The sequence below is a fragment of the Pristis pectinata genome, chromosome 1, assembly GCF_009764475.1.
Source record: "Pristis pectinata isolate sPriPec2 chromosome 1, sPriPec2.1.pri, whole genome shotgun sequence".
Taxonomy (NCBI): Eukaryota; Metazoa; Chordata; class Chondrichthyes; order Rhinopristiformes; family Pristidae; genus Pristis; species Pristis pectinata.
The window spans coordinates 125,449,353-125,593,531 of NC_067405.1; the positions used below are offsets into that span (position 1 = coordinate 125,449,353).

Here is a 144,179-nt window from a genome sequence, read left to right on the forward strand (position 1 = left end):
CATGGGAGAGTCATAGAGTTATACAGCATGGAAACATAACAGAGAAAGGGCGCAAGGATCTTTCTAGTAGCTGCAGTCTGGTAAGGCATGGTAGTGTAGCGGTTAGCATAATGTTATTACAGTGTCAGCGACCCAGGTTCAATTCCGGCCACTGTCTGTAAGGAGTTTGTACATTCTCCCCGTGTCTGTGTGGGTTTCCTCTGGGTGCTCCGGTTTCCTCCCACATTCCAAAGACGTTCGGGTTAGGAAGTCGTGGGCATGCTATGTTGGCGCCGGAAGTGTGGTGTCACTTGCGGGCTGCCCCCAAAGATGCATTTCATTGTGTGTTTCGATGTACATTTGACTAATAAAGAAGTCTTATCTTATCTTATAATAACTACATGCCAGTCAAGGCCGCACAGTGGCACAACTAGCAGAGCTGCTTTCTCACAGCTCCAGCAACCCAGGTTCAATCCTGATCTCCAGTGGTGTTTGTGTGGAATTTGCACAGTCTCCCTATGACCACGTGGGCTTGATATGACCATAAGTGAAAGATAGGAAAAAAAGTACATAGCTCTTGGATATTAATTGTAAGCGAACAAACAGCTTAACAGAATATCAGATCACAGACATAAATGGTCAAGATGCTTCATTGAAGAATACCTATATTATCAGGTCAAAAAAGTGTGGCCTAGGATAGCAGTGGACTCACTTTTATACTATATGATCAAGGAATACCATATGATAATTTACTGATGATGTAATAATAGAACTGGATCTCTTTAATATCATCAAACTGTAAAAATGCAAGTTAATTCACTAATAAATGATAGGAGGCAGAGGTAGTGGTGGAAGGATGCTTTTCTGATTGGAAGTCTGTGACCAATGGTGTACTGCTGGGACTCTTGTTGTTTGTGATAAATATTAACAACTTGGACGCGAATAAAGGATGTGATTAATACATTTGTGGAGACTATGAAAGCTGGTGGTGTTGTGGATAATGAAGAAGGTAGTCTAAGGCTGCAGTAGGATGTAGATCAGTTGGAAAGTTGGGTGTAGCATTGGCAGATGGAATTTAATCCTGACATGTGAGAGGTAATGACTTGGGAAGTCAGACATATACAGTAAATGGTAGCACTATAGAATGTTGATGAACAGAAGGACCTTGGAGTTCAAGTCCATAGTTCCCTGAAAATGACAACACAGGTAGATAAGATGGCAAGAAGACATATGGCATGCTTGCCTTCATAGGCTGGGGCATAGAAATATAAAAGATGGAATGTTATGTCACAACATTACTAAACACTGGTTAGACCGCACTTGGAGTATTGTGTGAAGTTCTGGTCACTCCACTATATGAAGGATGTGGTTGTGCTGGAGAGAGTTCAGAGGAGATTTACCAGGATGTTGCCTAGATTGAAAGACTTTCATTATGGGGAGAGATCGGATAGGCTGGGCTTGTATTCCATGCAGCAAAGGGATCCGTGGGTGATCTGATAGAGGTATATAAAATTATAGGAGGCATAGATAGGGTAGAGAGTCAAGATCTTTTTCCCTTGGTAGAGGTGGGTATCAAAAACAAGAGGATTTGCCTTGAACAAATCCATGCTGGCTCTCCTCTATCAACTCAAACTTCCAATTAATGTTTTCCAGCATTCAGAAATAATAGTTTCTCCATAACCATGGTTAAACTAACTGGCCCAGTTAGTTACCTAGCACGTCTTTACATCCATTTTTAAACAAAGATTTTACACTTACCATGTTTCAGCCCTCTGGCAACTTTCATGTGTGGTAACCTAGAGGATTGAATGATAAAATTGAGCCCTTTGTAATCTCCAACCCACCTCCCAAAGTAACTAGTTGCATCTAAATCTGGTGTCTTGTTTACATTAAGCATATCTACCTTTCTAGTAACCCCTCATAATTGTTTTTTTGCTCCATTCATGATCTCTTCCTTGGTAAAGACATTACATATAGTATTCCATTACCCTTTCTGCCTCTATGAATATCCCTAACTCGCCCTGACCCTTACCCCCACCTTCCTACCTGCTAATTATTTACACGGTTATAGAAAACTTCTGGGTTTCCTTATTTTTTTTTCCATACCCTTTCCATTTCATGTCCCCTTTCTGCTTACTATATTTAGTCTGGTTCTCACTGGAGTTATTCACATGACATGTATTATCTCTCTATTCGTCTTTGTTATCCAAGGAGCTGGCTTTGGTTCCTTTTATCCTTCCCTCCTGTGGGAGTGTACTTTGCTTTTACCTGGAAAATCTGCTCAATAGAGGTCACCCACTGTTTCATTACAATTTATCCCACCAATCTGTGTTCGATCAGATTTGAATAACCACAAACATAAAACATTCCATATAATAGTGCAATCATGCAGCACTATCAAACATAATTGTTCATGTATTTTACATTCCATGAGGTAATTAAGAGTGGGTGTCTGTTGCTGATTTAGTAATACTGTATATAATAATGAGTTCATCTCATTTTAATCTGAGGTTCTAGTCCAGTATCTATGGTTAAATGGATTTTAAAAATCACTGAAAATGATCTTTGCAAACAATAGTGAACTATTTACCAGTTTCATTCGCGTAAATTAGTCAATTTCATTGTATTTGTTGACCTTACAGCAGAACAAAATGAGCTTAATCTGTACAGTAGCACTCAATGTACACTCACCATACTCATAATGATTTTATGGGCCAATTTTGTGGACAAAATCAGCTTCCACCATAATTACCTTCAACCCATGGTACATAAATTTGATTTGTGTTTAACATTGAGTTATACATCATGGAAATAGGCCCTTTGACCTAACATGTCTATGCCGACCAAGTTGCTTACTCAAGCTAGTCCCATTTGCCTGCATTTGACCTTTCCTATCCATGTACTTGTATAAATGTCTTTTAAACATTGTAACTGTACCCACATCCACCACTTCCTCTGGCAGCTTGTCCATATACCCACCAACCTCTGTGACCCTCAAGTCCCCATTAAATCATTCCCCTCACTTTAAACCTATGCCCTCTCATTTTAGACTGCCCTGTCCTGGGAAAAAGACTGTGATTAATCACCACTTTTATGCCCCTCATGATTTTACATACCTCTGTATGGTCACCCCTCAGTCTCCAGAGAAAAAAGCCCCAGTCTATCCTACCTCTCCTTATAACTCAAGCCCTCCTGTCCCAGAAACATCCTTGTAAATCTTCTCTGCACCCTCTCCAGCTTAATCACATCCTTCCTATAGTACGGTGACCAGAACTGCACACAATACTCTGAATGTGCTCTCACCAACATCTTGTACAGCTGTAACATGATGTCCCAATATGTGTGTTCAAAAGATAAGCTATACTCAAAGTATAATTTGATCTTTACTGGTTTAGCACTTTCAATCTCTAAAATGGGGTAATAGGTCCAGGAGGATATACAATTTCATCTCAGCATCTATAAATCAGCATCATATTTTTTGTATCATGCATAGAAAGAATAGGATTGCAGTAATAAGATTCAAAAGACATCAGATATGATTATTGCATTAAGGAAATGCAGAATAAATGAGTCCAATGGCCTGATTGTGCATTCAACGATTCAAAATATTTGTTACATATTTTGGCTAAGTAGTAATCAGGCACCAAATCACTAAGGAAATAATCACTAAAATACATTTAATACTTTTCCACCACTCCAATAAACGCATAAATAAACTATGACAGATTGCAATCAGTCTGCGCTGGATGCATAAAGAATACAATGCTATGTTGATATAGTGAGTTAGACGTTACAATTTGAAGAGTCCACACAACACTGGTAAAGTGTGTAATGGGCATAAACAACAGAGATAACTTGGTAGTAAAGTTATTTTTAAAGGCAGCATTATTTTAAAAGGCTGCAGATAATGAGTTAGCTACTCACACTAACTTGGGTGCACAGTCAGCAACCGTGAGCATCACTCAGACAGACCCCAATCCAGACCGCGCCCCACATAGCTCCCTGATGGACGTCACCGCACCGAGGGTGAGGGGTCAGGCGCATGCGTGACGCCGGAGGGGCGAGCCTTGCGTCATGGCCATCAGCGGGGCAGAGCGGCTCCAGCATGCCAAAGGAGTCGCCTGGAGACTGGCAGCGGGTCTGGAGGACGTCGGTGGGTCCAAGGACGCAGGCCGGGTCGGACTGACGCAGCAGTGGCGGAGTTATTTGCGCCGTTTGTGGGGGGTGGGGGTGGTGAAGAAGGGGGAAAGATGACCGTTTGTGGCTTCTGCCGTGGAAACGGGTATGTGGCCGGGCGGGCTGCCCGCCGAGCCGCGGGCGGGTCTGGTCTCCGGGAGGGCGTGGACCTACCTCGAGTGCCTACCGGTTGCCATGGGCAGCCGGGCTGTTGGTGAAGTGGCTGTCATGTGATGAGGGCGGCGGGGTTTGTAACCCACCTGAAATGAAAACCTCCGTATAATATTTTAATGTATTTATGAAATCTGCCAAGTTTTCCGGGCGCTGGGCCGATTTCTGCTCCAAATACCGTGACTTAATCCAAATGATTAGAAGTTTATTTAAAAGTATCCACGCGTTGGGAAAAAAAATACCTGTAAGTTGTAAGGTGATGGTGCTTTTTAAGATGCGTTTTGTAGCTTAGAGTGTACAGCTAAGAAATCTTAGTAGCTTTGCATTTAGCATTCGTTTTGGGTTTTGTGATTTGGAAAATAGATATCAGGTAGTGTCTCGGGATCGAGGAAGAATTGCTTCCACTCCATTCCTCTGGGTTCTGAAATGGCTGATGAGGCAAATGTGGCACCCGCAAACTCTGCCAAAGGTGGGGCTGGAGTCTTTGAGGTACTTAAGAGGCTGACCATTTAGGACAGAAATGATAAGACATTTATTTAAGTGAGGTAACATATTAGCCACTATCTTACTGAATGGTGGAGCAGGTATGAGGGGTGGAAAAGCCTACCCGTGCCCCTATTTATTACATGGGGCAGGGCACCATTCGAGAAATGGTGCAGACCTTTTGTTTACAATGGGCTTCTGCGTTCTTCCATTGCATGTACTTGTGATTTGTACCTTCTCAATTCTGAGCAGTCATGAGCAGTTGGTGGGAATGTAATAGATTTTGAAGGTGACTGAGAGTTCCCTTTTCCACCTAGTAATCACTTGTGGTGAGAGAGTTTAGAGCATCTGTTTCAAGAGTCTAATCTGGGGGTTATGATTGATGCTGTCTGCCCATCAGAGCCAAATAAGTACAATTAGGGTGTCAGAGTGGGGCACCTCAGCCTGAGAAAGGACCTTGACATTTGTGCTTGAAGTGGGAAGATTTAGTGGAAATAGTGTTGGTAGTATCTCTCCAATACTTTGTGGAGCCAACTTTAAGTAGTCCATATCACTGAAGCATACAGGAGGTCAGGGGTCATTGTTGTCGACCATGAGTTATAGAGCAATAAAGCATGGATACAGGCCCTTTGACCCAACGAGTCCATGCCGACCATGTTGTCCACCCAGCTAGTCCCAATTTCCTTCATTCAGTCCATATCCCTCCTCACAATGCAACCCAGTTTTGTATCATCATCATCATCAAACAAGGATACATTACACCCAGTCTCCTCAACTAAATTATTGACAGAGAATGCAAACAGCTGTGGTTGCAGCATGAATCCTGTGGCACCCCACTAGTTATCTCCCAATAGATTTTACTCTCTGTTTACTGCTCATTAAAGGAGAGCCAGCTACTTGGTGAGGAGTTTGTGGAGCTTTATCTTCAAATGCTCTGTTCCTCAGACAGCCAAAGCCTGTATTGGCACAGTGACAATAATGATGAGTTTTATCTTGGAGGTGGCTTCTGAAATATCGGGAACTGTCTGTGTTTGCTGGTGTCTTAATGTAGATCTTTATTTTCAGAGGGCTGTGTTATGCAGCAGGATCAGGTCCTCTTGCATTTTTCAGTGAACAAGACGGCGATGACTTGCTGAGCCTCTGAGCCTGTGCTTGTTGGGATATGTGGGAGACTGCAGATGCTGGGATCTGGAGCAAAAAGCAAGCTGCTGGAGAAACTCAGTGAGTCAGGCAGCATCTGTGGAGGCAAAGGGGTGGTTGACGTTTCAGGTCGAGACCCTGCATCAGGACTGAGTGTGTAAGTGGGGAGGTAGCCAATATAGAGGGGGAAGGCAGGAGCTGGCAAGCAATAGGTGGATCCAGGTAAAGAGGGGTTGATGGGCAGGTGGAGTCAGTGCGGGAGGGAGGGGTGAAGATAGTAACAGAGGCTGAGAGGTGATAGTGGAGATAAAAGGACTGCAGATTATAGAATTTGTAGAAACCTATGGCCACAAGAGGACATAGGTTTAAGGTGCTGGGGAGTAGGTACAGAGGAGATGTCAGGGGTAAGTTTTTTTACTCAGAGAGTGGTGAGTGCGTGGAATGGGCTGCCGGCAGCGGCGGTGAAGGCGGATACGATAGGGTCTTTTAAGACACTGTTGGATAGGTACATGGAGCTGAGAAAAATAGAGGGCTATGGGTAAGCCTAGTAATTTCTAGGGTAGGGACATGTTTGGCACAGCTTTGTGGGCTGAAGGGCCTGAATTGTGCTGTAGTTTTTCTGTGTTTCTAATTTGATAAGAAAGGAAGGTGGTGAGTGGAACTGGATAAGGGAGGGATGCTGGGCAAAAGGGGAAACAGTGAGGGGGAGGTATAGGCAACTGAGTGGATAGGCAGATGGGAAATGGAAAAGAAACTAGGAAATAGGGCTGAGGGGAGGTTTGGAAAGAAGGGGGTGTGCAAGAGGACCTGGGTGGATCAGGAGGAGGGAGAAAGGAACAGAGGAGGTGTGGGTTACCTGAAATTAGTGAATTCAATGTTTATGCCATTGGGTTGTAGACTACATGAGGTGCTGTTCTTCCAGTTTACTTATTGGGAGACTCTGGTTCTAGAATGGAGGCAACTTAGGTTGAATGGTTTTCCCTTTGACCTGTAGATAAACTCCACAACAAAAAGAAGCCTGTTGGAGGTCAAGTGCAGCATTATGACGAGAAAAAAATGAACAAAGTATTGGGGTAATGATGCAGCCTTGCACAACACTAGTCTGCAGTGAAATTTTTTGTTAAGATCATGACTTGCATACCATCCTGAAGCAGGCAGAGGAGTCATAGAGAGATATAGCACGATATGGACCCATCAGCCCCAGACATCAATTGCCTGTTTACACTAATCCTACATTAATCACATTTTACTATTCTCCCCACATTCTCATTATCTCACCCCTGCCCCACACTCCCTACTCTACCACTCTACACACTCACGGCAATTTACAGTAGCTAATTAGCCCATCAACCTGCACACCTTTAGGATGTGGGAGGAACCCATATGATTACAGGGAGAACGCAAAAACTCCATGCAGGCAGCACCCAAGGTCAGGATTGAATGGGTCTCTGGCGCTGTGAGGCAGAGGCTCTACTAACTGCACCACTGCTGCCCTTCGTGCTGCTGCAAGGTAGAGGTGAATTCTGCAAGTGGTCATTTTGAGATGGATGCACCACAGTCCGACTGGATTGACAGAGTAATAGGCATTTGTGAGGTCAATAAAAATCGTGTATAAGTGTTGATGCTGCTTCCTGCATTTTCTCTTGGGGTAGCCGTGCAATGAAAGTCATGTCTGTTTAGTCTTTAGATGGATGAAAATAACACTGTAGTTCGAGGAGCAGAAATCTGCAACTGGGAAGAGCTGATTGAGGAGGAGCCAAGTGATGGTTTCCCACTAGCTGACTGCAGACTCATTAATAGTTATCGCAGTCATATTTGTCTCTTTACAATGAATCTCTGAGATCCCCTGACATGGTCTCTTCTTCTCTGTCATGGGAGATGAGGTCTGAATTTATGACTGAAATTCCTCTCTACCAAGTTTTAGATCTTCAGCGGGGATATTGTCTGCTTCCAAGACCTTGTGTTTTTACTTGGCATATGGCCTTTTTCACTTCTCGTCAGTCAGGGGTGGCAGTGGTGCTGGACCAGATAGTGGAATGAATTAGAGTGCTCGTGTAGTAGCTGGTGTGCAATGGCTATCCCACATTAACCTTCAAATGTGTTGGTGACCCGGAATGTCAGGACTCGTTGACAGCCCCAACAGAGACATGGTTGAACATTGCTCTGCTGCCATATTCCAGGAACTCAAATGCTTCCTCAAATGGCTCTGCTGAAAGGACAAAGTACACCTTTTTCTGGAAGGGCAGACCAGAAGGATAATGCTACCTCCAAGGGATGGGTTTGGCCATCAAGAATGAACTGTTCTGCTGTCTCAGTGACTACTCCTGTGAGATAAGTGAGTGCCTTGTTACTCACTCCAGCTCATTCTAATATGGAACCAGCATGCTGGGTTCCTCTGCACATTTGTCTCAATCCTGGACATTACAGTCGGGTACAAAGGGGAACTTGGAAAATCCATGACCTGCATCCCAGAAAGTAGCAGACTGATCCTCCGGGTGAGTTCACTTTTGGGGTCAGAAAAGCTGTAATTCTGTGGCAAGGTGCAACTGACAAGGCAGGAGTAAGGAAAGTGGATGTAATGGAGTCCACCTGTATAATGCTTATAATTGTCTAGTCATAACTAATACACTGTTTCACATGAGAGACAAGTACACAATGTCATGGCCACGCTGCATCAATACCTGTTAGATAATTTTATTGCTCAAGTGACAGGAAGCACAATGTCTGCACCACCTGTGCCAAGATGGGTGGCAATGATTGTTGGACTGACCATCACTTAATCTGCCCTGATATATCTATCAGCCTAGAAACAAGGTTACAAGAAAATCAATGCGACAATACCTCACAGACGACCTGACAACTCTCAACCAACAGGAGCCAGATAGTGTCCACAGCATTTCAATTGCCCTGAAGTCTGCTATAATTACCACCTGTGAAGAGACTTTTGGCTTTTGTACCAGAAGGCACCAGGGCTGGTTCTGTGAGCAAGAGGTTAAGTAGTTAATTCTTCACAAATGTTTAGTATTCTTGAATTGAAACTCCACTAAGCCTACATCAAGTCATGCTACTATCAAGCAAAGCCTCAGTGGCTCTACAAGCACCTGAAGACCAAGGTCCAATGGAAAATGTTTGACCTAAAGAACTGATGGTGGGTGGGAAGAATGCATGAGGTCCTACAATCCACTGATAACCACACATATATGGATTCTTCAGGCTGCCAAGGCCATATATGGTTCATCCCACAGGGAGCCTTGAGCAGGTGAACTTTTCAAAGACAGAGAGCCAGTTGGTGCTCGATAGAGGGAACATTTTGAAGAGTTCCCTAAGCATGATTAGTGAGCTACTCTTATCAGACAATTTTAGGGTTACTCTGTGCATTTCCATAAATGTTAAATATTTTAAAATTCTAAGGAAAATTAGTGTTTCCAATGTGTTATATCTGTGTAAAATCCCAAAATATCTTCCAGCATCCCGGAAATATTCCTCAATCTGGTTTCTTGCTAGAAACATTTGTTCATACAACATCTGGATAATAGTTGGTGTTACACTAGATAGTGAAACTAGGGCACATTCTTTTTGAGAAGAATGCCTCCTAGTTTCACTGTACACTTTCCGTTTGAAGTCTGATGATCTCTCTTAATGAGCTGGGCACAGAAATTATTTCTCAAAAGACCAAAACAATAAGCAATCCATTAGTCTGACTTGTGTTGAAAGATCTTTTTCCCCTGTGGTGTCAGAAAGGATTATTTGGCAAAATCTAGAGATAAAAATAAACTGATACAGTCACTGAAATGGAGGTGAATGCAGTAGTTGGAAGCTATTTGTTTAAATTTTAGAGGCTGACTCACTGATATAGGGACATGTAGCATGTTCATTGCTTTATTTGTAAAAACAAATTTTAATTGAGTTAATCTTAACTGAGTTCATTGCCAATCCATGAAATAAAGGAATTTAGTGTTTCATGTCTGGCCTTGTCTTGCAAAATGTTCTTTGGAGAAAAAAATTGAAGAAACCCACACAAGGTCATGTGCAGAATCTCACGCATACAAAGTCGCCAAGAGTAGTGGGAAACTGGAAGGTTGGGAAAACCTTAAAAAACAACAAAGAACCAATAAGCAAGAGATAAGGAAAAGGAAGATAGATTATGAAAGTAAACTAGCATAAAATATAAAAACAAATAGTAAAAGCTTTTATAATTATATAAAGCGGAAAAGGGTGGCTAAAGTGAACGCAGGTCCCTTGGAAGATGAGAAGGGGGAATTAATATTGGGTAATGTGGAAAAGGCTGAGGCTTTGAACGACTATTTTGTGTCGGTCTTCATGGTGGAGGACATGTCTAACTTGCCAAAGAGGGATGTTATGGATGCAATGGGAGGTGAGGATCTCAATACAATCACTGTCACTAAAGAGGTAGTGATGAGCAAACTAGTGGGTCTAAAGGTAGACAAGTCCCCTGGTCCTGATGGGATGCATCCCAGGATACTGAAAGAAATGGCAGAAGTGATAATTCGTGATAATTTACCAAAATTCTCTGGATCCTGGGCAGGTTCCAGTGGATTGGAAGGCAGTGAATGTCACGCCACTGTTTAAAAAAGGATTTAGACAAAAGACTGGTAACAGTAGGCCAGTTAGCTTAATGTTGGTAGTTGGGAAAATGCTTGAAGCTATCATTAAGGAAGAAATAGCGAGACATCTGGATAGAAGTGGTTCCATCGGGCAGGCACAGCATGGATTCAGGAAGAGTAGGTCCTGTTTAACAAGCTTAGTGGAGTTCTTTAAGGATATAATGAGCGCAGTGGATAGAGGGGAACAGGTGGATGTTGTATACTTGGATTTCCAGAAGGCATTCGATAAGGGGCCGCATAAAAGACTTATCCATAAGAGAAAGATGCATGGAGTTGGGGATAATGTATTCGCATGGATAGAGGATTGGTTAACCAATGGAAGGCAGAGAGTTGGGATAAATGGGTGTTTCTCTGGTTGGCAATCAGTGGTGAGCAGGGTAACGCAGGGGTCAGTGCTGGACCCACAACTGTTCACGATATACATTAACGATTTGGAAGAGGGGACTGAGTGTAATGTATCTAAGTTTGCTGATGACACTAAGTTGAGTGGAAAAGCAAATTGCGGAGGTTAAGTGAGTGGGCAAGGGTCTGGCAGATGGAGTGCAATGTTGGTAAATGTGAGGTCATCCACTTTGGAAGGAAAATTAGAAGATCAGATTATTATTTAAATGGTGAAAGATTGCAGCGTGCTGTTGTGCAGAGGGACTTGGGAGTGCTTGTGCATAAATCGCAAAAGGTTGGCTTGCGGGTGCAATGGGTTATCAGGAAGGCAAATGGAATGCTGGCCATTGCTAGAGGGATTTAAGAGCAGGGAGGTTATGCTGCAACTGTACAGGGTACTGGTGAGGCTGCACCTGGAGTACTGCGTGCAGTTCTAGTCTCCTTACTTGAGAAAAGATGTATTGGCTTTGGAGGTGGTGCAGAGGAGGTTCACCAGATTGATTCTGAAGATGAGGGGGTTAGCCTATGAGGAGAGATTGAATCGCTTGGAACTATACTCGCTGGAATCCAGAAGAATGAGAGGGATCTTATAGAAACATATAAAATTATGAAAGGGATAGATAAGGTAAAGACAGGTAAGTTACTTCCACTGGTAGGTGAGACTAGAACTAGGGGACATAGCCTCAAGGTTCAGGGAATAGATTTGGGACAGAGATGAGGAGGCATTGCTTTTCCCAGACAGTAGTGAATCTGTGGAATTCTCTGCCCAGGGAAGCAGTAGAGGCTACCTCATTAAATATACTTAAGACACAGATAGATTTTTGTATAGTGGGGGAATTAAGGTTTATGGGCAAAAGGCAGGTGGGTGGATCTGAGTTCACGGCCAGATCAGCCATGGTCTTATTGAATGGCGGAGCAGGCTTGATGGGCCAGATGGTCTACTCCTGCTCCTATTTCTTATGCTCTTAAGTAAATTACAATTGTTTTCAAGAAAACACTCAAATCAATGGCTGTGCATTTCAGCTGATATGTAAATATATTCAAATATCTCTTTACAGGCTTTTTAGTAGGTGTGATTGCAACCAAAATATAGGTAGGGAAGCTGTAATTGAGGAGTTGCTTTCAATTCTGCTTTGTGAATGCTTATTCAGTGATGTCACCTCAAGTGTACATGCATAGATATTGGATGAAAATAGTATGAATTCCTTTATCTTTTTTGTGGCTAAATGTCTGCATGTGTTTACAAATGAAGAATATTCACCTGGACAAAATGCTTTGGAACTGTGCTTCTCAAGTTGTCATCCAGATTGAGATAGATGGGAAAAATTGACAGTTGATGGAGGAAAATTTTCAGCAGAACTATTTCAAACTGTAGTTAATATCTGTTTTAATCTCCAGTGTTGCTGATGAGACTTTATATTTTATGTTCATGGAGACTACATTGCAAAAAGTAAAGAGTATTTTGAAATTTGTGTGATGCTGTTTGCCAGTTGGCCAAAACACAAACCAAAAATAGGAAACTTAAGTTATTTTTTAAAATATTCAATGTTTGGTATGACATCTGATGGGAATTCATTCTTCACTGTCATTTCTTTGTAATTTTTAAAATATACTGTCATATGTTTCAAAATTGTCACACATTGAAAGATCTGATTGGAATCAAGCATCTAAAATATTTGACTTACAGAGGGTTAATTGAATCAAACAAGTATATCAAAGTAAAGCAGAATACAACAAAACTCTGATAATCTGGCATTTGACTGTTTGCAAATCCTGATGGCTCAGCCTCAGGCTCATTTGCTATCCCAGATTGATAGCCAGGGGTCCAGAGTGCAGCCGAGGTGTGCGGCCAAAAGCGGAAGTCCGAATTGCAGCCAGGGCTGGGGTCTGGACTGTGGGCCGGGTGTGTGGCTGGACACCAGGGGTCAAAACTGTAGGTCAATTTACGCTGGAGCCCGGGTCCAGAGTGCATACATTTCTGCTCACTTTTAAGGTACTGGATTCATTAGAAAATTTATAACACAACTGTATAACATGTTCAGAAAAAAGTGAAATTAAAGTGTTTGTATATTAATAGGAGTAACATACAATAGTCTGGAGAAACTGCTAGTCCACTGAAGTCTCAAGCATGCCAGATTATTGTATTTTTAGTGCAGTCAATTTATTTTCTATAATTCATAAACCAGCGACTAATCAAGATATTAAAATGTTGTTTCACTGATTTTGGTCCATACTTTTCTTTCCTCACTTGCAATTTTTAAAATGCATATGGTTAGTAAAAAAAAAGTTATCTAAAAACAATTACGTCAAGTTAGTTTAATGTTAGAAATGTAGGTAGATATCTTAACCCAGATAAGTTGTCCTTTTGCTTGGGTCATTAGTTGGATATTTCTTCTGGGCTCGGCTGATGGAAATTTTCGGCTGCTGTGGACAAATTTTGTAATTGCGAGAGAGCCATTGCAGCAGCCTTCACTCCTTTATGGAACTACGGTGTTCAAATGTAGTGTAGCATACAGAAAATGACCAAGTAATCATAGGTAGTGGAGTTTAAAAAAAGCATGAACACTTAAAAATATAGAATGAATAGTGTCTAAAATAAGTTGTATTTTTTATTTCTTAAACGGATTGATATTTGCTTGGGATAGAAAGGGAACTTTGAGGTGTTTTGATAGTAATGTCAAGCATTATGATTACAGTCAGTGGATTAGAAAAAGAGACTTTCATGTCTGTGTTAATATTGCGTATTTCATGATCTCAAGATATCCCAAAGCATTGTGCAGTTGGGTAAGTACTTTTAAAAAGTAATTAATATTGTAATGTAAGAATTGTGGCACCTAATTAACACAGAAAGCTTACAGATATAGCAATGTACCATTCTATTTTAGTGATTGTTGATCGAAATGCAATTGCTGACCAGAACAGCAGAACTAACACCTCTACTCTTCAAAATGGTACTATGGGCTTTTTAAGTTCACCTGAGGGCAACAAGGTTTCATGTCGTTCAAAAACTGACTTATTTAATAATTTAGCAGTCCCACAATTCAGTGCTGGAGTACAGGTTTGGATCTTATGCTCACACTTCTACAGCGGGATTTGAATCTCGGCCTTCTGATTTGGACAAGGGCGAGAGTAATAGAACTATGTCTGAAGATGCACGGACTGTGTTTAATGTCCAGCACTTGGTGCTGAGTACTCTCATGAAACATAGAATCTGATTGGATAGGGACAGAGAGACTGTTTCCTCTAAAGTGGAATGGACAACAAGGAGGCATGATCTTGAAATGAGAACTAGACCCTCTAGGAGTGAAATCATGAAACAGTTTTTCACAGAGCACTGGAAATCCAATCTGCAGAAGCTGTGGATGCTGTGTAAATTAAAATTTTCGAGATTGAAGTCAAGGCAAGGCTATCAAGCCATAATAGAGCGAAAGCAGATAAACATTGAGGTCCAAATTAGTCATGATGTAGTTAAAACACAGGGCAAGCTGAATGAATTTCTAATTCTAAATTACAATACAGATAAATCCAATTTAGCCCAAATGTCTGTATCAATGCTTTCCTTTTATTTTTCTTGTCCCTCTATGTTGGAGGAATTGGCCAAAAGTTACCAATGTACTTTGGGAAGCTGGAGTAAAAGTATTTTTTATAATATTTCTAATTCTAAATTACAATACAGATAAATCCAATTTGGGAAGCTGGAGTAAAAGTATTTTTTATAATATTTCTAATTCTAAATTACAATACAGATAAATCCAATTTAGCCCAAATGTCTGTATCAATGCTTTCCTTTTATTTTTCTTGTCCCTCTATGTTGGAGGAATTGGCCAAAAGTTACCAATGTACTTTGGGAAGCTGGAGTAAAAGTATTTTTTATAATATTGTAAATAACTGTAAAAAAAAAAATTATTTTGGTTGATTTTGTGGAAGGGAAAAATGTTCATAGTGGGGACAATGCTTCTGGATAATGAAACACAAACAGCTCAGAATTACAAGTTCTTTAAAGTGGTAGTTAAAAGCTGATAGATAAACCTGTGAAGCTAGTATTCTTTCATATGGTTAGAAGGGTTGGTAAAATTTACTTTGTCATTTGTGATATGGCTCCTGAAATTTGCTGTGTTACAAATGGTTGAATAGATTTTGTTTTTGATTACAAATAAACTACAGTCAACAAAACCTGCTTTGCAGGTCTTAAACTACCCATGATATGGGATATCTTGCTGCTTATGTAGAAAATTTGTAAGTTGAGTAGTTGGTAATCAAATTTGGTGAGCTCCTACAATTACAATGCCTAGTATCGAACTTCTGGTCTCCTCCTTTATCAGAGTCATATTAATCTATATTGGTAACCACACTGCATTCCTATTGTAATGAAAATTTGATGCTGTATCCAAAATATATACATTTAGTAAATTATGTAAAAGTGTTTGTTTTCTATATATGATTCTTAACTTGGTTATCTTGATGATTTACTGTTAAATTTTGACACTTCTAGGCAAAGAAACACAATGGAAATACTGACAATATAAGAATTATACAAATTCAGGATGGGCCCAGATGTCCCTCTACTGAACGACTACAAACAAGAATTTTTTTGGAAGCGGTTTCCACAGACAATACTAGGAGGGCCACGTTTCAAACTTGGATACTGTGCTCCACCTTACATCTATGTTAACCAGGTCATCTTGTTCCTGATACCATGGGTTTTTGGTGGTATAGGAACTGTTCTTTACCAGCTAAGTACATTGGAAGATTACTGGGCATCAATTCTTGCTGCAGGTTTGATGCTGCTGGCAGCTTTCATTGTTCAAGGCATGAATCTGTGGGTGAGACGGAACAGTGTGGCTGTCGAAACATTCACTCCAGAAAATACTTTGGCAGATGAAGATGAATTTGATTTTTCCAGCTGTGCTGGGTCTGAAACAGTAAAATTCATCATACCTGGAAAAAAATATTTGATCAATACAGTTTTTCACTCCATTCTGGCTGGAGCACTATGTGGCCTTGGAACATGGTATTTATTGCCTAACAGGTTAATGATGCTATATGTCAACACAGGAGTAACTGCTGTGCTTTTTATTTTTGGTTGGGTGACAGTGTGCATTGGAGAATATTCATTAATAATAAATACTGCTGTAGAGACTGCTACATTCCAACCACAAGATACATATGAAATCAATGCACTTACTAGACCCCTTTATATTTTTGCCTTCGTTGCAGTGGATCTTGCCTACAGGTATAGTTTTTATGTCCCTACTATGCAAATTTAGTGAGCCTAGTTCGAGAATTAGGACTGAATAATATGGTTAACCTCCATTTTGATTTTGATGCTTTTAAAATGGAATTACTCATATTGAGATATATCAATTCATGAGGTACAGTAGTTTAATAGGATCTGTATACCTTTGGGTCGTCATCTTAATTTGAGAGTATTAATAGTTTGAGTGTTTTGTTTAGAAGTGGAATAACGTTAAGTAGACACTAAAAAGTAAAACTTCCAGCAAAATATCTTTACTTTTCACAAAATCTTCATTGTTTTTGTGTTTAAGAGGAATGCTGGCATGTTTCGATTTAAAGACTTGATTTATTTTTGCAGTTATGATAGAGAAATTTGTCAGTCACCTCCAGAAACTGAATAGAATGTTAAGATTCCCAAGTAAAAACTAAGGCATAAATTTGAAATACTAATTTGGGTGATAAGGAAGGCAGAGTTGGCTGTGTTAAATACAAAAATAACAATTATTAATAAAAACATTAGTTAAAAACTTTTATATTAGAATATCCATTCACATGATAAAAATCTATCACTTGTATTGATTTGTGGCATAAGCAACAAATTAATTTTAACTATCTGAACTGGGTGTTGGATTTGGATTAAGGAGATCCTATAGCTAGAGTGTTTTGTAGTGTGATACTTTAGGAATTAATATTTGACATTTCTTTCCCTTCCTCAGGTTTACTGTGAATCCAATCCTGCTTCAAACAGCTCAGATTTTGCACATTATTTTTGTATTTCTGCCTGTTCTTTGGGCAATTGGTATTTTGCCTCCTGTGGATGCACTTGTCTTATGGGTTTTAGAGCAAGTCTTGGAATTTGTATTTGGAGGTTCACCCATGGCAACCAATGTAAGGTAAGATTTAAAGTCTTCAAGTGAAAGGAACAAGATACCTTTGCAGCAAAGACATTTCCTAAACTGCCTATCCTGTGAAAAAGCTTTAGTATGCTTTGTGATGACTATTGGATACTGGTTTATTTGCAGTGTTGTTAAGCTGCTGCCAAACAAACACATCCTGATTTAAATATAGATTATGTCATGTGCTAATTTTCCTTTCTTGAGTCTACACCCTAAAGGTACTATTTTTCTTTCTAATGTTCTCTCCCACCCTCTCATTACCGAAGGTATTAAATTTCTGAGCTATTGCTAAAATGTAGTCAGAGCCACTTCACTGCTTTGGTCAAGCATGCATGTGTGAGACTTTACTGGGAATGTCAGTTGGTTAATTTATTCAAGTAGCAAAGAGTTGTGGGTAGGATGGGGAATTATTATTATTCTGTTCTCAATCCCAGGGAGGCAGAAGCTAATTGTTGGAATCACATCAGCTGACTGGACAAATAACTTTGCTAATTATTATGGTTCACCAGTTGATTTACCAGGCTCTCTTGTGATTGAAAATCAAAAAACTGTGGATGCTGGAAGGCTGAAATAAAAACAAAATGCTGGAAATACTTAGGAAGTCAGGCAGCAGCTGTTAAGAGTTCAAGACTTAAATAGAAAATTAGACTACCTGTCATTTCTCAAATGGTAATGCAATATTTTGCCTTTAAACATCCTGTTTCAATTTATTTAGTTTAGGCAAAGGCCCATATGTTTTAACTCCAAAGTGTCTGTTTTAGTTGTTTACTGGAATGGCAAAGGAAGAAAATGAGTGAGGGAAGGAATAAATACCTGGAAGAATGAAAGGTGGTCTAACTTTTTATATACTTGCATTTCTTAAGACTGCATTTGTAAAATGATTACAAAATTTTGTTATCAGTTACTGCTCTGTAAACTTAGTAACAAAGATGGTGCAAATCATCTCTTGATCAATTTTAAGTCCACTTTTTTTTTAGTTAAATGTGGGAAATCTAAAACCAGGATTCCAAAAGAAGATTTGTGTTTAAACATATTCATTGATTGCATTCAAAACAAAGATCAATAAGCCCCCATAGTCCTCCTCGTTAGGGAATTCCAAATGTTCTCCAAAGAAATTTCTCTTAATTTCAGTCCTAAATGGCTTGCTCCACATTTTGAGACTGGCCCCTTCTTCTGTTATTATTTGTAATCCCCCAAAAACATCTTTAACACAGCCTGGAGTATACAATCTTCAGTATTTCTATTTAAAACCTACAAAGTTGAACATCTAAAATAAAAACAGGAGATGCTGGATGTAGGTTTAGGCAGACTGTGGAGAGAAGAACTGTTAAGATTTCAGATCAATGACCCACATCAGAACTGGGAATGGTTAAAGATGAACAGTAAGATGCAGACGAGGGAAGAGGGAACAATAAGGAAGGATGGTGATGGGATAGAAGGAACGAGAGTTTAAATAATAACAAACAAAATGAAAGAAGGAAATAATGAGACAGGAAACCTTAATCTGATTTAACTCTTTTTGTACAATATTACAATGAGGCAGCTGCTGCCTACGTGCACTAAAGACAGAGTTGCATGATTTATGATTGCATTAATGGCTTCCTAGGAAACGAATAATTTTAGCCCTGTGCTAATGCTATGTTACATTTTACATCTTGGCTTTTTATTTCTGCAGGCTGTTGGTTATATTTACTCTGTCAGCTGGAGTGGTGATCGCAACATTCTTTATTCCCGACTCTCTTGGTGTAGTTCTCTTCACAACTGGAATGGGATTTATTCTTAGCCTTGATCTCAGTCAGATAGAGACTTCATTCAGATTCTGCTGCAGGACAGCTGATGCTTCTTTAGAATATCCTAAAGATCGTAGTCATCAAATTGGATGGCAGTTTGGCTGGAAAATAATCTTGATTTATATTAGTCTTCTTATAATGATACTTGCTGAAGCTGGATTATTGCATTTCTTTGCAAGAAATTCAACTACATCTGGAATAAGTCCACAGACCATATTAAGCTATATCTTAATAGTAACATTAGTAGGATGGAAGATTTGCCAAGAAGTTCAAGGTGCATTTATTTTTGGATTACTTCGGAATCCTTTCTTTCCTAAAGGCATACGAACTGTTGAAGTATTTAAGCAGAAACGAGCAATATTGATGAAGGCTAGCTTGATTCAAAGGATTCTTCTCAATTTTGGTAAGTTGCCTTGAAATATAATAAATTACTGGCTAATGCTGCATATAATTTATATTTACATCTGTGCTTTTCTCTTCTCTTCCCTCTTTTAATTTTTTTTTACTTCCACTGTTTTTTCATGGGTGTTGACTGAATTTTCATTAAGGAAAAACCTGACACAAAGCAGAACAAGGCTAAGTGGATTGAGGACAGGCCACTGGAGAACACAAGGAAGTAGGGGAAGGAATAGGCTACCTGACCTCTCAAACTTGCCCTGCCATTGAATATGAACATGGCTGAGCTATGCTGGCCTCAGCTCCTCTTCTGTTCAGTTCCCTATAACCCACAATTCCTTGATATTCACCACTTTAAATACTTCTAATGATCTGGCCTCCACAACCCCATGGGGCAGAGAATTCCAGAGATTCATCACTCTCTGTGAAAATGAACTTCTATGCAACCCAGTCTTAAATGACCTGCCCCTTGTAACTATGACCCCTCGTTCGAAACTCTCCCACTAGTGAATACATCTACCCAGTCACAGAGTTGTGCAGTACAAAAATGGACCCTTTGGCCAGCCACGGCCGTACTGACTTTTTTGCCCATCTGTTTGACCATATTAGGTCTGTATCCTTCTAGCCTTTGCTGTGGTTTAAGAAAAACCTTTCACCTTAAATTTCCTTTCACCTTAAACCTATGCATCTTGTTTTTGATACCCCCCACTATGGGGAAAAGATTTTGACCATCTACCCTATCTACACGCTTTATAATTTTATATACCTCTATCAGGTCACCCCTCTGCCTCCTTCACTCCAGGAAAAACAAAACCAGCCCATCCAATCTCCCCATAACTGAAGTCGTCCAATCCAGGCAGCATTCTGGTGAATCTCCTCTGCACTCTCCAGTGCAACCACATCCTTCCTGTAGTCTGGTGACCAGAACTGCACACAATACTCCGAGTGTAGTCCAATCAATGCTTTGAAAAGTTGTGACATAATGTCTCAACTTTGATATTCTATGCCCTGACCTATGAAGGCAAGCATGCTGTATGCTGCCTTTGCCACCCTATCGACTTGTGTTGCCACTTTCAGGGAACTGTGTACTTGAACCCCAAGGTCTCTCTGTTCATCAACATTCCTTAGTGCTTATGTCCTACCTCTGTTGACTCCCTAAAATGCATCACCTCACACTTGCAGGGATTAAATTCCATCTGCCAACACTTCGCCCAAACTTCCATCTGATCTATGCCCTGCTGTAGCCTTAGACAACCTTCTTCATTATCCATAACGCCACCAGTCTTTGTGTCATGCCTCCTCAGGATCTTGTATGCCTTAACAAAGTCACCCCTTGTTCTTCTAAACTCCAAAAAATACGGACCGTTTAGCCTCTCTTGATGGGTCAGTCACATCATCCCAAAGATTAGTCTGGTGAATCTATTTTGGACTGCCTCCAATGCTCGCTTTTTTTAGGTAGTAGGATCAAAACTATGCGCATTACTCCAGATGTGGCTACACCAACACTCTTTACAATTTGAACAGATCTTGCATTTAAGCCTAGTTAGGAAGACTTCAGATCCAGAACACCAGTGTTAAGAAACAGCATCTCTATTTCATTGACCTTTTTGTTAAGTATGTGGTATGTTTACTAATAATGGTTAGAAATATTTGTGATAAAGGCTGACACATTCCTCTTGCTATAGGCAGGTTTATTTAGGATTATTAAAAAAATAACTAAATGGAAAGTGGATGCTCGATGGACTAAGTCATAACTTGACTTTGGTCCAGGCACTTTTCAATCTACTATTTACCATTCTTTAATAAGTCTTTTACAATACTGACACAAGTTTAATCTTGATCTTTAACTGTTAAAATGAGCACCAGATCTAAAGAGTCAGCTAATAGTAAAGGTATTGGAGACCAACCTACTTTGGAAGCTATTTCTAACCTGGATAGAAAGTTTGACTGGAGCTTTGCCAAATTGAAGTCCATTTTAAAGGACTTTGAAGACAAACAAAATACTCTTATCCAGGAAAATGCCAAACAAATGCAACTAATTGCTGAACTCGACCAAGCTGGTAAAGAGAGAGATGCCAAACTCCATTCATTTGAAAAAGCCTTAATTACGACCAAGCAAAACCTGGAAAAGCAACAACAGAGGATCATCGACCTGGAAGGACGCAGCAGGAGGAAAAATCTAAGAATCATCAATTTCCCAGAGAACACTGAGACTGGTAACCCTACGGAATTCTTTTCTAAACTCTTGATCGATGTGTTTGGTTCTGAAATGTTCCCCGTTCAGCCCATTCTGGATAGGGCTCACAGAGCATTAAGATCCAAACCTGCTCCGGATCAAAAACCTCGGCCAGTAATACTGAGATTCCATTAAGTCAATGTCAAGCAACTCTTGATGCGTACCGCTCATGGACATGGAATGATTCAATTTAAACAATGGAAGTTTCGAATAGTTGAAGATTACACCCCAGAAGTTATGAAAGAAAGGCTGACCCACAAACCAATTATGGCTCGTCTCTATCAAAGCAATTATCATCCTGCATTATTATTCCCAGCAAGGTTGAGATTTATACTACCTGATAAATCTCACAAATGGTTTAAATCCGTCCAAGAGGCCGAGGAATTTCTTTTGAACTAGCTTTTAATTTTAGAAGCTAAGAAATGTGGAAGAGACAGTGTTTTCCTTTGATTTATGACCTACTTGCTTTATTATCCAATTAATTTTTAGATTTAAACCTTTCTTTTTCCTTTAAATATTTTTAATGTTTTGTTTTAATAATAATTAAGAATTTAACAAAATGACTGATCGTCTGCTTTCTTTTCGAAATAATTATTAAACTGTATTTTTTAAATGTCGACTGTTAACGCCCTTTGGCTCGGTTTCAATCTCACAATTTATGTTGTTAGTTCGATATCTTTGTTTGGATTATGTTGTTCACCTTTAGACAAAACATGGGTGGTTTATATATTTTTCAATTTGGACTACTGCCACCAATAGAACTGGGGTTAGTTCAATTAGAGGGTAGCTTTCTGGCTGCCTATTGGCCATTTTTCAGGCTGTTGGGAGAGGGGGGTGGGGCTGTTTTTAGGTTTTTTTTCTTCTGGGCTAAACTACAAATGTTTCTAAATTGTCGTCATATCCGTTTCCTCTTTGAACATTTTTTTTACTTCTTCCTGCTGGTAAGACTCACATATACCAAAATTAACCCTTTACATACCATATGTTTTTTTTAATCTGTTAAAATGGATAAGACTATTAATTTTATTTCAGGGAATGTTAACGGCTTAAACAATCTGGTTAAGCGCAAGAAGATTTTTAAAGTTTTTCATAGATTAAATGCTCAGATTATTTTCGTTCGGGAGACTCGCATCAGGAAGAAAGATAATCAATTTTTTTTTAGATTTTGGAGGGGTCAACAGTTCCATTCAAATTCACAAGCAAAGGTGAAAGGAGTTTCTATTTTTATAGACTCCTCAATTTCGTTTGTCCATCATGAGACGATATCAGACCCAAATAGTAGATTTTTATTAATTACTGGTCTACCTCAATAAAAAAGTTGTTATGATTAATGTTTATGCACCCAATATAGATCACCCTGAATTTTTTAAACATCTGTTTGCATTTTTTCCTAATTTAAATGAATACACTGTGATTATGGGTGGAGATTTTAACTGCTGTTTAAACCCTTCGATGGATAGATCTGTGTCAAATCCTGCACTTCCAAACAAATCCGCTGTCTTTATTAATTCCTTCTTAGTTGAATCTAGAATTTTAGATGTTTGGAGATTTCTACACCCATATGATAAAGAATTTTCATTCTTTTTTCATGTCTACCATAATTACTCAAGGATTGATTTTTTTTTATTGATGCTAGACTAGCTCCACTTTCATGATTTCTGATCATGCACCATTGAGTTTATCAATTAAATTACCAGATGTATCCTTTGATGTCAGACAATGGCGATTTAACCCTTCTCTATTACAAGACTTAAGATTTCGCCCAATTTATTAAAGAACAGATTTTATTTTTCTTTTTAACTAATTTTACTGAAGAAATCTCCAGTGGGATAATATGGGATACTTTTAAAGCATATATCCGTGGTCAAATTATTTCATATTCTGCTGGATTGAAAAAACGAACTAATGATGAAATATGTATATTAGCTGGCAAGATTAAAGAAATCGATTTAAAAAAAATATTCTGATACTCCTAATCTGGAGCTTTTTAAAAAGAGAACAGAACTCCAATTACAACATACTTTATTATTAACATCTTCAATTGAAAATCTACTACTTAAAAACAAAAGTCAATTTTATATACATGGTGACAAATCAGGTAAATTATTGGCCAACCAATTGAAAGCTACTTTATCTAAACGTCAGATTAATAAAATTCGTAAACCAGGTGGTACCTACACGATAGATCAGGTTCAAATTAAAAAATCCTTTCAAGAATTTTATTCTTCTTTTATACTAATCAGAATCCCCTGAGGATCCAACATTAATGCATGAATTTTTAAGAGATTTGAAGATTCCCCAATTATCTTTAAATGAACGTTCTACATTAGATGCTCCCATTTTGGAGGAAGAAATAAAGAAAGTAACATTTTCAATGAACTCGGGTAAAGCACCTGGCCCTGACGGATATACAGCTGAATTTTTAAAATCCTTTTCTGATATTCTTGTTCCTTGGTTAGACAAAATTTTTAAAGATGCTCTATCAGTAGGTAAACTACCACAATCTTTCTATGAAGCAACCATTTCTTTAATTCTTAAAAAGGTTAAGGATCCCACTGATTTGTGCATCTTATAGACCTATTTCTTTATTAAATGTAGATTCCAAAATATCTTTCAAAGTATTGGCCTTTAGATTGGAAAAGGTTCTTCCACAAATTATCTCTGAAGACAAGACAGGATTTATTCAGAATCGTTATTTACATTTTACTATTAGGAGATTAATGAATATTATATATACCCCTTCATCCCAAATTCCAGAACGTGTTGTTTCACTTGATGCTGAAAAGGCGTTTGACAGAGTCGAATGGGAATATGTATTCATTACACTTAAAAATTAATTTTAGACCTAAATTTATATCTGCGATTAAAATGATTTATTATACACTTTTGGCTTCAATACTCACTAATAATCAAAGATCTCCTTTGTTTAGGCTTTTTCGAGGTACTAGACAAGGTTGCCCGTTAAGCCCTTTATTATTTGATATTGCTTTAGAACCCTTGGCTATTGCATTCCAGGACTCTTCAAATATATGTGGCATTACTTGTGGACAGAAGATTCATAAGATACCTCTTTATGCAGATGACCTGTTACTTTATATCTCTAATCCGGAGGAATCTATCCCTGCAGTACTATCACTACTAGATCAGTTTAGTGTTTTTTCTGGCCATAGATTAAATCTTAATAAGAGTGAACTTTTTCCATTAAATATGCAAACCCCAATTTACAGGCAATTACCTTTTAGATTGGTAACTGACTATTTTATGTATTTAGGTGTTAAAATTACCAAGAAACATAAGGACTTATTTAAAGCTAATCTATTGCCTTTAATTGACCATGTTAAACAATTACAGGAAGTCCCCGACTTACGAACGCCCAACTTATGAATGTCCGTACTTACGAACCGACCTTCATGGTCGGTTCGTAAGCGGGCCCGGCCCCCAATCCTACCAGGGCGGCGGTGCACCTTCTTTGGCCCAACCCCGGGCCAAGTGAGCATGTGCAGTCGGGGAACCCCGGGCCAGGTGCGCATGTGCAGCCAGGGAACCCCAGGCTAAGTGCGCATGTGCGGCTGGGGTCATGTGCGGCCGCGATCCCCGGGCCAAGTGCGCATGTGCGGCCACGATCCCCGGGCCAAGTGTGCATGTGTGAACACTGTTCCGAGTTGCACACAAAATCGGGTTACGAACAGTCTCAAAAACGAACTTGTTCGTAACCCGGGGACTTCCGGTATTTACTAAATAGTCCCCTCTGTCTTTATCATTGGTAGGCCGAATTAATCTGGTTAAGATGAATATTCTACCAAAATTTTTATATTTATTTCAAGCTATTCCAACTTTCGTCCCGAAATCTTTTTTTGACACTATTGATTCTAAAATTCTTTCATATATTTGGCAGAATAAAAACCCAAGATTAAGTAAGAAATATTTACAAAAACTAAAATAAAGATGGGGTTATGGCCCTGCCTAACTTTAGATTATATTATTGGGCAATTAATATCAGATATTTAATTTTTTGGATACAAGATTCAAATGTAATTCAGTGCCCCAAATGGGTACACCTTGAGCACCAATCGAATTTTCATTAGTTTTTATTTTAGGAGCTTCAGTCCCTTTTGCGCTTACCAAATTAAGTAAACATATGATTAACCCAATTGTTAAACATACAATAGGAATATGGTTTCAATTTCGTAAATTTTTTGGATTGAATAAATTTAAGCTGTCAAGTCCCACTCAATCTAATTTTTTCTTTCATGCATCCAAAGTTGACTCAGCTTTTTCCATATGGAAGAGGAAGGGAATAGTATGTTTTCGTGATTTATTCATTGACAACTGTTTTTCATCTTTTGAACAAATGTCTAACAAATACAATTTGCCTAGATCACACTTTTTTCAATATTTGCAGATTAGAAACATTTTAAAAGCTACTATACCCTCTTTTCTGACACCTTACAAAACTGAAATTATGGAAAAAATTTTAGGTCTTAATCCTTATCAGAAGGGCTTGATAGCAATAATCTACAATTTAATTATGAAAATATGTCCAGAATCACTGGACAAAATTAAGAATGAATGGGAAAGCGAGCTCCAGACATCCTTATCTACAGAGACTTGGAAGAAAATTCTTCATTTAATTAACACATCTTCAATGTGTGCCAGACACTCTTTGATACAGTTTAAGGTAGTTCACAGGACCCATATGTCAAAAGATAAGCTAGCTCGTTTTTATCACCATATAAATCTTATATGTGACAGATGTAAATCGAATGTGGCTTCTTTGACACATATGGTTTGGTCCTGTCCTCTTTTGGAAAAAATATTGGAAAGACATTTTTAACATTATTTCAAATGTATTGAAGATTGATTTACAACCTCACCCTGTCAGTGCAATTTTTGGATTACCAAGGATAGAGTCTGGCCATTTATCTGCTTCTGCTAACTGTATGATTGCCTTTGTTACATTAATGGCCAAACGATCCATTTTGCTTAAATGGAAGGATCCAATACCCCCTACTACTTTTCAATGGTTCTCTCAAACTATATAATGTTTAAACTTGGAAAAAATTAGGAGTGGTACTGTTGATCCTTCGCTTAAATTTGACGATATCTGGAGTCCATTTATTCAATATTTTCACATGATATAGATCCCCTTTCAATAACTTTCCAACTTGGAGGAACGGATTTGACGACATAATATTGCTCTGTTTCTACCTAGAAATTTTAGTCCAGTCTTTTTGTTTTTGTTTTAAATTTTTCTGTTCAGCTTAGTTTGGTTTGATATATTATTTATAATTTTTCTCATTGATTTGGGTTTTTTCTCTTTTTTATTTATATAATAAATCTTTTTCTTTCCTTTTATATTATACCCATTTACTAAGAGATCGTTGGATCTACAGATTTTTTTTATATTTTGTTGTTCTTTGATTATCTATGCCATGATTGTTCTCCTGATCTCTTTGTATTACATGTACAAACATTGATATTATATATTAATCTGTATTAATTTGAAAACTAATAAAAAGATTGAAAAAGAAAATAAGTGGACAGATTGTATTTCTAAAAATAAAAGATATTTTCACTTTCCAGATGAGGGCATTGCTGGTAAGGCTAGCATTTATTGCCCATTTCTAATTGCCCTCAAGGAGGTGGTAGTGAACCACTGTCTTGAACTGTTGCAGTCTTTCTTGTGAAGGTAGTCCCATCACGTTGCTGGGTAGTGATTTCCCAAATTTCAACCGTGTCAGTGACAAAACAGTGATATATTTCCAAGTCAGAATGGTGTGAGACTTAGAGTAGCACAGCAAATGGTATTCCCATGCAGCTAGTACACTTGTTCCTGGTAGTAGAGGTTATGAGATCTCTCAGAATAGCTTAGGTGAGTACATGCAGTGTACTTGGCAAAAGTACAATCTGCTGTCATGGTCTGCTGATATTGGAAGGAGTAAATGTGTACAGTGGTAGATGGAGTTCCAACCAACATCTGCTTTGTCCTTGATGCTGCCAAGCTTCCTGAGTCTTGTTGGAGCTGCACTCGTCTGGACAAAGAGTGTATTCAATCAAGATTCTGACATGTACTTTGTGGATGGTGAAATGGGTTTGGTGCAAGGATAGTCACTTGTTGCACTATATCTGAGCTTTAAGCCACTTTGGAAGCCACATTTTTTTTTGTGGTTGGTGCAGTTGAGTTTCCAAGTAATGGTGACCCCAAGGATAATGATGGTGAAGAATTAGTAATGCTGGACACTGTAAGGAACAAAAGTTAGGGGTTGATAACTTTTTAACTGATCATTACCACAACCTTTTCAAAATATTCACAACATTGTGATGAAATGTTCATTATTTTGGCGACTACAGTGGATTAAGTTATTCTAATTACAATCTGTTGTTGCAGTCTCTCCATTTGCCATGTTAGCCTTTCTTTCAGTGGATTCTTCACTACAGTATCTCCACACAGCATCCCTTTGTATTGGATTCACACGAGCTTTTCGCATGGTAAGTTATGTAATGTTTTGGTGCAATGAAATTTTAAATGTATCTAATCCCTTCTACTTTTTTCATAGTGGTAACATGACCATCAAATTGAAAACCAATAATTGCTTGTCAATCCAAAGCTATATTGTAGTTTTATTCTTAGCTGCCTAATTGGTCTCAATCTTATTGTCTACATATTTTTGGTCCATTTAGTTTTTAAAGTAACTAAAGGCAGTTCTTTGTCAAATCAAATCACATTTAAAAACCCATAGTTGATATTTTCCACCCTCTTTCTTTCTGTTCTTAAGATGCATGATTGCTATTCATCTGATTAGATTGTAAGAAAATCTGGGGGCATATTCTATTTTATTTGTACATTAGTGAAAGATTTGATGTTTAAACATTTGATGATATGAAGTTGCAATGCTTATCTACCAAAAACATGTGAAGAAGATTGCTTAGTTTTTATCACCCTGAAAAGTCCTTATTATCGAACAACCTTTCTGATACTGAAATTTTTTTACAATTGTGGAGTTTTATTCCTCAAGGCTATTGGAGATAGTCATTTTGTCTCTTATCTCCAATCCTGTCTTTTCATTTCTTTTTTACTTGTACCTAGTGTATGATGAACTAAATATTTTAATCCACTCTTTGTGCTTCAAACTCGGTGTGCCTCAGTAAGGATTCTTCATTTTGCATGGTTTAAGAAGGATATTGTTGCTTGTCCTCTTTACACAATCCCAGAGCCCTGCAGTGGTCTCACGAAAGCCCAAAGTTCTGCTCAAAAGTCCACAAGTAGTACGTGGGCAGCTGTAAGCACAATGAATAGCAAGCAATGCTCATTTGTTGCTAATTTGCAAGATCCAGGCCACAGTGTTAGTGTGAAGAGACTACACCGTTTTCAGAAGATCTTAAATTTTTTTTCAAAATGACTTGAGATGAGCTTTCACACTTGGGAGCAATTGTTATTGATTTTGACATAATTAAAATATTTTGTGTATTTTTCTAATGTGTCTATTTAAATAGGTATGGCAAAATACAGAGAATGCACTAGTGGAAGTGGTAGTGATAGCAATTGTGCGACTTGCCACATTGCATTCAAGTTTATTGTGGTGGAACAGTTTGGGCACAGGAATTCAACTTTTAATGGTAACTACTTGTTATTTTTTCAATTTTCTGGTCAATTATTTACCTTTGATCATAAGTCTTAACAGCTGGATATGGCTAAATTTTTCTGAATCTAGTGGGAGCAGACTACAAACAGTAATTTAGACAGTTTGAAATATTTTGTGCTTTTACAAAACAGTGAAGAGGTCTTCAATGTATATTTAGAAATATTGAATTTGATATTTTAACAAAATACACTTTAAATAAAAAGTAACAGAAAAAAGTGCTCTGGTAAATCAGTACTTATTTCTGAGTCCAGTGTCGTTAGGTTCTGATTTTATCTATTTGTGAACTTTGAACTTTTTCCAAACAATTTTTTTTGATAAAGTCAACTAGAGTGAAGTTCTACTGATGACATTTGTAACGTACTTGCTAATTTTATCTTGCCCTTTGTTTGTGGTTCTCACTTCCTTCATACCTTCTGCTGTAATATATTTGTAAAGGGCAGCATTTGTTACTGCAGTGTTATAGTACAGCCAGACAATTGTCTCTTGAATGAGGTTTAAAAAGGTTTCATCATTATTTTTTATTATATTTTAAAATATTTGCCTCAATCACAGGTCTCTTTTAGAAATTGATAGTGTGACAATGGATTAATGGATTTAGTGAGATAGAGATATAGAGCAGGAAAGTTGAACTTTGAGCCCCAGATCTATGTTTGGCTACAGGTATTAGGATGCATCTAATATTGGAAGAATATAAGAGTCTGTACTGTGGTTCATTACATAGCCAGTTGTCAGACAGGGTTTTCTTGATGCCACTGAATTGACCTTGTGAGCAGTACTTCTATTTTAGGAAGTACATGTTTCTTTAAAGAAAATAAATTTTTGGGGGTGTAGTATGACTGTTTTGATGACATCCTGTCATAGTTTTTTCAGGTTTTTGCACACTGCATGTTAAGTTGATTTTTAAAAAAAAACCTTAATGCTGTTAATTAGGTGCATAATTTATTATCAGATGTAAACTAAGTTTGTCAATTGGCTTCAAGTGTATTGCCTTCTGGACAGAGAAGCACCAGCGCTGTGTCTTCCAGCAAAATAATCATTTTAAATTCTGTTCTCAGACAGTTTGTGCCTCAGCTTTCAGTTTTTACTATTGTTTTCAGATGCTGCAAATCACCATCCAATTTCATTTCTGATACCAAAGGAATAGTTTAAAAAGTTAAAAATTCATTATTAATTTGAGGTTAAAGGATAAGACAACCTGCATGCTGCTTGTTGATATTCGCATCAGAATTTGCAAAGTCTTATAAACTACTTTTCTATTTTATTTTGTAGGTTGGTATTATACGAGATCGCTTCTTTCAAGCAATTACCAAGCTCAAGTTTGCTTTGACTGTACTTATCTCCTCTTGGACAGAGAAGAAGCAACGTCGCAAATCTTCTAGTGCCATAATCATTTTGAACATTATCTTGTTTCCAGTTGTACTGACGATCATTGCTCTTGCTTCAGTGCTTTCGGCCCCTTTACTTCCGCTGTTTACACTTCCAGTGTTTATGGTGGGATTCCCACGACCTAATAAAAGCTGGCCTGGATCTGTGGGTGCTGCTGCATGTATATGTCCTGATTCAGTATACTACCAGCATATGAAGCACAACCTGGCTGCAGCATTTTGTACAGCATTTTCTGCTGGTAGCTTGGGTGAGTAAATAATTACGTTTAAATATTATTATTCTTGGTAGTCCATAGGAATTTCAGTGATCTATTTTGCCAAATGTTTTGGATTCTCCTGAACTATTTTAATAGACCAAGCTAGCTTCTCAAAGCCAAACAATCCCATACAAGTTCTGCGGTTTATGTATTCTAAATGCTAATTATTCTAAATATGAAAACAGTATAACTTAAGTTTTTTAAGTTCTATACTTCATAGAATCATAGAACAGTACAGCACAATACAGGCCCTTCGGCCCACCATGTTGTGCCGACCTTCAAACCACGTCTAAGACTACCTAACCCCTTCTTCCCACATATCCCTCTTTCTTAAATTCCTCCATATGCTTGTCTAGCAATCTCTTGAATTTGACCGATGTACCTGCCTCCACCACCACCCCAGGCAGCATATTCCATGCCTCAACGACAGTCTGGGTAAAAAAAACCTTCCTCTGGTATCTCCCTTGAACTTCCCACCCATTACTTTAAAGTCATGCCCTCTTGTATTGAGCATTGGTGCCCTGGGAAGAGGCGTTGGCTGTCTACTCTATCTATTCCTCTCAATATTTTATACACCTCTATCATGTCTCCTCTCATCCTCCTCCTCTCCAAAGAGTAAAGCCCTAGCTCCCTTAGTCTCTCCTCATAATGCATACTCTCTAAACCAGGCAGCATCCTGGTAAATCTCCTCTGCACCCTTTCCAACGCTTCCACATCCTTCCTATAATGAGGCGACCAGAACTGGACACAGTACTCTAAGTGTGGTCTAACCAGAGTTTTGTAGAGCTGCATCATTATCTCGTGGCTCTTAAACTTGATCCCACGACTCATGAATGCTAACATCCCATAAGCTTTCTTAACTACCCTATCCACATGTGAGGCAACTTTCAGGGATCTGTGGATATGGACCCCCAGATCCCTCTGCTCCTCCACACTACCCAGAATCCTGCCATTAACTTTGTACTCTGCCCTGGAGTTTGTCCTTCCAAAGTGTACCACCTCACACTTCTCCGGATTGAACTCCACCTGCCACCTCTCAGCCCAGCTCTGCATCCTATCAATGTCCCTCTGCAATCTTCGACAATCCTCCACACTATCCACAATTCCACCAACCTTTGTGTCGTCTGCAAACTTGCCAACCCACCCTTCTACCCCCTCATCCAAGTCATTAATAAAAATCATGAAAAGCAGAGGTCCCAGAACTGATCCTTGTGGATGCTGCTAGTCACAGCCCTCCAATCTGAATGCACTCCCTCCACCACAACCTTCTGCTTTGTACAGGCAAGCCAGTTTTGAATCCACACGGCCAAGCCTCCCTGGATCCCATGCCCTCTGACCTTCTGAAGAAGCCTACCACGTGGAACCTTGTCAAATGCCTTACTAAAATCCATGTAGACCACATCTACTGCCCTACCCTCATCAATCTGCCTGGTCACCTCCTCAAAGAACCCTATCAGGCTTGTGAGACATGATCTGCCCTTCACAAAGCCACGCTGGCTGTCCCTGATCAGACCATGATTCTCCAAATGCCCATAGATCCTATCTCTAAGAATCCTTTCCAGCAGCTTGCCCACCACAGACTTGAGGCTCCCTGGTCTATAATTCCCTGGACTATCCCTACTACCTTTTTTGAATAAGGGGACAACATTTGCCACCCTCCAATCCTCCGGTACCATTCCTGTGGACAATGAGGACTCAAAGATCCTAGTCGACGGTTCAGCAATCTCCTCCCTCGCCTCGCGGAGCAGCCTGGGGAATATTCCGTCAGGCCCTGGGGACTTACCTGTCCCAGTATTTTCTAACAGCTCCAATACATCCTCTTTCTTGATATCCACATGCTCTAGAACATTAACCTTACCAACACTGTCCTCAGCATCATCAATGTCCCTCTCCTTGTTGAATACCGAAGAAGAAGTATTCATTGAGGACCTCGCCCACTTCTGCAGCTTCCAGGCACGTCTTCCTTATTTTCAACTTGCCCATTCATTGTTTGTCGTTATGTTCACATTAATAATTTAAAATGTTCATAAGTCCATACAATCTGGAGTTCAACTTAACTATTTGTCCAAAAGAAGGTATCACATTGGATACATAAACTAAAATTAATTCTTAATGCCTCAGTTGGAAACATTAGCATTTGAATATTATAATTGCTTGAGGGTGCTTTCATGATTCCATTTACTTTGTCTGGGTTATTTCATTGTGAAATATCTGTTCACCGTATCTTTTAATTTTAGATATTTTCAAATGGCTGTAACTTGTTCTCAGCAATGTGTTGTGACTTGAAGGTTCAAAGTAGTTGCCATTATTGAAATAAGTTTGTGCAGTGTGTAAGCTCAAGTTATGAGTTTGTGTTCAATTTTAGGCATTTAAAAAATACTAATACCTATTCTTTTACCACTGTTAAAATAGAATATAGTTAATGACAGAAGTTAGACATACTGGAGCTGCGTAATGATTTTAATTCTTTTACAGGATCAGCATGTGGCTGGCAAGGCCAGCGTCTATTTTCCCATTGCTAATTGCCCCTGAGAGCTGGTGGTAGGCTGCCACCTTGAACCACAACTTTCCAAGTTCTATCATATCCAGATTTTATATGGGACACTGTTCAAAGTCAAGTTTAAGTTGAGTTTATTGTCATATGCACAAGTACATTTATGCACAAGTGCAATGAAATACTTAATGGCTTTACATGTGCACTAACTTATTTTTTCCTCCTTATTTACATTGTCTGTGTATAAAGTTTTTGTGTTTATTTTTCATTTAAAATTCCAAGTGTATATATCAATTGTTTGACATTTTATTTCAAGGAAATCCAACACCTGGCTCTCATTACCTGTGTCGCTTTCAGGACCGTCTAGTGTGGGTCTTGATTTTGGAAAGGGGTTTTGGTTACTGCTGTATTAACATTAAGGTATGTCTCCATTACCCAACTAAGTAGTTACAATACACCTCTAGAATGTTGATTCTAAGTCTTCTTTCTATCATTCAAGGTTGTATGTGCAATGAGCCTGGATGTTAACATTTAATGTTTTATTGAATATGTTAACATTTCAAAATTGGTGATGAAACACATGGATAAGATAATCGGAGATTTACATCATAATTGTACTCTTGGAAGATATTGCAATTTACTGGATTCCTAAAGAGTTCATATCACCCCAGCAATGTGTTTGTTTTTATGAACAATCTGATCTCAACACAACTATAATGCTGTCTTTGTTGACAAACACTCTTCTCCAGTGTCTGAAAAAATTGTAAATATGTCATTACCAAATTTATTCTTTTATATCATATAACACAGTAGAAGATCTTGGTAATCATTTCTTAGCAAAAAATTAACCATTACAGGTCCACCCCAGCTTGCAGATGCCTGACTTGCGTACAGCCCATGCATACAAATGAGCATTTGGGGGACCATCATGATGGATTCATCAGCTGCTGCAGGGCTTCAGGCATCATCTGCCATGTGGGAATTTGGTTTGCGGTTGCATTTCTGACTTGCAAACTGTCTGGGTTACGAATAATTCACAAGAATGGAACTCTGCTGTAACCTCAGGAGGGCCTGTGTTGGTTTATAATTCGACTACAGTGGCATGCAAAAGTTTGGGCACCCCGGTCAAAATTTCTGTTGCTGTGAATAGTTAAGTGAGTAGAAGATGAACTGATCTCCAAAAGTCATAAAGTTAAAGATGAAACATTCTTTTCAACATTTTAAACAAGATTAGTGTATTATTTTTGTTTTGTACAATTTTAGAGTGAAAACAGGAAAGGAGCACCATGCAAAAGTTTGGGCACCCCAAGAGATTTGAGCTCTCAGTTAACTTTTACCAAGGTCTCAGACCTTCATTAGCTTGTTAGGGCTATGGCTTGTTCACAGTCATCATTAGGAAAGGCCAGGTGATACAAATTTCAAAGCTTTATAAATACCCTGACTCCTCAAAACTTGTCCCAACAATCAGCAGCCATGGGCTCCTCTAAGCAGCTGCCTAGCACTCTGAAAATTAAAATAAATGATGCCCACAAAGCAGGAGAAGGCTATAAGAAGATAGTAAAGTGTTTTCAGGTGGCTGTTTCCTCAGTTCGGAATGTAATTAAGAAATGGCAGTTAACAGGAACAGTGGAGGTCAAGTTGAGGTCTGGAAGACCAAGGAAACTTTCCGAGAGAACTGCTCGTAGGATTGCTAGAAAGGCAAATGAAAACCCCCGTTTGACTGCAAAAGACCTTCAGGAAGATTTAGCAGACTCTGGAGTGGTGGTGCACTGTTCTACTGTGCAGCGACACCTGCACAAATATGACCTTCATGGAAGAGTAATCAGAAGAAAACCTTTCCTGTGTCCTCACCACAAAATTCAGCATCAGAAGTTTGCACGGGAACATCTAAACAAGCCTGATGCATTTTGGAAACAAGTCCTCTGGACTGATGGAGTTAAAATAGAACTTTTTGGCCGCAATGAGCAAAGGTATGTTTGGAGAAAAAAGGGTGCAGAATTTCATGAAGAGAACACCTCTTCAACTGTTAAGCACGGGGGTGGATCGATCATGCTTTGGGGTTGTGTTGCAGCCAGTGGCACGGGGAATATTTCACTGGTAGAGGGAAGAATGAATTCAATTAAATACCAGCAAATTCTGGAAGCAAACATCACACTGTCTGTAAAAAAAAAAGCTGAAGATGAAAAGAGGATGGCTTCTACAATAGGATAACGATCCTAAATACACCTCAAAATCCACAATGGACTACCTCAAGAGGCACAAGCTAAAGGTTTTGCCATGGCCCTCACAGTCCCCCGACCTAAGCATCATCGAAAATCTGTGGACAGACCTCAAAAGAACAGTGCATGCAAGACAGCCCAAGAATCTCACAGAACTAGAAGCCTTTTGCAAGGAAGAATGGGTGAAAATCCCCCAAACAAGAATTGAAAGACTCTTAGCTGGCTACAGAAAGTGTTTGCAATCTGTGATACTTGCCAAAGGGGGTGTTACTAAGTACTGACCATGCAGGGTACCCAAACTTTTGCTTCGGGCCCTTTTCCTTTTTTGTTATTTTGAAACTGTAAAAGATGGAAATAAAAAAGTAACCTTGCTTAAAATACTAAAGAAATGTGTCATCTTTAACTTTATGCCTTTTGGAAATCAGGTCATCTTTTACTCACTTAGCTATTCACAGTAACAGAAATTTTGACGAGGGGTGCCCGAACTTTTGCATGCCACTGTACCAATAAATATATTTTTACCTTTTTGTAATCAACAGCCCTATAGATATCTAATTTGTAACACCTGATGGTATTATATTTCAATGGTGCCAAACATTGATGAAGTTTGATTATGAGCTATTATTAGATGTTTGTTGGTCCAAGTTAATTTTTTGTCCCTGGCAATGTTTATACTAATTTTATTTTTTGCCCAAACTTAGATTCAAGATAATATGTATTGCCATTGTCAGAGTGATTTTTGTACTTAACAACAAGTTACTGTTTGGTTATTTGTCAGGGTTTAGAGTTACAAGAAACTTCGTGCCACACTGCAGAAGCTCGACGAGTGGATGAAGTGTTTGAAATGAGCTTTGAACAAAATGAACAAGCAAGAACCTGCCCTTTAAATCAACATTTTAGCAACATCTTGACTCCATCCACTGTACTACCAGTGCAGGTTTACTCTGATGCACGGAATGTATTAACAGGAATCATTGACTCTCTGGAAAATTTAAAACATATAAAGGAAGATTTTGCTAAAGTTTTTATATGGGTACTTTTACATTACATAAATAATAAATCAAAATCTGAAAATGTTCAAGACAATCAGCCGCTACAACAAAATACAACCTGGTTAGAAGAGAATACAGTTACTTCAATGCAAACTGAATCTTCTAAAGGTCCTAAAGATTCCTTTAGTATAAATTCAGAAATATTTCATGACTGGTCAGATGAAGATATATTTGACCTGGAGTCCATAGGAAAAAAGACTGGAATACGTCTAGCTAAAACCTCTACAGGTATGCAGCAAATGACAACAGAACCTGTTATAACATCCATCCCTGGGAGCCTTGAAACGCAAAGCTTATCCTCTGATATAAATGATGAAGAATTACCAAAAAGAACACCCATGTATGGACTTCCTGCTACTGATAAAGGAAAACAGATATTAATGGAAACAAATACCCATGAAATGATCCCAGTGGTTGTTTTCAGTTCTCCTTACTCACATAAGCTAAAAGTGCCAGAGAATTGGCAATCAGGGCCTTTCTCGCCTCTACTGCTTCAAGAATTGTTGAAATCCTTTCCTGAGGATTGGTATTCATTTGTTCTTGGTCTTTTGGATGTTTTCCACTCTGACGAAAAACGTTCCATTATCTTTGAAGTGATAGGAGATACAACTTTGAAGGATATGTATTCCCATGTGGTAATGACTTGTTACGGTGTCATGTTAGGAACTGACTCCATAATCCCGAGCCCCAATCAGATCTTCAAGGTGTATTCTGGTGATATACCATGGTCTTTGGGTTTAGATTGGTTGACTCAAAAACCAGAGCTGCTTACACTTGCATTAAAGGCATTCAGGTAATTATGATGCTCCAATAGAAGCACTTTACCATTCAAACTTATTGGTTCTGTAGTAAACCTGCAAGTTGATACATGTGGTTTCTGAAATGCAGTGTGTGCTCATGATGAAACATGTTTTTCCTGATAGATATACCTTCAAACTGATGTTTGACAAAGCCAGTCTAGGTCCAGTTGAAAGTTTTGCTGAATTAGTGAATTACCTGGAAGAATATGATAGAAACTGGTTTATTGGAATGGTATCAGAACCACAGTGGCAGCAGTCAGTGCTACAGGAGAAACCGTATCTTTTTTCTTTGGGCTATGACCCTAGTCTGGTGAGTACTGCAAAATGGGGGATTTTTCTTTTTACATCATTGTTTTCATTATCAATGTATTTGTAAAGCAATAGATTTTATTACTTTTAGAAAGCTTAACCAATATAGTCCAGCATATTGGTATTCATCCTTCAACCTTCAGAGATGAAAATAATTTCAACTGGTTCTATTGGCAGAAGTGAAAATTTGATCAAACCTCATTTCCTATTAATTAGCCATGTCACTGATTCACCAGCTATAACTGAACCTTAATATGAGTAATTTGTTTTATTCTTTATATAATAATCAGATAATCTAATCACAGCAGTCCTTTCAGCACCTGTAGAGGCAGAGGGATAGTTGATGTTTCAGGCTGAGGCCCTGCTTTTTTTCACTCTAGATTCCAACATCTGCGGTCTCTCATGTCTCCATAGCAGTTCTTTCTTGGATTTGATACCTTGATTCTGAAGTTCATTGGTAGCACATTTTCTAAAAGATTTGGGTGCTGGTTGCACTACAGGGACTTGAGTATAGTATTGTGGATTTCATTTTGCCAAAGTGATTTTTGTTACATAAATTTTGTTATTTTAATTCTTGGGTGTATTAAAACCATTTTGTCTCTCTTGTAGAGCTTGTATACAGGACGTGTGCTGTCACTTCAAGAAATGTTATTGCATGTTGGACAGTTAAATGCAGAAGCAATAAGAGGTCAGTGGGCCAATTTGTCTTGGGAGCTACTGTATGCCACAAATGATGATGAGGAACGATACAGTATACAAGCACATCCTGTGTTACTGAGAAACTTAACAGTGCAGTCAGCTAATCCTCCACTTGGCTATCCCATCTTTTCATCGCCACCAATCCATGTGTCTTTATTTTAAATGTAATTTAAAGTACTAATCAATCAGAACTGAGCTATTACTACAGAAACAGTTAAAATAAAATGTTGCCCTTGCACTTTGGTATAGATTCAAAATGAACTAATGTGATTAAGTGCACTGCTTGAAAGCATATATCAACTATGCAAAAATAATAGTTTATTGCCAGGATAATTTTAAAATTTGTATCTTCCAAGTTTTTAATTAATGGGTTTTGTATACTTGGAAAGAGAAGTTGAGGGGAAGGTGCAGCTGAGAAATTAAACAGGATTGCAGTCCTGCTACTTCTGGAAAGTACATGTGAACTGTGGGATTGTGCTCAACTGTAATCCCTTTGTGTTATTGAAGTATGCTAACATTTGGGTTAGGAAAATGAAGAATAAGAACTAAGAAACTGTATTTCAGCATGTGCCATCATCTTTGAAGAGAAGTATGTAGTTCAATGTCTTTTCTACAAGTATTTTAATATTAAATCCTAAAATGATGCAAGTTTATTTAAGACACGAGAATGAGGAATTTTAAATCTCATTTCCAAAGATGTCATTACATTACACCAAATATAAGAATTGTAAGAAACAGCTGTTAAGTTTCTTTATCATTTTTTCTTTCAAAAGAAAGCAAACCTTTGCCATGAATTACCAATACCAAAAATGATCTTTTATCCATTCCATTTTTGATGAAATGCATCTTGGTTGAGTTTTAGGGGAAGTATTCTAATTCAAGATGACACAAATTTAACCGAGATTTTGGAGATGTCGCTGAGGTTAAAATCTAATATTAATATCCTCTGGCACACTGAAATTGAATTAAATCATGTACCTATTTGTTCCTTTTTTTTAAAAAAGAATTTTTATTTGGAAGCAAGAATTTATAGTAGTAATGCAAATTAAGTATTGTTTACTATTTCCCTAAACTTATTTCAAAGCCTAGTACAATGTTGATGTAGTGAATTGGTACTACATCTTTGAATAATTGCCACTTTCTGATCTGAGCTATGCTGTGGTATTCATCTACAATCTGAGAGGAAAAATCTGAAGATTCCTAGATGGGTACCACACCACCTGCTGCTATCACATGCCAAACAAAAATGCTGAAATCAACCTGAGATTAATAGGGGAGTCAAATTAATGCATCAGAATGGAAATAATGCACTAAAAATTACATAACTCAGCAAAATTATAAAGCAGGGGTAGTAGAGTGCCAGAAAATGTGCATACAAACATTTCAGAACATTTTTTTAATGTTGAACCACGCAAGAAGTAATATTCAGCATTATTAATAGTGCCTTTTTAAGTGTTGCACAAGATGAATTGTTAAATAAATCTTATTTCATTATCCAGTTAACACAGGATTTTATTGTAAGCTGTTTTTTAACGAGTTCTGTTTTTCAGAAATGAGCAATAAATTTTCAAATCAAATTTATTAGAATTGTAGATTTGTGTATATTGAAATTACAATGAAGATGTGTATAAATATTTCAACTTTGACTTTTCTAGGTTCATGTTGGAAAACCTTTTGTTTCTTGAACCTAAAAATTAAATCTTTTATCTATTCCCAATACAGTGTTTTGTCTTTCTGGATCACTTAAATGCACACCAGGTCTTGCACACTTCATGCAAAGATTAAGTCCATATCTGAAATTGCTGATTGCAATTACTATCGTGAAATTACTATGGTCATGGATTTTGATGTTCTTATTCAGCAGATGTTCACCTTTGAAGTAAATGTGAAGAACAAGTGAAAGATAAATCACCTTGGAAAGGGTAATAGGATTGAGCAGGATCAGCATGGAGTTATGAAAGGAAAATCATGTTTTGACTATTCTACTGGATTTATTTGAGGATGTGATTAGTAGAATATGTGAGAAACCTGTAGACTTTTCATTTTCCGGATCGGAGCATCACTGGCAAGATAAGCATTTATTATCATTTTCAAGGGTAATCAGTGTTGGGCAGTGAGCGACTGTTTGGAATTGCTGCAGTGCCTCTGGCGATGTTACTCTTGCAGTGCTATTGAGCAGGTTTCTCCTGGATTTAGAATAATGAAGAACCAGCAATATTTCAAAGTCAGGATGGTGTGCGACTTGGAGGGGAACCTACTGCTGATGGTGTTCCCATGTGGCTGCTGCCCTTGTCATTGGTAATAAAGGTCAAGCATTTGGAAGTTGCTGTTGGAGTAACTAAAGTATTTTGTAGATTGTACATACTCAAGCTATAGTGCACTAGTGGTGCAGGGGATGAATGTTTAGAGTGGTTAATAGGATGCCAATCAAACACAGAGCTTTGTCCTGGATGTGTTGAGCTTTGTCCTGGATGTGTTGAGCTTTTAGATAGTTGGTGCTGCACTCAGCCTGGTACATGGAGACTTCAATCAGGCTTCTGATTTGTGCTTTGTAGATTGTGGGATGGGCTTGTGGCAGGAGGCAAGTCATTCACTCTTTTCTTTATTTTAGCAGGCCTCATCAAAGATCCTACACAGGTTTATTCGACAAACTTGGAGCACGTGGAGTTAGAGTTAATATACTGACTAAAAGAACAGAGTGGGAATAAGTAGATCCTTCAAAGAGTTGGCAGGTTGTTATGAGTGAGGTTCTCTAGGGATTGGTGCTTAGCCTCGGCTCTTCACAATCAATATGAACAATATCGCTGAGGGGACCAAATGTGATGCCTCTGTGTTTGCTGATGATACTAAACCAAAAGAAGGGAGGAGGAATTAAAGATACTTTAAGAGAATATAGACTGCGATTATAGAAAGCTGAATGAGTGGGCCGAAACATGACAGATACAATATTTTGTGGAAAAAAAAATCATCCACTTTTTAAAAATGGAAAGAATATGTTTTAAATAGAGACTGGATAATGTTAATATTTAAAAGTGACTTAAATGTCCCTGTACACAAATCTAAGCCAACCTGCAGATACAGTGATCAGTAAGGCAAATTGTATGCTAGAATTTACTGAGAGCATTTGACAAAACTGTCTTACTGTAATTATATAGGGCCCTGTTGAGACCTCATCAGGAATATTGTGTACAGTTTTGGTGGTCTTACCAAAAAAAGACATTTTTGCCACAGTGCTGCAAATACTCACTAAACTGATTTTGCTGCTTCAGGAAAGTGAGTAAACCAGGCCTTAATTCTTTAGAGTTTGGAAGAATGAATTCTTAGAGCTCAAAAGGCTGTCTGCATGAAGGACGTCTTCCCTGGTCAAGGAGTGTACAAGCAGGGGTCACTGTCTCAGAATAAGTAGATTATTTAGAACTGGGTTGAGGAGAGGTTGGTAAATCTTTAGTATTCTCTAACCCAGAGGGCTGTCAAGATTCATTGATTTCTGGATATTAAGAGAATTGAAGTGGGGGGGGGGGGGGTGGCGACAGAAGGGGAGAGAATGTTCCCATGCAAGAAATGGTACTATTACAAGATTAAGCCGTGATCTTCATGAATTACCGAGCAGGCTTGAAAAGCTAGATAGATTTCTGCTTCTATATGTTTCAAATATTCAGGCTGTAAAACTTAATCCAGCAAAAAATCTGTTACAAAATTGGTAGTATTGAGTCAAATGGTTTATATAACCAAATCAAACTTTGGAGATTATAGACCAAAATAAAATTTGCAAACGTGCTTTTCTACACACCTTTTAGACTAAAAGTTCTTTATAAAGCAGGTTCATTTACTTTGCTTTATAAATGCATTGTACTTTATGATAACCACATACTATATCTAGAGAGAATTAAGCTAACATGGATTTGTGGTGATCAAGAATATGCAAAAAGGCACAGACTCAAATGGGAATGAGTAGGGTTGATCTGAGCACTAAATCTGGATACCAACATTTTCATCATTTCATTCCACTTGACTAAAAGTATATGCTTTTTCCTCGGAAACTCAAAAATTGGCTGTAGGAGGGACTTCTTGAAGGGGAGCACCTCTATCATATATGAGAACATGTATTTCTATAGCTAGGATCACTGCCTAAAATGTTCTTCTCTGGCTGGTGCAACCAGCAAAATCTGGAAAATACAAAACTCATGGCCTAACTACCTAGCTAAGCAATTACATGATTGAGAAGCATTTACGAAGAGATCTCCCTCTTCGTAGCTATCTGGGAAAGTGGGGCTTGTGTTTCAAATCTCACCTGAAATGAGGTATTTCTTGCAGAGCTCAAGTCACTGAATAAGAATTCAAATTTTAAACTTGGATGAAAGTCCTAGTGACTAGATTCAAGTAACAAATTGAAATACATCCAGGTAAACTATCATATTGGTGTGCAAGTTAAATTGTATGAATTCCAGTAGTGTGAGGTCAGAAACTACCAGAATTTGCATGACTGAGTAACCTTGTATTTGACCACATATTTCACCCACACAAACAGCAAGAGTGACAGTGAGGTCTCCTGATGCCACTTGAGAACCAAATAGTTAAGACTCTCACTCTAAATCAATTCAGATTAAGTATTAATCAAACTAAACCCAGACTGGATGTTGGCAATAACGACGATTTAGTAACAGTGACAACTGAAACTGAAGAGGATTGTAAACAAAAATATGGCCAAGAGGAGCTTATGTATCTCACAATAAATCAATGTAAAAATTGGAGGAAGATTTGAAATGTTTCTCATGGTAACTGGTCTACAAAAATGTAGCATCAAGTCATTGAAATTAATAAAGAAAGAGCAGAAGATTTGGTTGGAAGACCTAAGAAACAACTATGGATGAACAACAAAATTATGGGATCTTAAAGGGGTATTCAGATATTCAGGGCTTCTTAAAGCATTTTTAAAACAAAATTTCTCCTGCAAGATACTAAAATATTAACTTCAATAACCTTCAAAGTGAAACTCCAGTGAATGTGATTTCTGGCTAGTGAGCAAAACATTTCTATCAAGATGGAGGCAAATAGCATGGTTTCATTAAATTAGAATTATAGAAATAGTTTACCTACGTGAGCATTCAGGAAAGTGATCTTACAAACCAGAGAATGTAAGCAACCCTTTCAAAAATGGTTTCAATTTTTGTTGATGCAAGTTTTCAAACTGAACTAAGTACTAGTTATTCATCATTTAAGTAAGGAAGTGTTGATGAGGCTCTATGGGGCACTAGTGAGGCCTCATTTGGAATAGTGTGCGCAGTTTTGGACCCCATATCTTAGGAAGGATGTGTTGATGTTGGAGAGGGTTCAGAGGAGATTTACGAGGATGATTCCCGGAATGAAAGGGCTTACGTATGATGAGTGTTTGTCGGCTCTTGGACTGTACTCACTGGAGTACAGAAGAATGAGAGGGGACCTCAGAGAGACATTTAAAATGTTGGAAGGACTGGACAGAGTAGATGTGGCTAGGCTGTTTCCCTTGGTGGGTGACTCCAGGACCAGAGGGCACAATCTTAGAGGGTACATTTTCAAAACAAAGATGAGGAGAAATTTCTTTAGCCAGAGGATGGTTAATTTGTGGAATTCCTTGCCAGGTGCAGCAGTGGAGGCCAAATTGTTGGGGCATCTAAAGAAGAGATAGATGGATATCTAAATAGTCGGGGTATCAAGGGATATGGGGATAAGGCTGGAAACTGGGATTAGAACAGTTTCTTTTCCCCCCCATTTCTCATTTCTTCTTTTTTCCCTTTTCCTTGCAGCAGACTCAATGGGCCAAATGGCCTACTTCTGCTCCCTTGTCTTGTGATTTAAAAGTTATATCATTGTGATTGTACACAAGATTGCCACTTGCATTCTGCTTCTAACAAAATACAGTAATGAACCATCCATTAAAAAAAAATGAAAAAAATAAAAGAATGAATATATTAGTTTAAGGGGTAATATGATATGCAGAAAATTAATCTTTTTTTAAAAAATTGTGCATATTTCCATTATGCTGGTCTGAACTTTGTGGTTGTAATGATGCCAAAACTGCCTCAAAGACTGCTGTTACATCTTGAAATCAACTAAGTTAAATGCAGAAATCCAGGAGTTGCTGTCGGGGCACCTTGAATACAGGCTCCAGAAATCAGTGAATTGACACAAGTGTCATATAATTACAATCTACTCTTGTAATAAAATACCCAGAAAATATGATGCTTTGTTCATTGAGATAGTGTTAATGGTGTAAAAAATTATTATTCCTTTGCAAACACCAAATATATCTATTTTATGTTGGGTACAATTCCTTCACTGCTATACCCTCAAATGTCAAAATTATGATTTAATAATTTTAACAAATTTGATATTTTAGCTATTTTGTTCAATTTCATGTCATAACTTTTTTTGTAAAACATTTAAAGTTAAATTGCACTTTTTAAAAATTCCTGGTTGGTCTGACAATTATTCAATGTGATCAGTTTCTGGCATCTAAGGCTTGTGTTTGGCATCAACAAACATTGGAAAAGGGAAAGTTCATGCCATTGATGGAGTTGTATTTTTGCGGACAATGTTCTTTGAAGTCAAAATCATCACTTCATAACAGACTCCAAAATCCAAGACACTACAGGTTTCTAATAACCACTTTCACATCATAATTACTCTTCAGCTATTAAGGTGCTGGAACTTGATGAAAGAACTTCATGAGTTTTTATAGGTATGGATGCAAACATTTTAAAATGGAAATATAAAAATGAGACTAAATTTACTTTACAATGGCAACAGAAGTTTGGTGGAATCTAGCCCAGTTAACAGCAAGCCTCCACTTCAAACAGCACTTAAGTTTTATTTCCCCACGTGCAGTGAAAATGATACCCAATTGAGCAGTTTAATAGTTAAAGGTCAATTGGAATATAGACAAGATCTCTTCAGCATATTGAGAGATCAGGCTCTGTACCCTAGATCAGCAGCTGAAAATGCACAAGAAAATTACATTAGTAATTGTATTGAAAATCTATACTGGGTGAAACCACTTAGATAGGGTGCATTTAATAATCTCTTACTTAAAGCCACCTTCAATATAAACTTTATTTCACAAATCAACAATTACATTAATGATTTTATTTTCTCCCCCACAATTCATTATTCTTGCCAGTAACAATAACTGTTTAAACCAAACCATTACCACTGACCAAAAAACAGAAATGAACATTACCACAATGAAAAAGAACACAAGGCAAAAAGGCTACAATTGACAACAGTATTGAATCAATCCAGTAGTGTGTTATTTCTTGTCTGGTTCATCAAGGTGGCAGGTGGATTGGAGCATTTTGGGCAGTGTGCACAGATCAAAACTGCAGTCTCAAAAGCTTATTAAAGGAAAAGAGAACAAAGGTCAACTTTGACACGACCTATTGAATAGCAGAACTGTTGCTAAACTTGCAAACAGGGAAGATGACTGTTCTAAGAATACTTCCCACTTAATGACCTTTGTTTAAAGCTGAGAAACAGTAGAGGGAACTCATAATTCTGTAAGTTTTCATAAAGTTATGGATAAGGATAAGATGGGAATTTGGGGGAAAATACTAAATTGGGGAAGGGCTAATTACTACAGTATTAGGCAGGAACTGGGGAAGGTAGACTGGGAACAGCTGTCATCGGGCAAGTCCATATCTGACATGTGGGAGTCATTTTAAACTGGTCAGAATTCAGGACCAACATGTTCCTGTAAGGAAGAAAGACAAGGATGGCAAGGTTTAGGAACCTTAGATGATGAGGACAGTATGAATGGGGCGTATACTTGTGACAAGAGTGCAGCAAAGGTTCACCAGATTGATCCCTGGGATGGCAGTTTTATCCCAGGAGGCGAGATTGAGCAGACTGGACCGATACTCCAGATCTTAGAAGAACGACAGGAGCTCTCATTGAAACATACTAAATTCTTACAGGGCTTCACAGGATAGATGAAGATTTCATTCTTTCTCTGGTCTGGTGTCTGGAATCAGTCTCTCATTATAAGGAGTCAATCATTTGGGACAGAGGTGAAGAATTTTTTTTTACTCAGCAAGGACTGAATATTTGGCATTCTCTAACCAAGAAGATGGTAGAGACTGTCACTGAGCATATTTCAGACAGCGGTCAAAAGGATTTTAGATATTAAGGGAATTGAGGTTTGTTCAGCGAAGAAGTTCTGAGATATATATATATATAAAAAAATTGGCCTTGACTTTACTGAATGGTAGAGCAGACACAAGGGTCATCATGCCTATTTCTGCTTCTATTTTTATGTTCTTACGTCGAGTCTAGCAGTTGAATAAAGTAATAGATTCACCAGCAAAAATCTGTTGGCAAGTTTCAGACTTATACATTCGCATACACATGTTGGTTCCAAACCTTGTGTCGTGGTTGTGCTGTGTCTGCTTCACAGTCCATAAACTTTGTTTCAATCAAGTAGTGCTGGGGAAGGGAGGAGGAGGCAGGCTGGGGAGGTATTGGTGGTATGCAGTTTGCAGAGTGAGAAGAGAATGCAGTTGGTGTAAAGACAGCACAGGCATAAGTGCTTGCTTTTGTTTTAAAAATGTCATGTGAATACAGCAAAGTAATACTTAGCAGATCTGCCAACATTTACTACTCAAGTAAGTGTTCTGGAGGACTATCAGCACTTCACCACCTCAACAACATCTGCAGAGAAGAAGAAAAAATAGCTTAAAAAGTACTTGACACATTTTTTCCTTGCTTGTGTCTTCCGAAGATGCTAACTCGTGCATATTTAAAGAGTAACCCCATAACCCGAATATCTATCTCTGCAACTGTGGATTTTGAGTCTCAGTATAATGGTATCACACCAGTAATTAACAGTGATAGTAGAATGGCATAATTTCTCTTGCTTTACTCAACAAACCTCTTTCTTTACCCAGGCTGCATTAAGCCTGGGACTGATCTGATTGGTATCCCTCAGTGCCACAAAACAGGTTTGCCTATTTACATACTGCTAGGGTCATCAGAGTTTTCAATGTCAACAAATTCCTGAATGGCCCCCAAGGCAGAAAATAAAACAAACTGATTAATCTGGTTGCTTTAGAAGTTTTGGCACCACAAGAATAGGTACCAAAAAAATTTCCATTGAATAGAGAAAACAAAAAAAAATTACAATTTCATTGCTGGTAACTTAATCTGACAAAAAGCAACATCTCATTTTTGGGTAACAGAGAAACAACAAATCTATTTGGCACCTTTCACATTCTTAAAATGTGCCAAGGATACAAACAGCATTTACCTAATTTAAATGATGTACTAAATGACCATTTCGCAAAGTGAACAATGACAAACCAATAAAAACTATATATAAAACATACATTACCTTCAAATAAAGCAAGACACCCACAGCTTCAAGTTGCTTTAACCTTTATCTTTCCAAAATATGTGGCATCAGCATCCTGAAACATGAAAAAATACAACTGCCAACAAAAACAAAGTCAGAAAAGGAACAAAGCTGTTCGTACTATTGTGAAGTAGGCAAATTTCAACTGGAGTTTTTAGAAGGAATTTCCATGGGCATTAAAAATTCTACTTTGACATACTTAGATTATTTTGAAGGATACACCACATCATGAACATTCTGATCATGTAACAGTATATTACCATGCTGCTAAGCAGAGCAGAATCCCTTTAGTGCCATGGGTATGTTTGCTATTAATAGACAGTTTAAGGGAAATTATCGAAAATGCTGGAAATACTGAGCAGGTCAAACAGCATATGTGGAAAGAGAAACACATTTAATGTTTCAGATCAAAATATTAATTCTGCTTCTCTTTCTACAGTGCTGCTTACTTAATCTGCTGAGTGTTTACAACATTTTCTGTTTTTATTTCAAATGGAAAAAAAAGTTATGGTTTACAAAAACCTTGAGTTATGTAGAGATCAGCTTGGCTGCTTTCAATATGGATGTAATATTTAGCCAATGTGAAATTACATGTATTTTTAAAGTCATCTTGAAATGTTATTATATTAAAACTGTGACAGAATTTATTGTTATACATTTTGCTAACAAAAATGAATGCTCAGAATGACTACATTTCTACACAGGATTTTGGCTTAGTTCCAAAGGAAGCAACTGACATCCACAAGATATTCACAAGTAACTATGAATCACTACGAATTCACAATTAGGGCACTTGTTTTTGTATCTTCCAACCAATATATTTTGAAATTGTCTGAAGTTGGAGACACAAACAATACATTGTGATAGTCACACCACTGTTCTGCAGACCAAGTAATACTATATTTTTTTTCAGAAAGGTATTATTCTTTATATTATCCAATATATCTCTAATGCAGATACTGAATATGGCTGACAATGTATAACTATTATCCCAATAAAATATTATTTGCATTGAAATAGATTAAATTGGCCTTCCATGTAGAATATTGCTCTTCAAAACATTTGGCCTCATATAGGAAAGGGACTATGTGGCAGGGACGAGAGTTGATGGTCTTACAGGTATTTAGCTGGGAGGAGACAGATGTTTGTTGTATAATCTGATGGTGAAAGGACTGTAGGGTTGACATAGATGTGAAGAGGATGGAAGTAGATATTATTGAGACCTGCAAAATAGCCTTATGGTTAATTCTTCCATGGAGCACTACCGAAAGTTGGAAAAATGGAGTAAATATCGTTTTCAAGATTCAAATTTGTTTTTAATTATTAAAAAGCAATCGTATCTTTTTAATTCTAACTGTGAGCCTTACCACGGCATATTTTTAAGGAGCTGAAAAACTGAAAAGATTATTTCTTTACAAAAAGGAATTGTCAAAATACACTGATTAATTATAGCAAGTTATACCTACCAACCCACTTTTCAGATTTTTAATTCTTTTCACTGACACCTTGTTAGTGATTAGCCAGGCCCAAGTAGGAGTATACTGCCACAGGTAAGCATAAAGTAGCAATGGCTGCTCAGAAATCCACATCTCTTTCAATTCGTTTGCTATACCAACCAACATCAGTCGAACACAACGGGCTGTTGGCATCTTCAGGGTTTCTACAGAAATCTTAGTCACAGGCTAAATAAAAAGCAACAGAAAGCATAAAAGCAAATCAACACAGTGGAATATCCATATTTCTCTGTAGCGTATTTAAACATGCCAGGCAATCTATCAGTTTGTCTCAAAGGAAAGTGGGGATTCAAAAGACATAAGACTTTGGACATTGTTTTCTAATTGACAGAACATTTTTATAAGTTAGTCCCTCTGTAAAGTATATATTTTAATCCAATGTTCTGCTGAATCATTACTCATCCAGTATTTTGAACTGCACCCTGTACTAGGTCCATATTTTTAATAGCATGAACATTTTAAACATTGAGTTTTATTTAAAAAATGGTTAATGCAAAATTCCTATCACAATTATTATAGGGCATAAATGATGATCCTCAAAACTATCTTGGATATTATTCAGTAGTGACTACCTGTGATCAGTACATCTATAACCTGTTGTACCTTATTTATCTCTTCAGTAAAAGCACTTTTCACAATATTTGAGTGGACCAATCCTGGACAAACCATGCTGATTACAATGCCTGGGTAATCAGCAAGCTCTGGTCGAAGAGAATTAAAAAATCCCTGGAAAACAGAATATGACATCAGCATGTGTTGTGTATGATATAATTGGTAACCTTACCATCATTAAAACATTTTTGTTATTTTCACTGATTTCACATGAAACCATCAATATGGCTTAGAGTAAAACCATCAGAATTTTACTATGCACTCCAAATATACATCTAAAAATATATTTATTGTCAGGTGATTTAATTTATCCAAGTGTGATTTATGAAAACATTGAATCTGTTACTGGAGCCACAGGAAAGGAAGATGCAATTGAGTTTCTAATAATTGGGTTAATAATTGATAAAGATGTAGCAGAAAAGCAAGCTGCACTTGTGTTAATAAATTACTTGGTCTAGATGGGCTTCATTCTAGGTTGCTGAGGAAAATAAGGGAGGGGATTGTAGTGGCCCTGGTCCTAGTCTTCAAATATCTATAGGTGGTCCCCGAGAACTGGAAAATACAAACATTAAACCCCATTCAAAAAACGGCACAGGGATAAATCCAGCAGCTTCAGAGCAATCGGTTTAACGCCGATGATGGGGAAAGTTTTTAGAAACAATAATCAAGGGCAGAATCAGCAATCACTTGGACAAGTGGGGGTTGAGCAAGGAAAGCAAGTATGGACTTTTTTTTAAAAAAGAAAAAGGCAAGTTGTGTCTAACTAATTCAATAGAATCTTTTAATTAAGTAACAATTAGGATCTATGTTGGAAATACAGTTGCGGTGGTATGGACTTCCAAAAAGCATTTAATGAAGTGTCACATAATAGGCTTGTCATCAAGCCCAAAGCTCATGGAACAGAAGAAGCTGTGATGTCATGGATAGAAAGTTGGCTCAATAACAGAAAATAGGGAATAGCAGTGGAAACTTGTTTCCAGATCCAAGGGATGTACCATAGAACCATAGAACCATACAGCACAAAACAGGCCCTTCGGCCCACCGTGTCGTGCCGTCCATCAGACCACCCTCACACTACCTAACCCCTTCCTCCCGCATATCCCTCTATCTCACGTTCCTCCATATGCCTATGCAACAAGCTCTTGAACCTGTTCAATGTATCTGCCTCCACCACCACCCCAGGCAGTGCATTCCATGCACCAACCACTCTCTGGGTGAAAAACCTCCCTCTGACATCTCCCCGAACCTCCCACCCATAACTTTAAAGCCATGACCTCTCGTCTTGAGCACTGGTGCCCTGGGAAGGAGGCGCTGACTGTCTACTCTATCTATTCCTCTCAATATTTTATATACCTCTATCATGTCTCCTCTCATCCTCCTCCTTTCCAGTGAATAAAGCCCTAGCACCTTAAGCCTCTCCTCATATTCAATACCCTCCAATCCAGGCAGCATCCTGGTAAATCTCCTCTGCACCCTCTCCAATGCCTCCACATCCTTCCTATAATGAGGCGACCAGAACTGAACACAGTACTCTAAATGTGGCCTAACTAGAGTTTTGTAAAGCTGCATCATAACCTTGCGGCTCTTAAACTCAATCCCGTGATTTATGAAAGCCAACATCTCATTGGCCTTCTTAACTGCTCTTTCCACCTGTGAGGCAACTTTCAACGAACTGTGAATATTAACCCCCAGATCCCTCTGCTCCTCCACACTGCCAAGTACCTTGCCGTTTACCCTGTACTCTGCCCTGGAGTTTGTCCTTCCAAAGTGTACCACCTCACACTTCTCCGGATTGAACTCCATCTGCCACTTGTCAGCCCAGCTCTGCATCCTATCAATATCCCTCTGTAAGCTCCGACAGTCCTCCACACTATCCACAACACCGCCTATCTTAGTGTCGTCCGCAAACTTACTAACCCAGCCCTCCAACCCCTCATCTAAGTCATCTATAAATATCACAAAAAGTAGAGGTCCCAGAACCGATCCCTGCGGGACACCACTAGTCACTGCCTTCCAATCCGAGGGCACTCCTTCCACCACAACCCTCTGCTTTCTACATGCAAGCCAATTCCTAATCCACACAGCCAAGCTTCCCTGGATCCCTTGGCCTCTGACCTTCTGAAGAAGCCTACCATGAGGAACCTTATCAAATGCCTTACTAAGATCGATGTAAACCACATCCACCACACTGCCCTCATCAATCTTCCTGGTCACCTCCTCAAAGAACTCTATCAGGCTTGTGAGGCAAGATCTTCACAAAGCCATGCTGGCTGTCCCTAATCAGTAGAGTTCCCCAGAGGTCAATACTAGGACCACTGCTTTACTCAAATTTGAATGTACAGGACAAAATTTCCAAATTGCAGGTGACAGACAATTAGAGGCATTGAGAATTGTGAGACAGATAGTAACAAACTTAAAGGGGATTTAGACAGTTTGGTGGACTAGAGAGAGGGCAAATGAAATTTGCTGGGAAATGTGAAGGGTTTGATTTTGGTAGGAAAGACGAGAAGAAGCTATATAAACAAGGAGGCATAATTCTAATAGGGATAAGTGCAGGGAAAAGTCCTGGGGAATAAGTGCATAGTTATTTGAAAGTGGCAGGGCTGGTTGACAAGTTGTTAAAAAAAGCATGCTTTATAATTAGATTAAGAGCACAAGGGAATGGGAGTCATATTGCACCTCTATAGATCACTGGCTCAGCCAAAACCCGATTATCATGGAGGAAGAAAGTAAAGGCTTTAGAGAGGGTGAAGGATGATTCCAGTGATGAGAGACTTCAATTATGTGGACAGACTGGAGAAGCTGTAATTGTTTTCTTTGGAACTGGGAAGGTTGCACACAGATCTGATAGAGGAGTCTAAGAACATGAAGCCATAGACAGAGAGGATAAAGGGAAACTGTTCCCATTGACAGTAGGGTCATGAAAAGAAAGTGATTGGCCAAAGAACCAAAACTGATACGAGGAAAAACTTCTTTTTAAATGAGGAAAAATGGTTATGGCCTGGCATGCACCACCAGGAGAGAAGGAATATTTAACTGTAGCATTCTGAAGAAGCTGGATAGATTGCTGAAAGAAGAGAGTTTGTAGGGCTTTGGGGAGAGGGCAGGCAGTGGGATCAGCTGGATTGCTCTTGCATTGTGCTGGTATGAACTTGACAGGCCTATTGCACTACTTCCATGTTGAAACCAATCTGTGTTTTAACTCCAGAGTTTGCTATTGTGAATATTGAATAAAAATCAGATCCCAGCATCTTCAAGGATCCACAAATATGCATGTACTTGACATGCAACTTGGAAAAACAAAAATAAAACAGAAACTTAATATTTTTCTTTTTTTTTATATAAAGGGAGACAACTATTTTTTACTGATACAACAATAAGAAAAATAGAGAATTTGAATTGAAATTTGAAACTGGTTTTAATAATACAATTTTAATGATCCTTAATTATACAACTTTTCAGTTCTCTTTATCAAAAGTGCAGCAATCACATAATTTTTGCTTTTATTAAAAGTTAGATTTTTTAAAATTGCAGAAGATTCACGCAAAAATTAAAAAGTAATAACTGTACGATTCAAAAACTAACTATTGAAGAGTAACAGTCAATTAGTTAAAATTGTAATAGCCAAAATAATCACTAAACCCAGTTAAACTGCTTACCTGAAGAGCATGTTTACTACTTGCATATCCTGTGGAAGCAGGTGCTGCAACAAGGCCAGCCAAACTGCTGACAGTGACTATCTGTCCTTTCTCCTGTTTAACCATGTAGGGCAAAACGCACTTGGTCAATGACACTGTACCAAGGAAGTTTAGTTGCATTATAGCTTTGTAAACATCAAGCTGCGTTTCCAGAAATAGGGAGCGCTGGGTACGTCCAGCATTATTGACCAAAATGTCAATCTGAAAAAAAAAATCAACCCAAAGGCAATATGGAATAGTGAGTATGAATATGGGCTAAACAGAACTGTTTATGCATAAAACATCTAACATGGGTCTTCTGTTATCATCAAAATTGTACTGCCCTGCTAATTGAAGTGAGATCCAGGCAGAAATCAGCAAATGATTCAGATTACCAAATACTTTTATTTTCTTAACAGAAAAACACTACTGGCTAAAGATATGGAAAATGCCAAAGATAAATAAAATGGAGAAATGAAGCTTCTTGTAAGAGTAATCTCAAAAAGGTAATTGGGTTCTAGTTCTCATTTATGCTTCCACATCGGTATAAAGGCAAAGTAAGATCTTCAAACCAGAAAGGTGAAAAGTACCTGAAGTGTGAACCTTTTAATTATTTTAACCAACTGGTCACCAGTGTGCATTGTAGATTACCTCATTCAAACACAAACAGTTAATACTTTTTATATATTATTCTGCATGTGTAAGACTACTTTTATTAAACCTTAGCAAGATACAATATTGCCAAATGTTCCATGAACCAAATAAGTTCTTTGTAGTTCTCTTCAATTCTGCAGAAATAAGACTAACAGCTAAAGTTGTGGATACAATTTTAAGGCATTTGAATCTCTTTTGAAGTAATTGCATGCTGATACATAGAATCGCTGCTTATCAGTATTGCTCTGAACTATAGAGTTTTGTCCTTATTGTTGAAATTTAAATGGATTCATAATGACAGAAAAAATATGGTGGAGACAAAATTGATTAAATCTGTTTTGATTGTTTCAGACTGCATCATTTGCTCATAGTTAAGGCCAAATTTTACTATTTACAAACTAATATATTGTATCAAGTGATAGGTAAATGACGTATCACTTAAGATGCATTGTTGATCCATTATGACTTTTTTTTGCTCAGATGCCATAAACAAACAACAGTCCAATTATCAGTGTGGCGAGACCAGACAAATTATAATATCAAGCGTAACACTTCACCTGAAATAAGTAACGATTAAGAAGGTTCGCGTGCTTGTTAGTTTTCTTTTTTTAAGTTCTCACTAAGATTAACACATGAAATGGCAACTTTCTGTTTCCTCCAAAATTGCTAACAGTTTGTTTAGATTTTCAGTTTATTAGTCACACTTTCATTTTATCCTTTATGGAGAATCAGACTTAAAGTTATATCTCAATTTAAATGGCTGATAAAGCTGTATGGAAAACATTCTAAGTAATGGAAAGTTATGAAAGATTTTTCATTCAGTGGATATTAATGGTGCTACAAAATTATATTTTACTTTCAGCACATCTTCAAAGGATGTTGAATGATAACTGCATATTTGATTCTAGTTCCTCTTGGAGGATAATGTTGTCATTGTCTAACTCTTACGAGGAAAAATGTCAGTTTTTAAGGCTCAATTTTATGTTGCAATAGTGTGGAGAGGTCAATTGCTTTGATATGAAAATTGCAAAATGTTGTGAACTGCTATGTACATTCCAATTGTTTTCAGTATCTTTTTCATGTTGAAAAATGTGTCTGTGGCTTTAAAACCCGAGCTTAGTTTCATCAACTGAAGAGAAACAAAATCAGGTGGCTGCACCACAATGATGAAGAATCATGGCAGGGATTTTTCATTATGATCCCTGCTGTTTTATTGAGAAACAATGGCCATTTAAAGATAGGTGGAAATGCCAATTCAAAGTAAATTTGGCTATGCAAAAGCATAGGAAACCCTATTAGACTAACCCTAAATCAAGCTAACAAGAATCTAAAGGAACAATATCTCCCTTAGGAATATTTAAGCTTAACAATTATAGCCCACTGAAAATGAAGGAAAAAAAACAGGTCATTGAGTTCCAAAATCATAAGGATATCCAAATGGTATTGTAATTTATTTTACAGGAAAAAAAATCGATCAGAAAAATGCCTTGAATTTCAACAGCGAAAGGCAAGTTCACCTTTGATTATTTAAGAAATAGTTTCCAATGATTAATCAGAAGTGCTTTATTAGATTTTGAAATAGTTTTCTGGTCAAATTGGATTTTTTTTGAAAAAAAGCAGAAAACCTTGAGCACAAGTTATTTGATTTTTTACACACAAAACAATAATTACTGGAACATGAAGTGCAAAAAAGTGAATGTAAAATGGTCCAAATAAGAATCTACAAAACCTTACTAAGATCCCTGAAAAAGGCCAATAATGCAAGTACCAACATAATATAGGTACGTTACTGAATTGGTATAAATGTGATATGAGTTACTGTCACTGCAAAGTGATTTCCTCCTGATTTTTAAGAAAATTAGTAAGTCTCATGAAAATTGCCAACTTTTTGTTTTTCATTTGTTTTGTGTAGTGCATGCTCACGAAGAAAATTATACAACAATGAAGACTCATATTTCTATAAATAAAAATAAACAATACAACATGCTGCTAGTAGGTACCCTTAAATTTGTGAAATCAAACAATGAGCATTTGTGTGTTTAAGAATATAAGACGGGCTAATAAAGTAATTTACTTTTCTCTCACATTTTGTTTAATATCATTAAGGAAATGCATTTTGTTTCACTGAAAAGTAACACATTTCCCATTCTATTCTTTATGAATTATTTAATAATGGGTAACAGCTCCATAATTTAATAATAGATCATTATTAAGGAACGTACTTTACCAAAGTGCTGGATGACGCTTTTTGTTGCAGCCTCATGGGAACTGCTTTCATTCAGGTCAAGTAACAAAACAAGAATATCCCCTTCTTGTAATTCGCTATGATCTACAAAATGAAACTTGCATAGTCACAGAAGAGAATATTAAAACAAAATAACTGTAAAGCAATAAACTGCAGAAATCTAAAAGGTCAGACAGAAACAGAGTCAATGTATCAGGTTGGTGATCTTTCAGCAGAACTGGAAAAAAATGAAAAAAACAGCATATTAAGTTAGTGGGGGGGGGTGGTGTTGAGAGCAGCATAATATTTCTTATTTACGTTAGGACATAAGAAATGGGAGGGCTTAACCAGATAGTCCCTCATTTATGCTCCACCATTCCATATGTTCAAGGCTGTACTTTAATCTAAGTGCTGCTTTCTTGATCCCTTTAATATTTAAAAAAAATCTATCTACCTCTATCACCTCTCATTCTTTAAACCAAAGAGAGCAAAGGGTTAGTATGCCTAATCTCTCATCCTAGAACAAACCCGCTATCCCAGGAATCAAGCTGGTGAACCTTCATCATATCCCCTCCACCACAAGTATATCCTCCCTCATTAGGGAGACCAGACCTATGCATAATACTCCATCAATGGTCATTCAAAACATTTTTACTTACCAAGGCAGTTTTGCTTAACTCGTTGCAATTCAGCCTCTCTCCTCGAAGAGAGTACTAATGAAGCTCCTAATTTTGCTAGTTGGTATGCTAACTCCTCTCCAATTCCAGTAGAGGCTCCTGTTATCCATACAACTTTCTTACAGAGTTTGGTTTCTGTCAGGTATTAAGTACACAATTTATACTATCACATTTCAAAAGTCAGTTAACAAATTAGATTTCTTTCTTTATTAGTCACATGTTCATCGAAACACACAGTGAAGTGCATCTTTTGCGTAGAGTGTTCTGGAGGCAGCCTGCAAGTGTTGCCATGCTTCTGGCGCCAACATAGCCTGTCCACAACTTCCTAACCCATACGTTTTTGGAATGTGGGAGGAAACTGGAGCACCCGGAGGAAACCCATGCAGACACAGGGAGAACGTACAAACTCCTTACAAACAGCAGCCAGAATCAAACCCAAGTCGCTGGCGCTGTAATAGCGTTACACTAACCGCTACACTACCATGCCTGCAATATGTTTCATTCATTAATAAATCTGGGCTAGCCTCAAGCTAGCCCAGATCTTAAATATTTGTTCTTGATTGGAAGATTGAGTAGAAATACTTTATATCAGGTCTCCACCCTCCTTTCCTTTGTTCAGATTTTTGCAGAAAAAACCCTGCCAGTTTACATAAATTCTTACATCACGTGATCATAGAAATTATAGAAAATCTACACCAAATCTCGCATCATGCCGGTGTCCAAACAAAAATGGCTGCACACTCTAATCCCACTTTTGAGCATGATGTTCATGACTCTTTAGATCATGGCTCTTCATCAGAGTACTATGGAGCACTTTTGCCTTAACCACCCTATCACATTTCCCCTTTAATCCTTTTACCCAATTATTTTAAATCGATGCCCTTTGTCTCTTTTTCCCTCTGCTAAGGGAATTATTTCTTTCCTATTTACTCTATCTATGCCCCTCATCATTGTATACACCTCCAGAAAGACTCCCTTTAGCCTTTTCTGTTCCAAAGAAAACAACCCCTCCTTTTATAATCTTTCATCAATTTTCAATACTGTCAACATCCACGCACATCTCCTCTGCACCCCCTCCAGTACAATCATACCTTTTCTGTAATGTGGTATGAAAACCCAAACATAGTACTGAAACTGTGCCATAACTATTGTTTTATTGAGTCCCAGTGTACCTTTCCTGTTGTCATATTCTATCCCTCAGTTAAAAAGGAATGGAAGCCACATCCCTTTTCACTAGTCTTGCTACCTTGAAGGATCTGCAGATATACATCCCAAGCTCTTCTTGTTCCTCCACACCACTCAGTATCTTGCAATTTATTGTATTGTCTTGATTTACCTTATTATATAATCTGCAAATTTCTTTATCATGATCCATAAATTGAGGCTTAAATAATATATTATTACAAGGGTCTAATTACAGCATTCTCACTGGTAACAGTCACAAAACTACCTATCAAGCATTACTCTTTCCTGAGTGCCACTGAACCAATTTTAGATCCAATTTACCATTCTCCCTTGGATCTTATGGGCTTTTATTTTTTCAGCCATTATGCCATTTGGGAACTCGTCAAAACCCTTTCAAAAATTCACATAGACTACATCAGAGTGCCCTTACCAAGTCTTCCTGTTACCTCCTCAAAAAATTCAAGTAAGTGCATCTCTCATCACCGAGTGAAATCAACTGGCTTATAATTATTTACTTTATCCCTTCCTCCCTTTTTAAATAAAGTAGCCATTTTCCAATCCTCTGGTACCACTCCTTTAACCAGGGAGGATTGAAAATATTATAGCCAGAACCCCTAAGGGGAGAATAAAATGGGACCAGTGTAAACAGATACTTGATGGACAGCTTGGATTCAGTGATCCAAAGAGCCTGTTTCTGTGCTGTTTGATTCAATAATAAACTTCCCTTTTTGTGTTTTCACTTTTTTTTCCCTTCTTCTTCTTTCTCCTTTCCCTAAGTACCACCACAAATATGTTCTCTCACTGTTTTTATGATGCAAACAACCAGCTTCTTGTTACTTCCAAACATTTTGAAATGCTTCTTTTACAGTGGGTTAAACTTAGCATTCAAGATTACTGATACAGAACTCCAAATAGAAATCTGTTGAAAAAATTTAAGTTCAAGTCTATAACATTGTTAGATCATTTCCGATGCTTTAGTTGGCTGTTTTTGTCTTGCATTGTGAATAAATCTATTCCTACTACCCGGTGGGAATTCCCATAAGGAGTGGTAATTTTGCAAGGCCTCACTCCTAGCGGAAGTTTTATGAGCAGTACCCGTTGTAATAAAGATGGGGCGTCATCCCAGGTGTGTGAATGCTAATGAAGTTCTGAACTTCCAGACTGTATAAACTCTTATATACATCTTTTTGGGAGAAAGAGGAAGAACTAGGGAAATACAAACACATCTGTTGGCACCTGAAAAGATTTTCACCCATGTGTCTGAATCGCAGGAGGCATATCTTCATTAATCCAAAAAGCAATGTACATGGAAGTTTCAATTCACCAAGGAAAGTGGGGTAGGGTGGGGGTGAGATAGGTTGTTGAAGACCCTTGCAACGTCTTTCCCCTATGCTAAGCAAGGCAGACCCCTCTGCAACTGGATTTGTCAAGTTCTTAAAAATGGTCACGATTACAGTGCCTTTGAGGCCTCCAACATTTCTTTTCCCAGACTTGGGCGATGCAGTTGTGACTGAACCTTTCTCTGCTACGTTTTAAAACTTCAGTAGGGGTACTATCTGCTCCCAAGTTTTTTTTTGTTTTTGAGTTGGTCTTCTTGATTTCTTGCCAGTCAGGGATGGACATGTTTGTTTGCTTTGGGATGGAGTCAAGGACATTCATGTCAAAAACAGAATCACAGTTGAGGAGTTCTTTGAAGTGTTCCTTCCAGCAGGCATTGACTGCCTCTCTGTCTTGGATGTGTTCGCCATTCTTGGAATGCAGTGGGATGGGCCTTGGGTTTTTGACTGTTGATGCCTTAAATAGGACCAAAGAATCCACATATGTCACAGTTTTCAGTAATTTGCTGCCCAGAATCAAGGCTTTAGGTAACAGGTTTTCTGTTGGACTTTGATTTTCAGGTGCCTGGGGAACAGTTTCTTTTTCCACAGTATTCCAATTTCCTCTCATTCCTTGAAGATTCTCTTCTTCATTAACATACTGTAAGTAAGACAAGTCCACCTAAAATTTATCCAAGGGCTATAGATGATACTAGATAGCAAGTTTTAGCATACCATTTTATTGAATGGCTGGGGTCTGGCAGGTCTTACTGACTGGAATGATGAGACAGATGCTGGGTACATGACCGACTAGCAAGATTGACTTGAAATTAATGTTACTGACAAGCAAAATTGTCATTTTCCCCCAACATTAAACAAAGCCTATAAATCTGGAAACTGTACCATGAAGATTCAGTACAATTGCTAGAGAAACAAAGGACTGTAGATGCTGTTCTCTAGAAGAAAAACACGATGATGCTGGAGGAACTCAGCAGGCCAGGCAGCATCCATGAAGAAAAGCAGGTGGTCAACGTTTCAGGTCAGGACCATTCTTCAGGACTGAAAGTAGGAATAGGGGAAGCCCAGTATATAGGAGGGAAAAGCAGAGCAGAGATAGGTGGACAAAGAGGGGAGGCAGGGTGGGCACAAGGTGGTGATAGGTAGATGCAGGTAAGAGATAGTGATAGGCAGGTGCAGGGGAGGAGGGGAGAGCAGATCCACTGGAGGATGGGTCATAGGTAAGGAGAGAAAGGGAGGAAATGGTAGAAAAAGAGGCTAGGAAAGGGAAGCAGAGAGGAAGCATGGTGGGGTGGGGTGGGGTGGGGGGGAATTCAACGTTCATGCCACTAGGCTGCAAGGATCCAAGTTCCAAGACAAAAATTGAGGTGCTGTTCCTCCAGTTTGCACTTGGAATTCTCCTGGCAGTGGAGGAGGCTGAGGACTGACATATCAGTGATAGTGTGGGAGGGGGAGTTGAAGTGACTGGCAAAAGGGAGATGTAGATTGCGGTTACGGACAGAGCGTAGGTGTTCTGTGAAATGGTCACCTAGTCTGCATTTGGTCTCACCAATGTAGAGGAGGCCACACTTGGAGCACCGAATGCAGTAGATGATATTAAGGGGTGCAGGTGAATCTCTGTCTCACCTAAAAGGGCTGTTTGGCTCCCCGGATGGAGGTGATGGAGGTGGTGTAGGGGCAGGTGTTGCACCTAAGGCAGGGGCAGTGGAAAGTTCCCACGGTGGGAGCAGGATAGGTGGGGAGGGGGGATGGTGAGGAGTGGCAGACAGAGAGTGGTCCCTGCGAAAGGCAGAAAGGGGTGGGGTGGGGAAGATATGCTTGATGGTGGTGTCCCATTGGAGATGGCAGAAGTGGCGGAGAATGATGTATTGGATATGTAGGCTGGTGGGATGAAATGCGAGGACAAGGGAGACCCTATCCCTGTTGGGTCTGGGAGGGGTGGGGGTGAGAGCAGTGGTGCAAGAAATACGGGTATGAGCTCTCTCGACCACAGCTGGGGGGAAGCCCCGGTTAGAAGTTGGACATCTCGGATATCTTGGAGTGGAAAGCCTTATCATGGGAACAGATGTGCATCAGAGATGCCTTTTGCCTATATGTTGATAGTGGGAAGGTTGCTCAATTTTTACAATTCTTATTCAAGGGGCACTGAATCTTCATGTTGAAGTCCTAGTTTCATCCCATTTAATATCAACAAGCATTCAGACTTGGACCTTCATGATCTTTATTGTTCAGCATCATTCATTTGATCCATTTAACTGTGGCAGCAGTGTGAAATTTATCAGTGAAGGTACAGGCAAATGGTATAAATGAATAAAGATGCAGTTCAATCAAATCTTAAATAAGTTTACTGCTGATGGATTGGATATATTTTAACAACACTAAAAATTTAATTAATTTAATAAATAGAGAAATAATTTGTTCATTACCTGGTTTGTTTCCCAGATATTCAGCCCATAACAAAGTGAAATCTGCATCAGCCCTGAAGAACCGAACACTTTGCACAATGACATAAAACACCAGACAGTAGCACACCACTGACAGGAGATCCATCGTTTTAATATCTGACAAAAAAAAGTGTGATTTAACCAATTCTTAAAGGATGATGTTTCAATGTAATTCCAGTTTTTCACAAGTACAGTCCAAAAATACACAGGTTAATGTGTCAAAATGCTTCAGACAATTCAAAAATATAAAGATGTACAAATAGTCTTCAGATTACTCAGAAATCAACATTTATGCCAGGAATCCAGAAGTCATTAATTATTATCAACATTTTTTTATCATTTTGCTGTTCAGAAATTACAACGACCATTGTTGCAAAAGCTTTCATAGCTATTGATGATTTATCTTTTAAAGTGAAAAGCAATATTTGTTTAAGCAAGGTTTGTCTAATACTTTGCATGTATTTTTAGAACTTTGTACTTTTCATCTGCTCTATCTATAACCATATTGAAATTAAAGTAAAAAGCTAAAAAGAGTTTGAAGACTCTTCACGGGAATAATACCCGTCAGAGGAATTGGTGACATGACAACAGCTGACTACGAGCTTGATTCATGAGCCAGTTTTTAAAAAAAGAATCTTAAAAACAAATAATTAGGAAGCAAATTGCAGTTTAGGGGGGGTATCACATTGCTGAAGGTTTGGACAACAAAATAAGAAATATGCAGCTGATCAATTAACATGGAACCAGTGTCTAACCGCTTACAAGCCAAACAGCTGACTTTCTGATCTCCTACATATGAGTGAAGAAGTTCCCTCGTGGATCCCTCCATGTATAACTGAGAGCTCAATCTCTTGCCCTTGCATCAATAGGCTGCTTTCTGTTCCTGCTGTCCTGGTTCTTCTGAGAACTTTCACCACAGTTGGCCCTGTAAATGCTGAAGGGCCTTAGACAGAATGAGATGTCAGAAAGGAGCAGGGTCTCTGGCACAGTGTGGGAATCGACTGGAGTGAAGGGAAGTTAAGGTCTGGTGAGAAAATTATACTTTTTTTTCTGCCAATCATGTACCTTCAGCAAACTGAAATGCAAATTTTATCTGCTACTACTTAAGATATATTCAAATTTAAAGAAACTATTGTAGCGACTCACCATCCGAGCAAGCGAACCGGCTCGGCGGTCAGGTCGCGTGTCATCGGAGCGGCGAGACCCAGGATGGCATTGGGCCTTCGTCTTCCCCGAGCGACAGGGAGAACCCGCGCGCGGGAAAGGTTTGATGACGTAGCGTATACGTCATTTCTGTTTTTGGTGGGCGGGAACAGTCTTTCTTAAAAGGCCTGCGCAAGGCGGGAAAATAAACCAGTTCTTGTTCTGCAACCCATCGACTAGTGTCTTGCGGTAGCACCCGCTACATTGGTGACCCTGACAGTCCAAACGGATTTTGGACCTGCACAATGGACGACAACGCAACAGCCAACGCAGTGGCACTCAAGCGGCCCACCTTTTGGACGCTTTATCCCAGCGTCTGGTTCGACCAGGCGGAAGCACAATTCCACCTTCGGCAGATCACCTCCGACTCCACAAAGTACTACCATGTGGTCAGCTCTCTGGACCAGGAGACATCTGCCCAGGTCGGAGACTTCATCCAGTCTCCTCTGGAGGAGGATAAGTACCCAGCTTTCAAAGACCTTCTGATTCAGACCTTCGGCCTCTCCCATCGCGAGCGCGCTACCCGCCTGCTTCAGCTCAACGGCCTGGGGGACAGATCCCCATCCGCCCTAATGAATGAGATGCTGGCATTGGCTGAGGGACACAAGCCCTGCCTAATATTCGAACCGGCCTTCCTCGAACAACTACCCGATGACATTCACCTGCTGTTGGCCAACGCCGATTTCAGCAACCCACGTGAGGTAGCTGCCCGGGCAGATGTCCTGTGGAAGGCCAAACGCGAGAGTGGGTCGTCCGTCGGCCAAATCGCCGGGCCGCGAGCCCAACGCCTACCTAAACCAGTCCCAGCAACCAAGCGACCACACCCCAGAAACACAGATGACGACACTGGCGACCAGCTGTGCTTCTACCATCAGAGGTGGGGCGCAGAGGCCCGTCGATGCCATCCACCCTGCAAGTTTCAGGGAAACGCCAGGGCCAGCTGCCGCTGATGGTTATGACGGCTGGCCGCCGACACAGCCTCCTATTCGTTTGGGACAAGCAGTCCGGGCGGCGTTTCCTCGTCGATACTAGAGCAGAGGTCAGTATTTTGCCCCCGACCGGCTGCGACACTCGTAACAGGCAACAAGGTCCTGTACTCAATGCCGCAAACGGCACAACGATACAGACTTTCGGTACCCGTACACTTCAAGTACAATTTGGTGGCAGCCGTTTTACCTGGACCTTTACCCTTGCCGCCGTCGCCCGACCACTCCTAGGAGCCAATTTCCTTCGGGCCCACAGCCTGTTAGTCGACCTGCGAGGGAAGCGGCTAGTGCACTCCAGAACTTTCCAAACCTGCCCCCTGGGAGAAGCCAGCCTACCAGCCCCGTGCCTGGACTCCATTTCCCTGTCTGGCAACGAGTTCACCAAGATCCTAGCTGAGTTCCCGTCAGTTTTGGCACCTCAGTTTACAAATTCGATGCCCAAACACAGGGTGCGGCACCACATCATTACCACAGGGCCACCCCTTCATGCCCGAGCACGACGACTACCTCCAGACAAGCTCTGGAGCTGGGGATTGTTCACAGGTCAGACAGCCCCTGGGCCTCCCCCCTGCACATGGTCCCCAAAGCCACCGGCCGGTGGAGGCCCTGCGGCAACTACCGCAGGCTGAATGACGCCATCACCCCGGACCGCTATCCCATCCCTCACATCCAGGACTTCACGGCGAACCTACATGGGTCCTGCATCTTCTCCAAGGTGGACCTCGTTCGGGGATACCACCAAATCCCGGTCCACCCAGATGACGTCCCCAAAACTGCGATTATCACCCCATTCGGCCTCTTCGAGTTCCTTCGAATGCCATTCGGCCTTAAGAACACCGCGCAGACTTTCCAGCGGCTGATGGACGTGGTAGGCCGAGACCTGGACGTCGTGTTCACTTACTTAGATGACATACTAATCGCCAGCCGTGACCGCCAAGAACACCTTTCCCACCTCCGCCAGCTGTATTCCCGTCTCCGTGATTTCGGCCTCACGATCAACCTGGCCAAGTGCCAATTCGGACTTGACTCTATCGATTTCCTCGGCCACAGAATCACCAGCGACGGAGCAACACCCCTTCCCGCCAAGGTAGACGCTATCTGCCATTTTGCCCATCCCAACATGGTCAAAGGCCTGCAGGAATTCCTGGGGATGGTCAACTTTTGCCATCAGTTCATCCCTGCAGCAGCCCATATCATGCGCCTTTTGTTCTCGCTGATGGCTCGTAAGGGCAAGGACATCGCCTGGAACGACGAGGCTGTGGCTGCCTTCGTTAAGGCCAAGGACGCCCTGGCAGATGCCACGATGCTGGTACACCCTAGGACAGATGTCCCAACCGCCCTCACGGTGGATGCATCCAACACCGCGGTTGGTGGAGCACTGGAACAACTAATCAAAGGCCGTTGGCAACCCTTGGCATTTTTCAGCAGGCACCTTAGACCACCCAAACTGAAATACAGCACCTTTGATCGGGAACTTCTAGTGCTGTACCTGGCGGTCTGGCATTTCCGGTACTTTTTAGAAGGAAGGCCTTTCACTGCTTTCACTGACCATAAGCCTTTGTCCTTTGCCTTCTCCAAGGTCTCCGATCCCTGGTCAGCTCGTCAGCAGCGACATTTGTCCTACATTTCCGAATTCACAACGGATATCCAACATGTCTCCAGAAAGGACAATGTCGTTGCTGACGCACTTTCCAGACCGACCATCCACAGCCTGTCCCTGGGTGTCAACTACACGGCCCTGGCTGACGCACAGCAAGCCGACGACGAGCTGCCCAGCTACAGAACCGCAGTCTCGGGCCTGCAGCTCCAAGATTTCTTAGTCGGTCCAGGTCAGCAGACCCTCCTTTGCGACATCGCAACAGGTCAACCCTGCCCTATAGTTCCTGTAGCCTGGTGGAAACACGTTTTTGACTCGATACACAGGTTGGCGCACCCGTCCATCAGATCAACTGTCCGATTGGTCGCCAGCAAGTTCGTCTGGCATGGCCTGCGCAAACAGGTCAGTGAGTGGGCCAGGACTTGTCCGCACTGCCAGACATCAAAAATCCAATGACAAACCAAGGTCCCGCCACAGCAGTTCGAGCCTACCCAGAGAATTTTCGACCACATCCACGTCGACCTCATTGGTCCTCTGCCAGTTTCAAGAGGAGCCCGGTACCTCCTTACCATCGTGGACCGGTTCACGAGGTGGCCAGAGACAACCCCTCTATCTGACATCACAACTGATTCCTGCGCCCGGGCGCTGCTCACAACTTGGATCTCACGTTTTGCTGTTCCGGCCCACATCACTTCAGACAGGGGCACCCAGTTTACCTCCAGCCTCTGGTCTGCATAAGCGAACATGCTGGGGATGCAGCTGCACACCACCACAGCCTACCACCTTCAATCAAACAGATTAGTGGAACGTTTCCACCGCCATCTAAAATCAGCCTTGATGGCCCGCCTGAAGGGTCCTAATTGGGTCGACGAACTGCCTTGGGTCCTGCTCAGCATACGCACTGCCCCCAAGGAAGATCTCCACGCTTCGTCAGCTGAACTCGTGTACGGGGCGCCCCTGGTTGTCCCAGGGGATTTCATACCCGCCCTTCGGGGCCAAGAGGAACAACCCACCGCAGTCCTGGAAAGACTGCGTGAGAGGCTCGGCAACTTCGCACCGATTCCCACTTCGCGGCATGGTCAAGCTCCATCCTGTGAGCCCAAGGAACTACAAGACTGTAAGTTCATTTTCGTTCGCAGGGGCACACCTTGGGCACCGTTGCAACGACCATACAAGGGGCCGTTCCGGGTCATCAGGAATAATGGGTCCACCTTTATTTTGGACATTGGGGGCAAGGAAGAGGTCTTCACAACGGACTGCCTCAAACCGGCCCATTTAGATCTACAACAACCGGTCGAGGTTCCAGCACTGCGACGCAGAGGCCGACCTCCTAAGCAATGGCTAACACAGCCTGTGAACCTTGGGGACCGTATCACCGGTTCTGGGGGGGGGGGGGGGGGTTGTTTAGCGACTCACTGTCCGAGCAAGCGAACCGGCTTGGCGGTCGGGGCGTCGTCGGAGCGGCAAGGCCCAAGATGGCATTGGGCCTTCGTCTTCCCTGAGTGACAGGGAGAACCCACGCGCAGGAAAGGTTTGATGACGTAGCGTATACGTCATTTCCGTTTTCGGTGGGTGGGAACAGTCTCTCGTAAAAGGCCCGCGCAAGGCGGGAAAATAAACCAGTTCTTGTTCTGCAACCCATCGACTAGTGTCTTGTTTTCACATTGCAGTAGCAGCCGCTACACTATAATCAAAATGGAGATTGTGCCCCACTAAAATTTCATGTCATTTAAAAACAAGAAGTTTGATTAGCAATGAGACATTCTTTAAAAAGGGATAAAATGCAATAAGGGAACTCCCAAACTGTCCAGTGGATAAATGTACTGGTGCAACATACTATGAAAAATCAGCCTAGGTTGTATTCAATTAACTAGACAATCAGGCAATATGGCAGAATGAACATTACTACAGGTTTAACCTCCCTAGATTAGAAAAAGGCAAAAAAAATGCTGAAAGCATGCTTCAAATAAAATTTTGAAAACTATTAAGATTATGCATGCAACATCTCTCAATCCAGTAATGCACTGTAATACATCTTAGGAAATGCAATTATCTTCCATACCAATATCCAAAACTGGCAGCCAAGAAGTAAAAAAAGCAGGTTAAATAAAATTTCACCTTCCCTGTACAGATTTGGAAATCAACCTGTGTTCCAACACTCTTCGTTACGTTGCGACTCTAGTGCAGTGTAGTTCCTTAGATTCATCTTCTTTGTACACCTCAAACTGCACAAATTGGACTAAATCAGTAAATAGAATGCATGCAATGGAAATTTAACGCAAGGTCAAATGCCAATTGTGGCAGACCTCTAGCCAAACAATGCAGACTGTTCACCATGTTGAAAACAGTAGTTATCAAATCTGCCAAGTTCCTATTTTACATGTTTCCTGTTACATGGTTTTTTGGATCTACCTCATGGATTGTTTATTAGCATAGCTGGGTTATACTTTAGATTAAATAAAAATAAATCTTTTACGAAAGGACTAGCTGACTATTGCATCTGAAAAACATCTTTGGGTGAATGTTACCTTAGTAATGGCATCATCAGCATGTACGCTGGTCACTTATGTGGCCTCCCCAATGCGTTGATGAATGTCAGGAAGTCAGCTCGCTGAACTCATTTGAAAGTTCAGCAGGTTAATCAATGAATGCAGGTTGGCACACATTATGGCTGCAACTACCTTTAAGTGACGGGCGCAGAAAATGCCTTTTTCTGACTTAAAAAAGAAAGGAAGGACAGGCCTGGCCAGGTTAATGAACACAGTGGGGCTGATGAACTGAAGTGTATTTATTTTAATGCAAAGAGTATTATGGGTAAGGCAGATGAATTTACGGTCAGAATTAGTACATGGAACTGCGATGTCCTGGCCATTACAGAAACATGTTTGAGAGAAGGGCAGGACTGCAGCTCAACGTTCCAGGTTTCAGATGCCATACAGAAGGATATAAGAGTGGTGGGTAAGTTGTGCTACTGATCAGGGAGAATGTCACAGCTGAATTTAGAGACTATATCTTGGAGGACTCATCCAGTGAGGCAATATGAATGAGGAATAAGAAAGGTGCAATCATTATGATGGAGTTATTCTATAGGCTTCCTAATAGGCAGTGAGAAGGTGGTAAATAGGATGCTAAAGCAGGTGTACAGCATACTTGCCTTCATCGGTCAGGGTGTTGAGTATAAAAGTTGGGAATTCATATTGCAGCTGTATAAAACTTTGGTGTATTGTGTGCAATTCTGGTCACCACACTACAGGGAGGATGTGGAGGCTTTGGTGCAGAAGAGGTTAACCAGAATGTTGCCCAAATTAGAGAGCACCAGCTAGAGAGAGAGCGAGAGAGAGAGAGAGCGAGAGAGAGAGAGAGCGAGAGAGAGAGAGAGCGAGAGCGAGAGGACAAATTTGGATTGTTTTCTCTGGAGCAACAGAGACTGAGGGGTCACCTGATAGAAGTGTGTAAAATTATGAGAGGCATAGAAAGATTCTGACGATCTACCCTTTCTCTCAATCCGGTAATGCACTGCAATACATCTTAGGAAATGCAATTATCTTCCATATCAATATCCAAAACTGGCAGCCAAGAAGTAAAAAAGTAATTTAAATAAAATTTCACCTTTCCTGTCCAGATTTACCCAGTGGATGGTCTGTGTGTTCCAGCTGCAGTGGCAGTCAATTCACCATTTCAGTAGAAAGGGGAAATCAACCTGTGTTCCAACACTCTTCGTTACGTTGCGACTCTAGTGCAGTGTAGTTCCTTAGATTCATCTTCTTTGTACACCTCAAACTGCACAAATTGGACTAAATCAGTAAATAGAATGCATGCAATGGAAATTTAACGCAAGGTCAAATGCCATTTGTGGCATTACTGGGAGACAGTGGCAGGTGAAGGATAGATGGAGGCAGACAAAGAGAGAGGCAGATAGAGCAAGGTGGGAAGAGGAGAGTGTGAAGATTGGAGACAGCTGATAGAGGGACATAAGCAGGAACACAAAGGGCTACTTATCAGAGGCCAGCACTGGTCTCCCAATTCCACCTTTGCTCTCTCCCCTACCTGGAACAACCTGCACCCTTATATGCTTCCTCAGTCCACATTTAAGAGGCATTTAGACAGACACATGAACAGACAGGAATGGAGGGGTATAGACCACTTGCAGGCAGATGTGCAGTTTAAATTGGCATCATGGGCAGTTCAGACATTGTGAGTCAAAAGGCCTGTTTCTGTGCTGTACTGCTCTAATATTATCAGGACCAGACTATATGGTGTACACAGTTCTTTAAAAGGTACCCTTACATTTACATGCACTGTCAGTACATGAGTAATTCACTGAGATTAAAAACAACACATTACAGCAAATATAAACTGCGTAATCCAATCCAAAAATAAAATATTACAGATACTAGAAATCTGAAATAAAACAGAAAATTATAAGTGATAAAATATTCATCAAATTAGGCAACATTGATGAAGAGAGAACTAGAGTTATTATTTCAGGTCAATGACCTTTCATCGTAAACTGAATAATGTTGTTAAAGAAAGCACTTTCAGAGGAGTGGAAAAATGTCAATTGCTTGAATATCCGAATAAAATTAATGATTTAGGACCTGTCATTTGACTCTCAATTGACTTCAAAGGATTTGTGTGGCATTGATGTTCAGTAAAAATAAATGCAAGGAATCAGATAACCTTCAGATAATAAAATGACCCAACAAGCTTTCAAGGTGTGTTATCAAACAAAATCTGGCACGGAGCCTCATTAGGTGATATTAGGGCTGCTAACTAAAATCTTGATCAGAGAGGCAGGAAAAGCTAAAGGAGGAAGGTAGGCAGGCATCAGTCGGCTTAAGACACAGAAGAGGATAAAGTGAAGGAGCTGGCCTTCATTTGAGAGTAAATAATCATTGTTTTCTTCTGGTATCGAAACGTGCAGTATAATTAACCCAACCCCATATCATTCAATTTACCTATATTATAGACTCGGGAGACAAAAGAGACCGCAGATGCTGGAATCTGGACCTGATGCTGGGTTTCGACCCGAAACGTCGACAATTTCTTTCCACCCACAGTTGCTGCTCGACCTACTGAGCTCCTCCAGCCGGTTGTTTGTTGTTTATAGAATCGGGAGCCCACGTGCGTCAGCGACGATGACATCATCGCCGGATACACCAGTTAGTTAAGGTAGTTACATCGTTGGAGATTATGGAGTGAAGAGCCAAGGCTCAACAGTAGCAGACCCCTGGTTTGGTTGTAGGATACAGGCAGCAACATCGTAATAAACAAAAATATACAAAAGATGGAGGAGATTAACCTCGAGATCATCGGAGTATTTTAAGCAAAGATGTCAACAACCGGAGACCAGAGCGTAATGTGCTAAAGGGCAAATAGAAAAATCATACCTAAGAACTATTCAATTTGATGTAGCTTCTCTAGTAATTTGTCAGAATTGCTGATCTCCAGCTGTCTTGGAGCAATCTTTCACCAATTGGATGTCATTTGTGACTGATGATTTTATGATTGTGGTATGGCAGAAAAGTATGAAAAGTATTAAAGTTCGAGGAAAAGTGTGACTAGATTTGGGAAGAGAAAAAAAAACAAACTTTCTGATTATAAGTTTGTAACCTGAAATATTAACTCTATTTTCCCCTTCATGGATGCAGCCCGATCTGCTATTTCCAGCATTTTCTGTCTATATTTGGGAAGGTTGAAGGATTCTGGAAAGGGTAAAAAGGTGTTGGAACTGGGGTAGTCATGTGCAAAAAGAGGGTTTAAGGTTCATTTTTTCTTAAGGAGGAAAAGATGATGCAAGATTTAAAAGCAGATCTGAGAGTACTCAACTGGGAAGAACTAGAATTAGATATGTTTGCCTATATCCAATTTTAGTACTGGTTTTCATTGTGAATCTAATCTAAACATAACCCCTTTTTTAAGTTCTTTTTTAACCATAATGTACCACCTCACACTAAATGACATTGAATTTATTTTTTGGCTTATTTAATCCTTATTAATATGCAAATTACCTTTGTTCTTTGAATAGTTCACAATTTCTTCGATGTCATGTTGAATCCAATAAATACATGAAGGGGTTGGCTTAGGAGTTTGAAAATCACATTTTGGTTTCCTGGATCTTCTGCCAAATTTGACCACTGGACTTCATTTGAATTTTTTGTCTTCCCCTCTCAGATGGCAACCCACCACACTGAGAGACCTTTTAACAATTGGGGTGGAAAGGCTGGTGACTCTAGGCCACAGTTGGGGAGAGCAGCCATGGGAAAGAGAAGCTGAGGGACAATGTGAAGATCTGGGAAGGACACTGATTAGAGATTATAAATAGATTACGAGTCAGAGGAGATCATGAGGTGTGTCTTGATTGAGGTGGGAAGGGAGAAGATTGTGGACAGTCAATAGATCAGGGTGAGGAGTAGAGAGGTGAAAGCGGACAGGTAGTACAGAACGAAGATAAAAGATTCAGAAGATTGTAGTCCCCAAGTGGATTGATGAATGAGGACTGGAAAAGGATAGGTGGCGGAGAAAAGTATTTTTGTTCCTGCTGGCCTGCAAATAATAGTGGAAAAGCACTTAGCTGGGAGATTCACCTGTTTCTTGCTTCCTTCAGCTGCTGGTTTCCAGAGCCCTTGAAAACCTGATGTGCAGCCAATAAATTTAAAGCTATCCCAAAATATGATGCATGCAATTAATTAAAATATTTAAATGACTGGTCCACTTCTGGAGGGCAGGTTAGTCATCTGTTCCCCCAACCTGCTGAAACCACAAAAGGGCATTGGAGACAGGCTGGGATTGCATTTCACGTTTTTGAACATCCTTTCTCGAATATCATGGGTGGTTTAAAATTACCCCATTGTGTATGACAAAATGGGTAAGCATTTTTCTGAGACAATCAGCCAGAACAGAAAGACAAGATTCAGTTGAGTGGTGATAAAAATAGCAAATACACAAGGCAATTAATTGAATTCACACCTATGAGAAACTCAAAGAGGAATGTTTTTGCATTATTTATTGATATAACTGTTGCAAAAGGAAGTCAGTACGCCATAATTACTTTAAAAAAAAGTAACAACAAGAATAATTGAAAGGAGTAGGTTAGTTCTCTGGCAATTCAGGAGGAAAGGAATTGGAATTGGATTTGGTTTGCACACAGGCGGTGCCCTTTTTGGAAAACTCACAACATGTCAATGAATAAGTGGCATAGCATTGTAAACTATTTATGCATATGATGCATGATTAATTTTGGATAGACCTTGGACTTAAAAGTTACATATCTAAATACCTCGAGTTTCTTGAATCAACTGATGTGCCCTTTTGTATTGTAAAAGTTGTGGCAGGTCTGACTTGCAGACTGGTGAGCCAATTTGTAAGGGTCTTGCTGTCATTTGTGAAAGTGAGATGTTAAAATAAGTTGTGAGCAGATCCCAAAGAGGCTGAAAAGGGAAATTGTCAGGTCAGGTATATAGACAAGAAGGTGGCATCTGGAGTATAATGTTAAATGATCCACTCGAAGATTAATAAAAAACAAAATATCTTTTAAGCTGTGTTGGTAAATGTTGGTATGAATAGTGGATTGGGTATCCTCAAACCTGAATAACAGAAAGTTAACATTCAGATGTAGCAAGCAATTAGGAAGGCAAATGTAATAATAAACCTCATTGCAATGAGTTTAGATGAGAAAAAATTAGGAAGTCTTGCTTCCCTAAGCAGGCTTTGATAAGACTGTATCTGTGTATAGTATCAACTAGTTTCTTATGGAAGGTGCAATAAAAACTCAATATAATGATTCCTGGAACATGAGGATTGTCCTGAATTGTAATGTTAGTCAGAAAGACTGACTTATACAGTAGAGGTAGACCAGTTTAAGAATGACAGAAAGATATTATAGAAGATGAAACAATTCACAAACATTTTATTTATTGATTTATTTGCATTCTGTCTCAAGAACTGGTGAACAGGGAACTAGTTTTACTCACGAAGATCATTCCAGAGTTTAGGGAGCTTTAAAGTCAGCTATTGTTCAGTTGTCCATATATGTGAAGATTACACTTAATTCAAATACAAACATGCTACAGGATTTGCTACACTACAGTCTATTGAGTTCAACTTTGTGTTAGTTAAATAACTTCTCTGGTTTCTGTCATTGGGATATTTATTATTCTGACATGCCGATTTATTAACTTTCACTTAGTTTGATTTAAGGCTAATATAAATATTATTTTCTGCTCTTTGTTTATTTACTTTTTTAAAATACTGTTGCTTGGCTTGGCATTTGTTAGCTTGGTGCAGTGTAGAATTAAATTACTTATCTTGTTATTGCCTGAACGACTATAATGTGCACAAATCAGCTGCATCATTTCACTATATGACAATGGGAATCTACTTCATAAGTACCACATTTGATGTAGAATATACTATACTTGTGTAGAATGCTTTTTCTTAATCTATTAACTATTTGTACTTTTTAAAAATATAAACATCAACTTGTTTTGACGCAACAACAACCTCGCGCTCAGTGTCAACAAGACCAAGGAATTGATTGTGGACTTCAGGAAGGGGAAGAAGGGAAAACACACACCAGTCCTCCTTGAGAAGTCAGTGGTGGAAAGGGTGAGCAGCTTCAAGTTCCTGGGTGTCAACATCTCAAAGGATCTATCGTGGGCACGACACATTGATGCAATCACAAAGAAGGCATGCCAGCAGCTCTACTTCATTACGAGTTTGAGGGGATTTGGAATGTCATCAAAGACTTTTACAAATTTCTATAGATGTACAGTGGAGAGCATTCTGACTGATTGCATCACCCCCTGGTATGGAGGCTCCAATGCACAGGATCGCAAGAGGCTGCAGAGGGTTGTAGACTCAGCCAGCTCCATTACGGGCACAACCCTCCCCACCAGAGGACATCTTCAAGAGACAGAGCATCAAGAAGGCAGCATCCATCACAAAGCACCCTCACCATCTGGGACATGCCCTCTTCTCATTACTACCATCAGAGGAGGTACAGGAGCCTGAAGACTCACACTCAACAATTCAGGAACAGCTTCTTCCCCTCTGCCATCAGATTTCTGAACAGTTCATGAAACCCACGAACACTAACTCATTATTCCCTTTCTTTTTGCACTATTTATTTGTTTTTGTAATTTATAGTAATTTTGTATATTTGCACTGTACTGCTGCCGCAAAACAACAAATTTCATGACATGCAATTCAGTGATAATAAATCTGATTACAGATTTGCTACAGGAGTTTTATATAAAATAGTGATATAGGAACTATAATCATTGTTTCTGAGGTTGCAGCTTTACATCACTAATGATTGTGATATGGCGGGTTGAAGTTACTGGTATTCACTAGCACCAGGAAAATGGGCAGAGATGGCAATGGAAATTAACTTGTATATGAATCATAGAACAGTACAGCACAATACAGGCCCTTCGGCCCACCATGTTGTGCTGACCTTCAAACCATGCCTAAGACTATCTAACCCCTTCCTCCCACATATCCCCCTATTTTAATTTCCTCCATATGCTTATCTAACAACCTCTTGAATTTGACCAATGTACCTGCCTCCACCACTACCCCTGGCAGCGCATTCCATGCACCAACCAATGTCTGGGTAAAAAAAACCTCCCTCTGATATCTCCCTTGAACTTCCCACCCATTACTTTAAAGCCATGCCCTCTTGTATTGAGCACTGGTGCCCTGGGAAAGAGGCACTGGCTGTCTACTCTATCTATTCCTATATTAGTGATGGACGTTGCTTATATTTACACATTTTTTTGTCTTGCGATGAATACCTCAGGAATTGTACTGTAGAGCCTCTCTGGTGGCAAGAGAGGATGTGAACACAACAGGGTGCGACCGGCTGACACCGGCTCCGACCGGCTCCGGGCGGGCGACCCGCCGCGCCGTTCACATCCGGGTGCTGCGGCGCGGATCGGCGGCTGGTCGCTCGGCGCAGCCGCCGTCGTCGCCGGGACGGTGGGGACCTGCTGCCGTCACTCAGCCGCTCCCGCGGCATGTCTTGGCCTCTTCGCGCCTCCCGTGGATCGCTGACTGTCGCCTGGTGAGTGTGCTGGTCCTGAAGGACGCGTCTCCCGACTGCCCAGGGTGTAGAGGTGAGTGTCGGTCTCTGCCTCCGTGTGTGTTTGTGTGTGTGCGCCATTAGTGGCGGCCTCCTTCTACCTCGGAACCGCGGCGAGGCAGAGGGCGCCATGTCAAGCTCTAGGCCTCAGCGTTGAAATTCGGGGCAAAGATAATTGCTACCCCCAAGGTTTCCCCCTCGCAGTCTGATCCGAAACACCCCGGATCTTTGTAACTGCGCGGAGCCAGTTTTATTCTTTATTTAAGCACTTGATATTGCCTTAAAGGTGCCCTTCCTGTGCATTAGACTTGAACACTAAGATAAGATCAAAAGGGCGTTTCATGGGTGTGTACTTTCTAGATTAGTGTAATGTATCTGCACCTTTGTTGGGATAACCTAAGTGAAAACGATTGGCTTTGAACTGCATCCCAGAGCATATAAGTAACATGTCAGAAAATGCTGGAAAAACTCAGCAGGTTAGGCAGCATCTGTGGAAGTAGAAACAATTAACTTTTCAGGTTGTAGACCCTTCATCAGAACTGAAAAGTTAACACTTTTTCTCTTTCCACAGTTCTGCTAACGTTTCCAACGTTTTCTGATTATATTTCAGATGTTATCAGTTTTGTATAGTTACTTCTCGAAATGTATCAGATACCCAGTAAGCAAAATTTGAGTTTTTAAACATCCGACAGAGCCTGCAGATTGTATGTTGTCCTCATCAGCCACCTCAAAACCCATAGAAGTGGAGAAGCAGCAAATCATCCTTAACCAGGAGGGCCTGCCCAAGAAGAAACTCTCTGGAACAATTAGAAATGTCGTTCAGGTTGTTAAAATTGCTTAGCGAGAGTTTAAATATGAAATTAACAGTAATAGTACTTGATTGTTGTGTAACAATTTCAGATGTGAGCAGGTGAATGAGCTAATGTATTATTCTGATATAATTCCACATGCTAAAGTACAGCTCTACTTGCTAGATTATAGAAATTTATTTTCTAATTGGTGATCAATATATCACAGAGGTCAGAATAGATTATATAAAATTAATCCTCATGGAATAAAAATAACACCAATATCTCCCCCCAGTTCTGGTATCATAACTACTAACAAGACTCTACATATTGGAAATAATGCTGTACGACTAAAATTGCAAAAGGATCTTCATGTGGACTAGAGGTCTGTTCCCAGACCACAGAAAAACTCCAGAATACTCAGTGAAATTAATACAGATGTTGTAAATAATCAAGCCAGGTTGCAGCTGTGGAGATACAAAGTGAATGTTTAAGATCAGCACTGGAAAAAGTTGGAGTTGTAACCAGCTTTGAGTATGTACAGAAGTGGAAGACCAGAGAGGTTAAATAACAAAATGGATAACGATGATGAGCAAAATGGAATGGTGCTAATACAAAAACAAATGTAAAGGATTGAAAGAAAATATCAGACTTATTACAAAATGCTGCTGTTTGTGGGGGGGAATAGGAACGACAGTTATGGCTCAAGCTCTGAATTCAATGCAGTGGTTAACATAACGTCATTACAGCTCCAGCAACCCAGGTTCAATTCTGGCTGTTGTTTGTGAGGAGTTTGTACGTTCTCCCTGTGACTGTGTGGGTTTCCTCTGGGTGCTCTGGTTTCCTCCCACATTCCAAAGACCTACTGGTTAGGAAGTTGTGTGCATGCTATGTTGGCGCTGGAAGCATGGCAACACTTGTGGGCTGCCCCCAGAACATTTTATGCAAAGATGCGTTTCACTGTGTGTTTTGATGTACGTGCGACTAATACAGAAATTTTTATCTTGTATGCTGCGTGTGGAAGACTGCAAAACTCACAATCAAAGGTGCTGTGTTTCAAACTTACACTGCTTCTTTGGAATGACAAAGGAATTGAGAACAGAAATATTGACTGGGTCTGGGGTGGTAAATTAAAATGATAACCTGAAACCTGTGGTCATGCTTGTGGCCTTGGCGGAGGCATTCTGTAAATTAGTCATGTAATTTATGCTTTGATATCCCCACTGTAAAGCAAACCACATCATGAAGAGGGCATACCTTATTCAATTTGAAAGAAGCAGAGGTGAATTGCTGTTGAATTGGAATGTTAGGCACTTGGCAGCGAGGAGGCATGTTGAGGTAATTGAGAACTGGATGAGTGTGCCATTAAGGGAAAGGTTCTATCAGAATATTAAAAGGGGATAGGAAGCGTGCTTGATGGTGGCAAAAACTCCAAAGATTCTATTGATTGTGGATGTTGACGACGTGGGCGATGAAAGTAAGGAGAACATTGTTGCGGTCTCAGGAGGAGTATGATGGGTTGAAGGCAAAATGTAGTAAATGGGACAGAGTCAACAGCTCTTATAACTATGGCAGAGTTGAATCCATGGCTAAGGAAAAAGAGCCGATTCAGTACCATTGCAGCAAAAGCTGACGTCGGAAAAAATGCAACAGAGAGAAACTGGAAAAATGAGGTGGAGTCTTTTTAGGAAGTGTAGTTGGCGTAGCCATGCAAGTCTCCAGTGTTACAATGGACAGCTTCTCTCTAAAAATTGTTGAGGAAGGGTCATTTTAAGAAACTGCAGATGCTGGAAATCTTAAATAAAAACAAAAACATTGCTGTAAACACTCAACAGGTCAGGCAGCGTATGTTTCAGGTTGAAGGTTCTGATGTCGGGTCTTGAATTTGGAACATTAACTCTGTTTCTCTTTCTGCAGATGCTGCCTGCCCTGTTGAGCGCTGGCAGCATTTTCTGTTTTTAAATCTTATTCAATATGCTCCTTGTGATATTTAACAATGAGAATAAGTTTAATTATAATGTAGTATATTTTTCCATTTTGGCAGCAACTTGTTTTTGCATATTGTGGATTGGAAGACAGATATTTTTAGTTAGTGGCATGTATTTTTGGAATGGTGTAAAGTTAATCTAAATATTACCCACTTTTTCATATTAATTATTTCCCTATCTACACTAGTTTTAGAGTCATAGAGTCATACAGCACAGAAATAAGCCCTTCAGCCCAACTGGTTCATGCCAACCAAGTTGCCTATCCAAGCTAGTCCCACTTGTCAGTGTTTGGCCTGTAACCTAAACTTTTCCTATTTTCCTATCCACGTACCTGTCCAACTGTCTTTTAAAAGTTGTTATTGTACATGCCTCAACCACTTTCACTGTAGTATTCCACATGCAAAAACGTTGCCCCCTCAAGTTCCTATTAAATCTTTCCCCTCAAACCTATACCCTCAAGTTCTTGATTTCCCAACCTTGGGAAAAAGACTGAGTGCATTCACTGTATCTATGCCCCTCATGATTTTATACACCTCTTTAAGATCATCTCTCAGTCTCCAATGTTCCAAAGAAAAATGTGCTAGCCTGTCCAAACTCTTTCTATAATTCAGTCTGTCGAGTCCTGGCAACATCCTTGTAATTTTTTTCTGTACTCTTTCCAGTTTAATAACGTCTTTCCTTCAGCCGGGTGACCAAAACTGAGCACAAAGTGCAGCCTCACCAGCGTCTTGACCTTTCCACTTTTACATTCAATGCCCTGACTGATGAAGGCCAGTGTGCCAAAAGCCTTCTTCACCACCCTATCTACCTGTGACTCCACTTTCAGGAAAGCTTTACCTGAACCCCAAAATCCCGCTGCTCTGCAACATTCCCCAGGGCCCTACCGCAATGAGACGATTAGAATTGAAAATTAGAAGAACTCCATTAGTCTTTGATGTCCTAGATTTTATTTTTCCTATCAGTCTTTAACCACTGGATTAACATTTCAGTTTTTCAAATTTTGCTTGACCTTTTACCCAATACCCTAATGTAAGCACAGTACATGTTATTTTATCTTGTATATTATTATCACCGTACATGAAACTTTTGTATACAAATACTATATTTTGTTGCACATATCTCTTAACAATTTTGCTGTATTGATTAAGAGAATCTTGAACTAAGTGACCACTTGATGTTGCAATATATTTGAAAATCTCAGCAACAAAACAAAATAATTAAGATCCTGATTAGAGTAACTCTTGTCAAGATTTTAAAGTGCATAACAAGTAATGTTGCTGTAATCGAGCTCTGTTGCAATCGAAACTCCATCACTGTTCTGAACTGTAATCATATGATTTTAAGTTTACTCTTATTGATGAAGCTAATATTTTGCTGCACTGGAATTGTAGAAGAATTCTCCAGCTAAAATTGTTCAGAAAGAGTAAGATTTTCTGCACGTGTTTGCTACCATCTTTAGCCTTTGAAAGTGGCTTACAGATCTTCGAATGAAATGTAGAATTTAAACCTAACCCAGGCACTAAGTAATTATGCTGTGTTGATTGCAAATCAAAATCTAAATATAAAGAGTCTTGACCTGAAGCATTGACTATCCATTTCTCTCCACAGATGCTGCTTGACCCACTAAATTCCTTCAGCAGTTTGTTTTTTGCTCCAGATACTAGTATCTGCAGTCTCTTGTGTCTCCATTCTAAAGATATCACAGACATCCACAAACATCCCTATTCCTAACATAAATAGGAGAAGGTAATTGGTGAATCAACTACAGATGGACTGTACTGAGGAACTGCTGGGGCAGAAATTGATTTTCCAGCAACCACTAGCAATTCCTTCATGCTTACTAGTTATGACTCCAACTAGCTGAGTGTTCCATTGATTTTCATTGACTACATTCTGACAAATTTGTCACGATCACACAATCTTGCCAAATTTTGCCTTGAAGTCAAGGGCAGCCATTGTCAGCATTGCCTCTATCATCCAATTTTTTGAGCACACTATTGATAAATGCTGCTGGATAGCCCCACTAGTGATACCTATTATTTTGATAACTGGGAGTAGCCTGACTGGGTAATAATTCACTGGATTGAATTTGTTCTGTTTTTGTTGACAGAATATAGCTTGGCAGATGTAAAAGTAGTGGATGAGCCATAATTGCTTTGAAGTAAGTATTGTGTGGACTGAAGCTATTATCTTTGTGGCCAGCACACATTCTGTTCTCTTATTTGCAATCTTTCCATAAGATATACAAGGCAATGATTTGGCCCATTGAGTCTTTGTTGGCTCTGAGAGCAATCCCATCAGTTGCATTCCCCCAACTTATGTTTGCTTTAATCTATTCTCTCTCACACGTGACCATCAATTCCTCACTGAATCTCCTACCACCCACTTACAACAGGGGTAATTTACAGTAAGCAATTCACCAAACAACCAGCATGTCTTTGGGATGTGGGAAGAAAACAGAGCACCCAGGGAAACTTACATAGTCACAGGGAGAACATGAAAGTTCCATTGGAGGTCAGGATTGAACCTGGATCCCTGGAGCTGTGAGACATTTGCACTGTTTGCAGTGCCTGTGTGCTGTCCTTAAACTGTTGTTTTTCTGATAATTGATTCCATCCTTCTCCCAGAGACTGAGTCAAGTGGTTCACTTCCTCAGCATAGCTTTTGACTTTGTTATAAGCTTTAATCTATCCATCTGCATAATTGTTAGGAAGTCTCTTTCCACTTCCATAGTGTCCATCTGATTTTGCCAAATATTGGAATATTTGTTGCTGAAACCCTTTTCTATAACTTTGCTATAATTGCTATAAGCTTCTGGGCTTAATTACTCACTCAGTCTGCTGCCAGTTTCCTTCTTTAAGACCTCCATAACTTAAGGTCATCTAAAACTCTGTTGGCTATGTCTTAATTTGTGCTCATCACCCTTGTGCTTGCTGAAAGTCATCAGCCCCTACTTAACCAATGGCTCTTCTAATATCTTCACCCATCTCCTAAACCTTTCAAAGTCCTCCCCTGCCTACCCCTCCCCTCCGACATCAATCCTTCTCTATAATCCTTCTTTTCCACCGAGTGTCTGGGTTATCTGCACTCCTGTACCTCTTCTTCCTAAGTGCAGTTGCTCCACTATTGGCAACCATGCCACCTTCTGTCAAAGCCCTAATCTCTGCTCCTCCACATTTTTCATTCTTTAAGATGTTGCTTAAAATGTATCATTTGTTCAAGTGTGTTTTTTTTTCTTTCCTTATGTGGATCATTGTTACTTCTTTCGCAAAAAAACAAACTGCTGGAGAAACTCAGCAGGTCAGGCAGCATCTGCTGTGGAGGGAAATAGACAATCAACGTTTTGGCTTCAGACCCTTCATTTGCACCCTTCATCAGTCCAGCTGAAGGGTCTCAACCCAAAACGTTGACTTTCCATTTTCCTCCACAGATGCTGCCTGACCCACTGACTTACTCCAGCAGTTTGCTTTTTTGGCTACAGTTTCCAGTATCTGCAGTCTCTTGTGTCTCCATTGTTATTTCCTTGTTTGATTACCCACCTGGGAAGTGTCTTGGAATTTTTTTTTGTTATACTGTCAAGGAGTAAAAAGCACTGTAGATAGTTTTCTGATGATAACATAAAGTAAATAAAATGCTTTCCTCAATGATGCAAAGCGATTCAGATCTGTAAAGAATTCCACGGCACTATTCAAAGAGCAAGGGAGCTCTTGGAACTCTTACAAGTATTTATCGGATAAATATCAGCAAAATATTATTTGGTTAATTGTCTCATTTCTGTTGTAGGATCTGGAAGTCAATAAATTGGCTGCTGTATTTCTTTGCATTGTAAAAGTGATTGTGCTTCAAAAGTGACTATAAAGTACTTTGGATATCCTTAGAATGTGAAAAGAGATGTATGTTCTGCTGTTAAAATATTATCAAAGCATTTTGTTCAATTTCTGTTTAGAGATAATCCTACGTGTCCACAGTACGTTATCTTCTCAGAGACCTTTATAGATTTGTATCCTCCCTTTATGCTACAGCAACCCCTGCGTTACAATTGTGACAGAATTTACAAATCACTATCCAAAAATTTGAGATGAGGAATAAAATTTCAGTCTCACTGAATTTATGTGGCAAAAAAAGTAAATAAATAAAAAAAATATTTTTTTCAAATTGCATTTCTTGACGCATGTGCAGATGACACTGCTTTGTGTTATGGAAACTCACAATATGGACTGTTTTCTAGGAACATAAACCCTCACCAACTACTTCCCCTGTAATGTGGCTGTTTGTATTATGCAAAGCATTTTATTTACGGTATTGTTATAAAACTATCCAGTTACAAAGAATAAATTAGTTAAGAAATAGAAGCAAGTATAGGCAAATCTGCTTCGTGTGTCTGCTCTGCCATTCAATCAGATGGCTGATTTTTTTTTAGCCATACTCTTCAAAAATGTTCAAAAGTTGGTTGATATCTATCTTGAATATACTCTATGAACTCTCTTGCATAGAGAATTTTAAAAGTTCACTACCTGCTTGGTAAAGAAATGTATTCTCATATCTGTCTTGAGTGGCTGAGGCTGTTACCCCTAGTCCTAGACACCCAGCCAGAGAAAACATTATCCCTGCATCAATCATGTCAAGCTGATAACAATTGTGTATGTTTCAATTAGATCACCACTCATTCTTCTAAACTGAAGAGTATAGGTTCAGACTTCTTAATGTCTCCTCCTAAAACAATCCCTATTGCAGCAATCCAGTGAACCTGCATTGTATACTTTCTATCCACATTGTCCCTCCACACATAGGGAGATCCAACTTGTATACAATCTTGCAGGCCCTGTATAATTGCAGTAAGACACCTTTACTCTTGTACTCAAATCCTCTTGAGTTAAAGTCTAGTGTTTCATTTGCCTTCCTGTTTGCTTCTTTTACCTACATGTTAATTTTCAATGATTCATTGCACAGGGGCATGTGTATCTCTCTGAATACCTATAGATTTCATTCTCCCACCATTTATGAAATGCTCTGCTTTTCCATTTTTAATCAAAGTAGGTGGGTCACATTTTTGACGCTATGTCCTCACCCATTTAACCTTTTATTTCTCCCTGAAACCTCTGTGCATTTGACATCGAGTTTTGTGTCACCAACTTTGGATGTGTGGCACTTGATCCCCAAGTTCAAATCATTGATATAGGTTGTGAATAGGTGATCCTTTGGCACCCCAAAAGTCACAGCCTCACAACCTGAAAATAATTCATTTACTTCTACCGTTTGCTGTCTGCAAACCAATCCCATCAATTTCCTGTGCTCCATTTGGTTAACAACCTCTTGTGTGGCATCTTATCGGAGGCCTCCTCAAAGTCCAAAAGATAATGGCTTGTTTTTCTTGTACTATAGTTTCACTTTCCTCTTCTAACCTCAAATCCTTTCATTCTTTGGTTCCCCCTTGTCTGTTAGTTAGTATCTAAAAAAAACTCTTAACAGATTTGTGAAAGCTGATTTCCCTTTCTTAAATCCATGTTTATCTGTTTAATTAATTTTTTAATTGATTTGTTATCCATTCCTGACTAATAGATTCCAGCATATATTTTATTAATGTTGGGACAACTGTGTGCAGTTCCCTGATTTCGTTCTTATTCCTTAAATAGTACGATTACATTTGCTACCTGCAGATCTTTGGGAACAATTCTGGAATCAATCTATTTCTGTAGCCATCTCTTTGAAAACCTTAGCAGGAAGATCCTGCGGATTTAATGCCCTTCAGTCCCACTGACTTCTCTGTTGTCTTTTTTTGGACTAATGCTATTTTTCCTACAGTTCCTCATTCACTTTAGACCTCTAGTTCTCTGCTATTTGAGAGGTTCTTTGTGTCCTACCGAAGACGGATGCAAAACATTTGTTTAAGTTCTGTGCATTTGCCTCATTCCCCAATATAGTACCTCCTGTCTCAGCCTAGAAGGGACAGTACATTAATATTTTGCTATTTTTATTCCCTTTAAATGTATACATAGAAGCTTAATCTTTTGCCTTGCAAAACCTTTGAGTGTTCCTTTGTTTGATTTTTAGTCATGTAAAAATTCTCACCGAAGAGATAATTTAGTAATGTACCAGGCACAACATGAGAAACTGGGCCAGGCAACAGGAGTGCAGCTGGATTTTCCTTTGCCTAACAATGTGTAAAAGAGAAGTACTGTCTGACTAGAACCTAATAGTTGAAATAACTTCTACAAACCTTGTCAAGTTGATCATTATTTGAAGAAATATTAGCAATATTGCCACCAATACCAAATTGGGCAACGTTTCCTTGGTACACTTCCTTTTTTATTTCTATCCTGTCTCCATTGGTTCTCAGGACACCTGTAAGTTTACCATGAAAGTAAAACTAAAATCACCGAAATTGCTTTAGTAAAAGCACCCCTGGTCAGAATATCTGGTTGTGCAATTAATTGGGTATCTTAACCATGAGAGGTCTACTGTTAATGGATTACTTTGTATTGCTGAGTTAGCAAGAATATTTTTGCAAAAGTATTTTTTTTCTTGTATATGATTTTGGTAGTTCCACTTCATTTCTGACAATTGGGTTTGTAAAAGTTCAGGCAAATCCTCTTAGATTATCTGTATCGCGTGGTTGGGTGAGTGGTCATGTTACACCAATTCCTTAGAAAATAGTTGAAAAAAGCCCTAACTGTTTGATATCAATGTCCTGTAATGACATGGTAACGTTTGTTGCGAGAGGAGGAGGTAAATGGTAACAGAAAACAGCTTCCTGTTAATAGTCTTTCTCAAATGCATTTAACCTTTAAAAATGACATTGTTTTCTACCACATCCGGGATAAACTGCATTCTGTTTAATGAACTCAAATTCCATAGAACCATAGAAAACTACAGCACAGAAAACAGGCCATTCGGCCCTTCTACTCTGTGCCGAAACATTATTCTGCTAGTCCCATTTACCTGCCCCCAGCCCATACCCCTCCAGACCTCTCTCGTCCATGTATCTATCCAATTTACTCTTAAAAGTTAAGGGCGAGCCTGTGTTTACCACATCAGATGGCAGCCCATTCCACACTCCCACCACTCTTTGAGTGAAGAAGTTCCCTCTAATGTTCCCCCTAAACCTTTCCCTTTTCACCCTAAAGCCATGTCCTCTCGTATTTATCTCTCCTAATCTAGGTGGAAAGAGCCTACTTGCATTAACTCTGTCTATGCCCCTCATCATTTTGTAAACCTCTATCATATCTCCCCTCATTCTTCTACGCTCCAAGGAATAAAGTCCTAACATGCTCAGTCTTTCCCTGTAACTCAACTCCTGAAGACCCGGCAACATTCTTGTAAATCTCCTCTGCACTCTTTCAATCTTACTGACATCCTTCCTGTAGTTCAGCGACCAGAACTGCACACAATATTCTAAATTTGGTCTCGCCAATGACTTATACAACCTCACCAAAGCATTCCAATTCCTATACTCAATACTTTGATTTATAAATGCCAGGATGCCAAAAGTCTTTTTTACAACCCTGTCTACCTGTGACTCTACTTTCAGGGAATTATGTATCTGAACTCCCAGATCCCTTTGTTCCTCCACACTCCTCAGTGCCCTACCATTTACTGTGTATGTCCTCCATTGATTTGTCCTTCCAAAATGCAACACCTCACACTTGTCTGCATTAAATTCCATCTGCCATTTTCTGGACCATTTTTCCATTTGGTCCAGATCCCTCTGCAAGCTTTGAAAGCCTTCCTCGCTGTCCACTACACCTCCAATCTTAGTGTCATCTGCAAATTGACTAATCCAATTTACCACATTATCTTCTAGATCATTGATATATACAACAAACAACAATGGCCCCAACACAGATCCCTGAGGCACACCACTAGTCACAGGCCTCCAATCTGAGAAACAACCATCCACAACCACTCTCTGTCTTCTCCCACTCAGCCAATTTCGAATCCAGTTTACAACCTTTCCATGGATACCCATTGACTGAACCTTCTAAACTAATCTCCCATGTGGGACCTTGTCAAAGGCCTTACTAAAGTCCATGTAGACAACATCCACAGCCTTACCTTCATCTACTTTCTTAGTGACCTCCTCAAAAAACTCCACAAGATTCGTTAAACACGATCTACCATGCACAAAGCCATGCTGACTATCCTTAATCAACCCTTGGCTGTCCAAATACTTATGTCCTATCTCTCAGAACACCTTCCAGTAATTTACCCACTACTGATGTCAGGCTCACTGGCCTGTAATTACCTGGTTTACTCTTCGAGCCTTTCTTAAACAATGGAACAACATGAGCTATCCTCCAGTCCTCTGGCACTGCACCCGTGGCTAAGGTTATCTTAAATATATATGCCAGGGCCCCTGCAATTTCTACACTAGTCTCTCTCAAGGTCCGAGGAAATATCTTGTCAGGCCCTGGAGATTTATCTATCTTTATTCGCTGGAAAACATCAAGTACCTCCTCCTTTTTAATCTCTATATGTTCCATGACACTGGTGCTTGTTCCCTTCCTTCCATATCCACACTGCCAGTTTCCTGAATAAATACTGATGCAAAAAAACTGTTTAAGACCTCTCCCATCTCCTGAGGCTCCACACATAGCCGACCGCTCTGATCTTCTCGGGGACCAATTGTGTCTCTTACTATCCTTTTGCTCTTAATATACCTGTAGAAAACCTTTGGGTTTACCTTCACATTATCTGCCAAAGCAGCCTCATGTCCTCTTTTTGCCTTCCTTGATTTCCATTTTTAGTATGTTCTTACTTTCCTATACTCTTCAAGTACCTCATCCGTTCGTAGTTTGCCTATACCTACTATACACCTCTCTCTTTTCTTACCAGATCACCAATATCCCTTGAAAACCAAGGTTCCCCATGCTTGTTACCCTTGCCTTTAATCCTGACAGGGACATACAAACTCTGCACTCTCAAAATTTCGTCTTTGAAGGCTTTCCATTTACTGAGCACATCCTTGCCAGAAAATAACTTATCCCAATCCACCCTACCTAGATCCTTTCTCATTTCCACAAAATTGGCCTTTCTCCAATTTAGAACCTCCACTCGAGGACCAGACCTATCCTTATCCATAATTATCTTGAAACTAATTGCATTATGGTCACTGGACCCAAAATGCTCACCTACACATACTTCTGTCACCTGACCTGCCTGGTTCCCTAATAGGAGATCAAGTATTGCATTCTCTCTCGTTGGTACCTCTATATATTGATTTAGAAAATTTTCCTGAACACATTTGACAAATTCCAAGCCATCCAACCCTTTCACAGTGTGGGAGTCCCAGTCAATATATGGAAAGTTAAAATCCCCTACTATCACAACTTTCTGTTTCTTACATCAGTCTGCTATCTCCCTGCAGATTTGTTCCTCCAATTCTCTCTGACTGTTGCGCGGTCTATAATACAACCCTATTAGTGTGGCCACACTTTTCCTGTTCCTCAGCTCCACCCATATGGCCTCTGTAGACGAGCCCTCTGGGTTGTCCTGTCTACGCACAGCTGTGATCTGTTCCCTGACCAGTAATGCCACTCCTCCCCCTTTCATCCCTCCCTCTCTATCACGTCTGAAACAACGGAAGCCCGGAACATTAAGCTGCCAGTCCTGCCCCTCCTTCAACCATGTCTCACTAATAGCAATAACATCGTAATCCCACGTTCCAATCCACGCCCTAAGCTCATCCGCCTTACCTACAATACTCCTTGCATTGAAATAGATGCACCTGAGAACATTACTATCATGTACAAACCTTTGATTTCTGTCCATACCTGCAGACCTCACACGATCATTTTCCTCCTCACTTTCTTCTCTAACACTCTGGTTCCCCTCCCCCTGCAAATCTAGTTTAAACCCACCGGAGCAGCACTAGCAAACCTACCCGCAAGTATGTTAGTCCCCTTCCAGTTCAGGTGTAAACCATCCCTTCGGAACAGATCCCACCTTCCCTGGAACAAAGCCGAATTATCCAGAAACCTGAAGCCCTCCCTCCTGCACCAACTCCTTAGCCACGTATTTAGCTGCATGATCCTCCTATTTCTAGCCTCACTAGCACGTGGCACTGGTAGCAATCCTGAGATTGCAACCTTGGAGGTCCTGTCCTTTAACTTGGCACCTAATTTCCTAAACTCTCTTTGCAGGACCTCCTCCTTCTTCCTATCCACGTCATTGGTCAAATGTTTTTGGAAACCTTAAAAAAAATGTTGCTGGAAACATTCAACAAATTTATCAGCATTAGAAAATTATTAAGGAATGATTTTGAAAAACAATTCAGAATGAAATGCTGGTAGTTCTTGTCTGATGCTAATATTGGCTGTTCACAGAAAAGAAATGTAAGCAACACAAAACTTCTTGGCTTACGTTTGCTTTTGTTTATAACTGGGCATCAGTAAGCTGAATAAGTTTCATGACATTGGTGATCCAATGGCAGGCTTATAATGACAATAGCTTTATGTTTTTGTTATATTTTTCAATGTATGTCCTCAAGGCTGGAAGGATAAAATACAAATTTATACCTCTGTGTATCCTATTAAAGTAAATTTTTGTATGAATGTTTCTCATTACGATCATTGCATTTCACTGAAATGTCAGTAACTAATTATTTCATGCTTTTTTTTGTATTTTTTCACACTGAATAATGTAGTTAAGATTGATTAGAATTAATAACTGGTTATCTGATCAGAAGTATTCTCCATACTTTTCGAATAAACTCACAAACTAATAATGTGGACAATTTGTTAAGTTTAACATTGCTTTGGAATCATTTCTGTTAATTTTTCACTACCTGCAACTGTAATGGATATTACATAATGCTTATTTTTCTTTAAATACATTAATTGAATGTCCAGAAAATTAAAAAAAAATATTTGTTTACTCTTTCTTCAGTGCTGAGCATATTTTGGAAAAATGGGAGCATTTCTAGATAAACCGAAGATGGAAAAACATAATGCCCGTGGTGAGGGGAACAATCTACATTATGGACTGAGCAGTATGCAGGGTTGGCGAATTGAGATGGAAGATGCGCACACAGCTGTCATTGGCCTACCACATGGACTTGACGCATGGTCATTCTTTGCAGTCTATGACGGGCATGCTGGATCCCAAGTTGCCAGATATTGCTGTGAACATTTGTTGGATCACATCACCAGCACCCAAGATTTCAAGATCGCTGATGATCTGACAGAGCCTTCTGTGGAAAAAGTGAAGAATGGAATTCGTACAGGTTTTCTGCAGATAGATGAGCACATGCGAAATATCTCCGAGAAGAGGCATGGTTCAGACAGAAGTGGGTCAACAGCAGTAGGTGTCATGGTTTCACCCAAGCATATTTACTTCATCAACTGTGGAGACTCACGAGGATTGCTCTGTAGGAACGGGCAGGTTCATTTCTTTACACAAGATCACAAACCGAGTAATCCACTGGAGAAGGAGCGCATCCAAAATGCTGGTGGCTCAGTGATGATTCAGCGTGTGAACGGTTCCCTTGCTGTTTCAAGAGCTCTTGGAGACTTTGACTACAAGTGTGTGCATGGGAAGGGTCCAACAGAGCAGCTTGTCTCGCCAGAACCTGAGGTTTATGAAATCGAGAGAAGGGACGATGACCAGTTTATTATCCTAGCATGTGATGGGATTTGGGACGTCATGGGGAATGAAGAGATCTGTGAATTTGTTAAATCCAGACTAGAAGTTAGTGATGACCTTGAAAAAGTTTGTAACCAGATTGTTGACACGTGCCTGTACAAGGTATATTGAATATCCTTTCCAATTTTATATTTGATCATTTTATATTATACTTTTGCATTTGATAAAAAAAGATCTTCAAAGTGAAGTGTATCATTGTTAATTTTCAATACTGAATTCCATCTTGCCTTGAGAATGGCTAGCAATTATACATATACTGCAGGAATTACTGTGTTCCTGCTGTCTGGAGATAATTGTGTGTATAGCTGTAGCTTCCTTCATTTGCCATCTGCAAAATTGTATTGCTGTTTGGGTAGCATCAAGTTTAGGTGGTAAATTATTCATGGGCTTATAATTTTTTTTAAGAGCAAGCCCATTGTTTCTGTTGGAATAACATTGAAATGCCGTGAATCTTCCTGAAATCAGCAAATACAAACAGGTCTAGTGACAAATTTGAAGTTTATGTATAAAATCCTAAAGTTGTGCTATATTGATAGCTTGCCCATGCTTTTCTAGTGGCGTTAAAAGTTCCGGGCAGCTCAGTATATTAATTGAGGGGAAGGGACATGATTTTCAACTAACAAATTTGGATTCTGAATTATTCTGTGGAGGATCCTCACACAAGAGAGGATAGAAAATCTAGTGAATCACCAAGGCTATCTATACCTTTTATAGAATGTTCTTTTAGTGCAGCAGATTCATTAAATTTGATTATATGTGTAAAATGAAAGATAAACTGGAATACTTCCTATATAATCACTAATCAGAAAACAAATTTTGCATTTGCAAAGTTTACCTGATAGCAGAATAGCTCATGAAATAAAGACAACATGTGCATTTACTTTAGAATATTTGTCAAGGCTAAGTGCTGAACTTTGAGGTTGTTTGCTTTGATCAGTTGTATTCTTGAAATTGAAATTAGTTTATGTTGTATTAATTAGTTTTAATAAGTGGAAAGTAATGCTAGATTTTAAACATTATGAACAGATTCTTGATTTGAGGGGGAAATGGAGTGATGGCTTTAATTATTAAATGGAATAGGCCACAAGGATTTTGAGATATTTTGATGACTTGACCAAGGTGACAAATGTTCTGCAGCACTTGTGCATCTGAGCAAAGTAACAGATATTGGTATTGGTTTATTATTGTCACTTGTACCGAGGTACAGTGAAAAACTTGTCTTGCAAACTGATCGTACAGGTCAATTCATTACACAGTGCAGTTACATTGAGTTAGTACAGAGTGCATAGATGTAGTACAGGTAAAAACAATTACAGTACAAAGTGTCACAGCTACAGAGAAAGTGCAGTGCAATAAGGTGCGAGGTTACAACAAGGTAGATCGTGAGGTCATAGTCCATTTGTGGTGGCCAGGAATGAATGGAAAGGACAACTCAGAGCTTCCAAATTCATCCACATTTTTCCTGGAGCTTCTTGTTTGATACCCTTAATCATGCTCTGTCCCTACCACAGTATCAAAACATCTTTTCTAGTATCACATGGTACACAGTGGTAGAGTAACATTTCCTTCTGTGTTCTTCTCAACTGCCTCCTTCCTTTGACATACTGTTAAACTTTGTTAATCCAGTGCACTTGGGACTTTAGTGCTGTTCTGGCAAATTTTCCAGAAAGTTGCATGCTTTTCCTATTAATATTCCAACATATTTAATTTGCTTTTTTTTAAAGATGTTAAAAGTAGAATAATACATTTTCCAGTGAATTCAGTATGTTCTCAAGGGAGCTTGGGAACTGGGGCCCCAGTGTAGGAAAGGGAGTATTGGAACTGGGGCCCCAGTGTGGGAAAAGGGAGCGTGGGAACCGAGGCCCCACTGTGGGAAAGACAGTGCAGGAATTGGGACCTAATGAACTAGATGCCAAACCATTGGGATTTCCAAATAGTCAAATAGATATTGGAGTTTTACTGTTGTTGTCCTCCCTATATTCTCAACATCAACCAGCTGGATGAAATCACAGTTGTCTGCTTCCATTCCTAACTATTGGCCAGAGCCAGAGAATCGCTATGATAGTTTCTCTTCTTCTACCCAAACCGTTACTTTTTTATCCTTCTATTTTGCTTATCTGCCTGCTCTTCCAAATAAGGTGCTGTGTATTTATGACAATACAAGTATTGGCATGCATAACACAGAATTGGAAGGGATTATTTTGCCAGCTGTACACAAAATCAGCTGCTGATGTTTCGATCCAGCTCCTCATTAGCTAGGGGGTACATGTAAAAGTGGCCATTGCTTTTGTGGATGCCATCAGTTAGATGCCTTGGAGAATGCAAGCACATGAACTGAAGTAGTCAAGGCTGTTCTTTCAGTGGAGTTGAAACAAATTTCTATGTTTGTTAATTCTATTGATACAGAATTTTTCACATACAAATAGAATCAGAGAAACAAACCACTTGGCAATTGTTATTTTGAGCATTGCTTAAAATATTGATTAAATTTCATCCAGTAACCAAATATTTAGATTTGCTGGTATGTGGGAAAAAGTACACTTGTTTTAGCTGGCTAATGCAAGTTACTCCTTTTATTAGAATGGAGCAGATCTTCTGAGCTGATGCCAGCATAGTAGCAGAACTTAACTGAGTACCCCCAAGGAAGTCCTGCCCTAAGCTGGCAGTGACACCTTCCATCCAAGAGCCACCACATGCACTGGTGGACTCCCTTGGTTGAACAGACGGGGTATATCTGCAGACTTCCAGCTTATAATTTTATTTTGATTATAAAGATGTTATTGAATGCTTGTGAATGTCAAGCTGACTGCATTAAGGCAACCCCTATGCTGCACTTAGCCACAACAATATGGTAGATGTGAGGGTCCCAGTGGAAGTCTGCACCTGGAGCCTTCATGGTCGAAGTGCTGTGACCCAGCGGCAAGCAGCCAGAAATTCTTTGGAGGTCAATGGAAGTACTGACCCAATATGTTTTGAGCTTTTAGTGTAATGGAAACATGATTTATGTTGATATGAAGAAATTATTTTCAATGTTCTTACAAAAAAAACAAAAGATTCTCAACCAAGACATCCATCTACTCCTATATCATGTGCACATTTCTTAACGACTTTTGCCATTATAAATTCCCAGATTCTTGTTTAACATGCTTAAATGAAACAGAGGGGTTAAAATTTATTAAATGTGGAAAAAACCTTTTTAGCTAGTTGCATTTCCAAACTGGTTCTCGTAGTGATTTTTTAATAAAACTGTTTATCCAAGAGCTGAGCAGCAAGTGTTCTCCATGTTTTGTAGCTGAATGTTGGCCCTCACCATGTTTATTTTTAAAACTGCAGGAAAAGTTAATAGTGGGATATATTTATAGATTTCACAAGAAGAATTACCTTTAGTGTATATTTTGCTTATTTGATGTGTGTGTTTTTTTGATGAGTATGACTGAGATTATTTTTCTTCCACCTTCAAAACAGGGAAGTCGAGACAACATGAGTGTTGTATTGATTTGCTTTCCAAATGCACCAAAGGTGTCGCCTGAAGCAGTGAAAAGAGAAGCCGAGTTGGACAAACATCTGGAGAACAAAGTGGAAGGTGGAGCATCTAAAAAAACACTTGTTGCTAAGTAAAATAACTTTAAAAATGAATTAAATTGTGTTAACCCTCTAAGTTCATTCATGTGAACTGGCAACCAAATTTTATAAGTTTTTTTTCTGTTGCTCCTCGATGAACTTAACTGGTACTTTAGTATAATACTGGATATAATGCTTAGTACCCGAAACATTTTATTAAAATAGTTTACATATTAAAAATTGTACTTTTATAAAATTTCTTTGTGCTATCATAGATGCACACCCGAGCTTAGAGGGATAACTTTCAGTTAATACTAAAGTTGAAGTTTTCAGTTATATGTCATGTAGAGTTGTCAGTGCAGTTACTAGTTTATACTTGCACTTGGCAGTTTGGTTGTGGAGACCATTTCACTTGCAGGACAATTAAATTCTGATAGTTATCAATGTGTTTCAAGAATATGTGGTTGTTATAATTTTTGTCCATCTAAATAATGAATGCTGCTAGTATGATTATTTACTGTAGTTTGCTCAGGTTTCTGAAGGCTGTCATTGTTACAATGTAGCTGTGCCCTGGAACTGTTGCTGCTTTGGTTCTGCTGACTACAAAAAATTAATTATCACTTATTTGTGTATTTAATTGTACAGTACTCTATCAAAATGTTCAACAAGGTCAAAACGAAACATTCTGTTTGTAATAGAATGTTAAGTACTAATTTGGGCATCCTGGCCAAATGTCTGCATTTTTGAAAAAGAGTGCCCTTGTTCTAAGTTTTCAAGACTTTGAGTTCATTATATGTAATTTTTGATATTTGTTCTGTTGAACAGGAAAAATGATCACACCATCATTGTTTGTTGCAGCCCATTTTAATACATTTGTTGTGAATAATTTGTCACTTCATTTTGCCTTCCCAAGTTGAAAATGAAGCTGGCAATCAATGCTTAAAATAGATCAAAGTGAAAATAAGAGGCTTCTTGATTGCTACACCTGTTGAAGTATCAGTTTGAACAATATGCTGTTGAGGGGAAGATAAAATTAATAAGAAATAATTTTGACTTGAATCACCTTTCCAGATAAAAGAAAATTTCATGGAAAGACAAAACCTGACATTATAGGTTATAACTTGTTTTATAAAAAAAAGGAAAAATAAAAGAATGCTTTTGATGTGCATATATTAGAGCAGGAAATAATGTCCACTCATCAAAATTCAAGTTAACCTCTTGACCATTCCAGCATTAGGTGTATGATGTTACCTTACTTGTGGTTATCTTAAGTGTAGGGTTATCAGTCACAGCAGTGTGAAAATGCTGTTTTTACAAAAAAGCTCTGTGTGTTTATGTTAACATATAAATGTGTTGACTTTATCTAAACATGAGATGAATTTTTGTTAATACCAGGCAATAATCACATTCAGATTTAACTTGCATGAGCATATACTTGAGCCATTGCATGTGCCCATGTGGGGGAAAGGCTCCACTTTAAAAGCATTTTTATGTGCATAATCACATAATTACACTTCATATAATATTAAATAAAACACAGCAAGTGATTATGGATAGCTGCCATACATACTGTTCTATTTACTTTTACTTAAAAGAGAAATGAACTAAAATTAGCAATATCAGTATTGCTTACCAGCTGAACATTCCATGTTTTCGTATCTGATTATAGTGCAGCATACACGCATTGTCTGTTAGCCATTTGACTACAGACAGACCTAGTTGAAGAAGTAAAATATGAATAGTCAAAATTACTGAGTTTTTAAAAATATTCAACATGCATTGGTGGAAAAGTTTTTTTTAAAAGCAGTTCTTCCATTGGAATTAACAGCAAAAATTTTGGCAGGCCGGCTGGCTGATAGAAAACCCCTGGCAAAAATACCTTCTAACCTGTAGGCTTCATTTTTTGTTACATATTACAAACCATTTTAATAAGCTAAAATGATCTGAATCAAAATGAAGTAAGCCAATTAAAGCCAAATTTACAAGGCCTGGAGCAATGGGAAAGAAATACTATATTTTTTGTTGAAAATAGCTGATCTGTAGCTAATAAAATATTCTGCAGTTTTGTGAAAGTAATGCTGTAACATGTTAAATATTCAATATGCAGTAGTTATGTTGAGGAGCTGTTCAATTTAGTGGATACTCATGGCAGATTTATTCAGTAAAATTCTGAAAATCTATTATCAAATTTTACTTTGAATCTCGCTGGGGCCCCTGTTCCCATGCTCACCCGGCTCACTGGAAAACTTATTATACAGCTGTGCGATATCTAAAAAAGGGAGTTAAGTGTGGTTTTGGGTATTAATGGGAATAGCATCTAATAGTCAGAAGATCTGCCAGACTGGCACCACCAAAGTCCAAAGGGTGCTGGATTATTGCAGTTTTAAATTAAAGAGGAAACACTTGAATGTGATTTGATGCAGTATTGAACTTGGAGGCAGTTTGTAATGTATGATTTAGATTTGCATTTTTAAAGTTGATGCCTATATGAAGCTACTGCCTGTTCAGAATTGGGATTAAACTGGTATCAATTGTGAAGGCATGAAATGAACCAAGTGTGCAATAGTTCAAAGAACAAATTAACTATTTAGGTCCAACATAGACCTATAAAATGTACCTTCAAGATTGATTGGAAGGTCCTGTGCAGTCCTATCTGTCTGTGAACAAAAAGTTTCAAATAACTGTGCGTATATGTCAATATGTTTGTGCGTTTGGTCTAGTTTAGTGAGAGGTCAGTGAACCATGTACATACAAGCCATATTCCAATTTTTAAATATTTTAGCTTTAAACATAAATAGTTTTATTGGTGATATTAGTTTCGTAAAATTATGGAACTGTAGCTGGTGGTGTATTTCTTAGCTTCACAACAAATTTATTTTTAAGTACACGTTACAAGCCATGTTCCAAATACTGGTAATCCTTTTTCTTTCTTTGATAAATAACTTCCTTTAATGTATCAACTGAACAGAATATAAAATCTACTTAATTTCATTAAGATGGCATAGGAACTGCTGGGAATTGTCATAAATAATGTGAATGTTATAAGCAACTTTGAATAGAGGTATGCATTTAAGAATGATGCAGAATGCAGTTTTATGATATAAAATGATGTCAAATGTATGTTAACAATTATTGCATTACATAGTAATTGCATTGTGTATCAGTAATGCACACTTCTGAGTTACTATTGCTATTATATAATGCCCTGATATTATCTAGGAAGTTTAATTTCATGCTGAGTCCTTCCACTGATGCCCACCAACAAATTTAAACAAAAATATTGCCCAAATTCTGGAACCAGCTGATCAGGTGATTTGATTAGATGATTTAATTCCTTCTCTTTATTCTGGATACAGCTAAGATTGGAAATTTGATATTTTGGAAGTTTCCGCTGGAAGCTTTTATGTGCATGAACACAGTGCAGTTGTTATGCAATTAAGCCAACTTTTAGAGAAAAATTTGTGTTATACTAATAAGTACAATTGATGCTGAAATTCATGTTGTTGGTGCCCATCAGGCTATAATTTTAAAATTCTCTTTTTAGTTTTATTTATTTATGTTTCATCCTGTCTTCCTGGGGTCTTTTCTAAGTGTAGGAAAAAAGGATTGTGTGGGGGATATCATGTATTTCAATAATCTGATTGATTTTTAATCAAAATAAAAAGGCATTATATAATGTGCTTTATAACAGGTAATTTAATGGTGTATTTTCCTAAGTGACACTTCAGGTAACATTGAAGTATGCAACATGTTGGCACTCTGCAAATGGATAGAAGCAATAGACATATACAGAGGAAGAAATATAATGATAAAAGTTTGCTAAAATTAATACCTGTTGTATTGGAGTTTTATTCTGTGGCGGCATCAGTTAATCTCCCTTGCCTGTGCCTATGTGTCTGGTAACAAGCAGTATATTTGACTTATTTGTAGAAGAAAAGATGAGATGCTGAATTGTCATTGCTCTCATTTTGTCTCAACATCTTCAGTCAAATAAGACTTTAAGAATTTAAGAAAGTATTTACAAACATATACTGTGACAAAAAGGTGATTAATGTAATGTAGTCACTTGCTTAATGTTTGCACACAAAACTTTAGCATAATGATAATCTTATATACAAATCAAACAGTTTAGTTATGGTTTAAAATATATGACTAGTAAGTAGCTGTAAATCTTTTATTTTTGTATAATAAATTATACATGTAGGATTAAATACAATATTACTGATAATGTTAGTCATAGTTATAAAGTTATGTTAAAAGGTTATTCTAATAAAGACTTTTACTGAATCAATTCTGAGATCTTTGATTTTATTTATATGACCAAGTTTTAGGAAGCATTTATAGAATACTTCACTAAATCTATTTAATAGCTGTTCTAAATACCAAAAGTAAGATTTCTCTGAGTCATGATTGCTTCTAATTAATTAAAAATAGAGCTAATACATGTGGTTAATGGTGCATTCCAATCCAGAACCTTGCAGCTTTAATATACTCATTAAAATTTTCATGAGTTGTTGCATGTACTCAGAACATTGTCTGGTAAGATTTCAAATTTTTCTTCTATTGTTAATGTGCTATTTTTGCACTTAATAACTGAGTACTCAAAAATTCATCAGGTAGTTGTATAAGCTGAATATTGTCAATACAAATACCTTATGAGAAACTACATCAGATTCTTTTCTGGAGGGTTCACTGATCTTTCATGGTTGCTGCTATGTTGTTTGTGTCATAGTATTACCAATTTTGATTTTCTTATACACATAGTTTTAAAATGCATATTCCACTGACCCACAAGTCCTTCTGATTCTCCAGAAATCTTTGAGAAGCAGGGTGCTGAGGGGGTGCCAGATGTAGTCCACATGATGCGTGCTTTATCGTCGGAGAGCATCCCAAACCTCCCACCAGGAGGTGAACTGGCCAGCAAGTGAGTGTACAATGTGTGGAATCGTAACCTATATTTAAAAATCAATATGCACTGTTGAAAGGAATTTAACAGGGGCTGCTAATCACATGGAAAATGTAGCTTTCCATACCAGCACAAACTCACTGCCTCTTTTGGCATTTCGTAATGGTAAGAATGAATGCTATTGATAAAGAAAGGAACTTTGATCAAATCTGTATTTCGGAAGCATTTATCTTATTTTCAATAATGTGATGAATGGATGATCTAAAAGCATAATGTGTAGGTACAGTATATTAAATGTGTTTTTTCACAGTGATTAACAGTCCCATTTTAACCCCTTACAGTGCAAGATCAATTTATGATTATTTCATCTTAGCATTAATACTGAAAGTTACAGACATACTAATAAAATGATATGTAAATTTTGATATATATTATGGAACAAAATCTTGCATTCACTTAAACATGTAAAATTCCCATCCATAAATTCTGACCAAACTGGGTGACTTAGATTTACTAATGTTTTTAAACTTTTGTGATTATTATAATTTAAAGCTGCAGTATCCTTTTTGCTTCAGGCTTCTTGAACTATTTTAAAGCCAACAATTAAAACCTATTTAACTTTACAGATTCATGACTTACTTGAATTAAAATTCTATGCGCAACTTTGCCAATAGCATCACTGTGTAAATGGCAATGTAAAGTCCCACGAAAAGGATTCTGCAAATATTTTAAGAAATTTGCATGCTCATTTGATCCCAGTACATTGTAAAAACAATTTGACCTTAATTCATAGAATTCTGTAAGTATGTCTTAAAGCTAATTTAGCTAAGTCAGAATTGGACTTCCTGTATATTTAACTTGTATATGTTTCAATATGGTGTAACTTAGAATATCTATTTTAAACACAGTTAGGACTTTACTGGCATTGTTGCATCTTTACTTGGAAAGTTAATAGCTTTTGTGAAATAGCATTGAAGCAGCCTAATTTTAATAAGGGTAAATGAGGTGTACGTTCATGTTGGTTTATATTAACTAACCACTTTATTTGGCAACATACAGTCAGGTACGCCAAGCTTTCTTCTTATTTATTCTAAATAATGATGCAGACAGTTGCATCAATATGTTGGATATATATATTTAAAACATTTTCAGTAAACACTATGCAATTATAGTAAATGATTGTAAGAATTGGATGGATATATCTCATGTAAATAGTTTAAATTGGTGCTCAGATGACCTAAATGCAGTTGTTTCAAGAATAGAATAATAGGAATTCTAGTCCAACAACTTTCTGGGGGCAAGAAAGTCTTAATAATTTTGCCGAGAAAATAGTTGCAAGTTTTTTTTTGTTGCTGATTGATACATGATTATGAATTAATGTTATAAATACTAACTTGGTCTAATTCACACAATAATGTTGTGAGGAATGGGAGAGAGAGTATGGGGTAGAAACTGGAAATTAATATTTCAGCAAGCTGCACCATGACTTACATGACTTTAGCAATGGGTTTTTCATTTTTCCTCTCTCAAAAAACATTTTGTATGTGGTGGTTTTCCAACTATTTCATTGTAACCACTATCTATATATTGGGAATGCACCAAATTATCATTTTCTCATAAATAATATTTGATGCTGTTGTAGACCTGGATACAATGCTCTCACAACTGAACACCAAAATTCCCAGTTCTGTCTATTTGCGGGAAATGAAAGGGTTCAGCAAACTTTAAACCTCAGTATGCTATCCCTAATACTACAGGTGAAACTGAACAATAAAGCCTGGTAGAGCCTTGAAAATTTGGGAATTAAGATAAAACAACAAAAAAAAATAGCATTTTCATTGTACATTTTAATAGCAAAATGTTGCAAGGTGCTTCACAGGAAAATTATTAAACAAAATTTGAAATTGAGCTGCATGAACCTTAGGTTGCTGATCCGAAGTAAAAGAATTTAAGGAAAGTCTTGAAGGAGAACAGAAACGTGGAGTGCTGTACCAAAATCTATATCCTTGATTGCTGAAGCTAATGATGGAACACTCAATAGAGGGGATACATGAGAAACTAAGATTAGGAGTCCAGGGGTTACAGAGAGTGGAGGAGGTTGCAGAGATGAGGGGTGAGGCCATGAATAGATTTATAAATGAGGATTAGCATTTTAAAATTGGGATTGACAAGGAGTTTTGACTGAACAAGAAATCATGATTCTGCCATTGCTCAATTAAGCAACTAGGGAGGAGGAGACTCTGTAAATATCTCCTCTATCAACGACGGTGGCACTTAGCAAATAAATACAAAAACAAGGCTGAAACAGTTGTTATCACCTTTAAGAGTGGATGCTCCATATCAATATTCACTTGCAATCTCAGCCAGCTTGAAATACTCCATCTGAAGATAGGAAATAGCTGATGGCACTTGATAGAGCAAAAACTGCAGGTCCCAGAAAGATCCTGACTGTAGTTCTGATGTCATGGCGTAGCATCCCTAGACCATTAGATTGTTGGCACCGACTCAACAAAACTGAAATCTGGCTCTCACTCGTCAGAATATTGGTGAAAGAAGTTGTGAGTGGTGCCATTTGCTCACCAATTATATGCATACTGGCACGCAGTTTGGGTTCCATCAGGATCTCTCAGCTGGTTCTCATTTCAGCCTTGTTCCAACATGTACAAATGAGCTAAACCCTGAAGTTGAGGTGAGACTGACTGCTCTGGACTTTGTAGCAGCTATACATCATATGTGATGTCAACAAGCCCTAATAAAGTTGGAGTTGATGGAAATTTGCTGGGAATGGGAGAGTGGAAATAACTAAAAATGGAATACAAAGAAAGGGGATAAGAAGTAAACACATATTGTGTATCAGCTTTCATTATAGAGGATGCATGTAACATTTCAAAAGTAGTTGTAAATGGAGAATTTGGAGGGAGATCACCAATTAATCACTAGGAAATTAAAAGCATCAGGGAAGTGGTCCTGAATAAATTATTGCTGACAAGTCTCCAGATTCTGATTGACTTCATCCCAGTGTTTTAAAGGAAGGGGCAAGTGAGACAGTTGATGTGTTGATTTTTGTTTCTAAAACTACCTAGATTTGGAAAAGGCTCCATGAGATTGAAAGTGTAAGGTAATTCAGTTCTTCAAAAAGGAAGCAAGACAGAAAGTAGGAAACAACAGGCCAATTAATTTAACATTTGTCATAGAAATTTTAAAAGCTGTTAATAATTGCAGGATGCTTTGAAAAATTCAGAGCTTTGAGCAAAGCCATTTGAAAGAAATAATGTTTAACCAATTCACTGAATTTCTTTGAAGAAGTAACATGCTGTGGATCAAAAGAAACCAGTGGATGTACTTAAATATCCAGAAGGCATTTGATAAGGTGCCATGTCAGAGATTGTTGCAGAAAATAAAAGTTCATGCTGTAAGAGGTAATATATTAGCAGAGTTAGAAGATTGGCTGGCTAAAAGGAAACAGTAAGAATAAATGCATCCTTTCAGTTGGCAAGATGTAATAAGTGGTGTGCTACGGTGATGAATGCTGGGGCCTTGACTTTTTTATAATTTAGGTAACTAATTCGGATGCAAGCATGGAAGGTATGGTTATTAAATTTGCTGATTATAAGGAGATTGGTAGGAAAGTAGGTTGTGAAGAGGACATAAGGAGGCTACAGAGGGATATAGAAAAGTCAGGAAAATGGGCAAATATCTGCCAAATAGGATATAATATGGGAAAAGTGGGTTCTAAGTTGCTGAGAGGATCAGGGTGGAATGACTAGGACAAAAGGTGCATTTCTGATGGGGCAATGCCAGGGTTGTTGTAATAAGTTGTTGATGAAACTGTCTTCTAATGTTATTATTGATTTGGGGATTAAGAACAAAAGTAGTGATGTTATGCATCAGTTATATAGGGCATTGATGAGACTGCCATCCGAAATGCTGTGTACATTATTGACGTCCTTTTTTGAGGAAGTTTTTTTAATGTATTGGAAGCAGTTCAGAAGAGGTGTAATAGACTAATATCAGAATGGGCAGATTGCCTTAGAAAGTTTGGACAGGCTAGGCTGGTACCCGCTGGAGTTTAAAAGATTGAGAATGAACTTGATTGAAGCATATAAGAACCTGAGGGGTTTTGACAGGATGTTTGTGGAGAGGATAGTTCCTCTTGTGGGAATACCTGGAACTAGTGGTCAGCAATATAAGAATAAGGTAAAGGGCAATCTATTCTCTCAGATTCATGAGTCTTTGGTGTTTTCTTCCTCAAACTGGGGGAGGGGGAGAGAGTGTGGTGAAAGCGGAGTCATTGAATATTTAAGGTAGAGGTAAGTAGATTCATGATAAACAAAGAGGTGAAGGGATACCATGGGTAAATGGAAAAGCAGTGATGAGATTACAATTGCATTGATCTTATTAAGTGGTAGCACAGGTTTGAGGGGCCTAGTGGCCCATTCCTTGCTACTCTGAATTCATATGTCCATACATATCGTCTGGAGAGACATAAAGAACAAAGAAAAATGGTTGCATTTGTTGGAGGAAATTCATCTTGACCCCAGAACTATACTGCAAGTGTGCCTTAAGATAATGGCCTTGGCCAAACTACCTGCAGCTGCTCCTTCAGTAATGTTCCCTTCATAATGATGTCTAAAGAGGCCCTGTTCATTGATGATTAGAAAGTGTTCGGTTACGTTTGCCATTCAGATGAAGATGCAGTCATTGTTCACTTACAAGAAGATTTGTATAATATTTAGGCAGAAACTGATATGTAGCAAGTAATATTGGTGCCACAAAAATGCCAGGCAATGGCCATCTTCAACAAGAACAAATCTAATTACCTCCTCCTGACATTGAAAGATTTTCCCATTGCCAAATCCTACAGCATTTTGGAGATCATTAACTAGAAACTGGTTACAAAAGCAAATCTAATATTAAATATGTTGTGACAAGTAGTTTACACCCTGAGTCTCCCACATCTTTTTATCATCTGCAAGATGGGTCAGTTATGTTGAGATATTGTAGTTGAAGGCAGCTCCAGCAACGCTCAAAATTTAATGGTATCCAGGACAAAATAGCTTGCTTGAGTGGCACACAATTTTCCAATTAAACATTTACTCCATTCACCACTTTCACATTTAACTGCAAAATCTACTAAGTACAGAGCAGCAACATTCAATGGCTTCTTTGAAAGCAATTTCCATATCTGTGATCTCTGCAACCTAAAAGCGCAAGGGCAGCTGCCACATGGGACCACCTGCAAGATTCTCCTCCAGGTCACACAATGATTTGACTTGAATATTTGTCCTTGTTCCATTGTACTATGTCAACTTCCCTTAGTACCAGTACCTTCACTGCATGGACTGTAGCAGTTGAAAAGCTGGGTCACTATCTTTTGTAAATTATTTATTCCTCCATTCACCATTTTCACATTTAGCTGCTCTAATGCAAAAAATAATTTATTAAAAATTAAAAAATGCTACATTTGGCATTGTTACAATGAAGATTTTTTTTAAATGGACTTTTTGTGAGTTAGAATGTATACAGCAGAGTTTTAGATAACTTCTATGAAAATGGAAGATAGGAGGCTGGCTTGAGGGATATTGAAATTGTCAAGCCACAGGTAACAAACTCAAGAGTGAGAGTTTTAGTAGTGCACCAGGATTTCAAGAACTCAGACTTGGTGATGGAGTGATTATGTAACCAGAAATTCTTAGGATTAGTAGAACATTAAGGTTGTCAATGGACTGGTTCAGCTTCAGAAAGTTGTCAACAGGAAGCTTGGAATTTTTTGTTGTACCAAAACTATGACTCAAGTACATTTCGCAAGAAATTTGGGTGGATCTGGTGCAGGATGTTGGGTCAGCTCTCTTTACAACTTAAAGGAAATAGTAAAGTCCAGAGGGGTGCTGTTGAGAAAGGGTTGGGTATCCCTAGCATGCATGTTGAACCTAACAATTTTGGATGATGCTGCTAAAGGGCTAGATATGGATGGGAAATAGGAGGGGACAAGGCAGGGAGGAGTGAAAGGGTGCATTCTTGGGAGATTCCAGTGGAAATAGCATAGAGGAAAAAGAAGCCATTGCAGGCAATTCTCTGGCAATGAATGGGTAGATAGGAGAGTCCTGTCTTTCTTGGGTGAATAAACTCAGTATGACTAATGTTTACTTAAACTGTAGCTTATATTCAGGTGTGTTTTTTAAACTGGAAATGAACCAGTCCCAATTGGCTCCCATATAGTAACATATTGGTGCAGCTAATAGAGCTGCTGCCTAATAGCTTCATTGACTGACCTCCAATGCTGTGTGTGTGGAGTTTGCCCATTCTTCTTGGACCATGTGGGTTTCCTTTGAGTGCTCTAATTTCCTCCAATGCCGTATAATTTTGCAGGTTGGTAAGTCCATTGGGCATTGTAAATTGACTCTAGTGTAACTGAGTCAAAGAATCTGGGAGGGGTTAATGGGAATGTGGGGAAAATTAGCAGGCAAATGGGATTGCTCTGAGGGTCAGCAAAGACTTGAACCAAATGGCCTTCTGTGTCTTAAAGTAAAATGCTGGCTGTGACCATCAATAACAGTGGTTGCTGGTGACTTTTTATGGCAGTTTGTGTGGAACATTATTATCGAGTCACCCCAATAATAACTAAATTACTGTTGCAATTCGTGAAGGCTTAAAAAAACTGAATAAAATGAAGTCAAAATGGCTTGTCAAACAAGGGCAACAAAAAAATGGAGCTGTACATACAGGGCTTCCTGTGATCAAAAGTAAGTAGTTTTTTTCAGTTACTATTGTAATTTTTTTTTAAAACAACTGATGGTTACCCAGTTCTCTTCTGTATTTGGTAAATAACGTGTCACTATGGATTTTATAACATACAGCCATCAAGTCATAGAGTTGTACAACATAGGCCTTTCGGCCCACCACAGCTATGCTGACCATCATGCCTATCTATACTAATCTCACTTGCCTGCATTAATTTCAGATCCTCTATGCCCTGTTCATTCAAGTATCTATCAAGATGCCTCCTATATGTTACTATTTCTGCCTCTACCACTTCATCTAGCAGCTCATTCCAGATGCCAACTACTTTTTGTGTGAAACATTTACCCCTCGGATCTCCTTTAAACTTTCTCCCTCTCATTTTAAACCTCTGTCTTCTAGTTTTAGACACCTCTACCATTGGAAACAGACTCTGGCTATCTACCCTATCTGTGCCTCTCGTAATTTTACATACTGTTACACAGTTTAGAATTCTAACAAAGATGATAGACAATTTGTCATTTTGAGCATTTCTGGAATGAAGTAATTTAAACATGTTATTGAATTGACAAATAAAATTGTGGTGGGAATATTTAATTTTGAGCTGAGCATACCATCCTGTAGAATACTGCTATCCTTTATCTTAAAAGCATTTTAAAATTTACCAGTGGATGGTCAATGAAAAAGTTCTAATGATTCTTTAATGCTTAATTAGTTTTAAGAAATGAAATGTCAATCATTTTGTAACATAAGTACTTTTCATTTTACTGATAGTTATTTTAAGTCGCAATCAACTCAAATGTGTGTATGAAAAATGTAGTTTTAACTTCTGTTTTTATTTACTTTAGGCGGAGTGTTATTGAAGCAGTTTACCACAGACTGAATCCTTGTAGGGCTGATGGTGTGAGTAACTGTACTTTTAACTTAAGTAGTTTAAAGTAATTAAATAGTTTATTGTAAATGTAGAAGCAATAGAAGCCAGTAACATTATGCCAAGCCAGAAATTCTAAACGTTTGTTATTAATATGCTGTTTCTGGACTAGGCTAAAAAGCCATCATTTCCCCAAAACCCTGCAAGTTATTCCTCAAGTTCATGACTTGATTCCTTAGGAACTTAGGAACCTTCTTATGCAATTTAATAACATCAGTCTTCTGTTCCAGGTCATAGTCTTCTCATTTACTCTCTCAATTCTTTTGCCAATTATTTTTAATCTATAACCTCCAGCTACTGACCCCATAAAATACCTCTTATTTTTGACATATCCATAGATCCATTAAGCTCCTCTGCTATGAGGAGAACAATCCTAGCCTATCCATGATCTTCAAATAGCTGAACTCCCTCATAGCTGTTTTGTGGTGGTGAATCTTCCCTGCTCCACCCCAAGGTCACATGATTCTTCATAAAGTCTAGTGCTGAGAATTAGAAGCAATACTCCAACTGAAGCTCAGTTAGCCATTTGTAAAACATGGACATTCTCTTCCTTACGCCAGAACACTGGTAAAATATGTAAGAAAGGATTCCAATTTGGATGCTTGGGGGATTCCACTATATTACTTCCCGCCATTTGGGGGGAAAAAATGTTGAACACAAAAATCTAGGTTGACGTGTGTTGCATTGTTGAAGGTGCCATTTTTCAGATGGTTGTTAAATTAAAGTCATTTGCTTTCTCAGGCACTATGAGGAAATGTAGGGGATTTTGTCAGATGTCCTGATTAATATTTATCTCTTTAGTTAACACCAGAAGTAAAACAAATTATCTGGTCATTATTACACAGCTGTTTGTGACTAGTTTGCAGTGTGTAAATTGTCTGCTGTGTTTCGTACATTATAACAGCGACCACACTTCAAAGTACTTAAGTGGATGGCACACTGAATAAAGCCATTGTGATACTTCATCAAATCCCATTGTGAAAGTCCATCCCCACAATAGCTAGATTAGTTATACTTCACCTTTTTGAATAGGGGTAATACATTTGTAGTCCTTTAGTCTTCTGGTGCCATTCCCATGTCCAGAGTCATTTGGAATCAGACCTCATAACAGCATTAGTCCAAATCTTAACAAAGAGCTGAATTCCAGAGGCAAGGTAAGAGTGCCGACCCTTGACTTCAAGAAACCGTTTGACCAGGTGTGCTGTCAACATGCCATGGTAAAACATTGAAAATCAAAAGAATCGCATGTCCTGGAAATCCAAAATAAAAATAGAAAATGTCGGAAACACTTAGTAGGTCAGGCAGCATTGGTGGAAAGAGAAACAGTTAATCTCTTGTCAGATATGCTGATGAAGGATCTCCAAACTGAAAAATTATGTTTCTCTTTCCACTAGTGCTGCCTGACCTGCTGAGTGTTTCCAGCATTTTCTGTGTTTTTAACATTCTCATTTTGTTCTGTCCTCTATCTAGTTCTTACTACCTTTACACTGTTCCTTGTTTTATTCCTGTTTGTCATTCCTTCCTTTTAATGTACCTTATTCCTACACTGTATTGCATCGTCCCTATGCCATTAGCAAATTTAACTTCTCCCTACGTAGGAGTTAGCATCCCATGACCTCACCTGTGTGGCTTGTTGCATTCCTTCCCAGAACTGACTCAGTGCTCCTGGATTCTGAACACCTTCCTGGAACATTTGTCCAACCACACATTTGGATTACCACCTTGTTTCTGTATTCATTAGCATATGCTATTGGAAGTAAGCCAGATATTACAAACTTTGAGTTCTTGGTCTTTAACTTTTTCCTAAATTTGCGAAACTCTGTTTTTTGGACTACTACTTGTGTCATTAGTTCCAATAGGAACCATGATTTCTAACCATTCCCTTTCCATTTGCTGAATATCTCTTTGCAACATATTTCTGTTAAGGGCAAGGCTGACAGGGTTAGTGAAAAGGGCCAAATGTAGGCAAATGGGACTACCTCAGGTATGCACTGTTCTTGGCATGGACGAGTTGGTCCAAAGGGCCTGTTTCCATTCTGTATGACTCTATTTCCTTCACTCATACAGTAATTTCTGAAGTAAAAGTAAAATATGCTGAAAATAAACACCAGGGGCCATAATACTTTCACATTTCTTGGAAATGAGTGTCATAAAATGCAAAGTTAACAGAATGTCTTGAGTATGGACTGATCTTTTTTCAGCATTGAATATGGGTGGTTAGCAAACCCATAATTGATGCTCAGTTGTAATTGTTCCAATGGGGGTTCTAGAGTCTGTAAGCAAAGAGATAGTTTCTGATGCTTATGTTAAACTTGGTTGAATGAATATGAGCACTGAATAAATTTGGAATAGGAATAAAAATTGAATTGGTTAAGTCCCAGTTAGGAATAGAACAACAGTTTTAGTACATCAAAGTAGTCTGTATTTTCATGCTGGAGGACTATAATGTGCACGTAACTTCCTAAATTGTAGTAAGTACTTTTTAGGTGGACATAATATATGGGACCCTGAGAGAGAAATTACTCATGAAAGTGCCAAGGGAAAAGCAAATGGAAATTGAATTGAAGGACAATTTGGCAACCATATAAGTAGTTATGGAATATAGAATGGATATGTGCAAAGGCTTTATGCACTATTGCTAAGAGAAAGAAGGAGGAGGACATTTTAAAAGCTCTACTGCTGGGCATGAAATTATTTAGAGTAAATGGAAAGGAGATAGAAATAAAAGGATGAAATTAATAGTTTGAGTGATAGGAGCCCATGGTCCAATAATCTATCTCTGCAGAAAACCATGGATTGATAATGAGAAATATAGAAAGTAGGTAAGGGCTTGAAGTTGAACCATAAAAGAGGAAGGATGAGCAGAAAATGACATTGACATGTATTGGATGACACTTTCAAGATTGATTACATTAAATGGCTCCATTTAGGTCATCAATTTATACTTGATAATCATGTTATAGTCTGTACCATTGTCTTTGAAGAATAAAAGCTAATATCATCTTCTGCACAATCTCTTCAAATAAAAATGATCCTTGAAATATAAATGTCTACATGAAGTGGTGAATGATATCACCAAACCAAATTGGGCAAGGTCTCCTTGGGTCTTAAGCATCCTGACAAAGAATTTTAGAGAACATTGTCTTTTGATTACTTTATATTAACAATTGCCACTTGTTGTCAAAGACTTCAAACATTTGTTAAGAAGATACTTCTGTGCTGCCAAAAACATTTCAAGTACTGCACCAGAAGCATCATACGGACTCAGTTAAATTGAACGATATCACATAATCTTAAAATGGTTACAATAGCCATTGGCTCTTCATGTCCAAACTAACTCTGTGTAAAAGCAATCCAACTAGTCCCACCTGCCTGCCCTCTCCCCAAAACCTTGCAAATTCCTTCAATACTTACTCAGTTTACCACCGTTGTTTCTGCTTTTGTGTGATACCTCATAATTGGCATATTCATTAGTGCAGACACTGTCTCATGAATTTTAAGTGCTTTTGCAATGGATTTCCGTTTTCTTGTCTCAGAAATTATTTGTAAATTTAAAGGTTTCATTGATCAATAATAACTCATTATTACCAAAAACTAATTTTTGAAATTTTGAATTTCTAATACCTACTTTCAATTCTCTTGGTCTTAATTTGGTCACACTACTGTGAAATAAATGATCATAAAAGCAGAAATAGAAACAACAAGATGACCCAGGTAAAAGTTGTTAAAATTCCAAAGGGTTTAAAAATATATGTACAACTTGATATGTACAACTGCTGTATGAAAAAAATTGTTTGCTTGTTAACTAAAAACTATAAATCTGGTCAAAATTATTGCGGTTGTTAACTCTTTGCAGTCTGGGTTGTCTATAAATTTCTGCATACTTCTTCTCTTTATCAAGGAACCATCATTCCCAGATGACACGTGGTAGCTGCCAACTAAGATGATTGCATACATCCACAAGCAAGGCCGTCAAGTATCCATGAATCACAAGTCTTCAAAAGATTGTTTAATTTTGCGCAAAGAGTTCAAAGAGGATGCGAATGCAATATAAGGTTCAGTAACCAACAATGATTCAGCAAGAATGTGATTTGTATAATGGCTGAAAATACACGATTGAATTATTTTTACTACAAATTGGGCATTTTTGATTTAATCCTGTTAACTCGAAAGTGCAATTATGTTTTTAAACAAAAGCTTCTATTTAATGGAATATGACCTCCATTAAAAGCGTATTGAATAGAAAAATTGATGTCCTTATCTGATACCGTAACGTTTGAGTATCCAATTTATCAAAAGAAGAATCTTGCATCTAACTTTCCAAATTATTCTCCAATGCCAGAGCATATGGTCTAAAATTTTAATTTTAGATTTGGCAAACTGTGAACTTGTAAATGCTCACTTATTGATTATATTACAGATCACACTTGTATCATAACATTACTATGGACTTTTTAAAAGCTAACTTTACACTGTTGTGCAAAGTGATTTATTGGTAATTATACAATGCCATATTTCTAATTTTGTAGCATTTAACGAAGGTGTGAATATTTTTAAGTGGCAGAGTGACCTGTGGGAAAAACTATTATGTACAAGACTTACACAACATTGTACCACCATTTAGTTATAGTATTCTATGCTTTAGTCCTCTTCTGACACCTTCCCATCTCCATATATTGTTAAATAGTTCATGTTACTTCAGAGGCTTAATCATTTGTGTATCATCAGCCAAGTTACCAGCTATAATAGCTGATGAGGTATGTTGGTTATAGTAATGAAGGTCGTTTGGTCAGGTTTTCTTCCTTTCAATATGTGGTGATCTTTCATTATGTCTTTATTCTCCAGCTATTTTTCAAGAATGATAATTCTGACACTGATATTCGCTTGAATGGTCCAGCCAGCACTGGATGGCAGTTTAAAAAAAGGATAGGAAGTGAAATGCTTTATTGTGGAAATTCAAAGTACTGAGTAGGCTTTGGTTTGATCAGTCATCAAGCAAATCTATTAACCTGATTACTTTTTCCTATTAACTGTACAGTGGTGGAAGTGCCTTTATAAAATCAGCAGGAATGAGAAATATTGCACACTATTAAATAACTTTTATTTCTATAATGATGGTAAAGAACCCATAGTAGAGTATAGTAGTCTTTAAGTATATCCGTAAAGGACAATTGACATTTTAGGATTAACATAGGCTAGTTTGTTTTATCTTCCAAGTAATTCAGAATAGCAGATTTTTCAACATTGCTGCTAATGTTTATTTGTATTTAATACTTTATTATCAAAATTTGGTGACAGGATTATTTTCTCATTGAAACCATTTATGAACTATTTTCCAAAAATAGAGAATTAAACAAAGACAGATGAAAAATATTTCAAGTGGGAAAGTTTTGTTTAAGTGCATTGTCCTGGGGCCATCTGGATTCTTACAGTTTGGTTGTTAAATTGTGCACATGACAATAAGCTCAACTTGAAGAGTCAAGTTGACTTGACTCTAATAGATTTAAGTACATGGAAAAGAACTTATTACTCCATTGGGTTGGGTCCTATACACAAAAGAACATACAATTTAATGTATAATGTGACAATCAAAAGAGCTTCCAATTTTATTCATATTCTGAACTAAAATTGTACATCGTGAATTGAGTTTCTTTGATCTTATCAAAGCAGATTTCTTCTTGTAGTCGTTGAAATTTGCATTGTACAGAATTTAAGCAGAATGAAATTCTAGTGGTGATAAAATAGAGGTTTTATTTTTTATGTATTTTTAGAGTAGTGATATCTTGTTATGAAAAATTCAATAGTCAGTTCTTGAGGATGTTTAATCTTAACTTTTTATCATGGTGACTATAATTCCCCAACCAGCTGCAAGGAAAAATGTGCTGAAATGCATAATTTTTCCTCCCTAAATACTGAAGCATTCTTATTTTCACTTAAATACTGCTACTTTTAGAGTATAAAATATCAAATGAAAAATCTGAAATTGCTTTAGAAGTGACATTTTAATTCCTGTCTCATTTTTCCTCAAGTTGTAAGTGTGGTGACCCAGATGCACATTTCTTCTAAGGCATTGCAGGATGTTCAAACCCAATGAATTTTCAACGAAAGCCAGTAATATCAGGGTAATTCTGTGTAGCATGGACTTGACAGTTTCTTCTCTTACTGAGATGAATTTGGGCAGGGTGTTAAATTCAGCCTCTCTGATTAAATTGAGTCCAGTGGTATGTCGTTACAGCAGCCACACTATTTAAGGAACAAATTGCCTTTTCACAATATTGTGGTTTCAGAGGGTTCATTATTGCATTTGTGGAATTTGTAGTTATAGCCATCGCATAATAAGTATAGCTCCTAAAGTCATAATTAATTTTTTTTGTAAAAAAATTACAAGCATTAATAAACTATATATATGAAATGCTCCCTTAGGTGGAACACAATTTTTAAGACAAGGATGACTTTGGCATTGTTAATACTGGTGATACAAATTTTTTTTTAACAAAGCTAAAGAATATTGTGTAGATTTATTATTTGAATGGCTTGGAAATAATGCATATGTCCTAGAAAGTTGGTTATTGTTGGGGCTGGAATTTTTTGTTTTTAGTATTGATTCAGTAATGACATGCTTTTCGTATTTTTACATTTGTGTCAAAATTGGTTAAATTCATTTATTTAAAGAAAAATTAAGTCAATAAGATACATCAGCTTTAGGTCTCTGAGTGTAAATAAATCAAACTAACAATAGTTATGGGCTGAGGTGATGTATCTGTAAACCGATAATGCAATGTACCTTGATTTGAAATCTGCTTGCACCTATTTTAGAGGAATGCACATGCAGGACATAATGATGAAGATTGGCCTTTACTTATTTTAAGGAGGTAAGGAGGTCATTTATCTTGGTATTTTGTTCAAATGCATAGGAACTGAAATGAGTCTACTTAATAAAATGCCAGGAAATGACATTAGCATTGAAAGTAATCCTGTCAGTTACAATGTCTTGATGCGTTTTGTTTACTGAGGCTTTTGCTGCTTGGTTGAATACTGGAGGCCGTTCATGAAGTTTATGCAAGGTGATACAACTTCTGGAGTGACATCCCTCATCACTGAACAACAATGAATCTTCATTAACATTACTGTGCTCATTTTTATTTCTTTCAACCCATTTAAGTTTGAGCATTTACTCTTCTGTTTTTTCCATCACAAGACCTCTGACCAGGGACATATTGAATAGTTTGTGTGTGTTTTGAAAGCCATATACAACATTCTGGAAACAAAATATAAATTCTGGCTGGTTGCCTTTGCTGGTGTGCAGTTTTGTCATTTGGGGGAAAAGCCACAGTGGGGTTTGGGGTGATTTTTGTTTTTAGTTCTTAAAACTGAAAAATTCCAGCCCTAGTTAGTTTTTATGGATTTTTATGAATTTATATTTTTCAGCTAAAGATTTCAAATTTAAATTAGGTGAATGTTGTATTTTGGAATAAATATCTCCCAAGTGAGGCTGCCCCATTATCCCATGAAATAAATTCTGGATGTTCTGGTCAGCTTCAATAGTAGAGATGTTCAATAGATCATTTGACTTTTTCAAGCCTGTTTTACTCACAATATTGCTGCTATGTTTCAGTTAAAAGTAATTTAAATATATTTTGATAAATTAATTGATCACTATTTTCATTGAACTATAACTCTTATTTTCATTTTTTCAACTGTATACAAGTGCTGGAGTAATTGCTATGAAAATTTGGAAGAATGTCAAAAATTGAAGGTTGTGGGTTTAGGAAGGGCAAACCATTTCTAATCATTGCTCAACTTTTGCTTCAAAGTTTCTAAATAACTGAAGTTTCAGTCTGAAGCATTGTCATTTATACAAAAACTAAGTAAACATTTGAAGCTAAAAAACTGCAGATGCTGGAAATCCAAAACAAAAAAAAGAGAATACCTGAAGCACTCAGCAGATCAGGCAGTATCTGTGGGGGGGCAAAAGTCAAGGCCATAACTGAAAATTGTGAGAAAACAAGTATGTTTAAGTTGCAGAGATAGGGAAGTTGCAGAGAACAGCAGACCAAAGTTGTCAGGGTAGCAATTACTTTAAAAACTGGCAATGGAACAAAATGAAATGGAGACACAGTGTAACTACATATGTAGAGGGAAAAAAAGGTGTGTTTATCTTAAATTGTTAAACTCAGTATTAAGTCTTGAGGATTGTAAGTTGCCCAGTTGGAAGATAGGTTGCTGTCTCTTGAGCTTACACTGGATATCCTTGAGCAACATGAAAGACAAGAGTAGGAATGGGGCAGTGATTTACATTGACAAGTGTCTCGAAGCGGCCCTAAATGTCTTCTGCAAAACAGGAGACCACATTGGGAGCACCAAATTATACGCCACTTATTTTCTGCAACTTAAAATGTGCTTCTATCTTTTCCAATGCTGATGAAGGATCCTTGACACAAAATAATGATTCTGTTTTTCCCTGTTTCACGGATGCTGCCTGATCCACTGAGCACTTACAGTATTTTCTGCAAATTGTTTTTGCCATCTTATGTAATAAATATCAGACTTTCTCCTCCTGCTGTTGTTTATATTGTGTTGTTGAATATGTAACTAATCACACCAGTTTGCCTTACTGCACTCTAGGAGAGTACTGTCCTGGCACATTGCAAAAGAAGGGATTATGTGATAAGTCTATTAACTTAAAACTGAAACTTGCTGTGCTTATTTTAGCAGAATTCTCTCCCATAAACACCCAGAAATATTTTGTATGTTTATATTGTTGGTTATCAGGTAATATCTATATACAACTGGACTTCCATTCCCTCGCACATTCACATTTTTTGAATCATAAAATAACAGCATTGGAAAATATTTTAATAACTGTTTACTTTAACAAATAAAATGATTATAATTTCAGTGAGATGTAATTTAATTTTTATTCAATTGAAAATATTGGTGTGTAGAATGTGTATCAATACTTAATACATTGTTCACAGCTATTAACCTTCTTAGAAATCATTTTGTGTTTACAAAGTGCTTGTTAATTGTATATTTTGTATGATATACTGATCCCAACTCCAAAGTAAATATTGTGTGAATTTAATTTTTAACTGTGAGCCTGTACTATGCGTTGGAGTCAATTGAACAAATTGCCTATGTTTGTAGATTGTGAAAGATTGAAATACAATTTATGGCTGAAGAAGTGTCAGTAATTAAAGTGACAGGCAACTACATAATACTTCTGTGTTTTTACTCATGTTAAATTATGAAGATTGCATGAATGGGTTGGTGAACATTTTATCCCACAAAATATTTATAGGCTGCTTCCCACACCTCAGAAACCTGTGTTGGGTCATAGGAAATGTACATATTCTTCATCCGAATCTGAATCATAATAGCATTATAAAACACTAATAAAAAGAAAATCAGAATTAGCAGATAGTTTTCACCTGAAATTAAAAACAGAAAATTCTGAAAAGTACTCAGCAGTTCAAACAGCATTTATGGAGAGAGAAGCAGAAGGTCCATGGTGTTATATTTGGCAGAAGTCAGACAGTGGGTATAAACTGCCCATCTCCTCCCTTCCCCTCCTCCATCCTTTATTCCGTGGTCCACTGCCCTCTCCTACCAGATTCCTCCTCCTTCAGCCATTTGCCTTTTCTACCTATCACCTCTTAGCTTATTACATCTTCCCTGCCTCACCCACCTACCTCCCCCCTCTCACCTGGACTTGCCTATTTCCTGAAGTCACCTATCACCTGCCTGTATGTGCTCCTCCCCCCACCCTCTTATTCTGGCTTCTATCCTCTTCCTTTCCAGTCCTGATGAAGGGTCTCGGCCCGAAACATTGACTGTTTATTTCCCTCCATAGATGCTGCCTGACCTGCTGAGTTCCTCCAGCACTTTTTGTACATTGGTCCAGATTCCAGCATCTGCAGAATTTCTTGTGTCTAGTGGGTATAAAAGGTTCCTTTTCAGGATGGCTGCTGGTGAGCAGTGGAGTTCTGCAGGGGTCAGTATTGGGACTGAAACTTTTTACTTTATACACCAATGATCTAGATGAAGGAACTGTTGGCATTATGGTCAAGTTTGCAGATGATAGGTACTGTTGTGGAACCAGGGAGTCTGTAGAAGGACTTGGACAGATTGTGAGAGTGGGCAAAGAAGTGGCAGATGGAATACAGTGTAGAGAAGTGTGGGGTAATGCATGTTGGTAGCAAGAATAAAGGTATAGACTATTTTCTAAATGGGGAGAGAATTCAGAAATCAGAGGTGCAAAGGGACTTTGGAATCCTAGTTCAGAATTCCCTCCGGATTATTTCAGGTTGAGTCAGTAATAAAGAAGACAAATGCTATGTCAGCATTCATTTCGAGAGAACTAGAATATAAAAGCAAGAATGTACTATTGAGGCTTTATAAGGTGTTAGCCAGACAGCATTTGGAATAATGTAAGCAATTTTAGACCCTGTATCTAAGGAAGGATGTGCTGGCCCTGGAGAGGATCTAGAGGAGGTTCACAAGAATGATCCCAGGAATAAAAGGCTTAACGTAGGAGCATTTGATGTCTTGGGCCTGTACTCGATTGAGCTCAGAAGGATGAGGGGGGATCTCATTGAAACCTACTGGATACTGAAAGACCTGGATAGAGTGGACATAGATAGGATGTTTCCATTAGTAGGAGAATCTAGGGTCTGAGGACACAGAATAAAGGGACATCCCTTTAAAACTGAGATGAGAAGGAATTTCTTCAGCCAGAGGGTGGTGAATCTATGGAATTCATTGCCACAGATGCCTGTGGAGGCCAAATCATTGGGTGTATTTAAGGCAGAGATTGATAGGTTCCTGATTGGTAAGGGGGTTAAGGATTACGGAGAGAAGGTGGGAGAATGGGGGTGGAAAAAATCAGCCGGGATTGAATGGCGGAGCAGAATTAGGCCATTCAGCTCAATGGGCCAAATGGCCTAATCCTGCTCCTGTATCTTATGGTCTTTATTGATGGTTCTGATTGACCTGACATGTTAACTTTGTTTCTCTTCAAAAAATACTGAGCATTACCAACATTTTGTATTTTAATTGTATATACAAAACAGTGGAAAGACATTAATAGTTCTCTTAAGGTGTGGTACTGACCATAATTCATTGGTTTCCCAATATGGTGCACCATAGGACAATGTTTGCATCTATATCCCACATGCCTAACTCTTGTTCTTGAATGCACCATTTGAACAATGGTGATTTGTCCAAGGGAAAGCAAAGTTGTAGTCACCCTGCATTGTAATTCCAATCATCTAATAGTTGAATCAAAATGGGAATAGGTTTTGGGGCATTTGCCTTCCATGTGACTTATCAGGGATGAAACACTGTGGGGATACGTACAATTGGTGATCTACTTTAAAAACAATGCAAACGCAATACCATCTGAGGTTGTTTTGTTGGCACTTCTGTCAATCAAAATATTGTCAACCTTCCATCTGTATTGAAGATGCCAAGTCAATTATCACCTCTCAATGGATAAGGATTTTACACGTCTTATATTTAAAAACAAAGGTCTGCTGCTACAATACTGTCTGTGCTGCATCATTGCCCCCTGACAATAAAGGTTCTCGATAAGACTCTGGGTGACATGGATCTCCTTCCACATTTGCAAACCAACTGTCAGTAAGGGCAGATGTTGATGGATGAAATTCACCCCTGCTGCCAGTGCAATGGCAAAGCCTTTGGCCTTCTAAGGAAAAACTTAAGACCTTAATAAAGTAAGTTGTCTGTGATTAGATGGAGGCTAAGAGAGACTGAATGATGCAAATAGTGATGGTGCAAGGTGATGAAAGCATTCTTCACAGGATAGTTACTCAAGTGAAGTTTCCCCTGGCTGAAGTGTTTAGAAGCAGGGGTTGACAGTCTCAAAATAAGGGGGTGGATATTCAGGGCAGAGATTAGGAGAAATTTCTTCAACCAATGAATAGTGAATCTTTAGAATTCTTTATGAAATAACTGTGGAAGCTCAGTTGCTGAATATAATTGAACACAATCGAATTTTGAGGAAATGGTAAGTTGGCCTTCACTGCCAGGAAGCTGATATAGGTGGGAAAATCTTGCTACAGTTGTATATTAGATTATATGAGTTTGCAGCAGGGGTAAGTGTGTAGTTTTGATTCATCTATTCATATGAGGATATACCTGCCTTGGAGGTGATGCAGTAGATCCTGGTTGCCCACTTCAAGCCTAATGGAACTCAACTATATGTTTCAGTTTTGAGTTGGGCTGGCCATGAAAAAAATGACATAATTCCTTGAGCAAGAGGCAGGCAGGTAGTGCAGGAATCCCCTGTGGTTAGTCCCCTCTCTAACAGGTATACCACTTCGGATACTTTCATGGGGATGGTCTCAGAGGCAAGCAGTAGGAGCCAACTCAGTGGCACTACAACAGGCTCTGCTGTACAGCAGGGGAGGACAAAATGTAGATGAGCAGTGGTGATAGGGGACTTAATAGGGGGACAGACAGCATTTCTGTGGCTGAGAGTGAGATTCCAGGATGGTGTGTTGCCTCCATGATGACAGGGTCAAGAATGTCTTGGAGTGGGTACAGAATGTGCTGAAAGGGGGTGGTGAGCAGACAGAGATTGTGGTCCATATTGGGACTAATGACATAGATGATAAGAGATATGGTTTTGAATTCCTCTCCATCTAAGCGCCTTGCACTGAAGGAATCCCAGTCAATATAGGGAAAGTTAAAATCTACTACTACTACAACCCTATTGTTTTTACATCTTTTTAAACATGTGTTTTACATGTTAGTGAGCCTACAAGGGAAAATGCTATCTTAGATCTGGTCCTCTGCAATGAGACAGGTAAAATTAACAATCTTGTAGTTAGGCATCCTCTTGGGACGAGTGATCACTGTATGATTGAATTTCTCATACAAATGGAGGGTGCAATAGTTTGATCTAAATCAGTGTATTATGCCTAAACATGGGAGACTACAATGGGATGAGCTAGCATAGACTGGAAACACAGGCTATATGGTGGGACAGTTGAAGAACAGTGGAAGACTTTCAAAGAGATTTTTCACAGTGCTCAACAAAAGTATATTCCAGTTTAAAAACAAGGATAGTAAGGGTGGGGAAAGCCAGCCTTAGATAACTAAGGAAATAAAAGAAGGCATCAAACTAAAAGCTCATGCATGCAAAGTCGCCAAGAGTGGTGGGAAATTGGAAGATTGGGCAAACTTTAAAAAACAAAAAAGAACCACTAAGCAAGCAATAAGGGAAGGGAAGATAGATTATCAAAGTAAACTAGCATTAAATATAAAAACAGATGGTAGAAGTTTTTATCATCAAGGGGAAAAAGGTGGCTAAAGTGAACGTAGGTCCCTTGGAAGATGTGAAGGGGGAATTAATATTGAGTAATGTGGAAAAGGCCAAGGCTTTGAACTACTATTTTGTGTCGGTCTTCATGGTGGAGGACACGTTTAATATGCCAGATGTTATGGATGCGATGGGAGGTGAGGACCTCAGTACAATCGCTGTCACTAAAGAACTAGTGATGAGCAAACTAGTGGGCCTAAAGGTAGACAAGTCCCCTGGTCCTGATGGGACGCATCCCAGGGTACTGAAAGAAATGGCGGAAGTTATCATAGATGCATTTATGATAATTTACCAAAATTCTCTGAACCCTGGGCAGGTCCCGGCAGATTGGAAGGCAGCGAATGTCATACCACTGTTTAAAAAAAGGTTGTAGACAAAAGACAGGTAACTATAGGCCAGTTAGCATAATGTTGGTATTCAGGAAAGTGCTTGAAGCTATCATTAAGGAAGAAATAGCGAGACGTCTGGATAGAAGTGGTTCTACCAGGCAGACAGCATGGATTCAGGAAGGGCAGGTCCTGTTTGACAAACTTACTGGAGTTCTTTAAGGATATAATGAGCGCATTGGATAGAGGGGAACAGGTGGATGTTGTATATTTGGATTTCCAGAAGGTGTTGGACAAAGTGCTACATAAAAGGCTTATCCATAAGATAAGGATGCATGGAGTTGGGGGTAATGTATTAGCATGGATAGAGGATTGGTTAACCAATAGCAGGCAGAGAGTTAGGGATAAATGGGTGTTTCTCTGGTTGGCAATCAGCGGAGAGCAGAGTGCCACAGGGGCCGATGCTGGGCCAGCAACTGTTCACAATGTACATTAACGATTTGGAAGGGGGACCAAAAGTAGCGTATCTAAGTTTGCTGATGACACTAAATTGAGTGGAAAAGCAAATTGTGCAGAGAATGCAGAGAATCTGTAGAGAAATATAGATAGATTAAGTGAGTGGGCAAGGGTCTGGCAGATGGAGCACAACATTGGTAAATGCAAGGTCATCCACTTTGGGGAAAAAAATAGAAGATCAGACTATTATTTAAGTGGTGAAAAATTGCAGCATGCTGTTGTGCAGAGGAACTTGGGAGTGCTTGCGCATGAATTGCAAAAGGTTGGTTTGCAGGTACTAGAGGTCATCAAGACAGCAAAGGGAATGTTGGCCTTCATTGCTAGAGGGATTGAATTTAAGAGCAGGGAGGTTATGCTGCAATTGTACAGGGTACTGGTGAGGCCGCACCTGGAGTACGGTGTGCAGTTCTGGTTTCCTTACTTGAGGAAAGATATACTGGCTTTGGAAGCAATGCAGAGGAGGTTCACCAGGTCGATTCTGGAGATAAGGGGGTTAGCTATGGGGAGATACTAAGTCACCTGGGATTATACTTGCTGGAATTCAGAAGAATGAAAGGGGACCTTATAGAAATGTATAAAATTATGAAAGAGATAGATAAGATAGAGGCAGGAAAGTTGTTTCCACTGGTAGGTGAGACTAGAACTAGGGGACATTGTCTCAAGTTTCGGGGAATAGGTTTAGGGCAAAGATGAGGAGAAACTGCTTTTCCCAGAGAGTAGTGAATCTGTGGAGTTCTCTGCCCAGGGAAGCAGTGGAGGCTACCTCATTAAATATATTTAAGACACAGTTCGATAAATTTTTGCATAGCAGGGGAATTAAGATTCTTTGGGAAAAAGCAGGTAGGTGGGCCTGATTCCACGACCAGATCAGCCATGATCTTATTGAATGGCGAAGCAGGCTCGACGGGCCAGATGGCCTAACCTGCTCCTATTTCAATCCCTGCTTCAATCTCAGGTTCCCTCCTGTTTTAAGAAGACCACTATCATCCCGGTACCAAAGAAAAGCAAGGTAACATGCCTCAATGACTACCGACCAGTGGCTCTGACATCCACCATCATGAAGTGCTTTGAGAGGTTGGTCATGGCACGCATCAACTCCAGCCTACCAGACAACCTGGGACCCATTGCAATTTGCCTATCGCCGAAACAGGTCTACAGCGGATGTCATCTCCCTGGCCCTTCACTCAGCTCTGGAGCATCTGGACAGTAAGGACACTTACGTTAGACTATTTATTGACTACAGCTCTGCCTTCAATACAATAATCCCAAGCAAGCTTGTCACCAAACTCCGAGACCTAGGACTCAACACCTCCCTCTGTAACTGGATCCTTGACTTTCTAACAAACAGACCACAATCAGTGAGGATAGGCAGCAATTCCTCCGGCACAATTATTCTCAACACTGGTGCACATCAAGGCTGTGTCCTCAGCCCTCTACTCCCTATACACTCGTGACTGTGTGGCTAGATTATGCTCTAACTCCATCTACAAGTTTGCAGATGATACTACTGTTGTAGGCTGTATCTCAAACAGTGATGAATCGGAGTACAGGAAGGAGATAGAGAGCTTAGTGGAATGGTGTCATGACAACAACCTTTCCCTCAATGTCAACAAAACTAAAGAGCTGGTCATTGACTTCAGGAAAGGGGGCGGTTTACATACACCTGTCTACATCAATGGTGTTGAGGTCGAGAGGGTTGACAGCTCCAAGTTCCTGGGAGTGAGCATCACCAACAACCTGGACAAACTACGTGGATGCCATGGCCAAGAAAGGTCACCAGCACCTCTACCTCCCCAGTAGGCTAAAGAAATTTGGTTTGTCCCCTTTGACTCTCACCAACTTTTACCGATGCACCATAGAAAGCATCCTATCAGGATGTATCATGGCTTGGTATGGCAACTGCTCTGCCCAAGACCGCAAGAAGCTGCAGAGAGTTGTGGACACAGCCCAGCGCATCACAGACACCAGTCTCCCCTCCTTGGACTTGGTTTTTACCTTTCATTGTCTTGGTGAAGCAGCTAGCATAATCAAACACCCCACCCACCCGGGACATTCTCTCTTCTCTACTCTTCCATCGGGTAGAAGATACAGGTGCCTGAGGGCATGTACCACCAGACTTAAGGACAGCTCCTACCCCACTGTGATAAGACTGTTGAACAGTTCCCTTATACAATGAGATGGACTATGACCTCATGACCTCACGATCTACCTTGTTGTGACCTTGCACCTTATTGCACTGCACTTTCTCTGTAGCTGTGACACTTTATTCTGTACTGTTATTGCTTTTTTTTACCTGTACTCTGTACTAACTTGATGTAACTGCACTGTGTAATGAATTGACCTGTAAGATCGGTTTGTAAGACAAGTTTTTCACTGTACCTCGGTACAAGTGACAATAATAAACCAATACCAATTTCTTATGTTCTTATTCCTAAATTCTACCCATATAACCTCTGTGGCCGATCCCTCTAGGATATCCTCCCTAAGTCCTTCTGCAATGCAACACACCTTCCTCTTTTGCACCTCTTATGCAAAAGGAATTTAGCAAGTTAGGTGCAAAGTTGAAGATGAGGACTGTAGAGTTTTAATCAGTGGATTATTCCCTGTGCTGGAGAGTATAGACATTGGATAAAGTGGCTAAAGAGCTGGTGCAGGAAGGAGCACTTCAGATTTTATAACATTGGGATCTCTTCTGGGGCAGTGGTGATCCCTACAAGACGGATGTGTTGCACCTGAACTGGAGGGGGAGCAATATCCTTGCAGGGAGGTTTGCTTGTTCTACTCAAGAGGGTTTAAATTAGTGAGGCAGAGGGTTGGACTCAGAATGACGGTGCGGCAGGTAGACAGACTAACTCGTTAAAACAGGGAAGTCCAGTGTGAAGAGTAGGCAGAGACGGGAAGGGAAGTATGAGAAGACCTGTAGGATTAGCTGCATTTACTTTAAGGAGCCTCACAAGTAAAGCAGATGAGCTGAGAGCGTGGATCAGCACTTGGGATTATAATATTGTTGCAATCATGGAAAAGTGGCTGACGGTGGGTGTCCAATCTGGAGTTTGGGAAAAATTGGTAACCTCGGTTCTGAGAAGACTGAGACTGTCTGGAGTGAAGTAAAGACCTTTGGGTCATAATTTCTGGCAAGTATTTGATCATTTGGGCCCGAAGTGTGAGATTTCATAAAGGGTTAATAACTTTGCAAATTCTCTACCTGAAAGCAATAGATACTCAGTCATGGAGTTATTTTTCAAGGCTAAGATGATTTCATTTTTGGGCTCTAGTGAATCAAGGAATCTAGTCTTCTAATGCAAAAGTAAAATTGAGGTAAAAGATGAAGCAAGATCCGATTGAATGGTGGAACTGGAACATGAGTAATAAGTCGTTCCTACTTCCAATGTTCCTATTTGAATGAGTGTCAGTTTGCTATTTATTGGACTGTTTTGATGGGGGTGGGAGGGGCCACGGGGGAAAGAAACTTGTTTATTGCAGATAAACCCATTCAAATTTGCATACATTTTGGAGAAGGGTAACTGGCTAAGAAAAGGCTGAAACCTTGCTTGTTTATGTTTTGCCCAATTCAAAATCCATTCATATTTCAACAAAGTCTGTGGACAAACTTCATAATATAGCTGAGGTCAGTCAAGTCAGTGCAGGGTAACATGCCGTCAAATGCACGTCTACTTAGTTGTTACAGGAGCTCTGAAAACTTTATTATGAACTTTTAAAATGGAACAGCATAGAACTATTGACAGCAGATGGTGCTGCAAATCATACTTTCTGGAGTAATGATGCTTTGCTTTTAATTTGGAATTGTTAATCCAAAAATATGATTATTTTCCAGTTTGATAACTGATATTTCAGTCTTTTCTGCTGAATTGAGCTAACCCTATCCATTATTGGAATGATTTTTGTATTCTGCAGCTGATAGGCCTTTCACATTTCAGTATGACTTGGAACCTCAGTTACTTCGGACCTTGAAATCAATGCTGTTCAGTCACCTGAGGCTGTGCTCTAGGGGTGCTAATACTTTTTGTTAACTGGGTAAATTCTATTTCCTTCCATTGTATTCCAGTTCTTATTGATGTAACTTTATACCTGAGGGCAAAATGCATACAAAGAGGTTGGCAAATTACTCATCATGTTTCTGTCAATGCTAAAGTCAGAAGAAAGTGCGAAAGAAATGCACCTGGTGTAAATAATTATAGACCGGAAAGAAAAGGTATACGTGGCATGGAACACCAAATGGCAGACTAATTGTTTGCAAAAGGGAAACAATCTACTGCTGATGAGTTTGAGATCGGTTCGATTAATGCAATCTTTCTGCCAGTTTTGTTTAACCATGTCATGGTCTGTTTCCTTTAGTAAAGCCATTAAATCTGACTAATGCAGCCACCCAGCAGTTAGCCCTTACTTCCCTGGGGCTGAGGATATAATGTCAGTGGGCTACGATCCAATTCACTCTGAGCTGGATACATTAAATCTTTTTACTGCAGGTCTTATCAGGCAAGGCCGATTGTCTGATATCAAATGCTCTGAAAGCATCCTAGCTCATAAAAACAATTTCATGTGCTCATTGATACCAAATAAATTGCTGAACCTCCAAGGTATATTCCCGAGGTCAAACCGCAGATTTTTTTTTAATGTAAAAATTGACTTTATCAAAATACAACCTTTAAAAAAAATAAGCAAGCTTGGATTTTTTTTTTGTGTGTGTTAGCTGGTGTTATGTCACACTGCAGCCTGGGGTTTGTTTGTCACAGAGACCACCAGAATTTATCACTTGTTCACAGTTATACAATAATATGATTTAAACAAACAAGATCAAGCTATAGATACTATCAGACTGTTCTCGGTGTACAAGGGTTTTTATCCTGCACTGAGGCTATGTTAGCGGCTAAAAGAGAAGCTGTCCAGTTGCTGCACTCATTGTTTTGTCTGCTCTACCCATTGCAAGAGATGAAACAGCTCCCCATTTCTAAATCGTAATGACATATTTTCCTTCATTTTTGCCACTTAGATTAGTTAAATTTTCATTTTAATTTGGCATTTAACCTGAGGGAAAAATATTGTCAGAAAATGTACATGTATGTTGCACCATATATGACAAAGACAAGTATCTCATCATCTATGTACATTCTGGTCATCATATTATGGTAGACATGACTACTTGCTGTTTTAATTGCTGTTTTGACTAACGATTAAACTGTTGAGTTGCTCTCTATTCCATTTTCAAAATGTAAAAATCAATGAATTGGCAAATCAAACATTAACTTCGTATGTTGTAAAATTTTTAGATTCTGTGATCCCAGATGAAGATTTTCACTTATCATAACTGATTTTCATTGGAGGCTTGTAAATTCTTGCCTCCCTCCCCCATCCATTTTTTGTGTCCACATTTAGGAATTTTAACATTTAGTCTGAGCTTCCTGCTTAGTGTTAATTTAAGGTGCACCAGTGTTTCGGTGCTTCAGTTACAGGACTAGTAACCCATTTTCTAGTGGCCAAAGAAAATGACTGAATTGTTGTAAAAATGTAGCTGGTTCACTAATGTCCTTTAGTGGAGGAAATTGGCCACCGTGAGCAGATCCGGCCCTTTTGTGACTCTAGATCCACCCATGGAGTTGACTCTTAAATGATCTGACAAATGCAATTAGGGATGGGAATAAATGCGGGCCTTGCCAGCAATGCCAAGATCCTGAATAATGATGAAATTAAAAAAGCTGTTTTACAAAAGTTTACCATATCAGCCTGTTTCCTTCTTTCTTCCATACCTCTGCACTCCCACCCTGACGAAAAAAGACAACAAAACATACTTAAAAGTCTAAACATGATGTATATATTTCCTTTAAACATTGAAGTCATAATCCCCATCTCTATGTTTCCTCCTGTGGCAGTTATAGTCCCACAGAGAACATTAACTTTGACCTGCTCCATAACAAAATCCTTGCTAGAGTGTTAGTGTCCCATCTTCGGAGAACTGCCTGAAGGTCCACAGATGATACAAATATTTGTGTTAGGATCTTACATGTGGGAAAATGGATTGCAGTCAGGTCTAGAAGTGATGGGGATGGCATTTAATGCAGATAGATTTGTTATGCCTGTGCATCAGGCAAACCTCAATGTGTGCATCATTCAGAGTTGCAGTCATATGTCTTTTGAGCAGGTGAAAGACTTAGATATTACAGTTAATGACCAAGATACAAGGTTATTGCAAAAACGAATTGTATGTTAGGATACATTGCTCTTAGCTTCCCATTAAGTGGCCTTGCAAGCTACTGAACTCAAGGAAATTAAGGATGGACGGAAAACCCTTGCCTTGCTAGTAACGTCCACATCTTGCAGATAAAATAAAGTCACTTCTATATGGCCAAACATAGAAGCAAGTTTGTGCACAGCAAAATATACCACATGCAGCAATGAGATACATGGCCAGTTGATTGGTTGGTGATGATGGCTGAGGAATGATGCGAGCCGGGAATGGTTGACGAGCAGGCTGGTGGAGCTCTAGTTGACGTTTCTCCTGAAGCATGGCACCTCTGACACTAGTGCATTCCCCCCAGAATTGTCAGTCCAGTTCATATACTTGGAACCTGGCTATGAATTGAGTAATTTAAATCAGATGGTAGTCCTGTCACTGAGCGAAGTTAACACTAACCTGCCTGTAGCATTTGTTTAATTGACAACTCTTTGGCTTTTCAGTTAGAAGTAGTAGATTCAAGTGAAATCATAGGTTTGAGTACCTCAACTAAGCTCACATTAAAGGAGTAAAAGATTTAGACCTCAAATTGGGACCACTGCCATCTGCTCAGATGAACACAAAGGATCCCATTAAGCTATTCAAAGAAGAACGTTGAGCGCTTGTGCCAGCATACTTCCTTGAATTAACACAAGAAAATTATTTCAAATTGGTGATTTATCTTTGTTGCTTTTTGTGGACTGTTGCTGTAAGAAAATTATCAACTACTTTTGCCTGCAGGATTACACACCAAAAGTACCTCATGCCTTGATGAGCATTTCATAATGTATAGATGATGTGTTGCCCTACCACTAAACATGTTCCTGGGTCCAATGCCTATTTCTATTTGAATTAGCATTATCACAATTGCTGAATTTAAGCTTTTTACACACCTCTTTAACTTAATTCATATTTTTGGCCCACTCAGAAAGCATACCGGACACTACTTCTTTTTCTGAATTAACTGATCGGCAAGTAGCATAATCAAAACCATTTTATGTATTATTTCAGTCTGTGCAGGGGAGAACTTGCATCTTTACCTATTTATTTATCTTTTGCTTCACATGTCTAACAGTTACACATTACAATGTACTTGTAAAACATTCCTAATTAAGGTAGAATGTTTATACAGCAGCCATTTACAAGAGCTAGCAATGTGGAAAACACTGTAATTTTGTGTGTCTGTGTCTGTGTGTATGTGTGCTGGTAGTTGAAGTGTGAATGCTGGTTGGGTATTGGAATCTGTAACTTATTTTACATTCACATGACCAGGCATCTGGGACCTCAGTGTGCTATCACATGCAAAAGACAGCATTTCAATCAATACAGTGCTCCCTTGAAATTGCAGTCAAGTGTTCTATAGTCCTGGCATAAACAGAACAGTTACAGAACAGTTACCGTCTTCCGCCCCACCCTCTTTCACTTGCTCCATTTCCGACACCTCTCTCCCCTTTCTGGATCTCTCTGCCTCCATCTCTGGAGACAGATTGTCCACCGACATCTTTTACAAACCCATTGACTCCCACAGTAACCTTGACTACACCTCTTCCCACCCTGTCACTGGTAAGGATGCTATTCCCTTCTCTCAAATCCTCCATCTCCACCAGATCTGTTCTCATGATGAGGCTTTCCATTCCAGGACATCTGAAATGTTCTCTTTTTCTTCAGAAAGTGGGGTTTCCCTCCACTGCTATCAATGCAGCCCTCACCCGCATTTCCTCCATTTCCCACATGTCTGCCCTCATCCCATCCCCCCCACCGACATAACAGGGATAGGGTTCCCCCTGTCCTTACCTACCATCCCACGAGACTCCATATCCAATATATCATTCTCCGCAATTTCTGCCACCTCCAATGGGATCCCACCACCAGGCACATCATCCCCTCCCCACCCCTCTCTGCTTTCCGCAGGGATTGCTCTTTCCATGACTCCCTTGTCCACTCGTCCTTCCCCACCGATTCCCCTCCCGGCACTTATCCCTGCAACCGGGCTGGGTGTTACACCTGCCCTGACACCACCTCCCTCACCACCATTCAGGACCCTAAACAACCTTCCAGGTGAGGCAGCGCTTCACATGTGTCACTTAATGCATCTGGTCAGTGCTCCCGGTGCAACTTCCTCTACATCAGTGACACCCGACGCAGATTGGGGGATCACTTCGTTGAGCACCTTCGCTCCGTCTGCCAGAACAGCCAGGATCTCCTGGTGGCCAGCCATTTTAATTCACTTTGCATTCCCACACTGACATGTCTGTCCACGGCCTCCTGTACTGCCATGTTGAGGCTAAACATAGATTAGAGGAACAACACCTCATAGTCTCCAACCTGACAGCAGCAACATTGATTTCCCTAACTTCTGGTAACCACTCTCCTCCATTCTTCTCCTCCCCTTGGGTTTTCCCTTATCCCTCTAGCCCCATCACCCCTTCTCTTTCCCCTCCCCCACCCTCACGACCTGCCCTTCACCCACACCTTCCTCCCTCTGGTTCCCCACCTCCTTCCCTTTATTCTGTGGTCCACTGTCCCCTCCTATCAGATTCCATCTCGTTCAACCCTTTGCCTCTCCCACTTATCACCTCCCTGTTTCTCACATCATTCCCACTCCCCACCCCCCACCCACCTACCTTCCCACCCTTACCTGGATTCAGCTATCACCCACCAGCTCGTGCTCCTCCCCCTCCCTTCACCCTTTTATTCCAGCTTCTGCCCTCTTTCTTTCCAGTCCTAATGAAGGGTCTCGGCCCGAAATGTCGACTGTTCATTTCCCTCCATAGATGCTGCCTGACCTGCTGAGTTCCTCCAGCATTTTGTGTGTGTAGCTACAGTTACAGGCCATTTGGCACAACCAGTCTATGTTAGTGTTATGCTCCACCCATCTTTTCTCTGCTAAACCTACCTGCATAACCTTCTATTCTCTATTCCCTTGTATTCTTGCTTGGCCACTTCAATGCATCCATGCTATTCATAATGTATCTGTACTCTCCTTACTCAGCTGAGAGTGCTTCAAATAGTCCATGGTGTGAAGAATGCTGTGTGAAGGCAATTTCCTCCTTTTGCTGTTCCTAGACTTTTCAATTAGTCATCAAACTAAATTCATTTTGAAAGCTATTCTGACATGCTGTACATGAACGTATTCCTAGGCTGGTGCTCTATTACAGTACTGAGGAAGTGTTGCATTTTCAGAGTTGGCATCTTTCAGATGAGGTTTTAAACCAAGGCCTCTCTTGTGTCCTGAGGTCATGAAAGATCTTATAAAATATAATATTTTCTTTCAGTGACAAGATCTTTACAGGGAATTCCATTTTATAGGTGAAAGAGCAGCTACCGATGGTGGGTTATGGAGATGATAGGTTGTTATGATGTCAGAGGAAAAGAAAGTATGTGCAGAGTTGTGTGGGACAGTGGAACCGTTTTCCCCCTTTGTTACTCTGTTCCCTCATTCTTTCATTGATTAATTCTACAATGAACAGAAGCAACAAAAGTAGTGAGGAGAGCAGATATTTTCTCTTTGGGTATCAGTCCTCAGCCTCCTCCATTGCCAGGAGAAGTCCAAGTACAAACTGGAGGAACAGCACTTCATTTTCCATCTTGGAACCTTGTAGCCTAACGGCATGAACATTGAAGTCTCCCGCTTTAAGTAATCCCCCAACCTCGCCAACCATGCCTCTTCTTTTTTTCCCTTTCCTATCTCTCTTTTCTCTACCCCCCCCCCCCCCCTTTTCCCTCCTTACCTTTGACCCATCCCCTGGTGGATCTGCTCTCCCCTCCTCCCTGCACCTGCCTATCACTATCTCTTACCTGCATCGACCTATCACCATCTTGTGTGCACACTGCCTCCCCGCTTTTGTCACCTATCACTGCTCTGCTTTTCTCTCCTATACAGTATATTGAGCTTTGCCTTTTCCTATCTTCAGTCCTGAAGAAGGATCCTGAACCAAAATGTTGACCGCCTGCTTTTCTCCATGGATGCTGCCTGGCCTGCTGAGTTCCTCCAGTATCATAGTGTTTTTCATCTAGATTCCAGCCATCTCCAGTCCTTTGTTTCTCTAGTGAAGAAAGCAGTGCCATTTTCAAATGACTTAAAAATATTTAAAACATTATTTTCTTTAAATGGAGATTTGAGACCAAAACAAAATGTATTAAATACATCAATGGAAGTTCACAAGTGTCATTACAAATGGCAAAATGAGTTACACATGTCCTAATTGGATTCTATCTCTTTTCAAACAAATGGCCTCATGGACAATTTACCATGCTGATTTACATTTAATAAAGACATTTCAAAGGCAGCATTTGTGTTAGGATGCCCTGGCTAGTCATTCTTTGGGAAGTTAACTTTGCTGGTAAACAGTTAATATTTGTCATGAAACTATCTGTTTACAGTTTAAGAAATGTGATCTGTAAAATGCAAATGTTATGATGTGCAAGGATAGTTTTTCAAAATCTAATTTTCTGTTATACAATTTAAAAGAACTTTAAATATTCCACCTCAGGATAAGAAGTAATAAATGTGATTATCATTATTATGATAAAATTTGCAAGTTAACAGATGTAATTGACTGCAAATCAAATTCCACACAGAGAATTGAAGGTATTTTCTATGGTCTACTGTAATTTACCATGACAAAACTTGATTGCTACAAATGCAAACTCACCATTGCAAAAGACAAAGGCAGGATGAAGGTTCTTTTCAGGAATGTTTTCAAGCAGCAACTGGAAGAGACAAAGAGATACTTGGGTGGTCCAAACGCAAGGCTCTTTAGACAGAGCAGGTACCAAAGGAATCATTGTACACATCTAGTTGGTAAACAGTTGACAGTTTTCTGCTTTTTCAATTGAATTGCACAACTTTAGAATACCCACAAAACCACCAAATAAAATAAGAAGTTGTGAAAGAATTATTTTTTAAGACATAATCTGTGATGAAGTACATCTTGGTAAACCATAACTGGACCAGAATAATAAGGTTTAAGGTAATCATTCTTTAATAACCCTAAAATCCAAATTCTAGGCTGCATCTGATCAGTCTAAACCAACAGCTATGTTTTATTAGAAGATGAGAAAAGGCTTTGGAATTTAGATTTCAGCTAAAATTCTTTACGTACATGTGAAATTTTCGAAGCTCAGTGTTGAACACTTTGTTATTACTGTGCATTGTTCAATGTCAATAGAATTTACAAACTAGGTTAAGGTGCATTTGATATACACTTTCAGTGGCTTGTAAAGAATGCTTGACAGGTAGTTGGGAAAATGTCCTCTTGAGTTGCAGAGGAAAGGAAGGCTAATCAACCATTCTCTTATTAAAATATTGATGTTGTTCACAGTCATGCCAATGATTCTGCCAATAATATCTGCAAGGTACTTGCAAATCCCTAGATTAAAGCTTCTGTAAAATTAAAATTTATCATTTTTCAAAACATTCTTTTAAAATATGTAATCCAATTTGAGTCAAGTAAATCCTCTCAAATAATGAATTGAGGAAATATTTTTACACAAGGAAGAGTGAGAATCAGAAACAGTAGCACGTGGAGAAGTAGAAGTTGATAACATGCATTTAAAGACAAGACAGGCTGATACATAAAAAGGAAAGGAATTGAGAGACAGGCAAGGAGGAAGTGGAGGAATACACGAATATAAAACTCCTGGCTTAATGGCCTGCTTCTTTGTGTCAGATCTATCTACTTCTATGTAACATTCATCACTAAAAGTTTGACTTGAAATAAATTATTTCATATTGTTAAACTTTTAGTTTACTTGTCCACTCTCTCCTTTCATGAAGGAGTCTTTATTTTCCATAAGTGAAATTTCTTTTTTAAATTAAAACCATAGAAATTTGCAGAGTAACAACATAATTTCTCATTCTGTTTTCTTATCCAGATGCAAAGTCTTGTTTTATATTTCTGAATAATCTGTGAATTTATAACAAACAATACAGCATTCTATAAGAACATAGTTTGTTTAAGGTTCAATTTCTTTTTCAAATTGAGGTTATATACCAGCAGATGGCACTCTGTATTACTGTATATGCTAAATAATATGATGCATTTACTGATAGCGGTAGACAGGTAGTCATATTCTCTCTGGGCAAAAATCCACAACATAAAACACGGCATATACTGCCGAGTCTAAAGGAGGCTACAAGCTAAGTGTGAGTTTGGGATGACAGTCTGCAAGGTTTTAACATGTACTGAAAAGAGCTTTCAGTAACATTACTAACCAACAAAGAATGAAATTGAATGAGGTTACTAGGTTAACTGGCTGTTAGCTTAAGTTCTGGAATTTTATATTGTTTGAAAGGCAAATGTAATACAGATGCCTTTAGTTAATTGAAGTGTAATTTCTAGTTTTATGAATAAAAGTTTGTTTTCACTGTCATTTAATTATTCCACACATTCTCGTAAAAATATTCAGCATTCTCTAACAGTGCTTAGAAGTGATTTAAGAACATCGTTGGTGCTTTTTCTAAGTATGTTAGAAAAGCAATTCATTGCATTTCAAAATATAAACTGGCATTAAATCTGCAAATACTGAAGGTCAGAAATCAAAACAGAAATTGCTGGAAATACTTTACAGGTCAGTCAGCACCAACAGAGAGGAAAATACCACATGTTTTAAGATTGACCTAAAATGTAAACTCTGTTTAACTCTCCATAGTTGTTGTTTGACCTGCTGAATATTTTCAGCATTTTGAGTTCTTATTTAAGGCTTAGTTAATATTTCTAAGTTTCTTAAAGTCATTAATAATTGAGAGCTCTAGATTCTGCAGTGTGATTTTTTTTCTGTTTATTTTTATTTGCTGATTTTGATTTGAATTAACCTTTTATCTAATACTTGATTGTTTTATAATTCAGGAATTTTTCCAATTGTAGGCAATATGTAGAATATTAAAATTAACCTTTGCATTTACTGAAGAACCGTGCAACATTAAACTTGCATTAATGACTTCACTTCAATATAGCAGCCAGTAGATACAAACTTTATAGTTACTGCTATACAGGTTTCTGGCTCAAATAAAATTTCTTAGTCTAGGCCAATTCATTAAAAAAAGTAGTTTTAATGCTCCCAAACTTTTAAACCCAGCAAAAAATCGTAAAATGGGATGTACGAGTAATATATACATACTTCATATCAGTAGATACAGAGTGTTGGCTGAATTCAAAGAAACAGGTAAATTTCTACATTGTGTCTGATTTCCTATATTTGAAGTGTAGGTAGTCTATGCAAGTTATTATTTCATGTTTGTTTATGGATTTTCAGGACATTAAATAGTAAGTTCGGTAAAGAAATTGAGGTCCACCAAAGCTAGCTACGTATATTAAGTTCCATTTAGCTGAAATGTATGTAGGACAGGAGTGTAATGTTAGCAAAGATTACCAGTACTATGAGTTTTTTTTCCCCTGTGGGTGTGCCTCATGTTACGTTCTTAGCAGCAGAAGTCACTGGCGTGATTTGCTCTGCCTTCTAGATATGAAATACCCCTCACTTTCGCGCAGATTTCTACTCATATTTTCTTAATAGTTCTACCTCATCTTTCATTAAATACATCTTCCTCCACAGTTAAAGAAATTCCAGTTATAATTAAAGAAATACATAATAGTTACAATTCATGAAAAGAACCCAGTAAATCTATTTTCAGTCCTAGCTTGGGTAAACTGAAATCTTTGACCTTCAATGAATGAATATAAAGGATGCAAGATGTTTGGTCAATGGACTGTGTTTCCATTAAATCCTTAGCCTGTTACACAAACTGTCTACTAAAAGAAGAATTTCAAATTTCTTGTTGGATAGTTGTATCAATGGTTACATCCTGTGTTTAAACTATAAAAATTATATTTAGTGTTTTAATTTCAAAAATGCAGTAATTTAACATTTGTATAGACTGACATGTTTAAAAATACATGCTACAATTTTATAAGCATTACTTTATTAAACACAATGAAGGGAATACTTGCTGCTGGAAATAAGTTCTGGTGATACACTGAACACAATTATTTAGACCTTGAATGATATAAAATCTGAAATAACCAATACTTTCAAATAATGGTTAATTGGGAGTTCAATGTGTGTGTGTGTTTTTTCTAAAAAAAAGCAAAGAAACATTATTCTAATTAGTGTTTGAGTAGTGAAGTTAATTTTAGTGGGGTCATGCTATGCTGTAAAGGGTCTAGTGACCTTGTCACAAACAATTGGAAATTTTACATATGTAGCAATAGCCTTCTTTTCAGTTGATGACATAATCTCTTTAATTGATGTCAGTTAGGAGACCTACTTCTGAAAGAGTACTGGAAAACACCTATAGACAGCAATTTCACTCCCTCTACTCTTACAACAATGATGCAGGCTCTAATAATGTGCCAGAGACTCCTCGCAACTCATGGGCTGTCAGCACAAAGCACTTGCAGTTGAAAGCATGGGTATTGGGGATTAGCAAATCTGTTTACATTAAAATTGTGGCCTGTGAACCTCAAAGCTTTAAGAGAACTGTTGAATATTAAATGTTGTACAGATGAGCACTGAAAAGTGATGTTGATATGTCTATTTTATGCTGATCCAGAGTTTTAGCTATTGAAATGTATACATTGGCTGAAACTGAATCCAACATTAGTTTAACATTCTACAATTATTTATCGTCTTTTCTATTCATTTATCAGTCATATCCGTGACATTCAGAGGGGTAAATTTTCATTCATCTTTGTGTCAACAGTAATTCATTTGGTAATAGTGCATCTAAATTAGGGAGTTAGATTCAAATCCCATTTCAAGGAACTTAGCACAAAAATTAAAGCGGACACTCCATTTTCAAGTAGTGAAGAAGAGTTGTACTGTTGATAATGTTGTCATTCAAATGAAATGTTAAAGCAAGGTCCCTTCCTCCTTCCCGGGGGAACATAAATACTCCATGAATTTTCCCAGTTGTCCTGACCAATATTTATCTCACAAACCAACAGCACTGAAAGACATGATCTGCTCATTATCACATTTTTGTTTTGTGGGTACACGCTGTGTGCAAATTGGCAGTCCATTTCTTTTATGACAGCACTTCAAGTATACTTAATTGGCTTTAAAGCACATTAAGATGTCCTGAGTTTGTGAAAGCCACACATCTGTTTTACCTTTATAAGGGCTCATCACCTGATGGAGGTCTTTAAAATTATGGGTAGGTTGGCCAGAGGAAATGTGCAGTGAATGATTCCACTTGTGGGAGTATTTAAAACTCACGAAATAGTTTCTGATAAAATCTAACATTGAGCAAATACCTGGATATTGGATCCCTTACCACTAATTTTTGTGGTCAATGTGATTCAATTTCACAAAAGAAACAAAGGGGACTGGACATATGCACTGGTGCCCAATGGCATACATATTCTTGTCACTTGCAGGATTTTAAACTTCACGTGCATGGCCAGGAAAATTTACAAACAGGCTGCCTCCATGTGAAACATGCTTCATTATTAGTTAATGAGGGCAGATCCCAGCCTATGAATCTGGTGAAAGAACCCAACTTACATAAATTTTCTTTGACATATGTTACCTCTAAACTCTATCCACTCCCATCAAAGATCACGTCTCTTATACAAGTTTCCCTACCCCTAAGTGAAGTGCTGCTCAGCTCTCTCATGTCCTTATTGGTCTAATGTCTGATCCTTGCCTCCTCTCCAACTTATTTCCACCAGCCACTCTACAAACTGACTTCCCCTCAATCTTACTGAACTCCTTTAACAAACGGTTGTTGGCTTGCCATGGATCATCCCTAAAGAGGCACCATTCTATTTCCAGCAGAACATCTTTACTTAGCACGTTCAATTTGCTACCACAGTAGTGGTTGTAAGATAAGATAAGATATCTTTGTTAATCACATGTACATCAAAACACACAGTGAAATGCACCTTTTACGTAGAGTGTTCTGGGGGCAGCCCGCAAGTGTCGCCACGCTTCCTGTGCCAACATAGCATGCCCACAACTTCCTAACCCATACGTCTTTGGAATGTGGGAGGAAACTGCAGCACCCGGAGAAAACCCACGCAGACACAGGGAGAATGTACAAACTCCTTACAGACAACGACCAGAATTGAATCGGGGTTGCTGACACTGTAATAGCGTTATGCTAACCGCTACACTACCGTGCCTCCAAGTAGTTTTCAAAAGAAAAGTTGTAATAGAGAGAATGGAATGGAAAATATATTGAACTGCTTGGATAAAGGAAGAGAACTGAGGAGCACAAACAACTGTGCTGATTAGTTAAGCCGAATTGCATGTTTCCATGTTTTATGTTCTGTGTAAGACTATAAATTACATCCATTCTGTCAGATGATGCAAACCACTAATCAAAACCTGATTGTGGTTGTCGGCCACAGAAAAGTTTATGGTGGGTAACTGAAGAATCTGACTCTTATGGAACAAGTAATAGCAATGACAACTTCGATTTATATTGCATCTTTGATGTAGTAAAACATACCATGGAATTTTACACAGAGCCAAGCAAGTAAATGTTAGCATGAATGACCAAAACCTTGGTCAAATAGATAGATTTTAAGAAGCATCTTTAAGGAGCAAAGAGACAGAGATGTTTGGGAAGAGAGTTCCAGAGCTTAGGACATAGGTAACTGAAGTCAAGGTGAACAGTGGTCAAGTGACTAAAATTAAGTATGAGAGGACAAAGCATGGATCATGGAATCATAGAAATGTACAGCACAGAAACCACATCCTTCCTGTAGAGTGGTGATCAGAAATGTACACAATACTCTAAGTGCAGTCTAACAAATGTTTTTTACAACTGCTAAATGATGTCTCAACTCTTATGCTCAATGCAAGCATATCAAATGCCTTTTTTGTTACCCGATCAACCTGTGCCACCACTTTCAGGGAGCTATGGATTTGCACCCAAAGGTCTCTTCGTACATCAATACTCCTAAGATTCCTGCTATATACTCTATATGTCCTACCAGAATTTGACCTCCCAAGTTAATTGCCTCACACTCGTCTGGATTAAGTTCCATTTGCCAGCACTTCGCCCAACTTTCCAGCTGACCTACGTCCCACTGTATCCTTCTTTGCTACCTGTGACTTCACTAATTTTTATGTCATCTGCAAATTTATTAATCATACCCCTATATCCCCATCCGTCATTTATATATATTACAAACAACAAGGTCCCAAGGGCTAATCCCTGTGGTACACCACTTGTTACAGATTTCTGGTCAGAAAAACATCCATCCACCACTACCCTCAACCCCCCATTACAAGCCACTTCTGGATCCAGTTCACCAACATGCCTCAGGTCCCTTGTGCCTTACTCTTCTGGACCAGTCCACCATATGGGACCAGGTCAAGTATCATAGATAAATGGAAGGTCATTACAAAACCTGAAAAGAGTTCAAGATATAGAAAGGAAATACCTCAGAAAAGCTGATGTTAGCAAGCAGAAATCCATGATGCATTCTGATCTTGTTGTTAACTACAAACTATCTAAATCATTATAATAGTGATTATCTGAACATGAGTGAAACGATTAACAGATAGAACTTGCCTTCTGCTGAGGAAGAAAATGTACCAGCCACCTCAGGCAGGAGAGAGGCTGGCAGTGCTAGAGAAGCTATTCCACAAGGTTTCCTCACATCTTAAATCTCTCTTTCCCATCTTATTTCTGTCTCACCCAACATATGCTGCAGGATAAACTATAGCAACTAATTGCTAATTCAGCTAATTCCTCCACAACTGCCCCTTCATATTAATTGTTTTGTACTTATGCTTCTATTTAAGATGTTGATTTCAGGAAAGGAAGGAGCACAGTTCATCAATAAGACCAGCAAGCACCAGTTCAGACACTGCAGCAGGAATATGTTAGACTAGAGATGGGATCTTCACCTGCTGAATCACCAGCAGAAATGTGTGCAGGTGCTAGGTCAGAGGAATAGGATGACACAGGGACTTGCTTGCCAAATGGTAAGATCAGATTCTAGTCATGCAGTTGAGGACTGCATCCCTTTGCCTGTATTCTGCACACATGCCCTGGGAATTCATTGGGTACCAACCGCACCCTAACCCTCTCACCTAAAGTACTCATCTTACTTGTCCGTGAGCAAATACTGATATCAAGGACTTGGGTAAACGATGAGGGCAAATGTGTATACACCAGGGAATGTAAATTGCATTGCTTAGCAAGTTAAGGGACTGGACACAATAGCTTAGAGATTCAAGAATTCCAGCCCCAACTTGTTTCAGGAATAGGAGAGTCTCAATACGCATAAACCCTTGAAACAAGTTGGAGCTGGACGTCTTGAACCTCTAAGCTATTGAGTAATCTGTCCAATGATCATGGCATAGGTATCCACCATGGTGAATGTATCCTGCTGATTCTGATCATATTACTGGCGGCTCATAGTCAATAAGAATTGCCAGAAGCACATCATGTCAATCTATTGTCATGCAGGGCCAAAGTACGACTAGGTATAGACACAGAATGGTTGAGACACCTGATGTCCTTTCTCTGGTTTAAACTATCCAATTACCTGTTTGAAGTCCATCTCTTTTGGTTTAAGTTAGATCAGGGTAGGGATGGCAGGCAGTGTGAGTGCCATCATTAGTACGGTGCAGCATTGCAGAGCATGCAGCATGTGAAAAGTCTCCTCTTTCTTATCCTGCATCACTCTTCAGGGAAGAAGATGTAGATATTCCTCCAGTTAAACTGAGTCTTAGTGACATCCCTGATACTATGATGAACTACAATCTGGAAGCTGAACCTGATGCCATTTGCTGCTGGCTTAGAGCCACAGTGAGTTAGCTGCAGGCAGTGCTATCCAAGCCTCATAAGAGGCACTAGTTGTGGCTGCAGTAGGTGATGTAATGTGAGAATAGCCTTCCTTGTGAAGACAAAGAACCAGAGTCATTACTCCAGAATCAGCAAAAAGTTCTCAGAAATCAGAATTCAATTAACTGAGGAAATAGGCAAAGAAGTATAGTAGCTTGAACAAGCAGTAGAGCAAGTAACCAGTGGACGAACCAGTTAAGAACACTGCTATCTGTTACTGTGATAATTTGCTGAGCTGTTTTTTTTTTACAGATTGAGTCAGGTCAATTTTACAACAGCATTGGGACCTTGATTTCAATGTTTTAACACTACTTAGTATTTGTGTGTGCAAATTTGAGGCACAGGCTCTATTAGTTCCATCACTGCCATGACTTAACAATGCATTTCTGTCATGAAATATCCACGAATGCCTTTGGAAGTTTATGTACCTTCTTTTACACCTTTAGTGTAGGTTTGTTGACAACCAACTTCTGGGTCCCTATGTTTTTATACTATACTGTTAGAATTTATGTTTGCAGCCTATGAAGGGAACAATTCTCTTCATAGTGAATTCAATTATCACTTCAGATAAGGTCCCAAAAGTATTTTTTTGGATGTAATCTAAAACTAGTTATGACCAAACAAAAAATTCAGATTAACCATTAAAGTTAACCTTTTTTAAATAATTAAATTGTGATGATTCCTTAGCTGCTTATTATTGAGAATGAGTAACTGACACTGTGCCTAATCATGAAAGTCATAGAGTCATAGAGTCATACAGCATGGAAACAGGCCCTTCAACCCAACTCATCCATGGCAACCAAGGTGCCTCCCTGAGCTAGTCACATTATCCTGCATTTGGCCCATATCCCTTGAAACCTTTCCTATCCATGTACCTGTTTAAATGTCTTTTAAACATTGTAATTGTAACTGCCTCTACCACTTCCACTGGCAGACCATTCCATATGTGTAAAAAACTTGCTTCTCAGCTCCCCTTTAAATCTTTCCCTTCTCACCTTAAACCTATGCCCACTATTTTTATACTCTGGGAAAAAGACTGTGACCATTCACCTTCTTTATGCCTCTTATGATTTTATAAACTGCTATAACGTTACATTTCAGCCTCCTTCGCTCCAAGGAAAACAGCCCTAGCAGTCCTTATGAATCTTTTCTGTGCCCTTCCTATAACAAGGTGACCAGAACTGCGCTGAATATTCCATATGTGTTCTCACCAATGTCTTGTATAGCTATAACATGATGTCCCAACTCTTGTACTCAATGACCCGACTAATGAAGGCAAATATGCAAAATGCTTTCTTCACTACACTATCTGCCTGTGTTCTCACTTTCAGGGAACTATATACATGTACCCCTTGGTCTCTTTGTTCTACAACACCCTCTAGAGCCCCGCCATTTACTGTGAAGGTCCTGCCTTGGTTTAACTTCCCAAAATGCAGCACTTTGCACTTATCCACTTTCCCAGTTGACCTAGATCCTGTTGTAATCTTGGACAACCTTCTTCACTGTCCACTACACCACCAATTTTGGTGTCATTCACAATCTTACTAACCATACCAACTGCATTCTCATCCAAACAACAGAGGGCCCAGCATGTATCCCTGCAGCGTACCAATAATCACAGGCCTCCAACCTGAAAAATACCCATTCACTACCACCCTCTGACTCCTACACCAACCCAATTTTGTAATTAATTGGCTAGCTCCCCTGGATCCCATGTGATCTAACCTTTAGGACCAACCTACCATGCAAGATCTTGCCAAAGGCCTTACTGAAATCTATGGAGTCAATGCCTACCACCCTGCCTTTGTCAATCCTCTTGGTCACATCTTCAAAAAATTTATCCAACTCGTGAGACATTTCCCACACACAAAGCCATGTTGACTATCCCTAATCTGTCCTTGTCTTTCCAGATGCAAGAAGATCCTGGCTTCCAGTATCCCCTCCAGTAACCTTCCCAGCACTGATGTTAGTCTCATGAATCTGTAGTTGCCTGGCTTGTCCTTGCAGCCTTTCTTAAATAAAGGCACAACATTAGCCCCCCTCCAGTCTTCCGGTACCTCACCAGTGGCTAACAGTGATACAAGTATCTCTGCCTAGTCCCCAGCAATTTCTTTCCTGGCTTCCCACAATGTCCTAGGATACACTCGGTCATGTTTCATGGATTTATTCACTTTTATTGTGCTTTAAGACCACCAGCACCTCCTCTTTTGTAATGTGAACCAGTCCTATCTTTTTTCTTAACTATTTTAAAACTAATAGAATTATGGTCACTGCTCCAAAGAGCTCCCCCAATGACACTTCAGCCACTAGCCGATCCTCATTTCCCAAGAGTGCTGCCCACTTTCTAATAGGGCCATCTACCAATTGCTTGAGAAAACATTCCTGGACCCACTTAAGAAATTCTTAGGCTTATGGCAGTCCCGTCAATATTAGGGAAGTTAAAATCACCTACTATTGTATCCCTATTATTCCTACAGCTATCTGTGATCTCACGACATTTTCACTCTAATTCCTGCTGAGCACTGGGGGGTTTATAGCACAGTCCAGCAAGGTGATCACCCCTTTCTTATTTCTAAAATGAACAGTTGGGACTCTATTTCCAAATTCAATGTATCATAGGGTCAAAGAGTCAAACAGCACTGAAACAGGCCCTTCGGCCCACCCCATACATGCCAACAATTAAGTACCCATCTATACTAATCCCATTTATCAGCCTTCTACGCCGTGGTGACTCAAGTGCTCGCCTAGATACGGCTTAAATGTTGTGAGAGTCTCTGCTTCCTTCACCCTCTCAGGCAGGACATTCCAAACTCTAACCACCCTCTGGGTAACAAAATTCTTCCTTACATGCCTTCTTACTCCTTACCTTAAACCTGTGCCCACTGGTCGTAGATACATCTTATTGTCTTACCTCTTACCTGTATCACTCTTTGACACCTCCTGGTTTAAATTCTATTTGTTCAAAAAAACAGTTAAATGAGATATTGCTCTGGGCAACCTAATGGAAGGTAAGAGTCTTTTATATTCCACTTAATTTTGACTACTTGTGGTGCAGTATCATATCCATCTCACAAACTATGTGTGAAACTAGTAATGAGGTATAATTAAGAATAATTTTAAGAAAATAAGAAAATGACATTAGAACATAGAACACTACAGCACAGTACAGGCCCTTCGGCCCACAAAGTTGTGCCGACATTTTATCCTGCTCCAAGATCTATCCAACTCTTCTCTCCCACATAGCCCCCCATTTTTCTATCATTCATGTGACATTCTCCACCAATCAGTAAGATCTGCAGATTCACCAACAGTCCGTGCTTGAACTTTGCATTTAATAATAGAAGCTGTAACCTAGTACATGTGAACATATGAATTAGCAGTAGGAGTAGACCATTCACCACCTCCAGCCTTCTCCACCATTTAATAAGATCACAGTTGATTTGAATGTAACCTCAATGCTACATTCCCTTCTGCTCACAGAAATTTTTCACCCTTTTGCTTATCAAGTATCTATCTGACTCTGCCTTAAAAATATTCAAAGATTTCTTCTACCTTTCTTGGAGGAACAGGTTTACACAAACTCACAACCTCTGAGAGAAGAGATTTTGCTTTATCTCTATGAGTGACCTCCTATATTAAACAGTTACTCTTAGCTTTTGATATATCCATGAAAAGAAACATCCTCTCTTTTTCAAGCTCCTCAGGATATTATATGTTTCAATATAGTCCACTCTCACCTACCTAATCTCCGGCAGATACATGTCTAGCCTGTCCAACCTTTTCTCATAAATAATCTGCCTATTCCAGCTATTAGGCTATTAGAAAACTTTTGAACTGCTTCCAACACACCAACATTTTTTCCTTAAATAAGACCATTACTGTATATACATTACTCCAGATATAGTCTCACCCCACATAACCAAAGCAATAGCACTCTGTCAGCCTTCCTAATTACTTGCCATATCTGTGCACTATTGTGAATCATGCACAAGAACACTCACACCCCTCTGCATATGATAAGATAAGAGTTCTTTACTGGTCACATGTACATTGAAACACACAGTGAAATGAATCTTTTGCATAGAGTGTTGTGGGGGCAGCCCGCAAGTGTTGCCACATTTCCGGCGCCAACATAGCATCCCCACAACTTCCTAACCCATACGTCTTTGGAATGTGGGAGGAAACCAGAGCACGGGGAGGAAACCCACGCAGACACGGGGAGAACGTACAAACTCCTTACAGACAGCAGCTGGAATTGAACCTGGGTCACTGGCGCTGTAATAGCGTTACGCTAACCGCTACACTACTGTGCCTGCCCTGCACACTACCGTGCCTGCTCTGTCAAAGCCCTGCCATCTCTCACCATTTAGATAATATGATAGTTTTTACATTTTAACTGCCAAGATAGACATTTTCACATTTTTCCACCTTAAGCTCCCATTTACCAGATCTTTGCCCTCTTGC

At 39.0% G+C, this 144,179-nt stretch overlaps 3 protein-coding genes across 9 annotated transcripts; 2 read left to right on the forward strand and 1 right to left on the reverse strand.

Moving 5' to 3' along the window:
• The first annotated feature begins 4,025 nt into the window (after positions 1-4,025).
• pcnx4 (pecanex 4) lies at positions 4,026-40,077 on the forward strand. Of its 3 annotated transcripts, none has more exons than XM_052025685.1 (11): positions 4,026-4,132; positions 15,448-16,188; positions 16,907-17,083; positions 18,762-19,279; positions 27,897-27,997; positions 29,003-29,125; positions 30,421-30,784; positions 33,604-33,707; positions 36,285-37,351; positions 37,482-37,668; positions 38,277-40,077. In XM_052025685.1, the coding sequence occupies exons 2-11, from the start codon at positions 15,500-15,502 to the stop codon at positions 38,526-38,528; spliced, it is 3,582 nt and encodes a 1,193-aa protein (XP_051881645.1). In that variant the 5' UTR covers positions 4,026-4,132; positions 15,448-15,499; the 3' UTR covers positions 38,529-40,077. The 3 variants fall into 3 exon arrangements, with proteins under 3 accessions (XP_051881645.1, XP_051881666.1, XP_051881655.1); XM_052025706.1 differs by having other exon boundaries at positions 15,448-15,966; XM_052025695.1 differs by lacking the exon at positions 4,026-4,132 and adding an exon at positions 4,242-4,261.
• Positions 40,078-45,437: 5,360 nt separating this feature from the next.
• dhrs7 (dehydrogenase/reductase (SDR family) member 7) lies at positions 45,438-70,927 on the reverse strand. 2 transcript variants are annotated; one of them, XM_052025099.1, is made up of 10 exons: positions 70,814-70,927; positions 69,465-69,635; positions 62,052-62,186; positions 57,089-57,241; positions 56,428-56,534; positions 53,534-53,773; positions 49,866-49,988; positions 49,215-49,430; positions 47,728-47,803; positions 45,438-47,048 (listed from the first exon to the last, which is right to left on the reverse strand). In XM_052025099.1, exons 3-9 carry the CDS (start codon positions 62,173-62,175, stop codon positions 47,756-47,758), a joined length of 1,011 nt encoding a protein of 336 aa, XP_051881059.1. In that variant the 5' UTR covers positions 62,176-62,186; positions 69,465-69,635; positions 70,814-70,927; the 3' UTR covers positions 45,438-47,048; positions 47,728-47,755. The 2 variants fall into 2 exon arrangements, with proteins under 2 accessions (XP_051881059.1, XP_051881050.1); XM_052025090.1 differs by lacking the exons at positions 69,465-69,635; positions 70,814-70,927 and adding an exon at positions 62,832-62,956.
• A 4,862-nt stretch (positions 70,928-75,789) lies between these two features.
• Positions 75,790-115,698, forward strand: ppm1aa (protein phosphatase, Mg2+/Mn2+ dependent, 1Aa). Of its 4 annotated transcripts, XR_007957030.1 has the most exons (8): positions 75,790-75,973; positions 89,600-90,457; positions 93,821-93,938; positions 98,729-98,840; positions 106,409-106,463; positions 110,393-110,546; positions 113,308-113,363; positions 113,505-115,698. XR_007957030.1 is itself a non-coding variant. In XM_052025064.1 (6 exons), exons 2-6 carry the CDS (start codon positions 89,621-89,623, stop codon positions 110,420-110,422), a joined length of 1,152 nt encoding a protein of 383 aa, XP_051881024.1. In that variant the 5' UTR covers positions 75,790-75,973; positions 89,600-89,620; the 3' UTR covers positions 110,423-115,698. The 4 variants fall into 4 exon arrangements, 1 of the variants encoding a protein (XP_051881024.1); XR_007957029.1 differs by having other exon boundaries at positions 110,393-113,363; XR_007957028.1 differs by having other exon boundaries at positions 113,308-115,698.
• The last annotated feature ends 28,481 nt before the right edge of the window (positions 115,699-144,179 follow it).

Excerpts from the sequence above, each read along its gene's own strand:
- dhrs7 (XM_052025090.1), bottom strand. The coding sequence starts at position 62,898 with ATGGAGGGATCCACGAGGGAACTTCTTCACTCATATGTAGGAGATCAG. Across the intron at positions 62,187-62,831 it reads GAAAGTCAGCTGTTTGGCTT|ATATTAAAACGATGGATCTC; the intron begins GTAAGCGGTTAG and ends TTTTTTTGTCAG. Across the intron at positions 57,242-62,051 it reads ATATCTGGGAAACAAACCAG|AAACCAAACTCTGTAAGAAA; the intron begins GTAATGAACAAA and ends AATACCTGACAG.
- ppm1aa (XM_052025064.1), top strand. The coding sequence starts at position 89,621 with ATGGGAGCATTTCTAGATAAACCGAAGATGGAAAAACATAATGCCCGT. Across the intron at positions 98,841-106,408 it reads GGAGGTGAACTGGCCAGCAA|GCGGAGTGTTATTGAAGCAG; the intron begins GTGAGTGTACAA and ends TATTTACTTTAG. Across the intron at positions 106,464-110,392 it reads ATCCTTGTAGGGCTGATGGT|GAACCATCATTCCCAGATGA; the intron begins GTGAGTAACTGT and ends CTCTTTATCAAG.
- pcnx4 (XM_052025685.1), top strand. The coding sequence starts at position 15,500 with ATGGGCCCAGATGTCCCTCTACTGAACGACTACAAACAAGAATTTTTT. Across the intron at positions 30,785-33,603 it reads ATTTTCTGCTGGTAGCTTGG|GAAATCCAACACCTGGCTCT; the intron begins GTGAGTAAATAA and ends TTTTATTTCAAG. Across the intron at positions 33,708-36,284 it reads ACTGCTGTATTAACATTAAG|GGTTTAGAGTTACAAGAAAC; the intron begins GTATGTCTCCAT and ends GTTATTTGTCAG.